This window comes from Rattus norvegicus, chromosome 6 (genome assembly GCF_036323735.1).
Source record: "Rattus norvegicus strain BN/NHsdMcwi chromosome 6, GRCr8, whole genome shotgun sequence".
NCBI classification, from domain to species: domain Eukaryota; kingdom Metazoa; phylum Chordata; class Mammalia; order Rodentia; family Muridae; genus Rattus; species Rattus norvegicus.
The window spans coordinates 136,425,226-136,567,597 of NC_086024.1; the positions used below are offsets into that span (position 1 = coordinate 136,425,226).

A 142,372-nucleotide genomic window follows, 5' to 3' on the forward strand; every position below is an offset into this window, starting at 1 on the left:
GGCGTTTGTTCTGACACCGTAGGGCCATATAGAACTAACCTTAATTTATCTCAGTGGTGACTGGCTTCAGTGAGGCACCATGCCAGGTTAGCCTTGCTATCTTCTGGCCCCAGTGGTCTCTCCACTCCCATTTCTAGTCACCTTGGCCAGCCCTGGCCAGCCGGGAACTCTGGTCCCAGCTACTCGGTAATATAAAGGCTCAATAAACTGTAACCCAACCAGACTTATATGTCAAATACTTGATGTACAATACAACCACACAATAAACTTATAACCAATTGATAAGGATATAAACCGCCCACCTAGATAAGATAAATCCATCCCAGCTACGTTGTCGATTCAGGACCACCCGGATCTGGGTCATCCTTCTTAGTCTCCATCTTGAGTCTCCCTCCTTCTCCTCTCCCTCCCTACAAAAACTTCGTCTCGGGCTGGAGAGATGGCTCAGCGGTTAAGAGCACCCGACTGCTCTTCCAGAGGTCATGAGTTCAATTCCCAGCAACCACATGGTGGCTCACAACCATCTGTAAAGAGATCTGATGCCCTCTTCTGGTGTATCTGAAGACAGCTACTCACATAGATAAAATAAATAAAATCTTTAAAAAAAAAAAAAAAAAAAACTTCGTCTCTGCCTTATTCTTTTACTGTCCAATCATGGTCTTGGTCTAACTTGTGACAGCCCTCACCTGAGTAATGACATCAACCTACACATTTTAGTTCCCGAAATAGAAGGTAAAAGCAGGCAGATCTCTGAGTTCAGGGCCAGACTAACCTCATAGTGAGTTCCTGCCTGACTTCCTGGCTGCTGGGGTGCCCAAGCACTGTTGGCAAGCTGCTCAGGAAAGGCAGAACACAGTCCATAATGGGGGTCCTCAGTCCGTGTGTCCCCAGTGGAAAACAGTTGGGAATGGCAAGTGTCAAGGTCCAAGCTTCCGCTCGGGGCATCTGTGAGCCAAGCAGGATGGGGATAGCTGATTCCAGGATGGGGGTTGGGGGGAAGAACCTGGTTTGTGAGTGCCCCTATCTGGTTGGTGAGTGAGTGCCAAGAGTAGTCAGGGGCTGGAAGAGAGAAGGCCTTCTCCAGGAGATTTAGGGGTACTGCACAGAAGGATCTCTTCCCTGCTTTGTGTTTAATCATCTGTCTTATTTTATTTTTAAGAATTATTTATTTCATAATTATTTATTTCATATCTGTAAGTACACTGCAGCTGTCTTCAGACACACCAGAAGAGGGCATCAGATCCCATTACAGATGGTTGTGAGCCACCATGTGGTTGCTGGGAATTGAACTCAGGACCTCTGGGAGAGCAGCCAGTGCTCTTAACCACTGAGCCATCTCTCCAGCCCTCTGTTTTATTTTTCATTTGCTTTGTTTTGTTTGGGGAATCGAAGAATATTAAGAAAATAATGCCAGGGTGTGGACTGAAAGGGAAGTGATAACTTATTTGTTTGTTTGGTTAGTTGGTTGGTTTTTCAAGACAAGGTTTCTCTCTGTGGAGCCCTGGCTGTCTTGGGACTCATTCTGTAGACCAGGCTGGCCTTGGAGTCACAGAGATCCCCTGTCTCTGCCTCATGAGTGCTAGGATTAAAGGTGTGAGCCATCTCTGTCTGGCAGGAAGTGGTTTTTAAAAGCATTACACAGTTAGGAGTGTCCTTCTCTGGTGGTTAGTCTCTGTAACCCAGATTGAGAAGCACCTGAGACACACGTCTCTAAACATGTCTATGCAGGCATTAATTGTGGAGGAAGGGCCCACCCTGACTGTGCACCTAACCTCCACACTCACACACACACACACACACACACACACACACACACACACACACACGTAACTAAAATAAAAAGAAATCTTAAAAAGTTATTTTTTAAAGATTTATTTATTTATTTATTTATTTATTTATTTATTTATTTATTTATTATATATAAGTACACTGTAGCTGTCTTCATCCATACCAGAAGAGGACATCAGATCCCATTACAGATGGTTGTGAGCCACCATGTGGTTGCTGGGAATTGAACTCAGGACCTCTGGAAGAGCAGTCGGGTGCTCTTAACCACTGAGCCATCTCTCCAGCCCCCTTAAAAAATTCTTTAGCTGGTCATGGTTAGTGAGGTCCAGGACAGTCAGGGCTATGTAGAAAGACCCCGTTTCAAATTTTTCCTTAAAGCCAGGAATGGTAACACACACCTGGAATCCCAGCACCTAGGAGACAGAAAGGCAGGAGACTGCATTTGAGGTCAGCCTGGTGTCCAGAGAGAGTTCCAGGACACCCAAGGCTACATAGAGAAACCCTATCTCAGAGTGTGGATGGGGGTGAGGAGGATCCAGCTTCATGAAGATCATAGGAGACTTGGACTATGCGTGAGGTGTGCTGATGTGAACCCCTTTAAGTAGTGCATCATGGTACCAAGTGTACATGACCCCTGATATGTGCTGCCCTCAGTAGGGGACATTATTCACTCATGTCTCACAGGGACACGTGAGGACCTAACTCCAAACCCCACACTTTTCTCTCAACATGGTTATTATTCTCAGCCCATCTATTGGTTACTTTCACAGGCTTAAACATAGTGTTTGCAATTTCATTAATCATGCTTCTGTCCCTAAGAACACCCTTAACTGCCCGGAGGGGAGATGAATGTGTCTATTTCACTAACTTGGCTTCCAGCTCAAGTCATCTGATGGCTCCTGTTACATTGTCAACACTGAAGTTAACCCTAATCCATCTACAATTACAATAAAACGTTGAGTTTTAGAGACTGAATCAAAAGGTGAAGATCTGTCAGCCCTGTGTGTGTGTGTGTGTGTGTGTGTGTGTGTGTGTGTGTGTGTGTGTGTGATGTATATGAGCATATGAGTGTTTCTCTTTCCCTGTATGGAGTATGTACATGTTTGTCTGTAGTATATGTACTTATATGTTTCTGTGTATGTGTTTGTGTGTGGTGTATGTCTCTGTGTGTGTTGTGTCCGTGGATGTTTCTCTCTGTGTGTATATATGTAGGCCTCTCTCTGTCTCTGTCTCTCTGTCTCTCTGTCTCTGTCTCTCTCTGTCTCTCTGTCTCTGTCTCTCTCTGTCTCTCTCTGTCTCTCTCTGTCTCTCTCTCTCCACTCCCTCCATCCCATAATAACTGCCAACTTTATTTCTTATGTTTTTGAGACAGGTTCTCTTAATGAACCTGGAGCTGAGTTGTAGACACATGTGACCACAGTAGGCTTTTTGCACAGGTGTTTGGAACCTGAATTTGGATCCTCAGTTTGCAGGGCAGGCACTTTATCAACTGAGCCATCTTCCTAGCTCCAGCTTTGGTGGGCCATTTGTTTGTTTGTTTGTTTTCATAATTTAAAAAAAATCGTATTAATTTTTACTTATATAAGAACACTATAGGGGTTGGGGATTTAGCTCAGTGGTAGAGCGCTTGCCTAGCAAGCGCAAGGCCCTGGGTTCGGTCCCCAGCTCCGGAAAAAAAAGAATAGAAAAAAAAAAGAACACTATAGCTGTCTTCAGACACACCAGAAGAGGGCACCAGATCTCATTACAGATGGCTGTGAGCCACCATGTGGTTGCTGGGAATTGAACTCAAGACCTCTAGAAGAGCAGCCAGTGCACTTAACCACTGACTGAGCCATCTCTCCAGCCCTGTCTGTTGGCTTTTTAACAAATGTATAAACCCATTTCCCTCCTTTTTGAAATGTCGCCCCTTGAAAACCAGGCTAGCCTTGAACTACCTTCCCTCCAGTGTCGGGTTTATGGGCATGGGCCATCACATTTTTCTCGTCTGAGTTCCACCAGCATCCTCCTGTGTTTTTATTTTTGTTTTTTGTAAAGATTTATTTATTTATTTTATGTATGATGTACACTGTTGATATCTTCAGACACACCAGAAGATGTCATCTGATCCCATTAGAGATGGTTGTGAACCACCATGTGGTTCCTGGGATTTGAACTCAAGATCTCTGGAAGAGCAGTCAGTGCTCTTAACCGCTGAGCCATCTCTCCAGCCCTCCTCTTGTGTTTTAACTACTTTCCTTCCCTCCTTGTGTTCCCTTTCTTACCGAATGCTCTTCCCAAGTCTCAGGGATATAGCAGACCCTGGGGAGTTCTATCCGAATGCCTTTCTCTCAGCAACATCACTTCCCAGCTCCTGTCTGTGGCTCAGTGCTATTGCTTGGATCTTTCTTCTCACTCTGAAGAGTTTAGTCCTGGTTCTAAAGTCCCACATGTTCCCCTCTCTGTCCTCTCATACCTCCAAATAGCTTCCAAAGAAAGGCCAGAGGAGTGACATTTTCTCACACTGTGTAACTTGGTTTGTTTGTTGTCATTGTTATTTTGGAAAGAGGTTCTCTCTACATAGCCCTGGGTATCAGGAAACCCTCTATGTAGTCCAGACTGGCCTCTAATTCACACGCGTGCACACACACACACACACACACACACACACACACACACACACACCTTTGCCTCCTCCTGAGTGCTGGCATTAAAGGTGTGCACCACCATACCTTACTCTGACAAGTAGTTTAACAAATTAGAAAATCTCTATGTTTAGGGGGGTGTGTGTGTGTGTGTGTGTGTGTGTGTGTGTGTGTGTGTGTGTGTTTAAAGGCTTGTACCCCTTTGCCAAGCCATTACTTTGTTCTTGTTGCACAGCAAACCACCATAAACTTCAATGACAAAATACTGTTGCTTCCTTTCTACAAACCTACAGCTCATCTTTGGTTCAACTGATCTCCCAGAACTTGGCTGGACTTGACCCTAGACTTGTCTTCATTTTATTTCCACACGAGGAATGTTTCTGGGGGTAAAAGTCAAGCCCAAATCCATGAGGGGCATAGTTCAGGCCTCTGTCTGAATTATATCTCTTACATTTTGTTGATCAAAACAAGTCACATGGCTAAGCCCCTCCCTGATGGGGCAAAAAAAAAAAAAAAAAAAGCCTGCTCCTTCTTGGAAATCAAGGTAAGGGAATAAGTATTTTGGGACAATGATCTAATCTTCCACGGTGGATAGACTTGAGATACCTTTATTCTGCTCTTCATTTTATGGGTAAGTTAGCTGGGTATAGAATCCCAAGGCACCGCTCATTTCCCTAACACTGAAGACCTTGGGTCTTCAGATATGAAAGTACTCAGGGCTGCCAGATGTGACCACATTCCCATTCCCCTTTATCTTGCTTGCTCCGCCCCTTAGAGGATATATATATATATATATATATATATATATATATATATATATATATATATATATATATGTTTTCCTTTTTTTTTTTTTTGGTTTTTCAAAGACAGGGTTTCACTGTGTAGCCCTGGCTGTCCTGGAACTCACACTGTAAACCAGGTTGGCCTCAAACTAACAGATATCCATCTGCCTCTGCTTCCCAAGTGCTGAGGTTAAAGGCATGTAAATTTAATTTTTTTCTCTTTTTTTGTAATATATTTGGTACATACAAGAGGATACATATGGGGCTGGAGAGATGGCTCAGCGGTTAAGAGCACCCTACTGCTCTTCCAGAGGTCATGAGTTCAAATCCCAGCAACCACATGGTGGCTCACAACCATCTGTAAAGAGATCTGATGCCCTCTTCTGGTGTGTCTGAAGACAACTACAGTGTACTTATATATAATAAATGAATAAATCTTTAAAAAAAAAGAGGATACATATGTAATACGCAATGAACCATAAATCAAAATTAAAATGAACAATTTTTCATAGATGGTTTTTACTCCTTTGGAGAGGAGCTCTTTCACACACCAGGGAGGCCAGGAATTCAGGCAGGATTCCCCAGCCTCAGCCTCCTTGTGCTAGAATTGTTCCTGGCTCTCTCTTTGCGAGTCCTCACAGCATCCTGTTGTGGGCGAAGAGACGGTTGGCACAGCTTTCAAAATCCATCGTGCCTGGATTTGTGCACACCTCCCTATGGCCTGTCCTGGAGAAAGTCTCTGTGTCCTTGTGAGATGTTTACCATCTTCCCTGGGGAGTGGCCTGTGAGCCTCTGTTGGCTGTAGATGGTTTACTAGCTTACTCTTTTTTTTTTTTTTGGTTCTTTTTTTCGGAGCTGGGGACCGAACCCAGGGCCTTGCGCTTCCTAGGCAAGCGCTCTACCACTGAGCTAAATCCCCAACCCCTACTAGCTTACTCTTAACCACTGAGCCATCTCTCCAGTCCCCTGGTTTAGTTTTGTATTCTGAGGAGAGAGTGTATTGCTCTCCTCAGTTCCCGTGGCCTCTTTTTAAAAATTATCATTTATTTTATGTTTATGGGGGCTGGAGAGATGGCTCAGTGTTTAAGAGCACTCACTGCTCTTCTAGAGATCCTGAGTTCAAATCCCAGCAACCACATGGTGGCTCACAACCATCTGTAATGGGATCCGATGGCCTCTTCTGGTGTGCAAGTGTACACGCAGGCAGACCACCATGCATAATACATAATCTTTTTAAAACTTATCATTTATTTTATGTTTATGAATATTCTACCTGCATGTACGTATGTATACTATATGTGTGCTTGGCCCCCCTGTTATGAAGTTATGACGTTAACAGTTGTAAGCCCCCACCTGGGTGCCGGAAATAAGTGCTCTTAGCCAAATGAACCATCTTCCCAGCCGCCACCGCCACTATGACCTCTTCCTTCCCCCAGAACCTCAGCTTCTGCTTTTTTGTTACTGTCACTTCTGTTGCCTTCGCTGTCCTACTTCCCACAAGGACTTCTCCTCCTCTTTTGTAGCCAGCCCCTCTCTAGTTTTGTTACCACCATGGGAACAAATCTGATCTCTGCATGTTGAAGAAAACATGCAGTGTTTGGCTTTTTGAATCTGATTTACTTTATAGAACACAATGACTTCCTATTTAGGGATGAATATGCAGTCTCTTTTTATTTTGCTTTATTTTTCTTTTTAACTTGTTTATTATTTGGAGATTTGTTTGTTTTGTTGTGTTGTGTTTTCAGATTCTCATTCTGTAGTTAATTCAGGCTTTGTTCTAGCACAGGCTGGTTTCAAACTCAGTAATCCTCCTGCCTCAGTCTCTGAAAACAGCTAGGTTACAGGCATTATTCCTAGGCACTATGCCTAGGAGTTAGTATGTTTGGGGAGGGGCACATCTAGTAAAAATGAACTCTTTTGGCTTTCATTTATCTGGGAATTTCTTTTTCTTTTTTCCTTTTTCTTTTTTTTTTTTTTTTTTTTTTTTTTTCGGAGCTGGGGACCGAACCCAGGGCCTTGTGCTTGCTAGGCAAGTGCTCTACCACTGAGCTAAATCTCCAACCCCCTATCTGGGAATTTCTTATTCCTCCCTCCTTTGTGTGTGTGTATGTGTGTGTGTGTGTGTGTGTGTATGTGTGTGTGTGTGTGAGAGAGAGAGAGAGAGAGAGAGAGAGAGAGAGAGAGAGAGAGAGAGAGTTTTTATGTAGACCAGGGTAGACTCAAACTTGCTATGTAGCTCAGGTTGGCCATAAGTTTTCCATCCTCTCACCTCAGCCTCCCAAGAGCTAGAATCTCCTTTTAGGGTAGGATTGGTTTTTATATTTTTATTGCGGGTTGGGGGTGGGTCACAGGGAAAGGGACCTCTTCCATCAGTGGGAGCATTTGCAGCTCTCCAGACACTCTGGGCTTGGGTCCTGAAGGGTCTGGGCGTGGCTGGGTACATCTGTCAGGTTCCTGTTATCCCCCATGGATACTGTGAAGTTGTAGGATGTGGTCTGGTTGATTGTGGTAGCTCTTGGATAGGGGCAAGGGAGGGAGGATTTATAGCAGTGAAATGAGCAGCTGCCATGTCCCTTCCCAGGGCGTTCTTGAGGAGCAGTTCCTGGCCATCTGGGTCTCAATAGACTCTCTCTTTTATTACTATTGCTTTACTACTATTACTGTTACTGCTATTACTATTACTACTATTATTACTATTGCTATTACTACTTTACTATTACCACTATTAGTATTACTATTATTACTACTACTACTATTGCTATTACTACTATCATTATTACTACTATCATTACTATTGCTACTACTACTATCACTATTACTATTGCTATTACTACTTTACTATTACCACTATTAGTATTACTATTATTACTACTACTATTACTATTACTACTATCACTATTACTACTATCATTACTATTGCTACTACTCCTATCACTATTACTATTATTATTACTACTATTATTACTATTACTATTGCTATTGCTATTGCTCCTTTACTAGTACCATTATTACTATTACTATTATTACTACTATTATTACTATTACTACTATCACTATTACTACTATCATTACTATTGCTACTACTCCTATCACTATTACTATTATTATTACTACTATTATTACTATTACTATTGCTATTGCTATTGCTCCTTTACTAGTACCATTATTACTATTACTATTATTACTACTACTCCTATCACTATTACTACTATTACTATTACTACTACTATTACTATTGCTATTGCTATTGCTATTGCTCCTTTACTAGTACCATTATTACTATTACTATTATTACTACTACTCCTATTACTATTACTACTACTACTACTATTACTATTACTATTGCTATTGCTATCACTATTACTATTACTGTTACTATTGCTATTACTACTTTACTATTACCACTATTACTATTACTATTATTACTACTACTACTATTACTATTATTACTATTACTACTACTACTATCACTATTACTACTATTATTATTACTACTATTATTCCTATTACTATTACTACTATTGCTATTGATATTGCTATTACTCCTTTACTAGTACCATTATTACTATTACTATTATTACTACTACTACTATCACTATTACTACTATTACTATTACTACTACTATCACTATTACTACTATTACTATTACTACTACTATTACATTGCTATCACTATTACTATTACTATTGCTATTACTACTTTACTATTACCACTATTACTATTATTACTACTACTATCACTATTACTACTATTACTATTGCTATTACTACTTTACTATTACTATTTCTACTATCACTATTGTTATTTTTTATTTCATCACATTTAAGAAGTTCTCAGCCATTGTTTTTTCACATGATGTCTTTTCATTTAGTTTAAAAACGAAACAGCAATAATCTCTCTTATTCCCTTTTTCTGCCCTTCTTTCTTCTCCCTTTTCAGGCAAGAAGGCCCTTACCAGAAGCTGACCCACAATGATGGACTGGCTCCAGCCCTGTGACACAGTACATTCCGCTCATTCTCTTATCCACGGGGCTGACTAGATAGTTCTGTGAGTAAGGTGCTTGCTGTTCAGCCATGAATTCATTTCGGTTTGAATCCCCAGCATCCATATCAAAGCCAGACTTGGTGCCCAAGTGCATCCCCAGCACGGGAGAGTAGAGACAGCTCGTGGGAGCTCACTGGCCAGCCAATCTAGCCAAAGCAGTGAATTCCAGCTTCGGTGAGTGACCCTGCCTCAATATGGCTGCAACAATATAGGAAGACATTGGATATTAATATACCCTATTGCATACAGGGAGACATCGGACGTCAACATATAGGAAGACATCAGACATCAATATATTGTATTGAATATAGGAAGACGTTGGATATCGATACACCATACTGAATATAGGAAGACAGTGGACATCAATATCTGCCTTCCACAAGTGCACACCCAGGTGAATACACCCATATTCACATAATTACCAGGTCCCTAGTATCCTACCGCAGTGCATCAGAGGATCCAAGCCTTGGTCTGGAAACTGAGAATTTTCCAACAGACTCCAGGGACTCACAACAGTCATATCCGACAGATTCTGCTGTGACGTCATTTAGACGAGGACTCGTTCCTGCTGCTTCCTGTTTCGTCTTCCTCCCAGACCCCACTGCTGTATAAGGAACTCACACATCAATAATAAGGAACAAATGACTTGAAAATTGGACAAAGCAGCCACGCACACACATTTCCCCAGGGCACACTACGTGGCATGGGAGCATGTGAAAAGGTGCCGGCATCATTCAAGACCACGGCGTGATCCCGCTGCACACCAGATCTCACAACCTGTGTGTTACCTTATATGGCAAAAGGTGTAGGGAGCTAGAGGCCAGAACCTTATCCTGAATCATCTGGCTGCACTTCAGATGTAATTGCCTGTGCCATCATGAGAAAGAAGCACGTGCAACACGGTTTGTTTGTTTGAGCTTTGACAGGCTCTGGCTATGCTGACCTCAGACCTGCAATCTTGCCTCTCTCTGCCTTCCAATCGCTATGGTTACAAGTGTACATCACCATGCCAGGCAGCCTCTAATTCACACACACACACACACACATACACACACACACACACACACACACACACACACACACACACACACACACACACACACGGCAGGTGGGGGATAAAACGAAGGCAGAAATTAAAGTGATATAGCCTCAAGCCAAAGAATGACAGCTTGTAAGAGTCATGAAACAGAGCTTGCGTTAGGTTGCGATATTGCCATGGGCTAGGGAGAGTCTGCTGAGTTGGGCTACCCAGCCTGTGATCTATCCACCCAGGTGGCAAAGACAGAAGAGACCAGGCAGACAGTGGGCAGTCGGGACCACCTTGCATGCACGCTGCTGGTGGGAAAGTAAGACGGGCGCTCCAGTTTTAGAGCGTGGGCTTTGGGTCTTCAGGAGCTTAAACATGGGGATACCAAGGGAGTGAGCAATCCCGCTGCTCGGAGCGCACCCAGGAGAGGAGGAAGCATACCTCCAAGTAGCAGCTTGTCCGCTAATGTTACAGCAGCATTAGTCACAATCGCCCCAACGCCCGCTGCACAGGATAAACAGAGCCTGTTGTGAACACACAGTGGAATACTGTGCTGCATTTGTGCTCACGGTTTCTTTTTTCTTTTTTTTTCTTATTCTTCTTCTTTTTTCTTTTTTTCGGAGCTGGGGTCTGAACCCAGGGCCTTGCGCTCGCTAGGCAAGCGCTCTACCGCTGAGCTAAATCCCCAACCCCGTGCTCACTGTTTCTTAGTGTCTGTCTGCCTGTCTGTCTGTCTGTCCATCTACAGGATCTCTCTATGTACTTCTGGCTGTCCTAGAACAACTCACTCTTCTTCTCAAATCCTGGCATTAAAGGCTGGAGCCCCCTTGGGGCTGGAGAGATGGCTCACTGGTTAAGAGCACTGACTGCTCTTCCAAAGGTCCTGAGTTCAATTCCCAGCAACGACATGGTGGCTCACAACCATCTGTAATGGGATCTGATGCCCTCTTCTGTACTCATATACATTAAATAATAAAAAAAAAAAGGCTGGAGCCCCATTCTGGATTAGAAATGTCTCATTCAGGGGCTGGAGAGATGGCTCAGCGGTTAAGAGCACCCGACTGCTCTTTCAGAGGTCATGAGTTCAATTCCCAGCAACCACATGGTGGCTCACAACCATCTGTAAAGAGATCCGATTCCCTCTTCTGGTGTATCTGAAGACAGCTACAGTGTACTTATATATAATAAATAAATAAATCTTTAAAAAAAAAAAAAAAAAGAAATGTCTCATTCAGGCACTGTTTGTGATTGGACCTCTTTACACCTGGAAGATGCTGTTCACTCTGAGGCAGGGGCATCTTTTCCTCCCTCAGTGAATCCTTTTCTCTTAGCTGATTCCAGGTACAATCAGGTTGACAATTAATGATTAATCATCACAGCTATCTTACTTATTTTACTGTTTCTGAATTTCTGTTCCCCATCCCCCAACACACACACACACACACATACACACACACAAAACCACACACACAACCACACAAACACACACACAAAACCACACAAACACACACAAACACACACACACAAAACCACACACACACAACCACACAAGCACGTACACACACACACACACACACACACACACACACACACACACACGCTCACACATTCTTCTTTGAGGCAGGTTCTCACTGTGTAGTCCTCATCCAGGGCCAGCCCAGCTGCCTGGCACTCCCTTTGCAGATTAGTTCACCTTGAATACACAGAGATCGAACTGCCTCTACCTCCTGAGTGCTATTAAAGGCCGCACCGTCATGCCTGGCATACTTCTGTTAAAATTCTATTTTTTAACATTTATTTTATGTATGTGAGTGTTTTGCCTGTATGCATGTGTACTATGTGACTGTCAGGTGTCCACGTGTGGGTGCTGGGATCTGAGTCCTGGTCCTCTACAAAGGCAGCAGGTGCTCTTGGCCACACAGCCCTTTCTCCACCCCTCACACACAGTTGCCCTTGTTGGGAGGTTAGAGGGTGTTGTCTGGGATATGGTCACGTCCTCATTCTAGTTCTCCTTTCTGTTTGGAGTGTATACGTCCTGTCTTCATGGTGCGTATGGACTGAGTGCTCTTCCTCACTGTGACACAATACCCAGAGAAAACCGAGTAAGGAAAGAGTTCTTTTGACCCTCCCAGTTGCAGAGGTCTCAGCCTATAATGGTGGGGAAGAAAGGGGAAGGGGAGAGGCAGAGGAGGTGGGAAGAGAGAGGTCTGGTTTAGGGCTTTTCTCTTTTACTCAGTCCCAGCCTTTCAAGGCCAGTCTTCCTTCCTCTGCCAGCCCTCCCTGGAAAGAACATACTCAGAGCTGTGATATATATTAATCTCCTGGGTACTTCTTCACCCAGTAAGTTGGCAGTCCCTGTATCACCAGACTGTAATTCGAAGGACCGTGAAGCTGTAGCACAGCTGTGTCCTCCAGGTTGCCCATGACTTTACTGCCTTCGGGCAGAGCAGTTGTGATGATCTGCAAGTCTCCCTTGTAGTCAGGCCTACTAACAGTCATTTATGGTGGGACAGGAGAGGGTCATGACACTCTGGAGGCTCATTAGCCCCTTCCCTCCCCAGAATTCCAATAGCCACTATATAAGAGGTGAACAGTTGCCTGGGGTGGGATGTGGTGGTGTAGCTGCCCGAGTCACCAATGCCTTCATAAGTAACCCCGAGAGTCACCAATGCCTTCATAAGTAACCCCAAGAGTCACCAATGCCTTCATAAATAACCCCAAAAACTAACTGATTTACCTGGCTGGCCTTGGGTAAAGTTCTGCTGTACGTGCCCCCCTCTAGCTGAGGTGAATTGAGTTTTCTTTATGTCTCCCAGGAAAAGCCATAGAATACCTCGCCTTTCCTTTCCCATGAATACAACGCCATCTTTTAGAATCTCTTTGGAGGGGCTGGGGATTTAGCTCAGTGGTAGAGCGCTTACCTAGGAAGCGCAAGGCCCTGGGTTCGGTCCCCAGCTCCGAAAAAAAAGAACCAAAAAAAAAAAAAAAAAAGAATCTCTTTGGAAAGCTCAGAGGTGGTGACTTGCATCTTTAATCCCAGCGTTGTGGAGGCAGAGGCCAGCCTGGTCTACATTCAGGGATCAAATCCCCTGACAGCAGACACTACACAGAGACCAGAAGCTACTCAAAGACCATGTGCTACCCAGGGCCCAATTACCTTGAAGTTAAGCCTCAGATGCCAAGAAAGCCACTCCTGCCAGAGCAGAAGGTTCAGTTTTTGTCTTTGGTGTGGTGTTGAAATTACACTCACTGTGTTGGGGGCACTTGGTGTGTCTTCCAGATTCGGGAAGCCTTTTCCCAGTCTGGGGAGATAATTCATTTGGGAAAGCACTGGCCACACAGGCATGAAGACCCAAGTTCATACTGCCAGCGACTGACAGGTCTACGATTCAAGCACTTCTGTGGTCAGATGGGAAGCAGGGGTAAGAGAATCAGAAGTGCAAGGGCCAGTGAGCTGTGACACCTTGTCTCAATGAGGGTGGAATGTGAAAATTCAGGTCCCAGGTTGTCCTCTGACCTCCACACGCTCTGGGGACACATCCACGCTTGTGGTCACAGGCAGAAAAAAATGTTAAACCCTTCCTCTTACTGTTTAATTTTCTTCCCTCCTTTCATCCTATAATTCCTATTAGTCTGGTATAGAGCTCCAAGGCACAGCTCATCCTAACCTACCTCTGGGGACCTGACCACAGGGCCTTCAGACACGGAAGCATTCAGTGCTTCTGCTAGATGTGAGGATGTGGCTGGCCTCACATTACCTCTTAGTCTTACCCCCCTTTCTAGAGCTTTTTGTAATTCTTTTTTTTTTTTTTTTTTTTGGTTCTTTTTTTTCGGAGCTGGGGACCGAACCCAGGGCCTTGCGCTTCCTAGGTAAGCGCTCTACCACTGAGCTAAATCCCCAGCCCCGCTTTTTGTAATTCTTAACTCCCCCTCTTACTAACCTCAACCCCCCAGAGAGGTTTCTCTATGTATCCCTAGCTGTCCTGGAACTCACTCTGGAGACCAGGCTGGCCTCAAACTCAAAAGAGATCCGCCTGCCTTTGCCTCAGGAGTGCTGGGATTAAAGGTATGTGCTGTCATGACCTGGGCATTTAGGTTCATTTTTGTATTTGTTTTGAGAAGAGGGTTCAACTTCTTTTTTTGTTTCTTTCTCTCTCTCTCTCTCTCTCTCTCTCTCTCTGTGTGTGTGTGTGTGTGTGTGTGTGTGTGTGTGTGTGTGTGTGTGTGGTGGGTGGTGGTGGTGGTGGTGGTCTTTTTAAGACAGGGAATCTCGGGGTTGGGGATTTAGCTCAGTGGTAGAGCGCTTGCCTAGCAAGCACAAGGCCCTGGGTTCGGTCCCCAGCTCAAAAAAAAAAAAAAAAAAAAAAAGAAAAGAAAAAAAGACAGGGAATCTCTGTGTAGTCCTGACTGTCCTGGAACTCTCTCTGTGGAACAGGCTGGCCTCAAACTCAGAGCCCTACCTGCTTAGTCCTGAGCACTGGGAGGAAAGGTGAGCACCACCACATCTGGCTCAACTTCATTCTTTCGCATGTATCTGGGTTATCTCCATGCCACACTTTCCCCCACTCAGTTGCCTTCACGTGATCATAAAAGCTGCTGCAGCTGGGTGTGGCGGCTAGCATTTTTAACTCCAGCACTTGAGAGGCCAGAAGCAGGAGGGTCCCTTTACATTCCAGTCAGCCAGGGTATATAGTATAGTGTCTCACAAAAACAGCAATGGCTCTGGCGAGACGGCTCCGTGGTTAAGCGGACTTGGGAGTGCTCTTGCAGAGGACTTGGGCTTGATTCCAGCACCCACAAGGTGGCTCATGACCCTCTGTTGCTCCAGATCTGAGGCCCTCTTCCGGTCTCTGTGGGCGCCAGGCACATACAGTGTTATACAGACATATATCCAGGCGAACACTCAGGTACATAAAATAAAAATGAATACATTTTAAAAAATAGACTGTAATACAAGGGTTTGGTTGGGTCTGGGTTCAATTCTGTTAATTTAGCATGTTAGGTCAGGGTTATCTCTAGTTCCCTTATATGTGTATATTATGCTAGTGCCATGGAGTCTTAATCATTGTAACCTTAAAATTATTATTATTATTATTATTATTAGTAGTAGTAGTAGTAGTAGTAGTAGTAGTAGTAGTAGTAGTAGTAGAAGTATTAGGCATTTTGCCCATAAGCATGTGTGGTGGTTTGGATGAGATTGGCTCCCATGAGCTCTTATATTTCGGTTCTTTTTTTTTTTTTTTTTTTTTTTTCGGAGCTGGGGACCGAACCCAGGGCCTTGCGCTTCCTAGGCAAGCGCTCTACCACTGAGCTAAATCCCCAGCCGAGCTCTTATATTTCAATGCTTGGTTCCCAGTTTGGTGGACTGTTAGGAAGGTTTAGAAGGTGTGGCCTTGTAGAGAAAATACATCAGTGGGCCGGGGTCGGCTTTGAGATTTCAAGGTGTGTGCCACCAACACCTGAGTGGCTTGCGGTTTCAATAGTGCAGGTCAGGCCCCAGACTCTCTGTCTGCAACTTGAGGATCAAGTCTGGCTCTCAGCTACTACGTCATCACCACGCTGGCCCACCACCATGCTCCCCACAGTGACGATTATAAACTAATCCTCTGAAGGGGTAAGCAAGGCCCTACATCAGTGTTTTCTTTTGTAAGTTACCTTGTTTGTGGTTTTTTTCTTTTACTTGTTTTAAAAAAAGATTTATTATGTATATAGCTTTCTGTCTGCATATATCCCTGCAGACCAGAAGAGGGCACCAGATCTCATTACAGATGGTTGTGAGCCACCATGTGGGTGCTGGGAATTGAACTGAGGACCTCTGTGAGAGCAGATGTGCTCTTGACTGCTGAGCCATCTCTCCAACCTCCCCCCACCCCCTTTTTTTAAAAGCAGGGTTTATCTATGTAGTCATCCTGATGTCCTGGATCTCACTCTGTAGACCAGGCTGGTCTTGAACTCTGAGATCCACCTGCCTCTGCCCCCAGAGTGCTGGGATTGAAGGTGCGAACCACCATGCCCAGTGGTGTTTGTAGTTTTGTGCTGAGTTTTGGAATCAGGAAATGTGAATGCTCAGGTTTGTCCCGGTTTGTCCCGGTGTCCTGCATCTCTGCAGGTTCACCGAACCCATCTGAGTTCTTTGACTTACCATACGTCTCAGGAATTTTATTTTGTCGTGTGGTGCTAGGGATTCATCTTAGAGCCGCACATGTGCTGGGCAACTAACCGTGTTACTGCTCCTCTGTGCCGGCTACTTACACAGCCTAGACTCACCTGGAAGGCTGGCCTGATGCAGGTAGGGGCTTGACTGGGTTGCCTTAACTGATGTGGGAAGATCCAGGACGAAAGCAACAACGTCCCCTGGGTTTGAACCCAGGATTGTGTATGAGTAGGGAACATGGAGGGCTAGCTGAGTATAGGCAGGCAGGCAGGCATGTATTTCTCTGTTCTTGGCATGGACAGTAGGAACTAGCTGCTTCATGCTCCTGCTGTTATGACTCCCTGACAGTGATGGACTAGAATCTGGAACTATAAGAGAAAGCAAACCCTTTCGTCTCTAAGATGCTTTTGCCAGGAGTTCTTTTGTTTTGTTTTCCAAGACAAGAGTTTCTCCGGGTAGCTCTGGCTGTCCTGGAATCACTTTGTAGACCAGGCTGGACTAGAACTCAGAGATCCACCCACCTCTGCCTCCCGAGTGCTGCCTGGCATTTGCCAGGATATTTTCTGTCAACAACAGAAATGACACTAAAGCAGATGGTTGAGATCGAGGGCGTCCTCGGCTAAGTGGTAACTCAAGCCCTGGCCTAAGAGGACGCTATACCTCAGTGATAGAGCAGCTAGTTATCTTCATGCACAAAGCTCAGGGGTTGGCCTATAGCATTAACCACCACCACCACCACCACCACCACCACCACCACCACCACCACCACCACCACCACCACCACCAACAACAACAACAACAAAGTTGTTTTGAGGCAGGGTCTCACTATGTAGACCTGGATGGGGATGACCTGGAATTTGCTGTGTAGACTGGGGTGGGGGAGTCCCTACCTCCCTACCTCAGAGGGATTTGCCATCCTCTGCCTCCCAAGTGCTTGGATTAGAGGCGTGTACTACCATGGCCAGACTGAAACTAATTTTTTTTTTAAAACAACACTTTTACATAAAAGTAGGATTTCTTCTGAGGTTTCTATCATTAGGGAGATTTAGGAATTTGGGGTTTTTCTTGTTTTCTATTTGTTTGACTTGGGTCTAGATTAGAGATCTTGTTTTCAGAGAATCTGTTTTGGATTTCCTTGGCTACAAAAGCTACTTCCCATTAATATTCAGACACGCCGGTTATTCAGCTGTACTTGGTCACATTACGTCCTTGGTTTTCCTGGCCTCATTCTGAAAGAAGGCTTTGAGCCCTGACGCCCCACGGGAAAGGCGTGAGGTGGGGTGGGACTCAGGGCTGACTCACAGGGCCAGCCCTAGACAGCTCATGTCTGAGGTCACACCACAGGAGGGGAGGCCATGCTAGCTTCAGGAGTGGAATCTGTCCTGACAACTTCTCTGGCTCCCTCTTGTCCTGCCTGCCTGCCTGCCCGCCTGGGTCGGGAGTTGCCCGTGTGAGGTCAGGGACTTAGCACATTGCAAGACTGGAGCGCTGGGGTTCTACACTCTCAGCCCTCTCCCTTTCCACGATGGCAGCAAATATCAGAGTGTGTACAAGTCACAGGACAATTTGCAGGAGTCAATTCTCCTTTTTACTGTATGGGTCCCTGAACTCAGGTGGTCGAGTTTGGCAGGATGTGTCTTTACCTAGTGAACCAATTTTCCAGCTCCAGGTTATGTTCCTGAGATTCAGTCCCTTGGCTGTACAAGGACCGAGCCAATAAAGTTTTTCTCTTTGTTACATATTAGTTTTGGTGCAAGCATGCCTCTATGCATACTGATAATGGATATTCATGCCATTTCTGGCTTTTTTTGTTACAGGACCTGGAGTCTTGTTTTATACATGTTCTCTCAGTACATTTCAAACCATTTGTGCTTGTTTGTTTATTTCAAGACAGAGTATCTCTGTGTAGTCCTGGCTATCCTGGAAATCACTCTGTAGATCAGGCTGGCCTCAGCCTCAGAGTCCAGTCCCTTACACTGGAACTAAAGGTGTGCACCACCAACATCCAGCCAAATCTTTCTTTCAAACATCTTTAAAGGTTTATTTTGGTGTTTAATTATGTGTATGAATGTATGTCTCTGTGTGGGTCTGTGCATGTGCCTGAAGTGCCTACAGAGGCTAAAAGAAGGTGTCAGGTTCCTCAAAGTGATTACCAGCTGCCTAATGTGCAGCTGAACCCAACTCTGGTCCCAGGAAGAACAGTACACGCATTTAACCCATGAGCCCTCGTTCCAGCTCCCTTACAGCTTTTGGAAATCAACCAGACACTGTAGTGAACACCTTTAATAGGGAGGCAGACGCTGGCACAGATTTTCTTCGGTGGCTCTTTTATTGGGTTCCCATACCCATCACCCTTCTGACCCCACAACACTAGGTAGGAGAGAAAGGTTAGAGGGGAAGGGGGCCTGACTTCTTTCACTCAGCAAAATAGACTATTTCCTGATGACTAGGGGCCTTGGGTTCCTTAGGACTGTCCAGTCTTTGCTGTCAGGATATCTCTAACTTCTTGTCTCTTTGCTCACAAACACTTGACCAACCACCACAGCAGCAAGCAGGACTGGCAAGGGGAGTGGCAGCCTCCTAGGCCTTCTTGGGGCTTTTCCATTTACTTCGTCTCCCCAGAATCCCCAGAATTCAGCTGTCTGTAGCTGGCAAGGATCTCGCCCCTGCTGGTGCACGAGGCAAATCATAATCACCTGCTGTGATGATCTCACACCTGGGATTAGAGCAAAAAAATATTCACATATCATAACTGGTTTTTAAAGAAACCAAAATTCTTTTTTTTTTTTTTTTTTGGTTCTTTTTTTCAGAGCTGGGGACCGAACCCAGGGCCTTGCGCTTCCTAGGCAAGCACTCTACCACTGAGCTAAATCCCCAACCCCAGAAACCAAAATTCTTACTGCAGAGGCAGGCAGATCTCTGAGGATGAGGCCAGCTAGGACTATATAGTAAGAAACTATCTCAAAACAATAAGAATTTTAAATTTATTTATTGATGTGTGTATACTCACATACGAGCACCAAGGCAGGTGTAGCAATCAGGGGAGAACCTGCAGGAGTCACTGCTCTCCTCCACTGGGCTCCTAGGGATTGAGCTCATGCTGACAGGCTTGGTGCAAGCTCCCTCATCAGATGAGCTACCTCGACAGCCTATGTTCAGGTAAACATTTTGCACGGAATTGTGGTATTGTGGAGCATGCATAACTTGATGGTGTTGCTAATGTTACTAGCTATTGCTAAATTCTCCCAACATGTCATTTTTAAAAAGTCATTTTGCCCAGGTGGTCATGGTACAAGCCTTTAGTCCCAGCCCTCTGGAGGCAGAGGCAGGTAGATCTCTGAGTTCAAGGCCAGCCTGGTCTACAGAGTGAGTTCCAGGACAGCTGCTGCTACCTAGTGAAATCCTGTTTTGAAAATAAAATGAACAAATAAAAATTAATAGAATTTAAAGAGTATTTTAAGTGTGTTTTGACTATGTGTGTATATGGGAGCGCGCCTTTTACCTAAGGGCTGGAAGAGGGCATTGGATCCCCTGGAACTGGGGGTCCATTGAGCTGTCACGTTGGTACAGGGAACAGGTCCTCAAGAGAAGCCAGTACTGTTGCTGATGAACCATGTCTCCATCACCCTGCCCTTTTTTTTTGACGGTGTCTATGTCATCTTGGTTGGCCTGGAACTCTCTACACTGGATTGGCCTCAAACTCATACAGATCTGCCTATCGAGTGCTCAAACTCATCTGTGTCTGCCTTTCGAGTGCTGGAGAGACGCTCAGAATGAGAAGTGCTAGCCGTGCAACAACAGGGACCTGAGCCTCATCCTCAGAACTCAGGTAAATAAGACAGGTGTGGTGGTACATCCTTGTCATCCCAGGGTTGGAGGGGCAAAGATAGAAATATCTCTGGGGCCCACTGGATGGCCAGATAATTGGTGGGGAGCTCTAGACCAATGGGAGATCCTAGGAGAGATCCTGTCTTTCAACCACTGGAACACAAGTGAGCTGCTCTGCCCACCTGGAATTTACCTGGATATTTTTGGGAGAGCTAATCTTTCTGCTTGAGCAAAAAGACCTCTAACCACTGAGCCATCTCACCAGCCTGGGGTGCATTTCTGAATTGAGGTGGGTTTGTTGTTATGATGCTCAGGGTAGGAAATATTTAAATAGGAAGACGGGAAACAAACTGGGCATGAGAGTGTACTTTCGGCATCGGGAAGGCTGAGGCAGGGTAGGAATTCAAGGCCAGACTGAGCTATGCAGCAAGACAGTCTAAAATAAATAAATAAATAGGACAAGAATCAGGCCAGAAAAGAATTATGAAAACAATAGTTGTCAAGTTTAACTGCTCCATTCCTCCTGGATAGATCACATAAATTCCTCTGGAGAAAACGGTGCCCTCCCCTTGCTCACGTCCTCCTGGTCCCCCTTTCCCTTGCACGCGCCACAAACACACCTACCGCTTCCAGCTCTTTAAGGTGAGTCTACATTTCAATAGCTTCGATTCCAAACTCTAAGAAAACTAGGAAGTGTCTTGAGGTCACGTGCCATCATCTTCACCCCCAACCTTTGGCATTCACTGACTCCAGGGTTTAATGTGTAGCTTGAATGAGGAAGTCCCCCTAGGGGGGAAGCCTCATGACCGATTACTTCTCTGGATTACTTCTCTGGCCAGTGTGGGATGCTCTGAAGTGTTCACAGGCTTTCTCAAAGCTCCTGCCTGAGGCTGACAACCTTTTGGGAGGTTTCCCCAATTCGTCAGGGGCCAGTGTTGAAGCACCAGAACTCGTCAGGGTGGAGGGGAGAATGGGTTCCAAGCTATGTCTAAGTCTGCTTGGATCCTGCCTTTTCGGTCTGCCTTCTCGCCCTCATGTGCCCTTGATGAATTTACTTGAATTCACCCCGTTGTTTCTCACTCCCGTGCTTCTGTATTGGGCTAAACTGGGAGCCCAGTAGCCCCAGGGAGCTATCATTCTGTCTTCAGAGTGAGTGTGCCTTCTGCAAGATTTCCCCTGCTTAGACCCCCAAGTGGGACAGGGAGCCCACAGTTGGCCTCTGAGCTCCGGAGCACATGTCTGCTTATCACAGCCCACATTTCAGCTGAGCAGTGTGGAGCAAACCTTTGATTCAGAGGATTGCCACTGTGGCTCTCTGCTTAACCGAAAAGGGAAAAAGAAAATACTCTCTAAATAGGCCCATCTGGTTCCCCTGAGCACACCCCTAAGAGGGTAACACAGGAGTTCTGAATGCATCTTGGCCCCTGGTTGGTTTGTATTGGGACCCTCTGGCCTCTCTGGAAGGGATGCTGGTGTTTGAAGTTCTGTCGTTTCACAAAGCAGGATACACCAAGATATCGGGTGTTGGGGGGCCAGAACCAAAGCAAACAAACAAAAACGTAAGAAGAAAAGCAAAGTTTAGTCACAAGTTTAGCCATTTCTAAAGCTGTAGGAATGGGGTTCAGATCCTTCTATAACCAACAACACTGACGATTTGGGTGAAGTAACTGATCCGGACTTTAGATCATATGCTGTGTCTGTCCATCTTATAAGGGCACCCTGGGGCTTAATGAATAACCAGTACAAGGTGGACTATTAGTAGCCGTTTGCCTTACCCCAGGTCACACAGCCCTCCTTTCTCTACTAATGGATTCTGTCCTCAGAAGACATAAAGAGGTGACACGTTGAGCAAGGCTTTCTGGAAGAGGCAACATAGTCAGAGTTTCAGCTGCAGGTCACTCAGCCTAGACCAAGCCTATAGCAATAATATCTCTCTTCAAAAGACGGAAGCAAGAAAGGGAGTGGGAGAGAGGAGGAAGGAGAAAGAGATAGAGGGTTTCTGAAAGTGAGGGGTAGAGGTAGTGAGAGAGGGAAAGGGAGAAGAAGAGACGGAGAAATATTGATTATATAAGCCCCTACCGGCATTTAGGAATTGATCCCCGGGGGCGTCTACACGATCTCATCGAATTCCTCTTCCCATCCTTTTGTGCTACCTTTGTTATTTCATGCTTCACTCTTTCATCCAGCTGGGTATTCAGTTGGGCCGGGTCCAATAACCAGTGGCTCCATAGTCAGAGGCAAAAAAGTTCTTTGGGTGGATGCTAGATGCCTCGGTTATGAAGCAGGAGCCTGGCTCCTTCCTCCTCTGATAGACCTGTAACTGCTGCTTCTCTACGGTAACTCCATCCTTTGCAGCGTGGCCGCGGGAAGGAAAAGTCAACTTTTGCAAACAGTAGGATCTCCGTGTGTAGTACATTCCAGCCAGCCTAGACCTGTACTCTGTAAATGCCAGCCCAGCAGTCGGACACAGGACGCCCACTAGGGCAGTGGTCCGGAGAGGTCAGTGATGCCCAAGCGATCTGGACGATTGCAACTCTCTGCCTGCTAGAACTGGAGGAGACCAAGCAAGTCCTTTCCAACGGCACCACCCACTCAGACCCAACAGGACGAGTCGCCCCTAGCAACAGCAGCCCGCAGCTAGCTCCGACCGCGCTGATTGGCGGAACTCCAGGCGGCAGTAACGTCACTTCCGGCAGCCGGAGGCAGCGGAGGAAGCAGAGGCGCGGCCATCTTGAGTCTGTAAGGCTCCTGAGGTGCCGGGGAGCGGCGGTGGCAGCCGGCAGGGCGAGGCCGGGCGGGAAGCGAGCGGGAGAAGGGAAAGCAGCCGGGCGTGGGCGCCTCTTCCGCGGCCCCCTCCATGGTCGGCACCTGCAGGCCGCGGCGGCCTGTCTTGCGCTTCATCTCCGCTCCATCCTCCTGCGCCGCTGCCTCTGAAGGGGCTGCCGGCCGCGCTGTGTCGAGCCCCCGGGGCTGAGCTCCGCGGCGCTGCGGCTGCGAGCGGCGAGAAGGCGAGGGGCCCGCGAGGCGCCCTGAGGCTTGGGGCGGCCAGCGGGCCCGCTTCCACTGCGGCCGCCGGCGCTGGGGGAGAATGAGCCCCGGGGCCCGCGGGCGCACGGCCCGGGCCAGGCCGGAGATCTAGACTCCGGCCGGGGAGGGCCGGGCCCGAAGGCTCGCGGCCGCTGCTCATCGGCCGCCCAGAGCTGGGCGGTTTTGTTTTCGCCTTGGCGTTGTGCAGAATCAAAGCGCAATAAGATGTCCACTAGGACCCCTTTGCCAACGGTGAATGAACGAGACACTGAAAACGTGAGTGGACTGCGCTGCAGGGTGGCAGACCCTCAGGGTGGTAGCAGGGGGACCCAGCCCAGATGCTTCGGCAGGGGTCAAGGCGCAGCCCTGTCCTGCCGCGCGCGTGCGGCCTGCGCGCTGTCCTTACGGTCTGCTGAGCATTACCCGTCCGTGCGCTGCTGCTGCAGCCAGTGCGTGTTTGAACACAACTCTCCTCTTACATCGGGCAGGTTAAGAGCCTGCCTGTCCTTGGTGCGGATTAATAGGATCCAGTCGGGTCGAGTGGACCGTCCTTTAAAAGGGGACTAAGTTAAATGACAACCGCTAAAACTAAGTGCCCCGTGGAGAGATCCTTCTGGGCCCCCGTAGTTCCCGAACGCAAAGAGTAGTTCTGCTTGAGAGCCGCTGCCTTTATCAAGGAGTAGCTTCCCGTCCTTGCAAAGCTAAGTCTGTTCGGAAGCAGTGGGCTAAGTGTTTTGAGAGGCAGTTGTGAAGCTCTGCTCTGTTCTGCTGCCCAGCCGAGGGACACCCACTGGGTTGCCTTTTCCTTCCGCTGCGAAGGTTGGCTTGAAGTAGCTCTCAGGCCCATTCCAGTGTGCACACCCAACAAATCTATATAAAAGGATTTTGTTCGAACGGACCTGCATAACCAAACCAAACCAAACATCAGTTTGGAGCAGCATGGCTAGGGAGTGACAAACGAGTAGTAGAGGTTCTACTGAAGAAATGTTTGACCTGCCCAAGTGTTTTTTGAACCCTTCTTCCGCATCGGATTCCAAAGTGTTCCAGTCTAGCTTTGTCCTCTGTAAAGCATTTAGTAAATAACTTGTAAAGAAACTTCACTGGCCTTTCATTATACGGAGCTATGAGGTAACTGCTGGCAAGAGAATGCTGTCTCTGGAAAAGCTTCCATGCTCCGGGTGTTTTTGTGCTTTGAAAACCATCCTTAGAAATGGTAACCTAGTGGTATCAGATGCCTTCATTTTAATCTTCAAAATGCTACTTGTGCTTGATAGCTAGTAGGTAATTTAATCTATTTTCGTAGACCTGGGTCTAAGTCATCTCTGTGGTGTGTATTAATATACAGTTGTATATGTTCTTCCACCTGAGATAGATTAGAAAATTACCTAACTAGGAGAGCTTAGATTAGACCTCTTCCCTCCTTTTTCTTTCTCACCCTCTCCCCTTCCTTCTCTTTTTCTCTCTTCCTCCCTTTTTGTTCCATAGTTCTTGCTGTGTTGCTTGGACTGTCTAAGGGAGCCTTCGGTCTCAATTTCCCATAGCCGAGGATACAGACACATCCACCAACCTTGGAATCCTGAAACTTTTCTTCTTTATGTTCTTTTGAAGAAACTTATCTTTGACATGATTGATCTTCATGTTCTTTGGCCACTCTAAAAAAATGAAGCAAGTAAATCGATTGATTGGCTCTGATCATTGATTTTTTTTTTTATTCAAAATCAAAACTTTAAGTAGAACCAGAACATGTGCTTTCTAAATTGAACTAAGAAACAAAAGGTTTATGATAATGAAAGACAGCATTTTAGTTTCCTTTCAACTTGTGTGATATCTATCATTCATCTGTCTGTCTGTCTGTCTATCTCTATCTATCTATCTATCTATCTATCTATCTATCTATCTTATCATGTCGCTGTGTAGCTCTGGCTATCCTGGAACATACTGGGTAGACCAGTGACCTGCCTGCCTCTGCCTCTGATGTGCTGAGGTTAAAGGCATGCTCCACCAGGCCTGGCTTTAATAGTATATTTCAATGGGGCCGGAGGACTCAAGGAGGAGTCTATTTTTAGTCAAGAATGCATGGTTTTAGGTGGTTATTTGTGATTATTTTAGACTGAAGTGGTTCATTCTTCACATGTCCTTTGTCAACTTGTTAAGTTGTTTTGTGATTTTCCTGTGTGCTAGAATTACTACCTTTGTTTTTAAAAACAATCTAAGGACTGGAGATGTGGTTCAGTGATAGATGATTGTCTTCTATATGTGATGTCCCAATTTAATCCCTAGCACCACTGAGTGACCAAGAAAAGCTTAGGATATGAAGGATGCCTTAATCTTAATGAATCTGAGGTTTCAATATTGCTAAAATCAAGAGCTTATGCCACTTCCAGCTGGTTGCACTAATTCACCTTGACATGTTCTGCAGTCCTTGCATATGTGTGGTATGGGAATGGCTGTGTCTCTGCTACAGTGTGGGGCCTGAGTCAGTGGCACACATGTTCACTTTAAGCATGGCCTGTCCTTACCTGCCATTACTGTGCAACTTAAGTTAGACTTTGCCAGTTGCATGAAAGTACAACATGAATGAGATATCTCTGCCTGGTGAGAAGTTCTTTTGTGAATCAAGGCTGTGGACATACAAATAAACACATTTTAAGTGGACAGTCTGATGAATTTGAATTTGCCAGATACACAGTCATGTGGTCACCACCACGGTCAAGCTAGAGAGCATTTCCATCCCCACAAAGGTCTTCTGTGGGCTCTCCTAGGCCTTTGGCAAGCAGTGGCTCATTTCTGTCTCTTTATCTTTACCTTTTTTTTTTGGAAGTGGAGCCGTAAAATATACAACTTTTTAAAAATTCAAGGCAGTCTTATGATGTAGCTGAGGTTGGCCTCAAACTCATCCTTCCCTCAGCCTCCTTACGACTGTGATTGCTGGTGTTGGGTGACCATGCAGCAGTGTCTGACTTCCTCCATGTAACAGAATGCTCTGCTTGCCTGTCTTTTCTTTTCTTTTTAAAAACAGGTTTGACTTAAATATCCCTGGCTGTACTTAATGCTTTTGTTGTGTTTTGAAGACAGGATTTCTCTGTGTACCCTGCTGTCCTGGAACTCATTCTGTAGACCAGGCTGGCCTGAAATTCAGAGATCTGCCTGCCTCTTCCTCCCAAGTGCTGAAATTAAAGGTGTTTGCCATTGGGCTGGAGAGATGGCTCAGTGGTTAAGAGCACTGACTACTCTTCCAGAGCTCCTGAGTTCAATTCCCAGCAACCACATGGTGGCTCCCAACATCTGTAATGGGATCTGATGCCCTCTACTGGTGTGTCTGAAGACACCGACAGTGTACTCATGTAAATAAAGTAAATAAATCTTAAAAAAAAAAAAAAAAAAAGAGGATGCTTGCCATTACTGTCCAGCCGATTTCAATTTATTTTATTTATTTAGGTTTTTTAGTTTTTGTTTTTTGAGACAGGGTTTCAGTGTGTAGCCCTGGCCACCCAGAAACTCACTCTGTAGACCAGGCTGGTCTCAATCTCAGAGATCTGCCTGCTTCTACCTCTCCACTGCTAGCATTAAAGGCACGCTTCACTGCTACCAGGTGCATAATACTTTTGAGATTGTGTTTTAAAGTGTATTAATAGTTCATTTCTTTTTATTGCTAATTAGTATCTCATCAGATGTATCATGAGTTTTAAAAAGTTCTTCCACCAGTTGGTGGTCCTTGGCTATTATAACTAGAGTAGATTTGCTTTGTGTGCATATGCTTGTGCAAGTGCATGTATGGGTGTGCATTGTGTGTGTGTGTGTTAAGACATTTATTCTATGTATTTTAAGTGATTACATTCACTTGTGTTATGAATGCTGCTCATTTAAACAAGTGTAATAAATTGGGCTGAGGCTGTGCCTTGGTAGAATGATCCTAGCCATTGTGTGTGTGTTAGGGTGGGCGGATAGGGAGTTGGGCTTCTTTTTGAGATGGGGTTTCATTATATAACTAGTTGGCCTGGAACTATGTGTGTAGACCAAGCTGGCTTCAACTCAGATCCTCTTGCCTTTGCCTCCCAAGTGTTGAGATTAAATTTGTGGACTACTACATCCTAGCTCTTAAGAAGCTCTGACTTTTATCTGTAATATAATTATAAATCAGGAAACAGAATTGGCAGCAATAATAGTTGTCTCCTCCTCATATACTCTTCTGTTCTCATTTGATTTTCATGTCACTACTCCTCTACGGATAGGAATATAAATGTTCATCGTAGCTCAGAAAAACCAGTTAAAACTCTGGGGCCAGAAGATGGTGAGTCCAGTGTGGGAACCCAGCCTGGGTATGGAAGACAGACCCCTTAATCATTTCGCCATCTCTCCAGCCCAAAAGCAGGAGGTTTTTTAAAAACAAAGTTTACTTTCATTGTATTTCTATAGTTGACTTGCAAAGGGATCCATTAGTAAATCCTGTTTGTAATTTGACAAGATCAGAAGTGCAATTTTCGCTTAAGTTTTAAAGCATTGACGGTTTGTGAGTCCGGATTACTTGCTAGAGGACTGGAAGCACAGGTTTGTTAATTAACAGCTCGGGATGTGTCCATCATGGACCTGCTGTTCTGTTTATTTCTCTGTGGTGACAGTTCTCAACCTGTGGGTCATGACTCCTTTGGAAACCAAAATTATTATGATTCATAACATCAGCAAAGTTACAGTTATGAAGTAGCAACAAAAATAATTTTATGGTTGGGGTTACCACAGCATGAGAAACTGTATTAAAGGGTCACAGTATCAGGAAGGCTGAGGACCACTGCTCCATGAGCTGGTCGGAATCTGTCACGTAGACCAGGCTGGCCTCTGCCTCCCAAAGGCTCAAGCTAAAGGTGTGGGCCACCACACCCCGCTGTATCAGGTGGTTTATAGAGTGGTCAGGATCGCTAACTTTCCTGAAATAAACTAGTGGAGGTATTGTCTGTTGACTGGGTAATCAGTGAATAAATTGAACAATTTGGATTGCTTACTGAGTATGAGGCTGTGCTACAGAGGGTGTTTTGTATGCTTGACAACCAGATTGTTCTTGTTCTTTGGGACTGCTTATGCAGCAGAAAAGCACTCAGGGCTTTGCGGAGCGAGTCTGTGCTGTCTAACCTGAGCAGATAGATACACCTAGAGGGTTGCTGTTGCTGAAGTGCTTACCTCCCTGTCTCACCTTAGAGCAAGCTGCATTCTAACACGTCCAAGACAGTGAGTCAGCACGCCCAGGGATCATCCCTGAGATGAGCTTGCTAACTATGCTACCTTTCCTTTTAGATTGGCCAGGTTTGCTAGATACAGTAGGGTTTTCCGATTCTCTAAGTTGTTTTTGAAACAGGGTCCACCATGTAGCCTTGGATCCTGGAACTGTCTACTTAAATCAGCTGACCTCAATGCTCTGAGTTTTCATTAAATAACTTTAAAAGAAGATGTGGCCTTGGAACATAGGAATAGTTACTACTTGTTCTTACTTCATTGTATTCAGGCAACAACACAAAGTAGTTTATGTAGTATCTCACTTAAATATGTGGCATGCCGGGCTGGAGAGATCTCCCTGGGTCAGAGCACTGCTGCTCTTCCAGGGAGCCAGGTTCAGTTCCCACTCTTACATGGTCTTTAAACCACCTGTAACTCCTGTTCCAGGGAATTCAATGGTGGATATGTGCTTCACACTCACATATACAGGCAAAACACCCATACACATAAAATAAAATATTTTAACTTTTAAAATACATGGTAAGAGCTGGGAACAATAGTATATGCCCCATTGACTGGGGAGGCTGAATTGTATGATGACCAGTTAGTTTGAGCTCAGCCTGGGCAACCTAGTGACAACTTACCTTAAAGTTAAAATTTTTTTAAAATGGCATTCATTTACTTTAGAATTTTTTTTTTGTATGTGCATAATCATAGATGTCAACTTTTACCTTCTACTGTGTGGGCCCTGGTGATTGTTGGCAGGTTGGCAGCAGGCAGCTTCTCTTTATAAGCTCCTTGTTTTATTACCCTTTGTATATGATTGTTTTGCCTGCCTGGATGACTGTACTACATGTGTCGGTCGTTGGACCCCGAGGAGCAGTTAGAGATTGTGTGTCGTCCTGGTGGTGCTGGGATTCAAGCCTGAGTACTCTGGAAGAGCGGCCAGTGCCTTTAAATCCGCAGTTCTTAGCCTGTGAGTCAAGACCCTTTGTCAGACCTCTGTCTTCAAAAATATTTACATTACAATTCATAACAGTGGCAAAATTACAGTATGAAGTAGCAGTGAATATAATGTTATGGCTGGGGGTCACCACAGCATAGGAACTGTATTACAGAGCCACAGCATTAGGAAGGTTGAGGACAACTGCCTTAGAGACATAAGCCCAGTTTGTATGAATTGGTTATACCTGTTATTTTATTTCAAAAGGGATTGTGTTGGTAAGCAAGCTGGAGGCTAAGCCCAGCACTTGAGAGGCAGAGGATCCAGGGTGGATGGAGTTGGGTGCTGTGGGGTCAGGGCCAACCTGGTTATATAAGAAGACCCTGTCTCTCTGTGCCTTTGATCTGTTGGTCGGTCGGTCGGTCGGTCGGTCGGTCTGTCTTTGTCTTTGTCTTTAAGAGCACTTGATGCTCTTCCAGAGGACCTGGGTTTCATTTCTAGAGTCCGCATGGTGGCTCACAGCCGTCTATAACTCTAGTTCTAGGGTATCTGATGCTCTTTTCTGACTTCCTCAGGCAACAGGCATACAAGTGCTATACATACATACATACATACATACATACATACATACATACAGGCAACACACTCATATATAAAATTAAATTTTTTAAAAGTTTCTAAATTTTATCATTCTAAAATAGAACCAAACTTTAGCCCTAGAGTTTGTCTAGCCTAGAGTTTGTAAAAGCCAGGGAGTGCAGATCCTCCTGATACCACATCTATTTTGAAATTTCAAATTAAATTTGGATGGAGAAGAATAAATCTACCTGGAATGCTTTCATGTACATTTGACAGAAGTTAAACCACACACTTGAAGGAGATGGCTGGATGGATAAAGGCACTTGCTGCTCTTGTAGGATTTGGATTTAGTTCCCAGCACCTACATAATGGCTCATAGCTGTAACTCCAACTGGGGGATCTGAATCGCTCTTCTGGCCTCCAAGGGCACCACCACACACACACATAAAGTGCACAGATATACATGCAGGCAGAACATCCATACGTGTAAAATAAATATTTTTTTTAAAAAGAATACACTAGAAGCACACGAGGGGCTGTTTGTCCAGCATTTATGAACAACCTAGGCTACATAGTTTGAGGCTAGCCTGGGCTTCATGGTGAGACATTCTGTCCTGTCTGTGTGTGTTCTCTTTTCTTAGAGTTGATATGCAGACAAAAATGTGCTTATATCTGTTCTGCTGACCCATATGTGCTCTCCTTAGGAGTAGAGAGAACAGACTTTGCTTAGGAGGGCTTTTCCTGGTGAAAAAGGAAAGATGGTTTTTTGTTTTTTTTGTTTTTTTTTTTGTTTTGTTTTTTAAGTGTGATGGTTTGATCATTGAATGTTACCCACGGGCCTATTTTAAAACCGTTTTCAATTGTGGAAGTATTAGAAAGTCCTAATATCATCGGGGGCATTCCTTTTCCTGTATCTCTTCCTTGTGAGGTGAACAGTTTTACCCTGCCAGCTATATCATGGCCTTCTGGAATAGCCATACCGGTGAGCTAAATAACCCTTTTCTCTTGAGTTATCTCAGGTGTTTTATTTTAGTAACAGAAGCTGACTAAGTAAGGGTCCATCTATTTCGTCTAGGAGTCTTTCATTTTAGAGACAGGGTTTTTCTGTGTAGCTCTGGTTGTCCTGGTACTAGTTTTGTAGACTACTAGGCTAGTCTCAAACTCAAGAAATTGGCCTACTTCTGTCTCTTAAGTATTAAAGGCACGCACCGCCACACCTAGACAACTTAGGATTCTTTTCTGTTTGTTTGTTTGTTTGTTTGTTTGTTTGTTTTGGACACTTGGCTGTCCTGGTGTTTCCTTTGCAGACCGACCAGTCTGGCCTTGAACTCATAGTGATAGAGATAGCTCCCCTCCCCCTCCAAGTGCTGTGATTAAAAGCATGTTCAGAGAGAGCCTCCAACCTAGGAACCTACCCTCTATAATCACTTAAAACTACTCAACTGTGGTTAATCTTATGGCTCAAATCAGGAGGTGTTTTGCCTGTATTTCTTGTTAATAGTTTGGTAGTTGCTTCTAGATGGAGCCTTAATACTATGGGTTTATCTTAAAATTTTTATGAAAATTTGTATTTGTAGCATTTAATACTAAATCTGTGTAACTTAGCCCAAAGATTTTGATCCCAGGATTCTGTATAAACCATTTTATATGCAATCAGTACTTTATGACTGTACTATCAAAAGGCGTACATTCTAGAATGAGAATCCTGTAAAGGAGCAGACCTAGAACCATTCCTCATTTTGCCTTCTGCTGTAAGACATAACCAGAAGAGTCATTTAAACTGGGCAAGCGCCCTTTGTTTGTTGTGGGAGGCCTTTGAGTCTGTTTGGTGTTCTTTTCACATTTTGTCCCTAACACTTCCTTTCCTTTATCCAGCCCTTACCTATCCTAGGCCTGCTGCTGTGTTAGTCTAACTTTACTGGGAGAGTAGATTTAGGAGTTTATTTTTCTCTTAAATCATCAGAAGAAAGAAGATATTCAATGATAAAGTATCTTTTACACACTATGGTAATGTATTCTAGTTTCTTTCCCCTTCTTATTAGTTTGGCTTTCTTAACACAGGTTTTCTTTGTGTAGCCCTTACTGTCCTGTGACTTACTCTGTAGACCAGACTGGCCTCAATGTCATAGAGGTCTGACTGCCTCTGCCCCTGAATGCTGGGATCAAAGGCATGTGCCACACTACTCCTAGCTTGTAGTCATATTTTAAAGGCATTTATAGGGATGGTTTTTTGGACTTATAATCTTCCTTATATTTTATTGTGTGACCTTGGGTAAATAAACTTTGTCTGACTTTGGGTAAATTACTTCTTATGCCTGTCACCTCATCTATAAAGCTGAATTGGTAGTAATGGACATAACTATCCTCCTACTATGATCTGTTCTCCTCTGTTTGTTTGTGTGTGTATATAACCTGTCTCCTGCTCCCTATACTGGTAGTCCCAGGCAATTCCGGGCTAATTTTGGGACACTCCAGGGACACTCCAAGGACACTCCAGCACTGTAGCTAGTCTGTCTAGAATACTAGTGGTTCTCACCTTTTTTTTTTTTGGTTCTTTTTTTTTTTTTCGGAGCTGGGGACCGAACCCAGGGCCTTGCGCTTCCTAGGCAAGCGCTCTACCACTGAGCTAAATCCCCAACCCCGGTTCTCACCTTTCTTAATGCAGTTTAATTTAACTGTATTAACCCTAACCATAAAATTATTTTCAGTGCTACTGCTACTTCATAACTAATTTTGTTACTGTTATGAATTGTGATATAAATATTTGTTTTCAGATGGTCTTAGGCGACCCCTTTGAAGGGGTTGAGGCCCAAAGGTTGAGAACTGCTGCTGTACAGTAATGCTGATACTTTTAATCTTGGTCAGAGGTCTACTGTATTCATTATGCTTCCTCAGTCCCTGTGTTATACTAAAACTCCTTGACTGCAGGATTGCTTTGCTTACTAATACTATTCTAAATATGTAGGAAGAAATCATTTACCTATTATGGATGGCCAATAAACGAATATTTGTTGAATTACTGAGCTATAATAAGATGAATAAATAGGCTAAGTCTGACAGGATACGTAAGTCAGTCCGTAAGTCAGTCGTCACTGATGGTTTAGGGCCACCCCACCTCTGCCACTGTACCTTCCGGATTCCACTCCAGTGAGATCACCTGAGTGTGGTGCTGGTGATTAACCCCTCGCCTAAACATGGAAGGCAAGTTTTCTACTATCGGGCCAGACCCCCACATTTCCTTCAGAGAGATTTCTTTTGTGTTTGTTTCTGTTTTAGTTGTTTTGTTTGTTTGTTTGTTTTTCTCTTTTTCGTTACTTTTTTCTTCTTTTAAAACAGGGTCTTACTGCATGGCTCTGGCTTTCTTGGAATGCACTTCATAGACCAGGCTGGCTTCAAACTCACAGAGATCCACCTGTTTCTGTCTCTTAAATGCTAAGATCAAAGATGTGCACCACTACTCTCAGACTGATTTCTTTTGGGGTAGGATGGGGTCTGGGTGATGGTGGTTTTTTTTTTTTTTTTTTTTTGGTTCTTTTTTTTTGGAGCTGGGGACCGAACCCAGGGCCTTGCGCTTCCTAGGTAAGCGCTCTACCACTGAGCTAAATCCCCAGCCCCAGTGATGGTGGTTTTGAGACAGGGTTACTCTGTGTAGTCCTGGCTGCCCTGGAACTCACTCTGTAGACCCGACTGGCCTCAAACTCAGATCCTGCCTCCGAGTACTGGGAGTAAAGATGTGTGCCAGCACTGCCAGGCCAGACTGATTCCTTAAAGCGGGGCGTGATGGAGAGAATACTATGGACATCTGAGGAAGGAAGGGCTAAAGGGGAGCCTCAGGGCAGCAAAACTGATGTGAGAGGCTTAAGCAGGTCCTCAATCTATATAATCCTTACTTACAAAAAAAACATCCTCATTGTTGTGATGGAAGAAAAGTGCCTATGAAGTGCTTTCCAGTCACTGCAGACGGTAGGGCTGCTTTAACTGCTATCCCACCTGAAGATGACTCTGTTTTTCTGGATAAAGTATTTCAGTGCAAAAGATGTGTCATTCAGAATCATTGATTTTGTTATTGTCACCATTATTTCTTACTAATTTATTGACTTCATTTCGTCATGATGAGAATTGAGCCCAGGGCCTTACACGTGCTAGGCAGTCAAACTTTCTCTTTGGTGTATCTAACTGTTCAACTCTATAAACAATATCCAGCCAGACAAGTCAGCTTGGCCATTCATGTATTTAGCAGTTGGATGCTGGCTGTATGCGAAGTTCTATGTCTTGATAACATAGACTCTTGAGATGACCCTGCTTTTTTTTTTGGAGCTCATCAAGTAGAGTTCACAGGTGAAGCCTTGGGGAGAGAAGTGCAAGTGTGGCAGAAAGGACAGCCTAGTGAAAAGAATAAGAGGAGGTATTGCTATTGCCAGGTGCAGTGGTGCCTCTAGTTCCCAGCACTGGGGAGGCAGGGGCAGATGGGTGTCTCAGACTAGCCAAGGTTTTATAGTGGATAGCAACCCTATCTCAAAAAACCTGGGTGGTGGGTTTGGGGATTTAGCTCAGTGGTAGAGCGCTTGCCTAGCAAGCGCAAGGCCCTGGGTTCGGTCCCCAGCTCTGAAAAAAAGAAAAAAAAAAAAAAAAACCTGGGTGGGGGAAGTAAAAACTGCTATCAGTTGTAAAGTGTTGGGGAGCTAGAACTGTTTTTCAGTATTAGTGGTACATGAAACGACTCGTGCAAATTAAAGGAGCCAGAGCCTTGCTCTCTGGCTTTGGTGTGTGAGGAGCTGACTTGGTTGTTACCAGAATGAGAACAATATGGTAGAAATGGGGTAGTGATGAGTTTGAGAGACTGAAGATGAAGCCCAGATTGACTTAAAAGTGAGGGGAGATGGAGAGGAAGGAGCAGTGGATGATTCATAAATTTCTCTGTACAAGATGGGGACTGGAGAGATGGCTCAATGGTTAAGAGCACTGAATGCTCTTCCAGAGGTCCTGAGTTCAAATCCCAGCAACCACATGGTGGCTCACAACCATTTGTAGTGAGATCTGATGCCCTCTTCTGGTGTGTCTGAAGACAGCGACAGCTACTTATATATAAAATAAATAAATCTTTTTAAAAAATGATAGAAATGATGTTTTACAGCTAAAAAAAAAAAACTAGGATCGGGGTTTTAGGGCATTTCATTTCCCTACAGCAGATCATTTTAACCTTGGAATGATTGATATTTTGACGTTCTTTGTTGTTGTTAGTGTTTGTTGGCTTTTGTCTAGTTCGTTTTGTTTTTGCTTGTGACTCATTCTGGCACCCACGCTGGCCTCTTCCCTACCTGACCTCTCCAGTGCTAGGATTACAGATGTGCTGCTATACCAAGCTTTGGCCTGCAGTTCTGTGTTTGTTAAATATTTTTGTTATACTTACTTCTTAGGTAGCTTGTTGCATGTGCTGTGGTGTCTAAGTGGAGGTCAGACTACAACCTGCTGAAGTTCCTTCTTTCTCTCCTTTGACCATTCAGTCCTGGGGACCCATCTCAGGTTTGTCAGGCTTGCCAGCAAACACCTTGACTGGCCGAGCCATCTGGCCCAGTCCTATGTGTTGTAGGAACAGCCTGTTATCCTGGAACAGCATCTCCTCAATTTAAACTAAAAATGTTTCCATCATTGCCAAATGTTCCCTGTAGAAGTAGAATTCCCTTCCCCTTAGTTGAGTTTCAGTGCTTTTCTAGTTCCCTTTATTGAAAGCCATTTGCCTAAAAGGTTTATACAAAGCCAATTTAAATATAACTGACTTTCCAAGAACTAATTATTTGCTAAGTTTATAAGTTGGTCTTGAATGGGACTAAAAAATTTCTCAAGCTGGGCAGTGGTGGTCCAGGCCTTTCATCCTAAGCACTCAGAAGGCAGAGGCAGGAGGATCTGAGTTCCAGGTTACACTGGTCCACAGAGCTAGTCCAGGATACCCAGAACCCTAGATATCCTGGAACAAAGAGACCCTATCTGGGAAAACAAAAACAACCAACCAACCACAACTTCTCTCAGGATTTATGCTTGTCTAGTTGCATCTATCCATCCTTCTCTCTATTTTTGAGACAGGCTTACTATATAGCTCTGGAGCTTCCTTGTAATCCAGGCTGGCTTCAAATTCACAGAGATCTGTATGCTTCTGCCTCTGAGTGCTGGGATTAAAGGCTGTGCCACCATGTCTACCTATGTGCAGTTGATTTTTTTTTTTCCTAGAAGGAATGCTAAACACTTTGAAAGGGTTGTAAGAAAACTAAGGGGATCCTGATTGACATCTCTTCTCTTAGCATCTTTTGGTCCTGCCTGAGCACCCCCCTAACTTCCCACACTCTTTCCTCTTTACCCTCCCGACAAACCCTTTTTAAATGTTGTGATAGAATTCAGGGCCTTGTACACGCTAGGCAAGCACTCTACCTTTGAGCTGCATTCCCGGCCCTTTCTCTTTCTTTCTTTCTTTTTTTTTTTTTTTTATTTGTTTTGTTTATATGAGTATACTGTAGCTGTTTTCAGACACACCTGAAGAGGGCATCGGATTCTATTACAGATAGTTGTGAGCCACCATGTGGTTGCTGGGATTTGAACTCAGGACCTCTGGAAGAGCAGTCAGTGCTCTTAACCGCTGAGCCATCTCTCCAGCCCGGCCCTTTCTCTTTCATTCTGACTTTACCGTCTTTTAGTTGATAAGAATGTAATTTAAAATGTAATTATTATTATTTTTTCTACAAAGTTGTATTTATGGTTAGTACTTATAATAAATTCAATATATTATTATCTCTTCTGGACATGGATATTTTCCTAATTAGTCAGGTTTGTTGTTTTTTTATGACAAGGTTTCCTATGTACAGTCTGACTTACAACCTAAGATGTAGACCAGGTTGACCTTGATTTGTGTCAGCCCTCTTTCTAGTTCTGGGACCATGCCTAGCTTAGATCTTTTTAAATTAAACTGTTTAAAAATGCTTTGTTTTAGGAAGCTTTTGTGCTGGGTATGATGATGCATCAGTAATTCTAACAGTGAGGCAGCTGACGTAGGAGGATTATTAATGGAGAGCAGTGGAGGCCATGTAGTGAAAGCTGCCGCAAGATGGATAGAGATACAAATATAGTTTGGTTTAGGAGAGACAGACAGGCTAGCATGATCAGGAGGTTGTGGCAACCCAAAAGCTACTATTTATTCTTTGAATTGTTTGTTTTGATAATGAACAGCCTAGAGAGATCAGTGACAGAACACCTGGTGATTGTGACTGCAAGGACAAAAGGGAAAGGACACAAAAGTCCAAACAAACAGACCAGCAGGAAACTCTGAATAATTACATGCACTGCTACTGGTATTTGATCACTATTACCAATTTCCAAAACTATATTTGTATGTGTGTGTATGGAGGGGGGCACACATGTACCACATTACATATGTGGTATGTGTGGGAGTTTGTAGAAGTCAGAGGTTAGTTAAAGTTCCTTGGGTCTACTCAGATGCTGTCCAGGTGCCTTTTGTTTTTGTTTTAATGTTTTTTTTTTTTTTTTTCCTGGTTCTTTTTTTCGGAGCTGGGGATCGAACCCAGGGCCTTGCGCTTCCTAGGCAAGCGCTCTACCACTGAGCTAAATCCCCAACCCCTGTTTTAATGTTTTTAACCTTTCTATATGCAGGACTAGGTGTGGCATAGCAACTGTGGTTAGAGGATAATTTGTGGGGGACTAGTTCACTCCGTCTACCTTCCCAGGCCTGGGATTAAACTCAGGCCTGGCAGTGGCAGCACCTTCACCCACTGACCCTCTCTCTCACCAGTCAGCCCTTACTTTATGAGGCCCAAAAATCCTTGTATTTCCACCCCTCAGCATTGGGCTTATAATGTGAACCATGTGCTTGAATGTTTTATTATATTAGATTCTTTTTGGGATTTTATTTTTGTTTTGTTTTCAAGACAGGGTTTTCTCTGTGCAACCCTGGCTATCCTGGAATTCGTCCTGTAGACCAGGTGTCCTCGAACTCAGAGATCTGTCTGCCTCTGTCTCCTGAGTGCTGGGACTTAACACGGGTGCCACCACTGCCTGACTTGGAAATACATTAGATTGAATTAGGAAAAAACAAAACAACAACAACAAAATCCCTACCTGATGAGCATCCTTAATGCTAAGTCTAAAATTCTCTGGTATCTGAAACCTTTTGAATACATAATTTTGGATTAAAGATGCATAAATTAGATTCTCTCTATTTCTTAAATGATTCTGGGACTGGATATTCAAAAGCTAAGAGCACCCATGTTTGGTTCCCGTCACTGACATGGTGGTTCACAACCATTCGTAACTCAACTTACAGGCGGATCCTTACAAAGGGAAGGGATACCCTCTTCCGACCTCCATGGGCATGAGGCACACATATGCTGTACATACATGTGGAGAAAACATAGAAAATAACTAAGTCCAAAAAGAATTAAAATGAAAGGAAACACAAGATGATGATTCTTGTATGTGGTGTTGCATGCCTGTATTCCCAACACTAAAGAGTTTGAGAGAAAGATCTGGGAATTGTGGCCAACCTGCGTACTAACGCAGCACAGAGGTAGGGATAAATGAAACGGGGAGGGAGATGAGATTAGATTCTGAAGTTTTCCATTAACTGTACTATTTGCTAGAATAGCTGCTGGGAGATGCAGGAGGAGCAGGAATTCAGTCATTCTTCATTACATAGAAGTTTGAAGCCAGCTTACTACCTGAGAAGGGAAGAAACAAGGCTATTTAATGCTCTGCAGAGAGAACAGTGGGCAGCATGGTAGTAATGGGATTATCAGCCAGGTATGGGCTAAGATTCTGTGATTCTTATCACATCAAGGAAGGTCCGTTCTTTTGTTTTTGAGATAGGATGGGTTGTCCTGGAATTGTGTAGATCAGAGGGCCTGGAACGCACAGAGATCTGCCTGCATCTGCCTCCCAGTGCTGGCATTGACATCATGTATTACACGAAGGCTATTCTAATCCTAGCTTGCTAATAGTTTTCCTTTCAAGTCATAAACTGGTCGGTTTTATGGAGTACTTTTCTGTAGTGGAGGAAATAATGTTGTAACCACCCCACCCCAGACAGGGTTTCTCTGTGTAGCCCTGACTCTCCTAGAGCTCACTCTGTAGACCATATTGGCCTTGAACTCCGAGATCCACCAGCCTCTGCCTCCCAAGTGTCCAGATTAAAGTTTGTTGTGTGCTACCATGCCAGGCTCTGTAGATGTTTTTAAAAGTAAAATTTGACTTTGTGTCTCTAAAGTGCAAAAATTGGAAGAATAGCCACTTACTGTCACAATTTGGCTTTGTGGGTTATTTTTAACATTTGGGAAATGTTTCCTATGAGTTAAGGATATGGCTTATTTAGACAAGATCTATGATGTGTGTGTTGTGTTATAAGGAAGAGACTAGAGGGTCTGATGCCCTCATCTTGCCTCAAGACCTCCTTGGACCTTCTCAGGCACTGCATGTATGTGATACACAAACATACATTCAGGCAAAATAATCATAAACATAAATATTGTAAAAGAATTTGTAGCTTGTAAGCCTGTTGGCTTATTTGGGAAATATTGAAGTAGGACTCTGAACTTCAGGTTGGGACCATATTTTTTAGTTAAAGTAAAGCTTTTTTTTTTTTTCCGGAGCTGGGGACCGAACCCAGGGCCTTGCGCTCGCTAGGCAAGCGCTCTACCGCTGAGCTAAATCCCCAACCCCTAAAGTAAAGCTTTAAAACACACACACACACTCTCTCTCTCTCTCTCTCTCTCTCTCTCTCTCTCTCACACACACACACACACACACACAAACACACACACACACACAAACACATACTTCTAAAGAAAGTAACTTACAACATTTAGCTCTTTTAACTGTTTTAGATTTCTTTATATGCTTCAAAGTTTTGCCTGCATGCATGTTTGTATACCATGTGTGATTAATGTCTGGAGAGGCCAGAAGAGTGTATCAGATCCCCTGGAACTGGAGTTAGAGATGGTTTTGAGCCAGTATGTGAGTGTTGTCCTCTGCAGGAAGGCGGTAACCATTGAGATACTTCTCCAGCCCTACACATAGCTCTTCCAACAACAACAACAACCAAAAATACCAAACTAAACAAACAAAAGAAAACCCAACAACAACAAAAGCCCTAAAATGAAGCTGATTTTTTTTTCTTTTTTTCGGAGCTGAGGACCAAACCCAGGGCCTTGTGCTTGCTAGGCAAGTGCTCTACTGCTGAGCTAAATCCCCAACCCCATGAAGCTGATTTTTAAAGTGAAAGAAAATGGATTGACTGTAACAAGGAATGGATTTCTCACTAATTGACTATTAGCCCCATTGTCATCGTTGAATGGTGACATTAACATTTCCTTCCTTCATAGGCTGTGTGAGCATTAGACATACAGATGCAGAGAATGAAGTTCTGTTTTACGTGGTAGTCTAGTCACCTATTCTGACAGTGGGTTTACATTGTAGAAATTCTTGAAAATGTCTACTACTCTTAACCTACCAAACTTTATTTATAGCTTAAACTGGCCTATTTTAACTTAAATTAGCCTACAGTTTTACAAAAATCACCTAAAACAAGCACAGTTCATAAGAAAGTGTTGTGTATCTTGGGTAATTTAATGAATACCTGTATCTCCCCCTCCCCCCATACAAAGGGCGACTTCACCGTGTGCTGTAGTCTTGAATGTCATGACCTATTGGTGTTTCCAAACTGTTATACTGGGTACCAGTGGCTCAGGAAAAAGTTGCAATGCAAAATTTGAAGTACAGTTTTTCTAATAAATGTACTCTGGTAAATCGGAAAAATTATAAATTGGAATTGTCTCAGCTCTCAGAACACGGGATTGAACTATATAGCACTTGATAGGTTTCTTGTAACAGTCTCTTGATTTCCTCTTAAATTTATATCATGTCCTTTAGGATTCAATGAAAGCCTTAATGTTTTGTTTCTAACCACTAGATACTCCTAAAACTTGGCAGTACTGCATGTCCTCTCATTTCCTTGTTTTTGTGTACATTACGTTTCAGCACATTTCACATGGAGATGGGAGGCAAGAAGTCACCTCCCGCACCGGGCGCTCTGGAGCTCGGTGTAGAAACTCAATAGCTTCCTGTGCAGATGAACAGCCTCATATTGGAAACTACAGACTATTGAAAACAATCGGCAAGGGGAACTTTGCAAAAGTGAAATTGGCGAGACACATCCTCACAGGCAGAGAGGTAAATGCTTGTGCTTGCTTTTGTTGTGGTATTTGTTCTGCTAACCTTTTAAGGACCAGGATACATTATTAACAACTGGGGAGCTCATTCTGCTTTTCTTTTGCTGTAAATACACTAAGTGAATGATCTAACTTGAAAAATTAGTAGTGCTGTGCCTTTTTTCAGTGGAAAAAAAATCGATAAAATTGTCTTGAACTGCATGTACGCACTTCTGTATGTATATAAGCCCATAAGCTCATGTTACTTGCAGATCAATGGTCATCTGTATTTGCAGATTGATCCCACGAGTTTCCTTCCTTTTCTGAGGATTTCTGGCAGCCCATGTTTTCCAGGTTGTGCCAGAAGGCACATGCTTTCCCAGCTTTGTGATCATGGTTGTTTCCTTTCTTGCATTCCTTATCAGCGTTCATATGATGAAACCACAGAATTAACTTCCTTTTTGCGTCTTCTTGTGCGGTACAGAGCCTCTTTTCTGCTTTGACAGAGTTCTTGTATCTAGGTCTTGATACCTATTGTCTGCATGAAGTACTCTATCCTTCATTGTGGGATTACTTCTGAGAAGGAATTGGCACAGCCCTTTCCTCAAGCACCCCATCTCTCCCTTATCAGAGGGTGTATCTATACTGGTTGGTTTGTCTTTCCCTCTGATACTCTGATGGTAAATGCTATATGTAAGGAAGTGGTTGGTACTTGTTATATGCATAATAAATACAGGTCAGAGGACTGACTATAATTGTGTGATTGAAAGATGCTTTTTAAAAAGATGTTCTGGTTGTGTGTGGTGGTGCACACCCAACGTTGGTCCTGACACTTGGAAGGCAGAGGCAATAGGATCTCTTGAGTTCAAGGCTAACCTGGTGTACAAGTTCCAGGACAGCCAGGGCTACATACAGAAACCCTTTCTCAAAAACAAAAAAAAAAAAACAACAAATTAGTAAACCTTCTAACTACAACCGGTTCAGGAATTCAGTGGCTGTCTGTACCTCTTAGAGGCAGTTACTCACTTGACCGATAACATTTAAATGCAGCCAGATGGCAAACAGAACAGAGCCCATGAGTGTTTGCATTCACACAGAGAGTGATCAGGACACTGGTCAGGGCACATGGCATACTTCTAGCACCCACTGCGGAGAGAGTAGAGACGGAGAAGCCGGTGACAAGAGCCACTTCTTTTCTCCTTTTCTTTGGCGCTGGCTGGCTTGGAACTTGTTCTGTACACAGGCTGGCCTCAGCTCACAGACATCTACCCACCTCTGCCTCCCAAGTGCTGAGGTCAAAGCTGTGCACCACCATGCCCAGCATGAGCCCTGTGGTTTGACAGACCTCTGCCATGTGCCCTTTAGCTCTTCTAGATTTTGTTTTTGCTGGAACTTGAAAAAGGTTGGGATGCCCTGTTTACCCTAACTAGAATCTCTCCCTCTCCCCTCCCCTTCCCCTCCCCCTCTCCTCCCCCTCCCCTCTCCCTCCCTCCCCCTCTCCCCCGCTCCTCCTCTTCCCCTTTTTCCTTCTCCCCCATTTCCCTCCCCCTCCCCCTGTCCCACTCCCTCTTCTCTTCTCTTCTCTTCTCTTCTCTTCTCTTCTCTTCTCTTCTCTTCTCTTCTCTTCTCTTCTCTTCTCTTCTCTTCTCTTCTCTTCTCTTCTCTTCTCTTTCTTCTCAAAACAGGGTTTCTCTGTGCAGCCTGGCTATCCTGGAACTCACTGTATAGACCAGACTAGACTTCAACTCAGAGATCTGCCTGCCTCTGCCTTTGTGCTGGGATTAAAGACATGTGCCAACAAGATGATAACAAGTTCTTGACATAACAAGTTAGTACCCACCAGTCCCAGGTGTTTGCTCTAGTTTCCTGAGGTCAGAGGTTAACAAGACAGACCAACAATGTTTGCAGTGGTCTGCTGTGCTTGCTTTTAGTGTAGTCGTTCTCTAGAAGGTGACCATAGTGACTTAAGGTTTTTCTCGGTTTTCAAAAACTTGAGTCAAACTTACTTTTCGCCTTCTCCTTTCTATTGTACGTATGACCAGAATCATATATGTAAACATTATACAAGTTATTATGTAGAAAGCAAAATTTTGTTTTTTAAAAAAATTTCTCTATTCCAAGAGAATTTCTACAGTTTTTATATACACATTAACTTTTGGCTTAACAAAATAGACTTATGGGCATAATAGTGATCTCTATTATTTGGCTATTTTTTTTTTTAAATAGCATTAATTCTTTTTTTCTTTTCTTTTTTTTTTTTTTTTTTTTTTTTTCTTTTTTTCGGAGCTGGGGGCCGAACCCAGGGCCTATCCCCAACCCCTTTTATTTCCTTTTTATACCCTTTATTTTTTTAAAATTGCATTTAGTGTGTATATGTGTGTGCATTAGTACATATGTCATTATTCACATGTAGAAGATGACAACTTGTGATAGTTATTTTCCCCCTCTTCCACCACAATTTTGGGGATTAGAATTAGCAGACCAAAGTGTCTTTGCCCACCGAACCATCTCACCAGTCCTCATTTATTATTTATTTGTTCTTTTAAAGTATTAGTGATTTAAAAATCTTTATGTTTTTGTTGTCTGTTAGATCTGGGGTGTGTGTTTGTGTGTGTGTGTATGTCAGAGACAGAGACAGAGAGAGACAGAGACAGAGAGAGTAATTGACTATACCCCTAATTGGAACTTGTTATGTGGACCAAGCTATCCTCCTGCTTCTGTCTTCTAAGTACTTCTAGAAACTTTTGGTTTCTAGATTATTTTTTAAAAATGTTATTTGGGGGGCTGGAGAGATGGCTCAGCGGTTAAGAGCACCCAACTGCTCTTCCAAAGGTCATGAGTTCAATTCCCAGCAACCACATGGTGGCTCACAACCATCTGTAAAGAGATCCGATACCCTCTTCTGGTGTATCTGAAGACAGCTACAATGTATTTATATATAATAAATAAATAAATCTTTAAAAAAAATGTTATTTGGGGATGGAGAGGTAGCTCAGTGGTTCAGAGCATGGACTATTCTCCAGAGAGCCCAAGCTTGAGTCCCAGCATCTTGTCAGGTCACTTAAACTCTAGGCTAGAGCCTCCATGGGCACCGTGACGCATGTGCACATACTTAATACAGGAAAACTTAAATTAATAAAACTTAAATCTTTAAAAAAAATTGACAGTTGTGGTGGCACATACCTTTAGTCCCAGCACTCAGGAGGCAGAGGCAGGTAGATCTCTGAGTTTGAGGGCAACCTGGTCTACAGAGTGAGTTCCAGGACAGCTAGGGCTACACAGAGAGACTCTGTCTTGGGAAAAAAAATATTAGAGAGAGAGAGAGAGAGAGAGAGAGAGAGAGAGAGAGAGAGAGAGAGAGAGAGTGTCTGTGTCTGTCTTTGTACGTATGTGGTCACAAGGGGTCACATTTCTTATTTGTATGGATGCCTTTTTGCAGTCTGGCTGTCTCTGCTATCTTTTTAAGAGGTGGGTTGTGTCACGTGTATAGGGTCTGGCCACTAAGCTTGCTATTGGCAGGTGTATGGAATAAGACCCCCTGATACTTGTCTCTGTCTCTTCTCTGGGTATATTACATTCATCTGGGTAGGGATCCTCTCTCTCCTGCCTGGAGCAGGGTTGGAGGACAGTATTGTCCCAGTCACCACTAATTCCTCAGGTTCTGTTTCCATGCCTCACTCCTGTCCCATGCTAAACTCATTAATCTTGGACCCAGGGCCTTACTGGTCTCCAGTCTTTGTGGTTCTCCTTTATGCTTAGAGTCTCCTAGCCTTTCTTAGTAATATTAGCCAGTGGCGTTTTCTTTCTGTGTAATTTCCTCTGCTTCTTGTCCATTCTGTCAGAAAACTTTTGAAATCTTTCTCATGTTTTGTCTTTTTAACATGTGCCTTTACATCTCTTCCTGTTAGTGCTAGACCTTCCTACTTAACTGGGGTGGTGCACTCTCCTCTCCTGTGTCCTGTCCCTCACAGAGGAGACTGAGTGTAACCTCATTTACTTTCAGCCTCTAATTCTTACCTGTTTATTTCATTAGCAGTTCTGGAGATTGAACCCACAGTATTGTGTATTCTAGACACTTTACCTTAGCCTCTGATTCTAAATACTTACAAACATTTACTGTCGGTTCCAACAATGGTCCTGTGGCACACTAAACTCCTGAGGCTTTTCTTTTCCCCTCCCCTACCCTCCTCTGCCCTCCCCTGCCCTCCCCTGGTCTTTAAGACAGAGTTTCTCTCTGTATTCCTAGCTGTCCTGGAACTCATTAAGTAGACCACGCTGGTCTCTAACTCACAGAGATCCACCTGCCTCTGACTCCTGAATGCTGAGATTAAAGGTGCATGCCACCACCACAGCCCGACTGGATTCTTTTTTTTTTTTTTTTTTTCTCCCTCATGAGGACTGTGCTAACAAGTTTTTAGGAATTTTTCACAGGCTAATCTTTTAAAAAATAATTTTTATATTTGTCTATAGACTGTATCCAAATACATGTTTTTGAGGAACTTTTTTGTATCTTATGTCCTTCTGAATTTTCTCATTTGAGAAATTCCCCAAATGCCTTTATTCACACTGGGTTATTGCTGTTGATAGTTGCTATGTTCTGGAGGTAACATTTAAGAAAATTAAATAAGCCGGGTGTGGCGGTTTACACTTTAATCCCAGCAAGGGGAATAGAGGTGGGCAGACACAAGCACTGTTAGTTTGAGGCTGGCTAGGACTATACAGTGAGACCTTGTCTCAAAAAAGCAACCAACAAGGAAGCTAGTATATTATAATAAAGCTATTGGGTGTTACTATATAACAGTTTTAGGAAAAACAACTTTATAATACAAGTTATGGGGGAATATTGTTTTAATTTTCTGTTTATGGTTCTATTTTTAACTTTTCATTTATTTTAATTATACATGTTTATATGTGCCTGCTTGTTTGTAGGTTGGAAGAGGGAATTGGATACCCTGGGGCTGGAGATACTCTAAGTGGTTGGTGCTACCTGTTGTAGGTGCTAGGAATTGAACCTGGCTCCTTCACAAGAGAGAGCACCAGGTGCTCCTTACCGGAGTCATTTCTGCAGCCCTTATGTTTATGTTTAATTTTGTGTGATGCGTATTATCTGTGGCAGTCTCTGTACACATGAGTGCATGTGCCCTTTGAGACACAACATTGGTTTCTTGGAGCTGTTGTTTCAGGTGGCTGTCAGCTGTGAGTTGGAGAACTGAACTCCGGTTCTTTGCAAGAGCAGTTTGTGCTCTTAGCAGCTGGGCCATCTCTTCAGTCCACATTTTTACCTTTTCCCCAGGTACCTCTACATTGAGACCCAATAGAGATTTGCTAAATTTTAGTCTTTTCTGCATTGTTTGGTCGAAGGGTGTGAAGAGATAGGTAGTTAAAAAGAAAGGAATGCTGGGCTGGCAGCAGTGGCAGGAGCCTTTGATCCCAGCGCTTGGAAGGCAGAAGTGGGCAGGTCTGAGTTCTGGGACAGCCAGGGCTACACCAAGAACTCGGAGGGGGAGGGTGCCTTCATGTTATTATGCATGGTTCTTTGACGCTGTTGTAGAATTCAGCATAGAGGTTTTTTTTTAAGGTGGAAGGAGTGATTAATTGTATTTTTATTAAAAATAACTATACAAAGATGGACAGAAAGTTAATATTCAGAATAATTTACTTCAGTTGAATATACATTGTAGCAGATTTGGAAGCAGCAACCAAAGATTGAAAGACCTTGCTTTAGAATAGTGTATGTAATGAAAAGCGAAAGCTGGCAGGATGCTTTTAGTATATTCTGGAAGTGCAGGGACAAAAGCCATGTCCTTGCTGCTTTTTTATTTTTTATTTGTGTTTTTTTTTGGGGGGCCAGGGCACTGTGTAGTCCTGGCATGGGCCTTAAGTTCAACATTGACCAATAACACATAGAAACAAATGCCAGTGCCCTGAAGAGGGGCTCAAGTAAATAAGCCGTGACTCGGCAGGCTGAGACAGGAGCATGGTTAATTGAAGGCAGCTTGAGTTGTAAGTGCTGTTCATTCACTATCAGGTCAGAGAAGAGAGCCACGTGTGATCAGTACGTAATTTAACCACACATCACATTGTGGCCACAGGGAAACTTTGCATCCAGTGATGGTACTAGATTTTGTCTGTAGTGTCTAGTTTCACTGCCAACAGGAATTGTGCCATGGGTTCACATATGCCCTCATTCTCTAGTCATGGAGACTGCCACACTGCTTGTGGATTTTGTTACTGTATCTGAAATAGTATGTTTGCATTCTTGGCTTGTTTTCCATGTTTAGATATTGTCTAAGGGCTTTCTAGAGTTATTGTTTACTTAAACTATTTTTCTCCCTCGAATCAGGGTTTCTCTGTGTAGCCCTAGCTGTCCTAGAACTCTTCGTAGACCAGGCTAGCCTTAAACCCAGAGCTTTGACTGTCTCTACTTCCTGAGTGCTGGGATTAAAGGCATGTGCCACCATGCCTGGTGGGTTTTTTTCCCCTTGTGACATTCTTGCATGCTATTATATTTTATTAAGTTGTTGTAACTAAAAAGCTTTGGGTCTTTTGCAAGAGCATCAAACGCTCTTAACAGCATAGCCATGTCTTCAGCTCCTGAAGTTTTCTTTTGTGACCACCTGCTGTCATTATTTGGTTTGTACCCACCATGGACTAAAGTATGTCCTCAGATTCATTTGTTGAAGTCCTGACCTATATTTTGATGACAGGTTCTTTTTCATGGAAGTAAGCCTCAATCAGTAGTAGTTGTGTTTTTGTAAAAAGAGACAACAGAGAATCATTTCTGTTTTTCTGTCTTCCCTCACTGTGGTGCCTGAGAAGTCACAGTGAGAAGCCCTCAGCAGAACCTCCCTGCTGGCACTTTGATTTGGAATGTCACCCTAGAAGAGAGGGAATGAATTTCTAGTGCTTAAGCTGCAGTCATTGGTGTTTATTATGTCAGCCTAAGTAGACTAGTATTCAGACTGTTGGGAGCTTAAGGCATTTAAAGTTTTTTTTTTTTTTTTTTTGGTTCTTTTTTTCAAAGCTGGGGACCGAACCCAGGGCCTTGCGCTTCCTAGGTAAGCGCTCTACCACTGAGCTAAATCCCCAGCCCCCCCTTATTTATTTTTTATTACATGTCTGTGTATGCTATCAGTGTAGTTTTGTGCTGATGAGTGTAGGTACCCAAGAAAATCAGAGACAATGGATTCAGCTACACCCAGATTGCAGATGGTTGTCCGCTGCTAAACTTGGTTGCTGGGAGTTGACTGGACCCAGGCCCTCTGCAACTACATACATTTGACTTCTCTTTTAATAGTTATGGATGCTTTAACACCTTTCAGGGTCAACATGTTAGGTCTTTTGGTCAGGAGGTAGAAGGTAGCACTTTTCTCCGGAGCATTTGCCTGACCTGTCCTGCTGCATGAGCATCTTTATTTCTGCTTTCAGACTGTCACTCTGCTTCTGGCGTCAGAGTTAACTAAATAAAACTTCCCAGAACTTGATACAGGATGTGACAGGCACAGTCTTCTTCCCTTACCTAGGGATCATTTGTGGCTTATTTTGTACCACTCTTCCCCAAACCCCACCCACCTCTTGAGAATGAATTGTAACCTCCCCTCTAGCCTTGACCTGTCTGATTCACCACAGTGATCATACCCTGTAGCTGCCCTTTCTTCCTGATCTCAAGGTTGCACTGCTGTCTAACTCTCCAGGGTCCAGGTCTGAGCCAACGTTTATCTGGTGTTTGAGTCAACCCAATGTGGAGAAAGAGACTGAGAGTTTCCTCATTGGTTTCCTTGCTGTGTGTATATGTGAAATGATATCTTCCACAGCAGCTTTGAGGACTTTCATATATTGTAGTGGAGCTGTGCACAACATATTTGACCTTTTTTGAAAAGCAGTCCCTGATGGCTCAGGAGTTAAGAGCAGAGGCTGTGCAGGGAAGTGATCCCAGTACTCAGGAGGCAGAGGCAGGCAGATCTCTTGTGAGTTCGAGGACAGCCTGGTCTACAAAGTGAGTTCCAGGACAGCCAAGGCTACACAGAGAAACTCTGTCTCATAAAGCCCCAAGCCCCCCAGAAACCCACAAACAAAGCAGTTCCTTAATATAAAATATATAAGAAGAGAACTAGGACAGACTCTATAGAATAGGAAGGTGTCATTTGCAGCCAGAAGAAATTAGCAATTGAGAAGAACAGTATTAAGCTTAGAAACCAGGTTTCAGAAGAGAGTGGGAAAAATGCCTCCAAACTGCCAGATTTGCCCTGAGAATGCAGACGATGGTCAGAAAGAAAGAAACTCCAAATACACCACATAAAAATGCTTATGAAAATAGTTTGGGGGCTCAGTGGTTAAGTGTACTGCACTGTCTGTTTTTCCAAAGGACCCAGGTTCAGTTCCCAGCACTCACATGGTAGCTCACAACTGTCTCTAACTCCACTTCAGGGGATCCGACACCGTCACACAGACACACAAAGGCAAATAGCACCAGTGCACGTAAAACTAAATATAAGTCATAAAAAAAGAACAAATTTGAAGAAAACTCTACTTTAAAATACATTTAGTATGCTGGAGATCATGTTTTCTCATTGTCCTATCTCCATTTTAATGTATCTTTGGTTGCTTATCATGAGTGTTCAAGGCCTTAGATCAGCTCAACAAACTTACGTACCATGTTCTTTGTGTGACAAAACTTTTCCTGGGGAGACATTACACAAAAATCTCACCCCAGATAGAGAGCTCATAACAAACCAAAGTACATCCCACCACAGTCCAGCTTTGTGAATTCTAAGTCTTATTTGGGTTATGTGCAGGAATGGAGGTGAGGGGTTACTTCCAGGAACAGAAATGACTCTGCCATATCACTAAAGCCACCCTAGTGTTGGTCTCAGTTCACAGGTTTGGGAACCTGGAGCACACTGTAAACCTGGAGTTGCAGGCCGCCCAACAGGTTGGAGAGTGTCCTGTGGTGCCTGCCTCAGCTGGTCTTCCCCCAGCTGGTCTGTCTCAAGAGTCTTCTTTGAAGCTAAACTCCATTTATCTGAGAAGACTCTTCAGGTGTTTGTTTTGTTTTTCAAAATAGGGTTTCTCTGTGTTTCTCTGGCTGGCTTTACTCTCAGGTTTATTGTTTACTCTGGCAAGGAGGGGCCTCGTGAATCTGGTCAGTTTCCAGGACTTCCTGAAGTTATTTTGAGTTGTTTATCCCCCTGCTTGAAGGGGCTTCATTATGTCGGGGAGGAAACTGTCTAACCCCAGAACTGTGAAGATGAATCAATAATCTAGCTCTTTCCCAGAGGAGATATGTAGAGGTAATATTTGAATATCCCACCAGCAAATACCTTTTCTCTTGTTTAAATTTAAATTTATATTTCCCAAATGTGGAGCTAGTGTTTTGACTTTTTTATAAGTGCACGCACATACATTCTCCACATTTTTCTCCATTCTGTGTTGCCTTGAAGCAGATGGGGTGGTCTTTTCACACTGGAGTCAGATGCTACCGTGTTTCTTCTTGGTCCTGGAGGCGAATCAGTTCACAGGAAACAGTAATTTGTTTTAGACCAAGTTCAGCAGTCTTTAAAAATAATGTTGTGTTTCGGCTCTCTGTGGGTAAAGGTTCCTATGTTTTTGCCTCATCAGATAATCTGAATTTAAACCCTGGAACCCACATAATGGAAAGAGAGAATTGACATCAGACAGTTGTCATTGGTGGCATGCGTGTCTGCACACACACAGTAGACAGACAGGCAGACAGGCAGGCAGGCAGACAGGCAGGCAGGCAGGCAGGCAAATTTTTGTTTTTTGGTTTGAAGACAGGGTTTCTTTGTGTAACCTTGAAACTTGTTCTGAAGACCAGACTGACCTCGAACTCAGAGATCTGCTTCTGCCTCCCAAGTGCTGGAATTAAAGGTGTGAGTTACCAAGCCAGGCACAAAAATACATCTTAAAAACAATTTTTGTACTGTTTGTACCACTTACTTTTAAAATTTTCACACGAATATAAAGTAGGATTTCCCACAGGCCATATGATAACATTGTATCACAACAGATGGAGCACACCAGAAGCTGGCACACACCTTTCATCCTAGCACTCGGGGCAGAGGCAAGCAGAGTTCTGTGAAGTCAAAGCCAGCCTGGTCTACAGAGCTCTACAGTGAGACCCTGTTTTAAAAACAGAAGGAGTTCCATTAAGTAGGCTTTGGTAACACAATGGGTTTATTGTTATTTTGTAATGAATGGGTAGATGCTTGCTTTTATAATTTTTTGTTTTCATTTATGATGTGGTAAATATTGTCAGATACAGCCCAGACTTAGGGTCATCAATAATCCTTAAGAAAGATGTAAAGGCACCACGAAGTATGAGACTTTTCATTGGCATGGAAAGTCTCCAAGTTCCTGTCCCAGGCTCTGCTTTCTTGAGAGGGGTTACAGGACCTGAGTTCTCCAGCACGCACAGTGGGAAGTGGGCTCTCCTGCATCCTATAAGGCAGTCTGTGACTAGTCCTGACTAGTCTGCAGTAAGTGGGAAGCTGAGTTCAGTCCAAACGCTACTCATAGCTAATCCTTTTCTTCATAAGTTTTTAAGTTCCTCTTCCCTTCCTTTCTTGTTACTGGGTATCAATCAAAACCCAAGCCTTATGCATGGTATGAAACTGTTCTTTTTTTTTTTTTTTTTGGAGCTGGGGACCGAACCCAGGGCCTTGCACTTGCTAGGCCAGCGCTCTACCACTGAGCTAAATCCCCAACATGAGCATGTTCTTTTTTTTTTTTTTTTTGGTTCTTTTTTTTCGGAGCTGGGGACCGAACCCAGGGCCTTGCGCTTCCTAGGTAAGCGCTCTACCACTGAGCTAAATCCCCAGCCCCGAGCATGTTCTTAACACAGGGCTTTTCTCCCAGCGGTCTTAATGCAGCAGGTGATAAGCTTACCAGGTGAGGATACTCACTCATCCACTTTCTGAGCATTAGTGAAACCGATTCCCTCCCTGTTCAGTACGAAATGCGTATTATAGGGTTGGGGATTTAGTTCAGTGATAGAGCACTTAAGGCCCTGGGTTCCGTCCTCAGCTGGGGGAGGGGAGGAAGAAATGCGTATTATTAGAAGCTGTAGTTTCTCCCTGTGCTAGTGGGTTTTTATTTTTGTTTTCCTCTTAAATACTATTCGCCAATATATGTTCTTGGTGAACAAAAGTTGCCAGGTGACATCTTTATTGTTTATGTTTTGCATGGTTTGTCTGGAGCTTTTCCTAACAGTCTTAGGGCTTCCCTTTGTTCTTTGAGACAGGTTCCTGGTGTGTTCCTCAGGTTGGTCTTGAACTTTACTCACCTTAAGTCTCCTTGGCATCAGAATGGATGCCTGTGTCTTACCAGACTTTCTGTCTGGAGTGGGTTTCTTGCTGTTGCTAGATGTTTTCAGATTCAGCACCAACTTCATTGCTTTCGAAAGCTTTATGTGCAAGACACTCCAACATGGCTTTTAGGCTGAATATTCCTTTCAGGTTTCTGCCCTGGGATTCCAAAGTCTGTGAAATTAGTTTCTGTAAATAGCAAAGTAGGGATGGGAGGCAAGGTCAGTAGCAGAACGCTGGCTTATCATGAACAGGATTCTGTCTAGTCAGCGCACTACCCCCAAAGGAAAGAGATTTGCTACACTGTGTATAGTTTTTGAGGTATTCATTCTGTAGTTTTTTGAGGGAAGAACAGAGTAGATAATTTCATCTTCTATGTAAGTAACAAGTATAAAAATGTTATATCGTGGGGCTGGGGATTTAGCTCAGTGGTAGAGCGCTTACCTAGGAAGCGCAAGGCCCTGGGTTCGGTCCCCAGCTCCGAAAAAAAGAACCCAAAAAAAAAAAAATGTTATATCGTTTGCATAATCATGAGTTGTTCTTAATAATCATATAATAGTCCTTGGAAGTTGTAATTGCTTTGATTAGAGATTTGCTTTTTTGATTGCTTTTTAACAATGCCATATGTATGAGAATTTACAAAACTGTTACTGGTTAGTCTATAATTAGCAAGTTCTGAAAATGTGTAAATACTTTTTTTTCTAGGTTGCAATAAAGATAATTGACAAAACTCAGTTGAATCCAACAAGTCTACAGAAGGTATGTTGATTTAGTATTTAATATTATAAAAAAATGTTGTTTGAATTGCTGTATACTTTGCCTCTTAAATCTTTTAACTGTCAGTAGTCAGTGCAACAAAGCTGCTGTTCCTCCAGGGAGTGAGGCTTGCTGGGCGGGATACTATTGCATGCCTATAGCCCCCGCATTTGCAAAGCAGAGGCAGAAACCCCCTTCCCCCCAAGGTTTAAGGATACTTCGACTTTCTAGTTAGGCATCTCCCTCCTCCCCCAAAAAAACTTTAGTGAAGATTTTCATAAAAATGTTGGGTTTGAGGACATTTTTTAAAATGTTTGACTTAGGGAATTTTAAAAAACAGAATATAGAAGTATTTTCATGTGAGACATGTACTTTCCTAAAGTGATCTAATGGAACCCAGTTGAAATAAGGGAAGCCTGCACTTCTCATGGCTCATGCCAAAATCTTCAAAATCTGTGTTTGCCCAGGCTCAGTGACTCACAGCTCTGACCTGTGCCGCTCCCAGCTCTCCTCAGTTGTCTGACGTTTGGTGTAGGGTTGAGGCTTCCTGGTCTTTTCCCTGCCCAGTTTGTCATGTCTATTAGTGTCATTCTTGTTCAGCTGACATTTGGGTGGCCATGTTGTGAGATGTCTGAGTGTTGCTTACAGCCATGAACAGCCTCACAGTTGTTCATGTAAACGTAGAGATGGCCAGAATTTCACCTGTTTCCTCCATGTTTTAATGTAGTTTGTCTCCGGTTGGTTATACTCCCCTTTGGTTTTGCTTGCTTTAGTTTTGTTTTACTTGGTCATTGCTATCATTTATTATAAGATACTAACTATATAACCACAGCGTCAAGTAAGTACACTCTGTTTTCTGATTAGCCCAAGAGTTTGATTATGCATTTTTGCACTGGCGTTAATTACTGCTTACAATAATCTAATAGTTAGAACGTAACAATTTGTAGTTCAGGTGTGGGCCAGCCACTTGTCCCAAACTTAGATCCGAGATGAGTGACTTGAGTATGTTTGACTTATTTGGCAGTATTTAAAACCAGGTAGACTGAGTAAGTAGCCTTTTTTTTTTTTTTAAAGTTAAAATAAGTTATGAGCAGTCTTTATATATTTGTTTCCTATTCTTTCACACTGTGTTGTTTTTGGGAAGATGGCAACAGGATATGTGGCAACTTTGCCCATTTTTGGAGCATTGTTCTAACAGCTTTTCCTTTGGTCATCATTCACAGTTGTGTCACAGACCACTAACAATTCCTCCCATCCCCCATTTTGTTTTGTCTTTTTTACAAAACGGGCTTGTTGTGTAGCTAAGCCAGCTTTGAGCTTGTGACAGTCCTCTTGATTCTTGGTCCTGAGTCCTGGGATTACAGTTTCAAGCCACTAGGCCCCCACAAAGAGTAATCTGTGGCTAGTGACATAAAGGTTTGAACCTGCCCTGGAAGTTAGTGTCAGTTTAGCCATGCTCTGCCATCAACTGTGAAGTCCATTTATGGTGTTGCCATTACCAGAAGATGTTCACCAGCTCACCCAGGCAGTTTTGAACATATTTTAGAATTGTGTTGATTTTATTATATTCAGGCTCGTACACTGAGTCAGATACGTTTACGAAGTGCATAAGTAACCCTGGAAATTGATGTTATTTTCATAGACGAGCCTCTTCGTTTTTCTAGCCATTGAGTTAATGTACAATATAGTAATATAAAATAAAGGGTAAGTGAAGATTTCTTTTCCCCCATTGTTTTTGTATTTATTACCTTCAACTACTTCTAACCACTACTAGGGTCAGTTTTTAAAGGATTCTGTAATGTTTTATGCATACAGTAGTTTTGAAAACAAACAGGAATAATAAAAACCTTAGTGTTCCTGGTTTACAAAGCATTATTAGATCCAGTTTGGTTAAATAATAGGTAGTTTTGTTCAAGCTTATACTAAATTCAAGTCTGTCGTTAATGCAAGTAATGCTGGGCATGGTGGTGCAGGCCTTTATCCCAGCACTAGAGAGACAGGGGCAGGCAGATCTCTGAGATTGAGATCAGCCTGGTCTATAAAGCAAGTTCCAGGACAGCCAGGGCTATTAGACAAAGAAACTCTGTCTCAAAAAACAAAAACCACCAACCAAACAAAAACAAAATAAGTTATGCAGCTGTAGTCGTGTGCTTATAAATCCTAGCCCTAGAGAGACAGAGGCAGGTGGATCTTGTTGGCTGGTCAGCCTTTCCTTGCTCTGCAAGTTGCAGGCCAGTGAGAGGCCCCAACCACAAATAGTAAACAAACAAATAACGGGGTGAATGGCACCTGAAGAATGGCACCCAAGGGCTGGAGAGATGGCTCAGCGCTTAAGAGCACCCGACTGCTCTTACAGAGGTCCTGAGTTCAATTCCCAGCAACCACATGGTGGCTCACAACCATCTGTAAAGAGATCTGATGCCCTCTTCTGGTGTATCTGAAGACAGCTACAGTGTACTTATATATAATAAATGAATAAATCTTTAAAAAAAAAAAAAAAAAAAAAGAATGGCACCCAAAGTTGTTGTCTGATCTCTAAACTTACAGTTCTATACATTTTGGTTTGTTGAGACAGAGTTTCTTTGTGTAGCCCAGACTGTCCTACAACTTCCTCATAGACTAGTATGGCCTGGATCTCAGAGATCCTCTTGCCTCTGCCTCCTGAGCTCTGGGATTAAAGGTATATACTGCTGTGTTGGGGCATGTCTGTATACTAAGGGTAACCCATTTAAGAAGAATGTTTTCCCTTAGTCTTGGAAGTAGACTGTCAGCAAAGGAGAATGTTAGGACACCAGACTGCATGGACTGTCAGGTACTATTCTGTGGACAGTGAGTACAGCACTAAGCCAGGTGAAGTTCTTGCTCTCTTGGAGAATACTGTGAAGGAAACCAAAAGAGGCTGTGTACACTATTATTTTCTTGTAGTCTTGGTTCTGTGATTTCTGGTTCTATCCAGGGTGAGCTGATTCTTAGAGATAACAGATTACTGTCTCTTAAGTGTGCCTTTCATTGCAAAGCAGACATTTCAGAGCCTGCATCTGAAACCACCTGCTCTAACTAGCTCTTACGTAACACCCCAGGGTCGTAAGTCAGCTAGAGACTACCTGTGTCTCAGAGTTTCTGAAATTATCCTGAGTAGCCTTTCCAAGCCCAGCTTCTTGCTCTAGTTTGCCTTTTCCTGGAAGCCGTAATAAAGGCACAGTGTGGGCAGTGAAGAGATAGCTTCTTACAGCTTTTCTGAGAGGAGGGACTCCACCACAGTATGCAGAATTGCCAGTGACCAGCCTGGTATCCAGGGTAGACTGAGGCAGGCAATGATGGGTGGCCAAAGTTGTGATTGCTGGGGTAAAAGTTGCTTACTTACTACTTGGCAATTTTATACCTTTCTTAAAGTCTGCTTTTCTTTGGCTAAAAGCTGATGGCTTCTGGCCATTAACTCCTGCTGATAACAGCAGGGGATTAAGAAGAAAGGCTTAGTTATTTGGGCTCTTTTATCTTTGGTTTAAGGGCCCCTCCCTGGCCAGGCAAGAGGCTCTGAGATACCCTTAACATAGGCCTGATTTATGTTGTACTTAAATTGTTTTCATTACATGAATTACTTGATTCTTGCTAAAATGGATTTCTGCTATAATTTGGACCTTGGGGCCTATGGTTGTCTGTGTGTGTGTTATATAACCCTGAGTTATGTAGTTACATCAAATATTTTCCTCCTCTTCCTCTTCCCCTTCCCCTTCCTCTTCCTCTTCCTCCTCTTCCCCTTCTTCTTCCTCCTCCTCCTCTTCCTCTTCTTCCCCCTCTTCCTCCTCTTCCTCCTCTTCCTCCTCTTCCTTTTCCTCTTCCTCCTCTTCCTCTTCTTCCTCCTCCTCCTCCTCCTCTTCTTCTTTTCTCTTCTAGACAGTGTTTCTCCGTGTATCCCTGGCCACACTGGCACTCATTCTGTAGGCCAGATTGGCCTAAAACTCAGAGATCTGCCTGCCTTTGCCTCCTAAGGGCTGGGGTTTAAGGCATGCACCACCACCACCCAGCTGAGCCATGAATCTTTGATATTAACCATCACGTCAACTTTGATATTATTTAAATAGGTATGGGGTTTTTCACCCATTTAGAATATTTAGCATGTAATATATTAGCAAGATAGGGACAAAAGATCTTTCAGTGGAGAATATCCTGAATTACTGCTGAGGACTCAGTAGCCCTGTTATATTCCATAGGACAGGACTACATTAACCCTGTTGGATTCCATGGAACAGGATTATGGATGTCTGTGAGCTACCACATGGATGCCAGGAACCAAATCTGGCTCCTTGGTAAGAGCAGTAAGTGCTCTTAACTACTGAGCCATCTGTTTTTACTTTTGAAGACAGGATATCTTCATGCTGCCTAGGCTGACCTCAACCTCGATCCTCCGTGTTAGTGCTGGAACCATCAGCCACATCGTCCCTCCCCCTTTATTTGTTTTAAGATTTATTTATTATATATAAGTAACTGTAGCTGTCTTCAGACACCAGGAGAGGGCATCAGATCTTATTATAGATGGTTGTGAGCCATCGTGTGGTTGGTAGGAATTGGATTCAGGACCTCTGGAAGAGCAGTCAATGCTCACAGCTGCTGAGCCGTCTCTCCAGCCCTTAATTTGATTTGTTAATTGATGATTTTTATAAAAATATTTAAGCCAGTCTTGCTGTGATAGCCTAGGTTAGACCAGAATCCACAGTCATAGCATTCCTCTTGTCCTAACTTAAGTGCTGGGATTGCAGTCCCCTTTGAAGCTCAGGGGAAACCAGGCCAACTTCTTGAGAGAACTGAACATAACTAGGAGTAGCCGAGAGGTGAACATAACTTAAGAGGTAATGGCGGTGTGTGGTAGAGGTCTGAACTCTGTTATGCATATACATTGCAGTACACAACTCAAAAGGCCTGAGCCTGATAGGAAATCTCTTGGTGACAGGTAACCAGAGGGTAGGTGAAAACTCTGTGCTCTTCTTTTCAAAAGTGTGATGTGTCTTCCCCTTGTGGAATATCATCTTTCCACATCTGCGTCAGGAGACAGCAGGTGTGAGGTGCTAAGGTGCTCTCAGCCAGAGTGGGTGCTGGGTGTTTAGCAGCTGCTGAGCTCTCAGAAAGATGGTTCCTCAGACCTTAGTCTCATCATAGTCAGTGATGGATGCTCTGTGTTTATATCTGATAGCCAGCTCTGAAAAATACTTTTGGCTACAGGGGTGGCTCATGTTTGAGAGTGTTTTTCTCTTCCAGAGGATGTGAGATTGATTTCCATCACTTAGAACCATCAATAATTCCAGTTCTAGGAGACGATACCTTCTGGTCCCTGCATGCGTCAAGCACACATGTGGTGCACATTCATACACACAGATAAAACAGCCATACACATAAGTAACAATTTTTAAAAAATGTTATGATAGCTATTGTCTTTGAAGCCAGGATTGTCTACATCCAATATCCATATGCTATAATTCTGTTAGTCCAAAAGTCCACACCAGAAACCTTTGGAAAAGGGATAGTTTTCATACCATCTTCACATGACCTGGTGAGTTCACAGAACCTTTGAGACCTCGACAGATGAAAACCAGCATTCACTTGTTCTCTGTTGTCAGTCAACAAAAACTAAATCTCAGTTTCTTGGATTCCTTGGATTTGATTTTTTTTTTTTTTTTTTTTTTTTTTTTTTTTGGTTCTTTTTTTCGGAGCTGGGGACCGAACCCAGGGCCTTGCGCTTCCTAGGTAAGCGCTCTACCACTGAGCTAAATCCCCAGCCCCTCCTTGGATCTTGTATGTAACCGCTTCATATGTTTCTTCTTAGAAACATTCAGTGCTTTAAAAAAAATTATATTACATGTGGAGGTCAGGAAAACTCGAAGGAGTTGGTTCTTTCCACCATGCAGGTCTTGGGATCAAACTCAGGTCAGTGGTCCAGGAAGCAAGTGACCGCACAGCTGCTGCATTCCTTCAGTGCTAGCACTTGGGAGCCAGGGGCAGATGGGTCTCTTTAGTTTGAGGCCATCCTGGTCTACATAGAAATTTACCTCTACAGATATGTTAGCTACTTGGGCCCAACAAGGCTTTACCACTCCAAGTGTACATCGAAGACTGTACAACAATTCCGTGAACATGGAGCAGCATGAAACACCGTCTGGTGCAGTAAACACTAGCTGTGTGAGGGTGACTCAGGATGTCTTCTGTCACTCTCTTTCAGACATCTAATTTGACCCTAACCATGCTATACTGTAACTTACTTAAAATGTTTTGTTCTTTGGTAACTTTGCTGAAATGGCAAAATGAGGCACTGGCACAGTCAGAGCTCTGGGCCAAGAAGACAGCCTAGCAGGTTCTTGCTGCCGAGATTTAGGACTTAGGGTTTAATCCTAGGAACCTGGTAGACAGAAAGAACCAACTCCCACAAGTAACATTCTACCTTCCACATTTGTGTATGACACATGAACCTATTAAATAAATGAAAAAACCTACCTTGTAGTAGTCTGAATATTCTATATAACAAATAAATAATGTATTACTTTCTATTAAAAGAAATCTGTCCACCGGATGCCAGGCACAGGCCATTGATTCCAGCACCAGGTAGGCAGAGACAGGTGGATCTCTCAGTTTAAGGCCAGCCTGGTCTACAGAGCTAGTGCCAGGACAGCCAGGGCAACATAGGATGTGTGGGGTATGGTTTTAAGCATAGTGTTTGGGCATCAGAGGCAAAAAGCTTTCTCTTAGTTCAAGGCTACCCTGGTCAACTTAGCAAGCTCCAGATATGTCAGCTGCATAGCGGGGCTTTGTCTTGTGGGGAAAAGAGAGACAGAGAAAAAAGGGGGGATGTTGGAGAGATGGCTCGGTAGTTATGAGCAGTGGCTTCTCTTTAGAAGACGACTGAGATTTGGTTCCCAGTACCCAGCTAGTGGTTCACAGTTGTCTATAACTATAGTTCCTGGGGATCCAGCTCTTCTTTCTGACCTCCACAGCACTGCATGCACACAGTGCACTTACATGCAGGCAGAACACTCATATCCACTTAATGAATAATGTTTTTAAAAAATCCTTCAAAAAGTAATCGTTTTCACTTGTCAATAGAACCCTGACAGCTCTGTAACAAAGCTTCTTGTGAATAGGATTTAAGAAATGTGGTCATTGGGCTGGAGAGATGGCTCAGCAGTTAAGAGCATTGACTGCTCTTCCAGAGGTTCTGAGTTCAAATCCCAGCAACCACATGGTAGCTCACAACCATCTGTAATGGATCTAATGCCCTCTTCTGGTCTGTCTGAAAACACACAGTGTACTCATAGAAATAAAATAAATAAATCCTTGGGAAGGAAGGAAGGAAGGAAGGAAGGAAGGAAGGAAGGAAGGAAGGAAAGAAATGTCATTAAAATGCTAAGGAGGCTGACTCAAACCTGGTGAGACTTGGTGCTTTTGTTGTTTGTTGTTTCGAGAGAGGCCTTTTCTGTGTATCCCTGACTGTCCTGGAACTTGCTTCTTAAGCTGGCCTCAAACCCACAGAGACCTTTCTGCCTCTGCCTACTTAGTGCTGGGATTAAAGGCGTCACCGCCAGACTTGGTTTCAGGCCCTGTGGAGGGAGGGCATCATAATAAACACTCACACACAAAATGTGTGGGAGGCCAGGGCAGTGCTTACCTAGTACTTGGGAGCTAGAGGCAGGCAGATCTCCTTAAGTTTGAGGCTAACCTGGTCTATATAGCAAGTTCAATGCAAGCTAAGGCCTTGTCTCAGGTGGAAAAAAAGTGTCAGCATCCCTTCCTTTGAGAGATATTCAAGACATTTCAGGGAAAAAGTGAGGAGTTAATTGTGGTGTTAAACAGGAAACTCACTTGATTCTACCTGGTACTTGATGGCTGAAAAGAGATTCTCTGAGAACAGAGCATGTCCCATTATGGGCATGGAGTTGTGGGCATTGCTGCTGTTGATAAGCAGGCTGAATGGGGCAGGCCTGCTACTTGTGCTCTTGGTGCAGTGTCCTAAGGTAGGTTTAACTGCGGATTGTGAAGCCTTCTAGTTCAAGGTTTGTGAAAACAGTTGAGAGATGCAAGGGATAACTGTACTACGTTATAAAGCAGGTGTCTCTGTTGCTTGACAGAAGGAAGCCAGAAAAGAAGCCAAATCTGAGTAGTTGTGAGGAGTGTGGTTGTGTTTTGTCTGGTCCAGAAAATAGTCTACAATAGTTAGATAGGGGTCTTAAATGAATGAGTTTATTAAGTGTACAGAAAACCAAAATAAAAGAATAAGTAGCAGGTAGAATTTAGACAGACATCAACCAGCAAACACCATCAAATCAAGCATTTGGAACATCAGGCCAGACATCAACCAGGGAAGCTCTTTTAAGACAGCTGGCTGGAATTCCCAATAGAGAGACTCTTGGGCAGAGAAAAATGGTCCCCTTAGATGAGGTTTCCAAGTAAGAGTTTAAACATGGGGAAGGCAACATCGTCATCACACTAGTACTTAGAGCTTCCAGGAGAAAGTGGCTGGCTAGGGAAGTGGAGACAGTCCGATGGAGTTTTTAGTTGAACTTTGTCTAGGGCTGAGCCTTCCATGATTTTTAGGCACTTTTATATCGTGGGATAAACAATAACCTCTGTTGGAGATGGTTTGCCTTCTAGCTGTTTTTAAGGCTGTTTTGACTTTGGGCCGTTACCTTTTTCCTTTCACAGAACTAGGAGCTTTGAAAGACACTTGACATAACCATGCTTGGGTTTGAAACTCAGGAAATGTAAGCCAGATTCCAGAATGCTAATAGCACATAACAGTTTTTCAATATAATGAACATTCCAGAGTGGCAGTCTTCTCCACTCAGAACACAAAATATAGAAGCAGCAGCAGGAGGCTTTTATGTAGGAAATTAAAGCATTCCTGTTGGGCTGGACACGGTGGCCCATGTCTTGGGAGTGAGGCAGAGTCAGGGTTAGTCACTGTTAGAGCTGGGTCAGTGGGAAGGAGCACCTGTTGCTTTTAGAGACCTGGGTTTAGTTCCAGGAACTTGAGTGGCAGCTTACTACCATCAGGAACTCCATCTAGTTCCAGGGGATCAAATGCTCAGCTGCCCTCTTTTGACTTCCCAGGGTACCCGAAACACATGCAGTGCACACAAACACACATGCAAACCAAACAGCCATTTCCTTTGTCTGGCTTCCACAGGCACATAAGCCCACTTGCACTCCCCCATAATTAAAAATCATAAAGTGTTTAAGATAGGCGTCTATATCGGTCCTTATACTTAAGATATGAACTCAGGTATACATCTCTATAGCCATCTATCTACCTACAGCTGTTCATTTAAATGTAGGTTAGACACAGTGAACAGAGCTGGCAAAGTGGGAACCCTGAGCCTTCTCACCAGCTCCTTTCTGCAGATGCAGTCTGTTAATCTAGGCCTTTCCCAGCTTTGTTCCCCATAGAAAGATACTACAACTTTGGAAGAGGTTGGCCAAAATGAACTCGATCTCTTTGTAGCTTTTGGATCCTGTTGTTAATCCAATCCACAGCGATACACTTTTTCCTCTCCAAGTCCTCGGCATGTGTCTCCACCACACGTTTTATTACTTCTGTCTATCTACTCTGCATATTCTGCTTCAGCCAGATGTGCAAAGTCTGCTTCAGTGGTGTAGTCGTGTGCTATTAGGCTGACGGGCTTGACTCTGGGGAGAAGGTCATCCTGAAAGCAGCAGAGGCCAACTTTATGCTGCTCTAAGAATGGACCCTGATGGCAAACCTTTTCTCCAGCTCCTGCTCATTTTCACTTTGCTAGGATCACATTGGCTAAAGCAAGGAACACAGCAAGTGTAGCTGTGCGTGCTGTGTGGCTCCAGAGGCCTGCGCTGCAGATGGCTCCCATTGTGCTGTCACCATCCTCTCCACCTAGGACTTCCCAATCCGTATCGTTCAGTTTCACTGTAGAATCGTTTAGAATGAAGGAATCTCATGTCATCCTAATACAGTTCCCTGGGTCTGCTCAGGTCTTTATTGAACCTCAGGCTTGTGGACAATGAGGTTTAATCACAAGCTGTTCTAGTCTAAATCTAACCTTGTTTGTAAAGAAGTAAATTCAGAGTGTACTTGCTCCTCTCAGGAGCTGCTGTTTCCATTAATGGAAGCATTGGTGATGGGTTATAAATGTACTTCAGGTTACTCTGCATTTCTGTGTTATTTTATTCTTAGGAATAGGGTAAAAAATGTAAATAATGAAACCGTTATCTAAGAAAAAACTTATTTTGCTGTAAGCAGAGTATAACATTTAATAATATAAGGGTTTGTCTTTTGCTTTTTTAGCTCTTCAGAGAAGTAAGAATAATGAAGATTTTAAATCACCCAAACATAGGTACTTTCTGTTTTCTTAAATACTTTGGGGTTTAAATATACAGTCTTGAAAATATGTTATAAAGCTAAAATAAACATGTATGTCTGAAGTGATAGGAAGCTCCATCCTTTTCCCCATGCCCATGTACATTTTGAATAAAATACATGGACAAGTTAGTTTGTGCCAGCTCTTTGAAATTTCAGGTATTAAGCATTTGACTTAAGTTTTAGTGCCATAAGAATATGTATAATCAGGCTGGTTAATTTACATCTTTTTCTTTTTTTTTTTTTTTTCCGGAGCTGGGAACCGAACCCAGGGCCTTGCGTTTGCTAGGCAAGCGCTCTACCACTGAGCTAAATCCCCAACCCCCGATTTACATCTTGTTAGTTGGTAATTTTTTCAAAGAGCAGTATATAGAATATGGGATGCATGCTGTATAATGCATAGGAACTATCCGTGTATCCTGTGTGCATAACTATGATACATATTTAAAGAGGAAAGGATTCATCTTTCTCCTTATAATCGCAGGACTGAGCTGGAACACACAAATTCCACACTAGTGAAAACATTTGATTCTGTATGTCATAATAGGGCCTTTTAAATAGTGTGATTGTATTTTTATAAGATAATGGCTCCTTTATTCTTCTAGTTTCTCTGTGCAGCTCTGGATGTCTTGTAACTTGCTCTGTAGAGCAGGCTGGCCTTTAAGCTCATAGAGATCCCCCTTCCTCTCTGCCTTCATATGCTGGGATTAAGACCCAGCACCTTCCAGCTCCTTTATTTTAAAAATATTATTGCAATGGGCTGGAGAGATGGCTCAGTGGTTAAGATCCCTGACTGCTCTTCCAGAGGTCCTGAGTTCAAATCCCAGCAACCACATGGTGGCTCACAACCATCTGTAATGGGGATCTGATGCCCTCTTCTGGTGTGTCTGAAGACTGCTATAGTGTACTCATATATAAGGAGTAAATAAATAAATAAATCTTAAAAAAATATATTATTTCAAGAGTAAATGAGATGGGTAATGTCATGTTTAGCATTGTTGTTTTATGACTACAGTGAAAAAATTTACTAGGCTATTATTCTGAAAAGATTAGTGAAAAATTGTATATATTAGAATTGGTAAATATGTTTGGGGAAAAAGAAAAATCACAAGAAGTATAATGATGAAAAAAGGCCTTTGTTTTCCATTTCGTGTCTTTGAGGTTAATCATTAACATATGGATTTTTAGATTCTAATTTTTCACCAAAAATTTATTTTATCCTTACTGGTCAGAATTTCATCACTAAATATTGATCACTTCTGTCCCTGGGATCAAAGGTCACAGCCCTCCACTTACTTGGTGTAATAGATTTAAATTGCCGTTGTTGTTTGGTTCTTCTGCTTGTGTTTTCTTGTTTTGGTTTTTCTTTCTAGACAGGGTTTGTCTATATATTCTGGATGCCTCCCATCTCCAGAGTGCTGGGATCAAAGGCATTAATGCCATATTGAGTTAAAGAATTTTCTTTTTTTTTCGGAGCTGGGGACCGAACCCAGGGCCTTGCGCTTCCTAGGCAAGCGCTCTACCACTGAGCTAAATCCCCAACCCCTAAAGAATTTTCTTAAAAGAGCTATTGTCTGCTTTCACATATTAACATGACTCTTCCTTACGCTGCTCATTAACCAGTGCTGCTCCAACTTTCCCCAGTTAGCTTTCTTTTTTTTTTTTTTTTCCGGAGCTGGGGACCGAACCCAGGGCCTTGCGCTTTCTAGGCAAGTGCTCTACCACTGAGCTAAATCCCCAACCCCCCAGTTAGCTTTCTTAGCAGTTCGAACATAGAAGCTAAGTAATGGCCTGAGAATGTGATCAGTTCACTCACACTCCAACCACTCTGTCAGGTGTTTTCTCGGTCCATCTAGTGTCTTATTAAGTCATAAGAAATTGGGGTTGGGGATTTAGCTCAGTGGTAGCAAGCGCAAGGTCCTGGGTTCGGTCTCCAGCTCTGAAAAAAAAGAAAAAAAGAAAAAAAAAAAGAAAAAGTCATAAGAAATCAAAGACATCATTTAGTTGCACCCTGTTTTGTTTTTTTTTTTTTTTTTTTTTGAGAAAAGTTTAAAGAAAATAAGAAAACCAAATAGATCTATATAGTAGTGACTTAATAGCTTGGCATTTACTTTATTTTCCTTTTAATTGTTTATGTTTGATGTGTTATAGCTTTATGAATTAGCAGAACTAGAAAGTTCTATCTAAACAAAGAAGCCATCATAGTAAAATTTCACTGACAATTCCCTCTCCCTGAAAAAAAATCATTGTTTTGTTTGCTTTTACTTTGTTTGGTGTTTTCGTTTTTTGTTTGTTAATTTTTTTAAATTTATTAATTTATTTTCATATGAGTACACTATAGTCATCCACAGACACACCAGAAGAGAGCATTGGATCTCATTACAGATGGTTGTGAGCCACCATGTGGTTGCTGGGAATTGAACTCTGGACCTCTGGAAGAGCAGTCAGTGCTCTTAACCACTGAGCCATCTATCTAGCCCGTTTGTTTATTTTTTAAACAGGGCTTCACTATGTAGCTCTGGCTATCCTGGAACTTACTATGTAGACCATCATGGCCTCTGAATTTTTTTTTTTTTTTAATTTAAAGTTCTGGAGGATAGGAATTTAACTTGGTGATAGAATATTTCCCTAGCAAGCCTACAACCCTGGGCTCATATCAGCTCTAGAGGAAAGGAAAAAAAAGTTATTTTTGCTGGTCTGTGGCTCACCTATACCTTCTAGAGAGGCAGAAGCAGGAAAACCCTAAGTCCACAGCTTGTCTAAACTACAGAATGAGTTCAAGGCCAACCTTACAGTTTAGAGCATATCTCAAAATAAATATTACAGAGTTTGGGGATAGCACTTGACTAGCATTACTAAAGAAATGTATGTAATTGGCACGTTTCCCTTTAATTATTTCTTGTTTCACTCTCAGATTATTAACATAGGAGTCTAGTTGTCTGAGGGCTGCAAGGAGTTTCCCTGGGTGGGCAGAAAGCCTGGAGGAGGAGGGGGGGAGGGGGAGGAGGAGGATGAGGAGGAGGAGGAGGAGGAGGAGGAGGAGGAGGAGGAGGAGGAGGAGGAGGAGGAAAGAAGACTGGAGGCCGGACGGGTGCCGGTGAGGTGCTAGAAGGGAGGGACACAGACAGCATGCAGACAGGAACAGGACAGCGGGGCAAGAGCAGTAAGGAAGCTGCCATGGACAAACTGATGAGCACATTCTCAACCCCGGAAAGAAGCTCTATGTTTATGGCTTCTTTGTTTTTACAGAAGTCTGTAATGCAGAATAGTTTTTAACCCCTAAAAACACTTATAAGGGCCAGCTCTCAAAAAACCTTTAAACAGGAAAAAGTTGAGGGGTTTGTAGCTTATTGGTCAGGTCTTATACATACAGACATTTGTTCTTTTTCATTGTCTTCTCTCCTCCCCCAGTGAAATTGTTCGAGGTCATTGAAACGGAAAAAACACTCTACTTAATCATGGAATATGCAAGTGGAGGTAAGCACATTTATATTGCTTCCGGAGAGGTTATGAGTATGTATTTCCCCCTTTTCTCTTGAAGAGCAATCTGCAGCCACAGATAGGTAGTCTTTAAGGCATTAGTTAACACGGGGATCAGAGTCAAAACCGTGCCTTGTCAGTACTATGGGTTGTAGTGGTTGATTACATTTACTGTGTATATGTGTAGACGCATTTGCAGCAGCACACTTAGAGCGGTCAGAGGACAGCGTGCAAGGCTTGGCTCTTTGCTCCCACTGTGGCCTTAGACTCAAGTGTGATTAGGTTGCATGACCAGCACTTTACCCTCTGAAAACATCCCTCTGACTTTACTATTAGCATTACTAGTTGACAATATGCAGCAACTCTCTTTCCAGTTTTGGTAAATGTATATCACATAAAATTTAGGATCTGAATCTCTGTCATGATGACCTTGAACTTCTGATCATCATCTTGCTTTTTAATTTTGGGAGACAAGGTTTCTATGTGTAGTAGCCCTGGCTATACTAGAATTCATTCTGTAGACCAAGCTATCCTTGAACTCAGAGATTCATCTACTTTTGCCTCCCTCTAAGTGCTGGGATTAAAGGCAGGTGCTACTAATGCCGGGGATTCTTTTGCTGTAATAAACACCATGGTCAAAAGTAAGTTGGGGAGGAAAGGGTTTGTTTAGCTTATATTTCAGCATCATAGTCCATCACTGAAAGTCAGGACAAGAACTCTAAAAGAGGGCAGGAAGCAGAGGCAGGAGCTGATTCAGAGGCCATGGAGGAAGGCTGTACTGGCTTTTCATGGCTCACTCAGCCTGCTTTCTTATAAAACCACCCAGATAAATGGGCTCCCCTCAATTGAGAAAATGCCTCCACTAGACAGGTTCTCTCAGATGACTCTACTTTTGTCAAGTTGACATAAAACTCGCTAGCACAGTGACATTTGCATAGTTATGTACCCTCACTGTTACCTGTTTCTCTGGAAAGTTCCCAAACTGGGACTGTCTCTTACCTCTTTCTTAGCTCCTTGCATCCACCAAACTATTTGTGTGCTGAATTTGAGTAGTTTAGGGACCAAATATAATGAGATAATACAGAATTTGTTCATCTGTCCCGACTCACAATATTATACTTAACAGAAGATTGTCAAAGCCCTCTACACTGTGGCATGTGCTGAGATTTCTTTTTTTTTAATGTTAAATCTGAGAGGTAAATGGAGACGAGCGTCTACATACATTTTTTTTTTTTTTCCGGAGCTGGGGACCGAACCCAGGACCTTGCGTTTCCTAGGCAAGCGCTCTACCACTGAGCTAAATCCCCAATCCTAAGTATTTGATGTTTTTATGTATTAGTGCGTGTTAGATGTTTTATCAGTTTCTTAGTTTTGTTTGTTGTCTTGTTTTTGCTCTTGGGAATGAAAACTAGGGTTTAAAGCATAAACTTTATCACAGAATTATATCCTCAACTCTAACACATGCCATCGATGTCTTATCTGTTCCAAAGCCAAAAATGATGGCTTTAGCACCTGTGACTACAAGTAGAGGTACAGTTTCTGTGGTCCTTGAGGTGAGGCTGACGGCCCTAGTGTTTGAGCCACCTGTACGGTCCACTGTTTGTATCAGACAGGCACTTCCTGCGCAACTGTTCACTTTGTCTCTGGCACCATGGAGGCTGGCAGCTATCGTAACGCCAGTTCCAGGGGGTCCATGCTCTTTCTGACTTCTGAGGATACATGCTTATGTACATACTCTACAGACCTGTGTGCAGGCAAACAGTCCTACATAAAAACTTGTAAGTGTTCAAAAAGGGGAGGGAGGCTGGAGAGGTGGCTTAGGGGTTCAGAGCACTGCCTGCTCTTCCAGAAGACCCCTGTTCAATCCCAGCAACCACATGTCAGCTCGCAACTGTCTGTAACTCCAATTCCAGAGGATCTGATGCTCTCTCACAGACATACATGTAGGAAACATCAGTGCACATGAAAGGAAAATAAATCTTTAAAAAACTCTAAGCATGTCTTGGAATGTGTTCTAGTGGACATACCTCAAGCATCACTCTTCAATACTCTGAATTCATTATTGACTATGTATTGTGTTTATTTTTATCTTATTTAAGAATTATTATTTTTATGTGTATGTGGGTGAGTCTACACAAATTTTTGTATACCACATGGGTGCTGGTGCCCACAGAGGGCATCTAGTTTTCTGAAACTGGAGTTAAGAGGCAATTAATTGTGTACCTTCTTATGTGGGTGCTGGGAGCTGAACCCAGGACCTCTGCATGAACAGTGTACACACATGCACACACAAACACCCCTCTCTCAAGCACTCTTTTGAGAGCAGAGACAGGAGGATTGATGGAGCTTGCTGGGTGCCAGCCCAGCTCTAGTTTCAGTGGTAGCTGACCCTGTGTCAAGGGGATAAAGCAGAGAGTGACGCAGCAATTTACCTGATGGCCTTCTCTGTCCTCCTTGAGCTGAGGCCTTCCCCGAGGCCCTCCCCGCATTTACACATGCATGTACACACTTTGTTTTAAAGGGAAAGAAGTTATAAACTAATGTCTTTTCAAAAGGCGTTATGGCACACTTTTAACCCCATTACTTCTGGCAGTACCAAAAGCATCTCTGAGTTCAAGGCCAGCACCTTGTACATGGTAAATACCGGGTGACTGAGCACTGCAGCCTCCGCACTGTCAGTTTGTCACCAGCTTCTGTTCCTGTTCAAAGTGCCCAGGCTATAGATTACTCAGCTTAACTGGAGGGATGGAAGGCTTCCTGCCTTGGTAAAATGCAGATGAGCCTCGGAAAGACAGACTGTATGGTAAAGGTACTGTGGGATCTGACATGTAATGTCTGACAGGCTGAGGGTCACAGTGGGTATGTTGACGAAGCTCTCTGCAGTATGACTTAAGGTCTCTCATTGTCTTGAATACATCCTGTGTTGTTGAAATGAGTTCGTCCTTCTACAGGAATAGGAATGACAAAAGTTTTAATTAAATTGGCTCACCACCACCACCTGAATACTTTTTTCTTACCCACTCTCCCTTCCTTTCTTTGTGTTTGAAACTTGCTTTCACTGTGTGGTCATTGCACCTCAGAACTAACTCTATAGACCAAGCTGATCTTAAACTCAGAGATCTGCCTGGTTCTGCCTCCTGAGTGCTGAAAATAAAGCCATGTACATTGTGTCTGGCAGTACCTTTTCATTTGGTAGAATCTTAGAATTGCATAGAAATCATCCATGTCACCTACTTTTTATAGATAAAAGTAAAGCCCAGAAAGGTCAGGCCTGCCATGACTAGCTGGGTTCAAGAATGAAAGGTGGTGTAAAGTTCTGCATTCTGAGCTGTCCTGGCCGTGCCATACCCCTGACGTTTACAGGAGCGCTGCTCAGGGCTTCACTTGGTTCTTTGTCCAGCGGCTTAATCTGAGTGTTAATACATCTGTGATAGGAAAATTTTTTCCAGCTTATAAATTGTATTCCTGATTTATAAAACTTAGTTACTTATTGTGAGTGTGCTTCACAGTTGTTGAAATCTTTTAAGAGGCTTATATTGTGTTGCAGTAAATATTAAAAAAAATGGCTAAACCTTTTATCCTGCACTGCTAGCACCTGTACATAATTTATCTCTGATTAGTATCTCTCCCAGTGTGAGCCACGAACTCTCTGGTTCCAGCTATCCAGTAAAATCAGGTCTCTAGAAATCCAGCACGGGCTCTGCCCACACGCCCAACAACCCAGTGACATCATGACTCAATAAACTATAATTTATCAATCAGATTTATATGTTAAATTCTCAATCCACAATATATCCACACAATAAATTCACAACCAATTGATAAGGCTATAAACTGCCCACCTAGATAAGGTAAATTTGCCTATAGAAATCCATCCGTTAAGAAATATACATAACTACCTTGGCAAATCAAGACCATCCAGATCTGGGTCATCCTTCTCTGTCTCCATCTTGATTCTCCTCCTCCTTCCCCTTCTCTCCTACCTTACAAAAGCTTTGTCCCCTCCTTATTTTTTTACTGTCCAATCATGGCCTTGACCTAACTTATGACAGTCCTCACCTGCATATAGACATCAACCTACAATATTGTATTTGAATTTATAAAGAATGATTTGGATATTTGGACCTCATGTATGGTTGGTATAACAGTGAGTCATTTCATTTACTAATAGTTTTCTTTCTTATGTGTATGTGATATGTGTATATGTGTGCATGCATGGGTCTCATGCTCACGCATGCATGTCACAGAAAACAGGATAGGGTTAGGTGTCCTCTTCTGTCCTTCTGTCCTTATTCCCTGGAGGAAGGATCACTCCTTGAACCTGGAACTTGAGTCTTTTTTTTTTTTTTTAAATCATGTCAAGCCAGGAGAGGAAGAGAGGAAGAGAGAGAGAGAGAGAGAGAGAGAGAGAGAGAGAGAGAGAGAGGGAGAGGGAGGAAGAGCGGAAGGAAGAGTGAGAGTGAGGAAGAAGAGTGAGAGTCGGAACTTGAGTTTTTTGATCCTCCTGACTCCCTCTATGGCACTGGGATTACAGGCCTATGAAGACCACATCTGCCTTGTTCCAAAGATGTGGCGGTCCACCTTCAAGTCTTCTTGGCTGAGTAAGAAGCACCTTTAACCACTAAGGCAGGTTTCTGCCTTACCTTTTTGGTTTATTGTGTTTTTAGTGTGGGATAGTGGGGCGGTTTGGCAAGGTCTTTTGAATCCCAGGCTTGCCATGAACTTGCTGTGTAGTTGTTGGTATGTGTCTTACGTTTATTATGTTAAAACACTAGAGCAACTTAGAGAAGGAAGCGTTTACTTGGGCTTATAGATCCAGGGATAGGCATTCATCCTGGCAGGGTGGCAGAGCAGCAAGCAGCAGTCATGGCAGCAGGAGCAGGAAGCTTGAGAGCGCCCATCTTCAACCCCAGCACTATGGCAGAGAGAACACTCTGGAAGTAGGGCAAGATTTTCAGTTCTCACAGCCTACCCCCAGTGAACAGAAGTCCATACCTATGAAACCTCCTCAAACAACTGTGAACCACATATCCAGATGCCAGGGTGTGCAGAAGCTCTCATCTACGCTACTGCAGTAGCCAGAGATGACGACCATGCTCTGTTGGCATCACCTCATCCTGTCCTGAGCCTCACTGCTCACCACTGCTGCGTACCCCTTGTAGGCAGTCCTGCTTCTGCCCGACTGGTTACTGCATAGGTACTAGAGTGGCTTCCCACCCCGTCCTCTCATCCTACTCTTCCCAGTCTGCAGTCAGTGATACTTGTACAAAGTCAGTTTTAGGTTCTCACCTCATTTAGAGTATAGCAGAGCCCTTTGCAAACCCTGCCCTGTGTTTTCCCCATTGTTTACACTTCTCCAGTACCTGTGTCTGCCTTACTGCTTTCCTCTCCCACCTATGTATGTATGTGTGTGTGTGTGTGTATGTATGTATGTATGTATGTATGTATGTATGTATATGTTTATGTCTTTTACTCTGACAGTTTGTCCGCTCCATTAGATAGATAGAGGGGCACAAACATGTGCCCTATAAACTCTTGTTATTTTCCTCCTTTTTTTCACAGCTGTCATGGCTCCTGGACTCACTCTGTGCATGTGTGTTTGTTGTTTCTCCTGTTAACAGGATACTCAGGAAAGGGGCTCTACTGACCTTGCTGCTGGGTTCTCCAGAGCAGGGAGCATTGCCTGCAGTTAGTGGATAGTTACCTTTAATAACTGAAGCAGTTCATTAATAATAGAAACTAATACTGATTTATTAATTAGTAAATCAAGACATTTGCAGAAAATAAAGTAATGCCTGGTGATAATCTTACAGGAAGATACTTTTTGGGGAGAGGTCTGGAGAGAAATAGGATCTTTCTTTAGAACAGGCTGGCCTAGAACTGCCTGTCTCTGCTTCCAGTGTGCTGGGGTAAAAGCATGCGCCACCACACCTGGCTTACCTTTCCATCTTAACTGCTCAATTTCTGTTGAGGCTGTTGAAAGTGCACATAGCTTAAATGTGTGAGAGTCTTTTTATAGTGTACCTTCAGTCTCAGGCTTATTCCTGTGAGCATAGTTAGCCTCAGTTATAGCTTAGTGAACATGTTTTTAGAACTGTTAACTAACTACATACTTACATTTAGATGTATTTAAATTTTAAAAATAAGAGCTAGAGAATTGGCAAAAGGCACTGACTGCTTTTGTGGAAGACCAGGGTTTAGTTCTCAGCACCCATAGGGCCACTCACAATCATCCATTTGGAACTCAAGTTCCAGGGGAACAGAGTACCTCTTTTTGATCTCTGCAGGCAACAGGCATGCACCCAGGCAAAACACACATACATGTAAAATAAATAAATCTAAAAATATTTTAAATTAAAAAAGACTAAAACAACATTATCAATTTATGGGAAAATTAACACCCAGTTGTAGGATTTCTGCTTAATTTTATTTCTCTTATTATAGGTGAAGTATTTGACTATTTGGTTGCACATGGAAGAATGAAGGAAAAAGAAGCAAGAGCTAAGTTTAGACAGGTATGGATTAGTGTTTAGTTTGTTAATTCATAAGTTACATTGTTAATCTTGGTAGTGCAATTAAGAGTGGTATCCAAGCTGGGCATGGTGGTGCACGCCTTTAATCCCAAGGCTTGGGAGGCAGAGGCAGGCAGATCTCTGAGTTCATGGCCAGTCTGGTCTGCCGAATGAGTTCTAGAACAGCTGGGGGGACACAGAGAAACACTGTCTCGAAAAACAAAAACAAACAAACAAACAAAAAAAGTACTTGTTGGGCTGGAGAGATGGTTAAGAGCACAGACTGCTCTTTCAGAGGTCCTGAGTTCAATTCCCAGCAACCACATGACAGCTCACAGCCATCTGTAATGAGATCTGATGCCCTCTTCTGGTATGTCTGAAAACAGCTAGTGTTCATATATATAATAAATAAATCTTTTTTAAAGTGGTATAAAAAGAGTCAGTAAAATGCCTACTGTGCAAGCACTAGGACCTAGGTTTGAGGCCACTGGAACACACAGAAAGATGGGCATAGTGATGTGCATCTATAACTCCAACACTGGGAAAGAGGAGACCAGATCTTTGAAGCTCATTGGCCAGCCAGTCTAGCCAATCAGTAAGCATCAGGTCCAGTGAGGGACCATGTCCAGAATATAAGATAGAAGTAGTAGAGGAAGACACTCAGTGCTGACCTCTGGCCTCTGCACAGACACACATTCAGTCAACCAACAGACCAAGTGGGAAGACACCCAGTGTTGCCCTCTGGGCTCATAATACTGATTGGCTAGTAACATCTTTTTAAGAACTTTTTATGTCTGAGACACTGTGTTACTAGCAAATGTGGATCACACTTGATGGAGTCAATAAGGTCTTAAAATTATATTTATTTAGCGTGTGTGCATGTGCAAGCCCAAGTTTGTCAGGGCAGCCTGCAGTGGTCAGTTCTTCCTCTTCCCTGTGGGCCCCAGAGATTGAATGCAGGCCATCAGGCTTGATGTCACTGTCCTTTGCCCATCGAACCATCTCAAAGTCCACCCAGAAAATACCCAGGCTCTGAGTCTTCCTTACAGATAATTGTCTCTAGCTTAACACCAGGAAGTCAGCAGGAGGTTTTCAGTATTTTCCCGTCACTATGGTGTCAGGTTAGCTTCAAGTTGTTTGGAGCGAGAGGAAGAGACTGAAGAGGGGCAGGAGACGATAAGATGTGATTCAAAAGCAGGACTTAAAAATAACCTTTAAGAAAAATCTCAACCAGAGCTTCCAGGGACTAAGCCATTACCTAAAGACTATACATGGACTGACCCTGGACTCTGACCCCATAGGTAGCAATGAATATCCTAGTAAGAGCACCAGTGGAAGGGGAAGCCCTGGGTCCTGCTAAGACTGAACCCCCAGTGAACTAGACTATGGGGGGAGGGCGGCAATGGGGGGAGGGTTGGGAGGGGAACACCCATAAGGAAGGGGAGGGGGGAGGGGGATGTTTGCCCGGAAACCGGGAAAGGGAATAACACTTGAAATGTATATAAGAAATACTCAAGTTAATAAAAATAAATAAATAAATAAATAAATGAATGAATGAAAAAAGCATTAAAAAAAAGAAAAATCTCAATATCAGAAAAATATGTTCATGGGGGTTGGAGATATGGCCCAGTGGGTAGAGTACTTGCTAGCATTCATGCAGCCCTGGTTGGTTCATTCCCAGCACCACATGAACCCAGTGTAGCAGGCTGCATGATTTCAGTCCTGAGGCTTAGGCTTGGAAACTGAAGGACCAGAGGAGTTCAGCATCATTGTCACCTGTATACAAAGTTCACAGCCAACCTGGGCTATGCAAAACTGCCTGAGTACAACAAAGCAGGGAGTAGCGGCACGGTCCTCCAACTGTCCTTACACAGGAGGCAAAGCAGGCACGACTGGGAGGCTGGGGCTAGTGGTTTCCAGGCCAACCCCAGCTATACAGTGAGATCCTGTCTCAGAAGGAACAAAAAGAAAAAAGAAAGGAGAGAAGAAAAAACAAGGGTAAATGAATATTATGATTGAGTAGGGTGGTGACTAACCCCACTTTTCTCATGTCCAGATTGTGTCCGCAGTACAGTATTGCCACCAAAAACGGATCGTTCACAGAGACCTCAAGGTGAGCCCAAGTACCCTTGCTAGGCTGTACAGTGGTCTGGCAGCTGCTTTGCAGATGAAGGTTAGACTGTGTTGTTCAGTGGGAGAGTTACGTTCTCTCATGATGCACTCCTGTTGACGGAGCGTGCCATCTTCACTGTGTATGTAGGTAGAGATGCTCATTGTTTAACGTAAAGTGCACGGGCTATTTCAGGTCTCTGTTGTAAGCTGTGGTATCTGTTGGAGTCCTCCACAGGCTGCAGCTCTGCTTTCACTTGGCAGTTAGGACTCACAGAGCATTTTCCATGGAGGCCTTCAGCTTGGGTCTCCCCACATGCACTCCTCACTGTCCCCACCCTACTTCCTCACAGACCCGCCCTCTGGCTCACAGCACATTCTCGAAACAGTTGCTAGACACTCAGTCTTAGCTTAGTACTTTGATGCACTCTGCTCATAAGGTTACTGTCTACTTGCTTGTCCCTCTCAGCACCCAGCCCTGAGTGCATCCATCCGGTTGTGGTAGCAGCCTACATATGAATGAACACCACCCCCCCCACCCCCCACCACCCCCACCCCCCGCCCCCCGTCTATACCTGCATCCAGAGCTGTCCTAGGACCCAAGCATCCTGGTACCTAGGCAGAGAGTATACCTTGGACACCTCTGGTATAGCCAGTTCTCAGTCAAAATCTAAACTGGAGCGTGCCATTTTTATTATTGTGACTAAAGCTTCTCAGGAGCTTTCTGCTTAACCTCCAGTCAGTCCCCACGTCCTTTTGTTGCTGTCAACTGTCCCTTCTATTTCATTGCCACCCTCCAAAACCAGACCACAGCCATGTTATAGTCAACTAAAACAATTTCTTGTCTTTTCTACTCCTGACTTTCCCTCTTTCCCATTCTATCTTTATTCCATGTATATGGGTGTTTTCTCTGCTTGTGTGTCTGTGCACTGTGTGTGTGCAATACCTGTAGAAGCCAGAAGAGGCCATCAATAACCCCTCCTCCCTACCAACAGCAACCAGATGGTTTTTAGCTTCCAAGTAGGTACTGGGAATCAAACCTGGGTCCCCTAGAAGAGCAGCAGTGTCTGCTAAGCCATCTCTCCAGCCTTCAGAATGACCTTTTAGAAACACTGTTAAAGGCATGATGACACATGCTTCTAATCCCCACACTCAGAGGAGGAGCTGCATATCTGTGGGTTTAAGGGCAACCCGGCCTACATAAAGAGTTCCTGTGAAGACAGAGCTAAAAGGATGAGACGCTGTCACAAAAAAAAAAAAGAAGCCAAATAAAAAAACCAAAAATCAAAAAAAGTGCACACATGATTGTCCCTTCCTCGTTTAACAGCTCTTTAGTGGTTTTCTCTCCCCCGAGCTTAGAAAGCTGAACTTTGTAAATACTGCTCATTTGGCGCCTGCCACCTCCCCAGCCATCTCTGTGGAGCACCTCCCTCCACACATTGTCTTTCAGGTGTCGGCAGAAATGCGCTCTCACTGTGTGGACTTCCAAGTCTGTTCTGCCCCAAACACACCTGTTTCACTTGTGCTGGGACGTTTCTGTGGCCCTTTCGTGCTGAGACTGAGGTTGGTGGGTGCCTGTCATGTACTCAGGTCTCAGCAGCCTGTTTCCCACCCTACAGTATGAGCTTCCGAGGGCAGGGCCCTGTCTCGCCCGTCCTTGTACATCCAGACAGCAGTCTAGTGCTTGCCGTGTAGCGGCTGCTTAGTGCCTGTCAGCTAAAAAGTGACTGGTTTGTGTCTGGGGTGAGGTTGAGAGTTCTTCCCAAGCAATGCCCATTTACAACCACTTCATGGTATTTATCCATTGTGACGACCTAAAGCACACACCTGTGTTTTTAAAAGGCCTCCTATTAATTGAAGAAGCTTTTTTAGTTTCTTGACCTTGAAGTGTTTTCTCTTTAAATTTGTCTTACAATTGTTATGTATTTGATTGTTAATATCAAATTATGAATTCTAATTTATCTTTTGTTTTTCTCTCAAAATAGTGTTTTTACATTTGCTAATTAGAGATAAGTCCTTGTAAAAAGCCTTTTTTGAGATGCCTAATACTATTGTCATAACTGTGTTTTAGTTAAGTTTCATTTTTGTCTTGATGTTTTCCCTCTAGGCTGAAAATCTGTTATTAGATGCGGATATGAACATTAAAATAGCAGATTTTGGTTTTAGCAATGAATTTACTGTTGGCAGTAAACTAGACACGTTTTGTGGTAGTCCTCCATATGCAGCCCCTGAGCTCTTCCAGGGCAAGAAGTATGACGGGCCGGAAGTGGACGTGTGGAGTCTCGGCGTCATTCTGTACACCCTAGTCAGTGGGTCACTTCCCTTTGATGGTCAGAACCTGAAGGTATAAGAAGCAGTTGCAGCCATGCACTTCACAACTAAAGATTTTTATAAAATTGTATAAACTGACAGTTTAATGCTCTGTCAGTATGGGTGCATTATGGGTTTGGTTCATTGTTACTGTTTTAACCTAAAAACGAACTCTTCTTTGGTTCCTACATCCCCAAAGGAACTGAGAGAGAGAGTCCTCCGAGGGAAGTACAGAATCCCTTTCTACATGTCCACAGACTGTGAGAACCTTCTCAAGCGCTTCCTGGTGCTGAACCCAGTTAAACGCGGCACTCTGGAGGTAACCACCCTGGGGAGGAGGAGCGTTCGCAGGGCTGTGCTGGGTTCGGGTCTGTGACACTGAGCGCTGATGGAGTTGAGTAGTAAGTGAGCAACAGCAGAGCGCCTTGTTTCCACCAGAGTGAGCGAGCGCAGTGCTGTAATCATGTAACTGTTGAGATAACTTTGTTCTGTGCTGCTAACACACAGCTTGCCTTTCAGCAAATCATGAAGGACAGGTGGATCAATGCAGGTCATGAGGAAGAGGAGCTTAAGCCATTTGTCGAACCAGAACTAGACATCTCAGACCAGAAGAGAATAGGTAATTGCTCTGTCCGTGTGTGCTCGCGCGTGCACGTGTGTGTACATGTTTACATGTGTGCATTATGCTGTTTTGCTCCTCTGTGTACGGCTTACACAGAAATAAAGCGAAGGTGAGCACAGAACGCAGAGACACAGTCAGTGGTCCGTCCGTTCTGTCTTACTCAGGAGTTTGCTCCCTGCACTTGTGTTCAGCAGCTCTTCTGTCAGAAAGTGCATTACCTTCTAAATGAAAGAAAGCTCTTTCTCCCTATGCTACCATGATTTGCAACCAAAATTCAATATATAAATCCTATTGTGTCTTTTAGATATTATGGTGGGAATGGGATATTCCCAAGAAGAAATACAAGAATCTCTTAGTAAAATGAAATACGATGAAATCACAGCGACGTACTTGTTACTGGGGAGGAAGTCTGCAGAGGTAAGAGTGCTTAGAGAGGGACAGAAGGGCCAGTCTACACTACATAAACAAAAGCAAACCGACAGAAAAAACTGTGTCCAACAAAAGTTGACTTTAATTTATTTAAAAATCAACAGTTATTAGTTATGTAACTGTTCTCTTAATTTTTTAATATAGCAGTTGGTATTCATTTTAAAACTTTGTTCATAAACAGTGACCTAACTCCGTTCACTTTTATAAGCTATTGTTTTATATTTTTGGTTGTGAGTCTAGCCCAAAGTCTACTATTTTAACTTTAAGATAATAACCCTTTATCATCAATAATGTCACAGATGTACAATCATAAGTTAACTGATGTAAAATACCCAAACAAAGCAAACAGTATAGTATAGTAGTTCTTTGAAAAGGTCATTAACTTATGGTCTTACTCCCAGGAGTCAGAAAGATACTTTTGACTGAGTTTAAAGTTGAAGTTGTTCTTTTATATGTTGTGATAACTCCTCTCTGATGGGAGAGGAGCGTGCGTGTGTGTGTGTGTGTGTGTGTGTGTGTGTGTGTGTGTGTGTGCTTGCGTCACGAGGAGTTTCCTGACAAGCCACTGGGCTCTGTGCATGGTTGCTCCTCTTTTCGTTCTCCCGTAGCTGGACGCTAGTGACTCCAGTTCTAGCAGCAACCTTTCACTTGCTAAGGTGCGGCCAAGCAGTGACCTCAGCAATAGCACTGGCCAGTCTCCTCATCACAAAGGGCAGAGGAGTGTGTCTTCAAGTCAGAAGCAGAGACGGTACAGTGACCACGGTAAGTCTGAGACCATGCCAGTCTTTTCTGAATGTGTTCCCTGTATAGAGCCTAGCAGGACAGGGGTTGGCTTGCTATCCCTGTCTACGTTAGGGGGCTGGCATGGTTAAGGTCCTCTAACAATTTGGAACATATACTGTTGGGTAAGGTGTAGCAGAGTGAAAGCCATAGTTAGGTCTGTCTCTCTTTGGTGTGTGTAAGGTAACTGACCAGAGCACCGCAGCTGGTGGAGCTCTCCGTACTGGTGGGCGAGTTCTGTTGACGGAGCAGCTCACCATGGGAGGGTAGTGTGCACCTAAATGGAGGGAATGACTTTCAGATTTCCTTTAATGGGTGTGAGTATTTAACTTCATCTGTATATCTGCACCACTTGGGCCTGGTGCCCATGCAGCTGGAGAGTGTGTTAGAACCTGGAATATAGATGCTTGTGAGCCATGATGTGGGTGCTGGGTCTTCTGTAAGAGTAGGCAGTGTTCTCAACTGAACCATCTCTCCAGTCTCAAGGATTTCATTTGTGTGTGTGTGTGTGTGTGTGTGTGTGTGTGTGTGTGTGTGTGTGTGTATTAATTAAGATTTTTCTCAAGAAGGAGATGTCACTGTATAGCCCTGGCTGCCCTAAAACTCACTCTATAAACCGGGCTGGCCTCACAGAGACCCAGTTGCCTCTGCCTCCTGATTGTTGGGTTAAAGATATCTGCCGCAGCCACCTGGCTAGGATTTTCTATTGTAATTTCAATTAAAGGTGAAAATTTGAGGCTGGACATTTTGATAAATGCCTGTAATCCCAGCACTTGGGTGGTAGAGGCAGGAGGATCAAGAATGTAAGGTTGAAACTAAAGAGATGGTTAAGTAGTGGTTAAGAGAGCTTCCTGTTCTTTCCAAGGGCCTGTGTTCAGTTCCTAGTCTATTCCTCCAGGTCTAGGGGACTCAGCGCCATCTTCTGGCACAAACATGCATGCAAACAAAACAATTATCTGCACAAAATACTTCTCTTTAAACTTCAAAACAAGTTAAGGCCCTCCTTGTCTGTGTACCAAGACCCTGTTACAGAAGAAGGAAGGGGGAAATAAATAAGACAAAGAAGTGTGTGGGATAGTAAATTTATCCTATCTGTGGGGTCTGTAGATGAGAAGTAATGTTGATATCTCTCCTCCTATGTATTCATGTCAGCTAAAAACGGCCAACAGAATGCCAACTGTAGATGCTTACTACATACTGCCCTTAAAATACCCAATTTAATGGGAATTACTCCTAAATCTTGAAAGAAACCAGTGGAATTTTCTCTTTTATCAAGGGAATAATCTTAGTAAATTTATTCTTTCTTAAGCATGTAGAGTTCACCTGAATTTTATGACTTTTTTCTAGACATAAAAAAAGGCTTTAGTACGTCCACTGTATCAGTAAGGCACAGAGAAAGTGTGTCAGCATTCCTCCCAGGAGACAGCAATTGAGGAATGCCCAGAGCAAGGTGCACTCCTTGTCCCCAGTCTTGTGGCTTTCTACTAAACTAGGACCTTATCTACTCATAATCCATCTTCACCAGGAAAAGGTCTGTGTGGCCCCAGGTGTATATAGGGCCAAATATCCCTTACAAAGCATAAAAGTAATTTATTTTAAAGTAATTATTTTATATGCAGGTGATGTAACTATTTTATTGAAAAGGAATTTTTTGATGTTTTTACATAGATCTCTTTGTTGGTGGCTTTTTGTTTTGCTTCGTTTTATTAAGACAGGGTCTCATTCTGTATTTCTAGGTGGCTTGAAACTTGCTATAGAGATCCAGTCTGGCCTTGAATTTCCTTTTTTGGGGAGCATTGAATTTCTAGAGATCTGTCTTTACTTCAGAAGTTTGGGGATTAAAGGCCTGTGTCAGCACACCTGACGTTTTGATACTGTAGGACATAGAACATTAATAATATTTTTCCAATTGATTCCTTATTCGTAATAATCCTTTTAGATTATAAAAATAGTTTACTCTCTCTACAATAATACTTACTGAGAATACCACTTCATCTGAATGCATATGTGATACACAGGACTGGAGAGAGCACACATTGAACTGCTCTTACATATAGGACCACAGTTTGATTCCCGGCGTCCATGTGCTTTTTTACTACTGCTTGTAACTATGGTTCCAGGCAATCCAGTGTCCTTCATGGGTTCTTGCATGTACATGTCACTCATAAACTCACAAAGGCAAACACACACACGTAAATAAAGAAGTGGCCTTTGTGTTTGACCTCCGTCCTGAACATGTGCACTCATGCAGTCGGTGATGATGCTTACTGACAGCTTGACTGCCTGGATTTGGTACATGGGAGCCACACAGTGGAACGGGAGGAACTATTTCTGCAAACCACCCTCTGGCCTCTGCATGTATACACATATGTAAACCACATATGAGTGGTTTGTGTGTTTGTTTGTTTGTTTGTTTGTTTGTTTTAATTTTTAAAGAAAAGGAAAAGTGGGGGTTGGGGACTTAGCTCAGTGGTAGAGTGCTTGCCTAGGAAGCGCAAGGCCCAGGGTTCGGTCCCCAGCTCCGAAAAAAAGAACCAAAAAAAAAAAAAAAGAAAAAGAAAAAGAAAAAGAAAATTACCTCTGCACACATCTTGGATATATGTTGAGGGAATGATTTAAGCAGAAAGAATGACTCAGGCTGGAGGAATGGCTCAAGATGTTTAAAGCACTCGTTGTTCCTAAACAGAACTGGAACTCAGTGTGCAGTCACCCACAAGATGACTTAACAACACCCATAACTTCAGTTGTAGGGTATCCAACACCTTCTGATCTCCTCAGACACCAAGCATCTACATGAAGTACATATTACATTCAGGCAAAATATTCATGCACATAAATAAATCTTCAAAAAACCAGGCCAGCAAAGGAAGGAAAGAATACATTGAGCAAGATGGCTCGGGGTAAACAAAGATGACTCAGGGGGTAAATACCCAGGACTGATACTGACATTGTGTGTGTGTGTGTGTGTGTGTGTGTGTGTGTGTGTGTGTGTGTGTGTGTGGTGTGTGTGTGTGTGTGTGTGTGTGTGTGTGTGTGTGTGTGTGTGTGTGTGTGTACGTGCGTGCTCATGTGTTCCCACAAATTAATTTTAAAAAACAAAAAACAAAAACCGTCACCTCAGGCAATGGCAGTACATGCCTTTAATCCCAGCATTTGGGAACCAGGGGCAGGTGGATCTCTGTGAGTTCAAGGCCAGTCTAGTCTGGAGCAAATTCCAGGACAGCCAGAACTACACAGAGAAATCCTGTTCTGGAAAAAAAATAACAGCAAAAACTTCAACTCTATACTATTGATTTATATTTAAACAATATTCTTAAAATGACAGGATACTAGAAGTGCTTAGAAATGCTGGGGTTAGAGGAGCAAGAAGTATTGGATGATGTAGATGATACAGTTCAGTGGTCATGAGAAAGTAGACCACTGGGTCTGAAAGGTAAACTCACATGAAACTGCATACATGATGATGGGTGTAAAGTGCACAGACACATGAGTAACAGTTATCTGTTTGCATGTAGAGTGTCAAGTCTAATGTTGAAATGGTTTACAGTGTCAAGACAGATGTGTGCCAATGGCAGCATCACCCTGGGCTTGATTAATTCTTAGTTTATATGTTACAGTAGCACATCTGAGAACTAAATTAGTGGGATTCCATAAATCAGTCCTTTTTAAGACCTAATTTCCAAATGCAGCTACCATTTAGATTTTGGCCCAGGAACTAGTTCCCCTCTTTTGGTAGACGGACGTAAGATGTCTTCTCTCTGCGTTTGTCGCTATTCTGTTTCGAGTCAAGGTCTCACTGTAGAGCTCAGACTATCTTGGAACTTGTGGTCTTCCTGCCTCAACTTCTTTAAGTACTGTGCTTAAGACCATAGCACAGGTCTTCTGGTGTTCTTTTATGAGCTTTTTGGTTTTTTTGGAGCTGAGGACCGAAGCCAGGGCCTTGCGCTTGCTAGGCAAGTGCTCTACCACTGAGCTAAATCCCCAACCCCTGTTCTTTTACGATCTTACACTGGCATTGTGTCTTAATATTTGTGGTAGCTCTGTGTCCATTTCCAGTGTTTTGAACTCCAGATCACCTGTGTTAACATGGGGCCTCAGAGTGGCTGACTGTAGGAGATGAGTTAATCGTCTTCCAGGGTTCTCCCTGGATGTGCTCTCCTAAAGCATGGCTGTGCACATCTCCTCTCGGCTTCCACTCCTCCTTAGTCACTCACTCAGCTTCTCGCTTATCTAGAAATCTATGCTGTCTCATTCCCACAAGATGAGAATAGCTCATCAGAAAGAATATGATTTGCTTGATTGTACCAGAGCAGTTTGTTCTGCACACTGCTGTGCATCTAGTTAATTTCTAGTGATCCTCTAGATAACCACACAGTATTAAGTTGTTTCCAAAGGACCACTCGGTATCAACTTGTTAATATTTTTAGTCATGTTAAAAAGTAGAATATTTAAATAATAACCAAATGGAAAACAAATTAGAGAATTTTACTAGTTTACAGTTATAGAAGAATAAAGTATTAAATAATCTTACAAAATGTTAACTTTCACAGAATAAAATATGAACTGCATTCTGTCTTTTAAAGAATGAACTCTTTGTTGTAGCTGGACCAGCTATTCCTTCAGTTGTGGCATATCCGAAGAGGAGTCAGACCAGCACTGCAGATAGTGACCTCAAAGAAGATGGAGTTCCCTCCCGAAAATCAGGCAGCAGTGCTGTAGGAGGAAAGGGGATTGCCCCTGCCAGTCCCATGCTTGGGAATGCAAGCAATCCCAATAAAGCTGATATTCCCGAGCGCAAGAAAAGCCCTGCTGTCCCCAGTGTAAGTACCTGTGTAGGATCTTAGTCCCGGGTGTGTGGGGCTTGGAGCAGCTACACCTGTGCATCCATCCATGTCACTCTACTCTCTGCCTGCGGGCTTTCCTCCAGGCTACCGTATCTGCTCCATTTTTTTGTTTTGTTTTTGTAATTCCTGTTTTTTCGAATTCATTCCTGCTTCTTTAACAGAATATCTGAGACATATTTATAAGGAAGAGAAGTTTATCACTTGGGTTCTAGAAGCTGGAGAGTCTAGGATCAAGGCACTAGCATATTCATTGTCTAGTATTGTCTTTTCTGCTCCAGAGGTGAGGACATGGTGTCCTCCCACAGCAAAAGGAGCAGGCCCTCCCCCTTTAAAGCACTAACTAATGTCCTCCTGGAAGCCGGCTCCTCACTATTCCACTGAGGCTTATTCCCGTGAGCTCTGAGACTCAAGTCCTGTGTGTCAGAGGCACTGTGCTCTTCCTCCAGAGACAGCTACTTCCCATAAGTTATGTCAGCACTGAGTGATAGAGGAAGTCACAAAAAAGTGGCAGTGCAGACAGCAGTCTGTCTGTCCTCGGAGAGAGTGCTTTCCCTGATCCCTTTCTGGGTACCAAAGACTATGGACCAGCTAAACTGGAGGGGAAGAAACATTACATAATGAGTGTGCTAAAACTATACAACTCTGAATCCTTAGCTTAGTACAGTTCCCTCAGGATGTGGTTCTGTTAGAGTGAGTAGGATCCATTTAGTTCTGAGAGACTTTTTTTCCTGAATGGAAATGGTTCTGTCTGACATGTCTTATTAGTGCTTACGGAAGTCACTGTGGGCAGGATTTGCAGAGCAATGAACAGTCTTGAGGTTATCTGTAAGCGTTGGTTTCCCTCGCGCGACTGATAGGAGTGCGGCCTGCTCCTACCCACGGAAAGCTCAGAGAGGAGCTCATGCTATGTTCTGCGTCAGCAATTCACAAGGGCTTTACTTCTTTTCATCCTCTAGCATTGGGCCTAATCAAAATAAAACATTTCAATACTTAAATGTTGACTTCAGAATGCCTAACAGAGTGGGATTGTAGCTTTGTACTTTAATTTCAGTCTCCTACATTCTAGACTTAGTCTCTTCACTTTTGATGACACTAGACATAACAGTTTCCTCTTTCTCCACCTTGTGGCTTTTCACCTTGTATCTTATTTATACGTTGAAAGTGTATCCTGGGGATTATCAATGGTCAGTACTTAATGGCAGTATTTTATAGTTTTGTTACTATAGCAGAATTCTGAGTCAGTTAACTTAAAAAGAAGAAAGATGTGTTTTAGCTCAGGGCCAGCTCCAGGCTGGTTCCGGTTCATAGTGGGTTAGGGTTATAGCTTCAGCTATAGGGCTGTGAAGGCGGCCCAGCACAGAGCATGTGAAAGAGGAAACCTTTTATTTACTTGTGAGGGGGGAGACAGGTGAGTAGATGGGCTAAAGATGCAACACACTTTTCATGGACATGCTCTGGTGACTTTAGAACCTCCCACAAGGCCCTGTCTCGTAAATATCCTATCACCTCCCAGTGGCCCGCCTAGGACTAAGGCTTTACTTTATGGACTTTGAGGGGCATTCATCCGAAGTGTAAGAACAACATCAGAAATTTCCCCCAACCATTCTTGGAGTATCATTGCACATTATATGCTCATGATATATTAAAGCTTTATCTTCACTTAAAAATTGTATGATTGAGGAACCAGAGAGGTGGCTCAGTGGTTAGGAGCACTGACTGCTTTTCCAGAGGACCAGGTTTAATTCCAAGTACCCACATGACACCTCAGAGCCATCTGTAACTCCAAAATCTGACCCACACAGACATACATGTAAACAAAACACCAATGCACATAAAATTGAAAACTAAATTCAGGGATTGGGCTGAAGGGATTGTCTCATCAGTTTCAAGCATGGAAACTCTTCCAGGGGACCAGGTTTGATCCTGGCATCTGTAAAGTAACACAGCCACCTGTAAAGTCAGCTCTTGACCTCTAGGGTACTGCACACATGGCACAGAGACACACATTGTAGGCAAAACACCTTTACACACAAAAGAATGAATCTTTTTTAAAAAATGACAATAAAAAGACCCTTTTTTATTTACTTGCTCTTTAAACCCAACTGGTCTCAAACTCGAGCTCCATCCGCCTCTGCCTTCCAAGTGCTAGGAGTAAAGGCGTCCACCACCACACCGCACATGCTTGCTGTTTTGTATTACGTTTTGAAAGCAGGTGTCAATCTTGCAGATTTGTCTCTCTCTGTCTCCCATCCGCTCCACAGGTTCACTAAATTCATTTGAATCTGACTTACCATTTCATTCTTAGGAATTTTATTTTGTTGTGTGGTGGCAGTGACTTTTTATCCCTACATGAGGAAGACAGAAACAGGTGAATTCCCTGAGAGTTTGAGACCAGCCTGGTCTGTGTAGGCAGTTCCAGGTCATCAAAGGCTACACAATGAAACCCTGTTTTAAAACAAACAGAAATCTCAAAAAACATTGTGAAGTGCTGTGGTTGGTGTTGAAGATGAAGCTCGGTTGACAGTGTTTGACATAGCATGGAAGGGGCCTGATTGACTATTTAGCACCACATAAACTGGGTGTGGAGGTGGATATCCCTAATCATAGCACTTAGAAAGTAGAGGCAGGATGAGGAGGAGTTGAGGGTGAAGGGACTGGAGAGATGGCTCAGTAGTTAAGAGTCCTTGCCAGCACCCGTCAGGTTTATCACAACCGTCTGTAACTCTGGTTTATCAGTTACCTCTGATGTCTGCAGGTCCTTGTACTCACTTGTGAAATGTAAAATAAATTGGAGCTAGAGAGTTAGCTCAGAAGTTAAGAACACTTATTTCTCTTCGGAACACATGGGTTCAATTTTTCTCAGTACCCAGATGGTGGTATCTCGAAGCTGCCTATAACTCCAGTTCCAGGGGAATCTAACACCCTCTCTTATCACCATAGGCACTGATTTAAAACCTCAAAAAGTAAGGGGCTGGAGAGATGGCTCAGCTGTTAGGAGCACTGACTGCTCTTCCAGTGGTCCTGAGTTCAATTCCCAGCAACCACATGGTGGCTCACAACCATCTGTAATGGGATCTGATGCCCTCTTCTGCTGTGTGAAGACAGTGACAGTTACTTATTGTACTTATATAGAGTGAATGAATGAATGCTTTTTTTTTTTTAAAATTAAAGAAATAAAACAGTCTGGCCATGTGGTGATGGTGGGTCAGGAAAACACATTTTTTTCCTTTTTCTTTTTTTTTTTTTCTTTTTTTTTTTTTTTTCTGAGCTGGGGACCGAACCCAGGGCCTTGCGCTTCCTAGGCAAGTGCTCTACCACTGAGCTAAATCCCCAACCCCTAGGAAAACACATTTTTAATCCCAGCATTCAGGAGGTATAGGCAGGTGGAACTCTGAGTTTGTGAACAGTCGAGGCTACACAGAGAAACTCTGTGGGTTACATGGGAAGCCCTTACCTCAAAAGAATACTAGACACTGATCAGACATAAGGTTTGCAAGTATTCCCTGTCCTCCGGTGTGTTCCCTCTATTTCCTTTCACAACATTCTTGGCACTTTTTTAATGTGTATGAGGGATTTACCTACATGTGGATCTGTGTACCACACCCATTGTGGTGCCTCTAGAGGCCTAAAGTCATTGGATCCCTAGAATTGTAGTTACAGATGGATTGTGAGCCATCCTGCAGGAGCTGGGAATGGAACCTAAGTCCTCTGAAGGAGCAGCTGACTTACCTGCTGAGCCGTCTCTCCAGCCCTAGTCCTTTAGGCTTCTAATATATTTTTTTTGTTCATATTTGTGCTCTGCTCATCTATTAATGTGTTGTCAAATCTCCAAGTCAGGTAGATATGTCTTAATTTTACTTGAATGTATATTGATATACAGTTTTGCATGTATATTAACCTTATTCTTAAGGTACTACATTTAATTTTCTTTCCTTTTGTTTTTTGAGACAAGGGCTTGCTCTGTAATCCAGACTGGCCTTAATTAAGCTCATGGTCCTCCATCTAAGCCTCCCAAACAATGAGATTACTAGATTTATTTAGAGACTATTAAAGAAACTGGAATAATGGCTCACTGGCTAAGAGTGTTTTTGTTCTCGCAGGGGACCAAAGTTCAGCTCCCAATGCCCACACTGGGAAGCTCACGCCTGCCAGTAGTTCCAGCTCTGGAGCATCTAAGGCCCTCCCTCTCCTGGCAGCTTCACAAACACAGACACATAAACTATGCACCTTTTTATTTACTTATTTATGACTATGTTGGTCTGTGGAAATGATTTAATAGATAAAATGTTTGCTACCCAAGTGTGAGTACCAGAGTTCAGGGTCTTAGCACCCACATAAAAGCCAGATGGGTGTGGCCATGTGCCTGTAGTCTCAATACTGTCCCTTGGAAAAGCTGGCTAAACACTACAGCCTCAGTCTGAGAGCTCCGAGTTCAGGTCTATCCTCTGTTAGTAGAGAGTAATCCAAAAACATAACAGACACCAATCTCCAGCCTCCAGAGACAAACCGTGCCCCTCTCAACAGTCGTTTGCGTAAACAAACACTGTAAGGTCTTTTTCTTTTTCTTTTTTTTTGTTTTGTTTTTTTTTGCTTGTTTGTTTTTGTTTTGTTGTTGTTTTGGGTTTTTTCTTACTGAATTATACTTACCAAATAGTCCAAATTACAATGCTCCTTTCTTGCAGAGTAATGCAGCATCTGGTGGGATGACTCGGAGGAACACTTACGTGTGCAGTGAGAGATGTGCAGCGGACAGACATTCAGTGATTCAGAACGGCAAAGAAAGCAGGTGTGAAATTTACCTATTGCCAAAAAATGTTTTCTACCAAAAAAAGTAAAAGTATGTTACTTCTCACTTTTATAATCAATTCATAGTTCAAAATGGCTACCAATTATTGTTTTAAGGTAAGTAAACTTTAAATGCTTGTTCTAGCAAAATATTAGGATTTCAGCTTCTTCTCTTGGTCCAGCGCCTCTACCCCTATAATTAGCAATTGTGACAAGGAGAACTTAGGACAGAACCAGGGAGTTTTCCAAAAGACTGATAGCTTTTCTTGAAAATGTTGACTTAGGGGAATGCCAACACAAACAACTTAGAGTGGAAGGGAACCTTGTAGGAGCCCGAGTTCAGGAGCCACACCTGGGATGAGAGTTGAGAGAAGGTCAACAGCCAGGTGCAGTGCCAGCATAGTCTGCACCTCAGAGAAGTGCACCCGTCTCAAGGAGCACAGAGTCCATCTGCTGCATGGCTTGAAGTACCAATGAAATCATGCAAACAGCTTTCCAGAGGTTATGGAAGAAAATAGGATTAGGTAAATGCAGAAACCATGAAGTACTATTGATTTGAGGAGTGGGAGAGGAAAAGAAGTCCAGTTGGTGTGATTTGGTTAAATACCTCTTCTGTATAAAATAATTTAATTCTGAGTGAAGAGATAAAGGCAGAGTACCTGTCAGAGAACTCTAAGACACAAGTTATCTTTTGTTAACCTCTGGCTTGCATCTTGACCACTCTCTAGTCATATTTAGTATCAATGGTGCGTGCATGCGTGCGTGCCTGTGTGTGTGTGTGTGTGTGTGTGTGTGTGTGTGTGTGTGTGTGTGTGTGCGCGCGCGCGCGCATGCATGCTTTGAAAAGGCATGTTTCTGTAGCATGTATGAAACCCTGAGGGCTGGAGAGGTAGTTCAGTGGTTAAGAGCACCGACTGCTCTTCCAGAAGTCCCGAGTTCAATTCCCAGCAACCACATGGCGGCTCACAACCATCTGTGATGGGATCTGATGCCCTCTTCTGGTGTCTGAAGACAGCTACAGTGTACTTATATATAATATAAAATCTTTAAAGAAAGAGAGAGAGAGAGAGAGAGAGAGAGAGAGAGAGAGAGAGAGAGAAACCCCGAGGTTCAGTCACCAGCACTGCATCAACAGCAGAAAAGGTGAGAAGTGTCAGGTCAGGCTGAGTACTGGGATTACAGGTGTGTGTTGCCATACCTGTCTTGTGACATTGATTTGTTTCTTGATTGGAGGTTTCTGTTGTTTGATCCCAGTGGTTAGACAACTTACGCCCCACTAACCTGACTGCTTAAGAAAGAGCCATATTAATTCTGATCTTTTCTTATTGCCTGGACAAAATACCTTAACAGAAAAATGCAGAAGGAAGGGCTTGTTTGGGCTCACAGTTCCAGGGTATAGTTGATCATGTTGGGTAGTTATGGCAGCAGAAGTGTGAGGCAGCTGCACATGTTACACCCACAGTGGATACAAAGAAACAAGCGCTGTGGTCAGCTGTCTTTCTCCTCTATGTAACCTAGGACCCCAGCCTACACAATGGTGTCTCCCACAGTTAGGGTGGTTTTCCAAACCCAGTTAACCAACTTTAGATAATCTCTCACAGGGATGCCTAGAGACTCTAGATCCTGTTAAGTTAACCTTTGTCTTAGTTAGGGTCTCTTGTCACAGGCCATTTAAAAAAGACTGAGAAAAGCAATGGAGAGTTTCTAGAAATGGCCCACCATCTTACAGGGCTATGATGGGTGAGCTCTGAGGCAAGGTCCCTAGAGATCTCATCCCAGGATTGCTTCTTGGTATTATTATTCCTTTCCTGCCATTACTACATAGTCTAATGATTCCTATGCATTAGTCCACACTATTAGCCAGATGTACTCTCATATAGTAAAGCTGTGTAAACCAATTAATGATTTCATGATTCTTATTGATGATTTTATAAAATTCCTAAATTTATACAAGTAATTTTGCGCTCTCTAACAGCTGCAGTTAGAGCTCTGTAAACCTTCATGTGTCATGGGCTACTTGCCCTAGGATAAGAAAGCAGGCTTGAAACACATTTACAATCAAGAAAAACATTCCTTCTAGGCTAGGAATAAGGCCGCTGTCTGGTAACTAGAACTCATAAGCTTGGAATGTACAATTTGACTAACTATTTAAAATTAGACAGAAGTCAGAGGATTTGCTTTTGACAAAATCGTGCTGAATTGTGACATAAAAATTGCTTTAGGGCTGGAGAGATGGTTCAGCGGTTAAGAGTACTGACTGCTCTTCCAGAGGTCCTGAGTTCAAATCCCAGCAACCACATGGTGGCTCACAACCATCTGTAATGAGATCTGATGCCCTCTTCTGGTGTGTCTGAAGACAGCTACAGTGTATTCATATACATAAAATAAATAAATCTTTAAAAAAATAAATTTAAAGCAATTTTTAAAAATTAATTTATTGTACTGTACTCAGACACACCAGAAGAGGGCATCGGGTCCCATCACAGATGGTTGTGAGCCACCATGTGGTTGCTGGGAATTGAACTCAGGACCTCTGGAAGAGCAGTCAGTGCTCTTAACCACTGAACCATATCTCCAGCCCTGCTTTAGACTTATAATGAACTTAGGGTCTAGAAGATAATGGGTGTTTAATTAGGTACTATTCTTAATGAAAAGACAGGTAAATGATTCTGTCATTATTCCTTAAGTCTTATCAATTTATGACATGGACTGTCATCTTGAACTTACTGTGAACTTACGGAATGTAAAATCCTTGGAAAACCATGTGATAACTGTCCTGAGAAAGCACAGATACCAAGACCGACAATAAAGAAGCAATTTGGCCCTTCTCTGCTTATCCAGTTTGTGAGTGGGTGCAGCTTTTCTCAGTGTCATCAGAATGAGTGAATGTTTTCTTCATGCATGAATTTTCTTCTTTCATTCTTTCTCTTCTTTTCTTTTCTCTCTGGTTCACAATGAGTTCCCAGCGAGAGAGGTCCTTGAGCCAGAGAGAAAAACACCTAGCAATTAAACTTTTTTCTTCTTATATATTTGGTTGTGAGCCTAGCCTTTAACGGCTGAGCCATCTCTCCAGCCCAACTTTTTTCTTCTTAATCACTGCTGCTGAACAGCAGGGGTTAATTTACCAGAAGCCAGCAGCTTCTTGCCTTAGAATAGAAAAGAGTTAAAGAAAGGTAAATATTGCCAAAAATGGGCAACTTTTACTCTCACAAAGCCAAGTTTGCTCCTGAAACTGCTGGCTCTCCCTTTGATGCTGCTTCAGGAAAATTCTGTGGTACTAGGCTGGTCACCAGCATCAATTGCTGTGAAGAGAAATCATGACCAAAGCAAATCTTACAAAGAACAACATTTAACTGGGGCTGGCTTACAGGTTCAGGGCTCAGTCCAGTATCATCAAGGAGGAAAGCATAGCAGCCATCCAGGCACATGTGGTTTTGGAGAAAGAGCAGAGAGTTCTGCATCTGCAGCCAGGAGAGGACTGTCACTGCTAGGAGGAGAGTCTCAAGGACCACCCCACAGTGACACACTTACTCCAACAATGCCACACCTCCTTATAGTGCCTGCCACTCCCTGGGCCAAGCATATTCAAACCACCACACTCCACTCCTTGGCCCCTGGAGGCTTGTTCAAATACACGAGTCTGTGGGAACCATACCTAGCCATTGCATAATGTAAAATACATTTAGTTCAACTTCAAAAGTCTCCATAGTCTATAACAGTCTCAACAATCTTTAAAAATCCAAAGTTCAAAGTCCCTTCTGAGATTCACACTTACCTGTAATCCCCTACAAAAATCAAAATCAAAAAGCGTATCACACACCTCCAGCATCACAGGACATATATTACCATTCCAAAATGGCCCAGTGAGGAAATCCTGGACAAAAGCCAGCTAGGCAGACTCTAAACTACACCTCTGTGTCTGCTGCTCTTGTGATCATCTCATGGTAGTGGCATCTCCAATACATTGGGGTCTTCCACTGCAACTAGGCTTCACCAGTAGCCTCTCATAGGCTCTTTTCATGATGCCAAGCCTCAGCTCCTTTCCATGACCCCTTCAGTCCAGGGCCATCAGCTGCCAATTGAGGCTGCACCTTCACTAATGGCCCTTCCTGGCCTGTTACAGTGCCCAGCCTCAGCTGCTCTCCATCACACTTCATGCTTCAAACAAGCACTACCTGGGTGACTCGCACATCACCCAGTCCAGCTGCAGTACAAGGCATAGCCTTGGCTATCTCTGGAACACAGCTCTTTTGTACTCTCAGAGAAAACTTCACTTCAGTGATGCTGGCCTCTTAATCACTGCTAACTTTTTAACTCCAGTTGACCAGCATCAATTGTCCCAGTAGTTACTTCTCTTCTTGACTCTAAAGCTAGAGCCATATGGCTGAAGGTGCCAAGTTTTGCTGGGGCTGTTACATGGCCCCTTGTTCTATTACATTATCTCCAGCTTTCTCTTTTCCAACTCCCTCACTGCCTAAGCTTGGCTGTCCTGGATCTTGCTCTGTAGATTGACCTTGAACTCAGAGATCTGCATGGCTGTCTTCTGAATGCTTCAATTAAGGTGTATAGCACCACTCCTGGACTAAAGCTTTTCTTCTCCTACAACTTGCTGTGTCCCAGGCTGGCCTTGGACTCAGAGATCTGTTTGCCTTTGTCTCCTGGGATTAAAGGTGTGCACCACCATGTTTGTGTCTATGCTTTTCATGGCCACTGTTCCTTAAGATATGATCAAAAGCCTGTACCTTCCAGCCTCAAGATCTGGACCACAAGTGTGCCCTCCATTTCTGCCTTCTCATTCAGACGAGAAGTCCAGGTACTAACGCCTAACCTGACAGAACAGTTTCCTGTTCAGCTACAAACACAAACAATGAGTTTAGCTGGAGTGGGACTGGAATCTCTTGCCCTAAGATCACCAATGCCTTAATCTGTCCATCTTGATCACAGGATTCTGTTCCATTTCACTTCCTACTCTCCTTTATTACTTGAACCAAACATTTTTTTCCTTGCTAAGATTGATCAAAATGCCGAGGTTTCCTTTGTCAATGCAATTAATCTGATTCTCTTCACCTTAGACTTAGCCTCAAGCAGACTCTTCAAACAAAGGCAAAGTGCAGCCACAATCTTCGCAAAAATACCACAGAAACCGTCTCTAGGCCACATACTAACATTCTTCTGAACTCTTCTGAAACCTCCTCTTGAGCCAGGCCCCCATAGTTCAGATCACCCTCGGGACCAATATTCCTCCCGGGATGGCCCATTAAACCCCACTTAGAGCATTCCACTGCTTTCCAAAGACCCAAAATCCACATTCCTCAAAACAAAAACAAAAACAACCGTGGTCAGGCCTATCTCAGCAATACCCCAGTCCCTGGTACCAACTTGTGTCTTTGTTATGTTTTTCTTGCTATGAACAGACACTATGACCAAGGCAACTCTTACAATGGGCAACATTTAACTGGGGCTGGTTTACAGGTTCAGAGGTTCAGTCCATTATCAAGGCAGGAGCGAGGCAGTGTTTAGGCAGACATAGTGCTGGTGAGGGAGCTGAGATTCTGATGCAACTGCAGCCAGAAGAGAACTGTCTCCCAGGCAGGTAGGAGGAGCTCAAAGCTCACCCTCACAGTGACACACTTCCTCCCACAAGACCACACCTCCTAATAATACCATTCCCTGGGCCAAGCATATTCAACCCAACACAACCATCAGTAGATTTTATGACAGTTCCATTCTCAACTCTTGAGTCTATTCTAGATCACAACTGACTTAATAGAAGAGATACCGGTTAAAGCCTAGAATTTCCGTTAGATGCTTCCTTCCACAGGACTCAAAAGCTACTGTTTTGAGTCCTTGTTTTGTTTTGGTTTTGGAAAGTTTCTTAGTTATTGTTTTTTTTTTTGTTTTTTTTTTTTTTTTAAACAATTTATTATATATGAGTACACTGTAGCTGTCTTCAGATACACCAGAAGAGGGCATCAGATCCCATTACAGATGGTTGTGAGCCACCATGTGGTTGCTGGGATTTGAACTCATGACCTCTGGAAGAGCAGTCAGTGCTCTTAACCGCTGAGCCATCTCTCCAGCCCTCTTAGTTATTGTTGAACTACTAAAATCTCCTTTGGGGCTTTAAAGTGTGGGGTTACCAATCTCTGGGCTGGAGTCCTAAACCACATAAAAAGGAGATACTTTGTTGAGATCAAGCATGCAGACAGAGCTTCTCAAGTGTTTAGGCCCAGCTCCTCCCTCTGCTCTCTTAGGACGTCTGCAGGTGCATACACTTGACCCTCTTACACTGTTCTTCCAGTTAACCAGCTCACTTTTCCTAAATCCCTAATGAGTCTTTGGAGACAGTTTGAAGACATCTTCACTCACTTCCTTTGCAGCCATTGCTATGTTCTGAAGAACATCCTCTTTCTTGGGTTGGTTCCCATGGGTCCTGCCAGGCCTGTCTGTTCTCTCAGCTCTCTCAGCCACAGTCTTGAAAAGCTGCTCAGCCTAGGGACCAGACTCAGTAAATACAAGCATTTGCTCTGTAAACATACGGGCCATGAGTTTACATTCCCAGCACCTGTGTTAAAAGACAGGCATGGCTCTGCACGCCTGTAATTCCAGTGTTGTTGGGTATAGATGGCAGACCCAAGAGTGGGCCAGCCAGTCAGCCAAAATGGCGAGCTTCTGGTTCAGAGTGATAGAAAACATAACAAACGGAGCCCACACTGCACTGACACAGTAAAAAGGAGGACAACAGACCGACACACGTTTCCTCCTTTTGTTGCTTGTTTGGGTATTTTTTTGTTGTTGGATCTTTGTTTGTTGGGGGTGATTCAAAACGGGGTTTCCCCCGGAGCCCTGGCATTCCTGACTCTCCCTCTGTAAACCGGGTTGCCTCTTGCCTCCTCAGTGCTGGGCTAGAGCCAGCACATGCCAGCACTGCCCAGCAAGTGCTTTCCTCCATGAAGACGCTCCTTGGCCTGTCTCAGCACCACACACACCATACCTGTGAGGTGGAACCTGGAGGGTTTTGTTTGGGGAGTGTGGGGGTTGATCTCCCCTCTGCGACAGATGGCCTTCAATGTTACATTTGCATTTCTGTTTTTCTTTCTGTAACAGTTAGCAGACCCATTGTATCTGGCGTGAATCCCCTAGGGATGGCCTAGGCTTTTTGTCAGTGAGTTTCTCTAGGAGCCACAGGCTCAGCAGCCCCATTATCTAATAAGCGAATGCCCTGCTGAGTGTCAGGTGGTCGCTCTTTATAGAGTTTAACTGAGAGCTTCCAGGAAGCCACTTAAAGAGCAGAGCCAAGTCCTTGGTAGTGAGAAACAGATTGAGAGTACCCAATGATAGAGCTCAGTTCTGTGACTTTTGCTCTTTCCGTTTATTTATTATGAAAATTAAGCATTAACTAGATCATCAAGAGCAGAGACTGTCCTCCCTGTAATGAGTGGCCAATACCTCTGGAAATTTAAACAGCATTGGCTTGGTGCTTAAGCCCTGGTTGTCATTGTTTTTGTATTAGAAGTTTGGCTTGTTTTAATTTTTTTGCCATGACAGGGCCAATGATATCCAGTGTGTCTTGCAATTAAGGAAAAACAAAAACGTTTAAACAAAAATGAGGGAAATTCTAGGCTGCTTCATGGTAGGGTTCAGCAGCTGCTGCTCTGCACTGGGTCCTTGCAGAAAGAGCTCCAGGCAGATAGTAGCAAATGAGTGCGTTCCAGTTGCCACCGCCACCACCACACCATTTTCTATCGGGAAGAGCCTTTCCCTTCCTCTGTTTTTGCTTCTGGAGCCTTTCTATTTGTAGGCCTTGAGTAAATGTTTCTCTTCCTTCTGCCAGGAAAATATGTTTTTCTTTAAATTCCTTATCTCTGGAGCTTTTCTTATTTGCCTCTGTAGCAACTGTACAATCCCCACCCCTAAATGAGGAATTTTCATGTCCCTGCCAAATCCTGGAGTCTCATCTACCCTGTGAGTCTACATTACTTCCAGCTCTGTCTTTCTCCGACCTGCATGACATTGGGCACCAGATGTGTACACTGGGTTATGCAGGAGAGACAGACACTACAGGATGAATTCAGGCGTCTCAACAGTGGGAGGACCAGCTCTGAAAGACTAAACTCTGAAAGTTACTTTCTGTGTACCAGAGCCTCCTATCTGCTCTAGGAGTTGTCTGACGAATCATTACTAAGCAATTCTCGGCTATAGGAGACGTCTGGTTTGCCAGGTATGTCCCTGAATTTAAGTTATGCAAAGTCTGTGTGAGCCCTTCAGGAAGAGCAACTTCATGAACCTCACATAACAATCACTGACTATTTACAAAAAGCCTAGGTGCCATTACTCCAGATCCATGCCAGACACAGTGGCTCTGCTAAAATTCTGATGCACTTTTTGTCTTAGAAATGAAGTGGAAAGCTTTAAAAGCTAGGTGTGGGGGCTGGAGAGATGGCTCAGCGGTTAAGAGCACTGACTGCTCTCCCAGAAATCCTGAGTTCAATTCCCAGCAACCACATTGGTGGCTCACAGCCATCCGTAATGGGGTCTGATGCCCTCTTCTGGTGTCTGAAAACAGTGACAGGTTATTCACATGGATGAAGTAAGTAAATAATTATTTTAAAAAAATAAAGGAAAAGAAAGCTAGTCATGGTGTCAGAGGCCTCTAATCCAAGCCTAGCTCTTACTGCTAAGTGAGCCCCTCACAAAATGCTCAGTCGTAGAGCACTGGCCTCGCAGGCGTAAACCCCGAAGGGTCAAGTGAGACCACGCTTTCCCCTGAGATGGTTGCTGAGTCTCTGGGTGAGCACAATGCCCCTCTCTGCACAGGTTTCCTCGTCATGCCTGCATCTCCCTCTGTTATCAGGAATGATTTCTGATAAAGCCGTGGGTAGTGCATGTACTTAACATTTCTAAGTACCTTCTCTCTTATACTCTGAACGTGAAGTATTGAAAAAGCTCACCAAATAATGCGATTTATCCTCGTGCCATGTGCAGTGGTGGTTTTATTATCGTTGTCTGTTTATTTTTCCCACTGCTGGACTAGAGAAGTCTACCTGAGCTGGCTCTATGGCCGGCCCTTTAGCTGTTTGTTTTGGACAGGGTCTCACAAGTTGCCTAAGGCAGGCCTTGAACTTCCATCTTTTAGCTTCATCCTCCTGGTATCTAGAACTGTAGGCCTTCACCAGTGGGCCTCGCTGCTGAGTATGCTTTTACTGAGCACCAAAACATTTCACACGAGTCCTGATGTGAGCTCTCAGCTATTTCCTAGCAGCCTAGTGCATTCAAGCTTTAAAAAAGAAGGAAATCAGTTGCAATCACAAAAACAAAACACAGAAAAACAGTTGTGCCATGTCTTAGGGATTCTGTTGCTGGATAAAACTCCTTGACCAAAAGCAACTGCAAGAGGAAGAAAGGCTGTATCTCACCTCCCAGGTTATAATCTATCACTGAAGGAAATCGGAGCAGGAGCCTGGAGACAAGAAGGGAGGCAGAGGCCTTGCAAGAGCACTGCTTGCTAGCGTCTCTCTCAGCCTTGCATGCATTACTTCTACAGCCAGGACCACCCACCTGCCTAGAGCTGACCACACCCACAGAGGGCTGGGCCTTCCAGTGTCAGTCATTAGTCAAGAAAGTTCCTGACTGATCTGCCTACAGGCCAGTCTTGATGGAGGTATTCTCTCAATTGTGAGTTCATCTTCCCAAATGATTCAGGGTTAGGGTTAGCACTGGACACTTTGTAGAGTGCTGGTTTCATTCTGCTTGAATGTTAAGAAAATGCGTTGGTGGGCGGGGCATGCTGGTGCTGGTGCTCACTAGACAGACAGATGCAGGCAGATCTCTGAATACAACACCAGCCTGGTCTACAGAGCAGCCTCCAGGATAGCTGGGACTATATGCAAAGAAACCCTGTCTTGAGGGGAAAAAAGAGGAGAAAAACATTGTTCCTACTAGATTTTTTGCATGAGACTAAGCAGGGCAGCACATGTGTGTAATCACAGAGCTTGGGAAACGAGGGGTGGGGGCTGTCTTAGAGACTTGCTTTAAAATAAAATAAAGTAAACTTCTAAAGTTGTAGTATACCTTCTGTTCCTTTATAGATTGTTATAGATGAGAATATTTATAGCCAGTGTTAGGTAATTTTGATCTATTACAACAACCAACTTGACGACCATCTAGAATATATTGCCCCTTATGATTGATGTATCGTACATAAGTAGAATGTTTTAGAGAATTTGATTGTACCAGCTTAAAGTTTAGCTAACAGTAAATTAAGGTGTAGACCCTGATGTAGACTTTAGAAGCAGATCTGTGGCTGAGCATGGCGGAACATTTACCACTAATCCAGAACTTTTGGGGAGGCCAACCTGATTGGCATAGTGAGTTCCAGTGCACTCAGAGCTACACAGTGACACCATGTTTCAAAAACAAAACAAAAAAGTGAGTGGAGGGTGGTAGGCCAGAGAGATGGCCCAGCAGTTAAGAGCACTTGCTGCTGGAACTGCGGCTCCAGCTCCAGGTGATCTCATATCTTAGAGTGTCCAGGCTGGTCACTGACACACACCACACATCACACACTATCTAAAAGAATAAAAAACCTAACCAAACAGTTCATAATTAAAGTAGGAATTCTACTTTTCTTTAGATGGGTCTTGTAGTTGGGGGAGGATCCAGTCAGTGTTGGAGAATATCTGCAGTTGCTCTTTTCATGCTGGTGAACCTGTAGACCTTGCCCCGACTTTTGGGCCAGTCTCCCCTGTAGTTACTTCTTGAAGAACAACCACCTCTTGCTCTACCCCCAAACCTGTCCCTTCTCAAGTCTCTAAGACTACTTACCTTCTCCAGAGGAGAAGCCAAGCCTCTCCTGCTTTCTCTTTCCTTGATGTGCTCCATGCACTTATTGATGCTACCTTCCAGGTTGGTAAAACTTGTCAGCAGCTGGACAGAGCAGTCACATGAGACAGCTTTGTAGGGAAAGGCATTTGTCATTTGCCATACAAACCTAGTAACTGGACTTTGATCTCCAGAACCCATGTAAAGGTGAAGAGAGAACCAGTTCCTAGGGCACTGCTCTATGTGGGCACGTCTGAAGGCTTTAGATCGCTGTGATGCCCACTCCATAAGTAGTCCACAGGCTGAGCTGTCCTATCTTGGTAAGGGCCTCTGCACCCAGTAGAAATCCTGCATGCTCTTTACGAGGAGTAAACGTCTTGAATGGTGAGAGGGTTCGGAACTGTGATGTTCAAATGACACAGGATGCTCTGATTATACTAACTAGGATGCCCATGACTTAGTCGTTCATTTAAAGGGGAACAGGTAAGAGGTGCCATGTGCTAGCGCCAAGTTCATTTCACCGGTACATTTATATGGACATCTCTCCTTTAGGATGTGTTTTATTTTAGGTAGAGTTTGGAGGACACATATAGAAGTAGTCAAACATGAAAACATGTTGTTTTCTTTAAGAAAATGAGTTTTTTAAACTGCTATTTGCAAAACCAGTTAACAGGTCAGCAATTGTCCCAGAACCCCCAAACGGGTTAAGTGAGTTAATGTCAGGAGGCCGCAGGGGTCTGGGGAGAGGGGGTGTTAGACAGCAGGCTGCTCTTTGGTCACTGTTCCATCACACTGTTGTTTCTGCCTCCGCCTGAACCCAAACCCTCTCCCAGCCTGACAGAAGTGTTCGCTTACGCAGCTAGCCCTGCCTCACTCTGTGCCACATCTACCTGTCGGCTGAGACATCAGAGGTCGATGTCCGTGTCAGCCTCTGGGCACCCCAAGATGGTGTTACCTCCAATAGACAGTGAAGGAGATACCTTCAAGGCTATGTAAGAAAACGCACATTCCTGTGAAGCTAATGTGTGCCCACTGCTGCTTAGTTTTGTGCTGTGGATTTTATGGTCCAAGATTTCGTTCCAATTGTTCACAAGGTGTTCTTCCTCCATCTAGTTTCAGTTACGCACATCCTGTTTCATTGTGTCTGTGGTGTCTGTGTGGGTGTATGTGCCTGTTTCCGTGCCTTGGCATACTACAGAGGTATAAGAAACCCCCTCCCCAGCCTGCTGTTAGCATGTGGGTTCCATATTCCCGCCATCTGTGTGTGCGCTTCCAGAGACTCTTGGTTGGCTGTTCTCTTCACATGCAGCCTTTCCTTTTGTCTAGTTCTGTGTGGGAGCAGCTTAAAGGGGAAGTAGTGGGGAAAGCTGAGTCAGCTATTCTCCACCACCATATATTAATCTTGAAAATGTACATATACTGCACCCCTACATTTCTTGAGCTTTGTCTCTCATCCTGTTCCTTTTCTATCCCTTCCCACTGAGCTTACTTTTGCTCCTAAGTCCTGTAAAATACCCTGTGGATCTGGGTTCACAATGGCTGCTATAGTTCAGTTTCTTTGTGAAAGGTATATTGTACTTACAAGTTCTCCGGTGTCTTATTTTGGGAACAAAGATGTCTCTCTTTCTGCTTTCCTAGCACCACTCCAGATCAGAGGACTCCAGTTGCTTCTACACACAGTATTAGCAGTGCGACAACCCCAGATCGCATCCGCTTCCCAAGGGGCACAGCCAGCCGTAGCACTTTCCACGGGCAGCCTCGAGAGCGGCGAACCGCAACATATAATGGCCCCCCAGCCTCACCCAGCTTGTCCCATGAAGCCACACCGCTGTCCCAGACGCGAAGCAGAGGCTCCACTAATCTTTTTAGCAAACTAACTTCTAAACTCACCAGAAGGTAAGTGATGCTGTTCTGTTGCAGCAAAGACAAAGAGAAGAAGCAAATGCTCTCCCAGTGTGAGAGGCTGCTGCCTGGGTCCTTCCCGCTCTTCTTCTAGCTCTTGTGTTTCCAGTTTATGTGTCTCCAACTTTAGGTTTTCAGAGTTCTAAAGTAGGCTCAGCATCGTTCACAATAGTAAAAGTCATCTAGCCCTTGGGAAGAAGTATTACTACAGTTATTGTCTGTGTCATTCACATGCCGTCCTCACGACCATCCATTGCACCTTAGCAATCACCAAGAAAAACAGTTCCACTGTGAATGTCTCTAAACCCACAACCCTCTCTCTTCCACGTTAGCAAGTTGAGTATCATTAAAACCCTCCCACTTACTGTCTCCTTTTTGCTCTTTGGTACTGTAAGACTAGCACTGGCTTAAAATACCAGCCCTTGGGAGCTGTAGGGGGGTCTCTGTAAGAGCGACTCCTAAGTCAGCATGTAGCCAAAGACTGCTCAGGACCACAGCGCTGGGCGACGCTGAGGCTTACTGTCCACCACTACACTAGTTTTAGGTTCACTAAAGACCCCATTGTAGGGGCTATAGAGACGGCTCAGCCGGTAGGCTGCTCTCATAGAGATCCCAGGTTCAGTTCAGTGCCACAGAGAAGCTCTCAGTTAGCCACAACTCCAGTTCCAGGGGTTCTGAGCCCTCTTCTGGCCTCCATAGGCACAGCATGCATGTGATGCCACTTACATGCAGGCAAAAGTTCCATATACAGGAAGGGAGGGAGGGAGGGAGGAAAGATGGCGCTGCAGGAGTGAGGTAAAGAGTGACAGGCAGAAGGCCTGGTGCTGTCCTTTAGCCCCAAGGTCATTGCACACACACCACATGAACACAGATCCCTGCACAGTGGGAGCGCTGCAATGGGGTTGTCGGTTTGGCTCAGTTGTCCCTGACCTTTCCATGGGCCACGTGCTCACTCTCATACTCACACAGGCACACTGTGTGGGTGAGTATCACACACATAGCATTTGTAAAGGCGTCAGCCCCCAGCCCCTCCCTCAGTCACCTAGAAGTGCTTCCTCATTACACGTGGAGATAGATCTTCAGGCACAGGGCAGGTTTACCTGTCCCTCCGATTTCCCAGGCTTGAACAGACGTGCTCTCCCCTGTAGGCTGGGCTGTAGCTCCACACTGGCTACTCTGGAGCTTCCTCCCAACATTGTTCAGATAAAGATACTCTTCTTGTTTTCAAGGAGGATTCAGTATCCGACTCCAGACTCAACGAGGAGAAGGTCGCTTCTGTACCTTGTAGATGTGCTTAGCCTACATTGTCCTCCAGACTAGGGATGAGCGATCTCCAACACTGAATTGAAACTCAGTGGTGTCGAGCCTTGAGTCTGACCCCACAGAGATCACTGGGCACACTTGAGTCCTGCCCAGATGCCCGGCACTCTAAGACAGTTAGCGTTCCTACCTGGTGTGCCCGGACCTTCACGTCCACAGGGATTTCCCTACTGTCCTGGGGTTGACTCAGTCCAGCTGACACAGCACATGTGCCGGAAGACAAAAGCCAAGTGCACAGTCCGGAGTGGTGGCTCACAGCTTAGGAGTGTGTGTTGCTCTCAGAGGACTCAGAGAGTGTCCAACAGTCATCTATAACAGATCTGGTGCCCTCGTTTGGTGGCTGAGGGAACTGCATACAAGAGGGCCATAGCCATACAGTAGGCAAAGAACAAACAAAACAAAATAAAACAAAAACAAAATATTTTTGAAGAGGACAGGTCAGCTAATATTTGAAGGCTATTTTGTGCTAAAGTACATAGGCAGATAGCTAGGCATATGTAGTTTGTTTTGGTTGTTTGGGTTTTTTTTTTTGTTGTTGTTGTTGTTGTTGTTCTTGTAGATTTATTTATTTTATGTGTACAAGTGTTTTGCTCAAATGTGTGTCTGTGTACCACTTTCATGCCTAATGCTGGAGGAGGACAGAAGAGGGCGCCAGGTCCCCTGGAACTGGAGTCCTGAACAGTTGTGGGACATCATGTGGATTCTGGGAATCAGCTTGGGTCCTGGGAAAGCGCAAGTCCTCAGGCTCTCAGTTATTTTCTTTTTTTTTGGTTCTTTTTTTTTCGGAGCTGGGGACCGAACCCAGGGCCTTGCGCTTCCTAGGTAAGCGCTCTACCACTGAGCTAAATCCCCAGCCCTATTTTCTATATATACATATATATTTGTATGTTATGTGACATCTGTATCACGTACATTTTATATATGATAGCCCTATAATAGTACACATATTTCTCAATGTACAATGAGTACATACCTATCTGAATATCCTATTCCCTATTTCTCTCTCCACTGTTTTGTTTTGTTTTTCCTGGTTTTTCAAGACAGGGTTTCTCTGTATAGTCCTGGTTGTCCTAGAATTTGCTCTATAGACCAAGCTGGCCTTGAACTCATTGAGATCCACTTGCCTCTCTCCTCTGCATCATACTTTATAATTTATAGCTGCCTCTAGTCTTCTGTTGAGATTTTAGGCTGGGCAGTGTGGGGTCTTAGCGTTTGATCCCAACACGTGAGAATTGACGGCCAGCCTGGTCTACAGGGCCTGCACGTATGTCAGTGCACCATGCGTGTGTCTGGTGCCTCTATACACATTGGACTTCCCTGAAATCCGAGTCACAGGTAGTTTTCAGCTACCATGTAGGACTGGGGATCGGAGTTGCGTTACATCATCTGCAGGAGGACCTAGTGCTCTTAACCACTGAGCAGTCCGACCAGCCATCCCACCTCCAGTTTGTTTTTTTTGTTTGTTTGTTTGTTTTTTTTTTATTTATTTGAGGCAGATTTTCCTCTGTATCCCCAGGCTGGCAGAATCTTCTAACCCTAGAGATGGTTCGGTGTGTAAGAATGCCATGCTGCTCTTGTAGAGGACAGGGGTTTGAGTCCCAATACCCATTTAATGTGAGTTGCAGTCACTCCAGAAGGATCTCGTGCCATCCATGTATGCATAAGTACAGGTGCACACAACACACTTACAGGTAATAAACCAAGCTGCCAGACCCTGCTGGCCGTGTGTTGCTGCAGCCCAGACACAGGCCTCGAATTGGCCCACATCATCCCAAGCACAGTGTAGGTCTTCAGTCTGTTTCCCACTATCTTCCTTCTGCCTTATTTGTATATTAAAAAAAGGTTTGAGGGAAGAAATATTAAAAGTACATAAGTTTTATCTCACAGTAACTTTTGACTTACCTAGAAAATCAGGAACTAAAATGTATTTTCAAAACTTTGTGAGAGTCTGGAGGGTAAAACACTCACTACTCTTTCTGAAAACCCACTCAGTTCCCAGCACCCACATGTCTACTGGTGGTTGTCTACTCCTGCTCCAGCTCTACAGAACCCGTCACCTTCTTGTGACTTCCTTGGGCCCTGTTATACCTTCATACAGGCAAACCTCATACACCTAATACATAAATAAACATTTTTAACAGCCTTGTTGCCTGGCATATAGTTCAGTGGTGTAACTCAGAAGGCCCGTGCTTGATCTCCAGCACAGGGAGAGGAGGATGGAGGCTAAAAATCCTTTTGAAATAATACGTTTATGTGAGGTCTAATTAAAAGTATTTTACATGCACAGTCCTGTGTGCACCAACCATGTTTCGTCTGTATGATGTGGAGAGCAGTTGTCTACAGCATAGACTACAATGGGATACCTTCATCCCGTCTAAGCCAATGTGTCCAGCCTAGGCTACATGCACTCAGAATAGCTGTGGATAGAACCCAGCACAGTAACAGATGCCCAGGTCAAGAGTTTGAACTCCCCTAAAAGTAGTACAAAGTTAAACCCGAAAGGAAAAATTAGAAAGGAAAAAAAAATCAAAAACTTTGTTAGCACCATCATTTGTTGAATATATGTGTGTGTCCGTGACGATTGTAACACTGGGCTTTTCCTGCCAGACTCTGTTCAGCACAGCTGTGTCTCTCTTTAAATTTGTTGTTGTGTTTTGGGTGGTTTGAGACACGGTTTCATGTACCTCACGCTGGCTTCAAACTCACTGTGTTACCAAGGATGACCACGTACTTTTCATCCTCTTACCTTCAGACAGATATGTCCAGGGGCTGGGGAGATGGCTCAGTGGTTAAGAGCACTGACTGTTCTTCCAGAGGTCCTGAGTTCAAATCCCAGCAACCACACGGTGGCTCACAACCATCTGTAATGGGATCTAATGCCCTCTTCCAGCTGTGTCTGAAGACAGCGACAGTGTACTTATATATAATAAATAACTAAATCTTTTAAAAAAAAAAAAAAAAAGACAGACATGCCTAGTCATGCACCATTTCATGAAATACTGTAGATGAACCCCAGAGGTTTTTTTTGGTTGGTTGGTTGGTTGGTTGGTTGGTTGGTTGGTTGGTTTTTTTGTTTGTTTGTTTTTTTGTTTTTTTGGAGCTGAGGACCGAACCCAAGGCCTTGCGCTTGCTTGGCTGAATCCCCTGAGCTAAATCCCCAACCTCCACCCCAGAGTTTTCATGCATGTTACACAAATACTACCAAGCAGAATTACCAGCCTTACCCCCTTTTTAAAATCCATGACCTTGCTATGTAGCACTGGCTCTGGAACTTGGTATTCATAGACCTGACTGGCCTCAAATTCACAGCACTTGATGCTTCTACCACAGCTAGATTGAGGACCATATCAACACATGACGATCCTCTTCTTGGCTAGGTGACTTGTAATTTGAGCTTTTGTGTTTTTGCAACAGAAGGCAAGAGTTCTGCTTATACAGTGATCTGTAGGAATGTGAGAATAGTCGCATTGCATGTGCACCACAGAGTACCGTTAGATGACATTGAATTTGCAGGCGTGGTGACAGTCTGTAACTTCGGCACTCAGGTGGGAGCAGGTTGCAGACACAAGGCCAGCCTCTGAGTCAATAACAGTGGAGTGAGTGGTGGTCATGAGAACTTTTCCTTTGGTTGGTTGGGTTTGTGGGGGTCTGGGTTTTGGTTTTGTTTGTTTGCTTTTGTTTTCCAAGACAGGGTTCCTCTGTAGAGCCTAGCTGCCCTGGAACTCACTCTGTGGACCTGGCCAGCCTCAAATTCAGAGATCCTCCTGCCTCCTCTACCTCCCAAGTGCGTGTGCCACCATACACCAATGTTCATGATCGTTTTCAAACACTGAATTTTATTTTAAAAGATTTTGTAATGAATTTAGTTACTATAACTAAACAAGTGTTTATGTTTCAAATTAAAAACCACACTCAAGTGATTACAGTAGGGCTGGAGAGATGGCTCAGCGGTTAAGAGCACTGACTACTCTTCCAGAGGTCCTGAGTTCAATTCCCAGCAACCACATGGTGGCTCACAACCATCTGTAATGAGATCTGATGCCCTCTTCTGGTGTGTCTGAAGACAGCTACAGTGTACATATATATAATAAATCTTAAAAAAAAAAAGTGATTACAATAATTTTACTTTCTCAACAAATGTTGCTTTTATTGGTATTGGCCAGAAGAGGAGCCCTGGTGTTTGTTTTTGTTTGGTTTTTCTATTCTTACTATAATTAATTAGGTTTTCTGTTTAATTTGTACAAGTCTTTTCTGTTAATTTTTTTTTGGCTTAATTTCTTTTAGAAACATGTCATTCAGGTTTATCAAAAGGTAGGATTTATATATATATATATACACTTACTCCTCAAGCCTCACCCCACCCTCCCCAAATGGCTCCTGCAATTAACATCAGGTTTGGCTTTTGGTCCTATTTTTGTGTTATTTTTGTTCTTTGCTTTAAAACTAAACTTTCTGCTAAGAACTAAATCCTCATTTCCTTGAAAGGAAACTGGAAAGAGATAGATTAACTCTTGGGCATTTTAAAGGCACCGCAGCACCCACTCAGCAAAGGCCTGTGCATGACGCCCTGTGCACTCTTCTTCAGTAGAATGATTTAGCATTCAGATAATTATGTCTTGGTACTAATAGCACTTAGCATGCTCCTGTTTAAAGATGATATGCTCAGTAATCAGTGTACAATTAATGATTTAGCCGCAAACATGCAGAAGGTAAGTGATAATTGTGTTAGACATTGCCATTATTTTCTGAGGATTGAGTTGGCAAAGGCCATGTCTGATGTTAAAGATGGACATCAAACCCTCAGTCTCATTTCATATAGAAACTCAGGGCCGGTCACTTCACAGCAGAAATGTCTAGCATTTTTGGAGAGGTGAAGAGCAAACTATTCTTAGCCACTTCTCATTGAAGGAAGCACGTGCCATTGTTTCACTAGAGCATGATAGTAAGTAGGTTCCAGTTGGGTTCATATCTTTGGTTTTGACAATAAGAGACCAGAAATATTGATGTTCTTGGAATGTGCACACATAAAGCAGAAGCTCTGATATTAAGGTTACTGCCTAGCCAGTGTGACGGCTCACACCCTTAATCCTGTCACCTGGGAGGCAGAGACCACCTAGGCTATATATGGAGCTCTATGGAGTTCTAGACTAGAAAGGCTGCATAAAAGAGACCTGTCTCAAAGAGAATGGGAGGAAGGAAGATGAGAGAGAGAGAGTTAGTTACAGTTCCTGTCTGCCTGCCACTCTCAAGAAGACCAGGCTGCATTCTTCTGTTTATGAAGCATGGTGTCATTGAACTGCAGAGGGCCTTTGTTCCAAGGGCCACTCCAGGGTGATTTTCAGGGAATCTTCCCAAATAGCTAACTTTCATTTCACAGATTTGTTATATTTGAATGTGGAAGTCTGCTGATAACTGACTTCTTTCTAAATGAAAGCTGCGCTGTGCAGAGCACTAACATAGAATAGCTCTAGTCCAAAACCATGAGTGCAGCACTGGAACCCAGTTTTCCTGAATGTGCAGCCTCTGCACAGCTCTGTCCTCACAGAGGACATCATCAGCTGAGTCAGACGGAGGAAGAGGAGGAGCAGGAGGAGGAGGAGGGGGGGAGGAGGAGGAGGAAGAGGAAGAGCAGGAGGAGGAGGAGGAGCAGGAGGAGGAGGAGGGGGAGGGGGAGGAGGAGGAAGAGGAGGAGTTGTTAGCGGTAACCCAAAAAGGCCTGGGCTTATTCACTGTGTAATGTTTTTCTTGATATGCAATGTACCCGTTTGTAAGATTTCTTTTCTCTCTCCCACTTTCCTTTGCTTCTCCGTTCTGTCCATTGAGACTTCCAACTGAATATGAGAGGAACGGGAGATATGAGGGCTCAAGGTGAGGGATGACTTTACTTCAAATATTTTCTAAGTACTGTCCTACCTCATTGTTGTGACAGGCATGACCAATGCTGCTTTCTGCTTATTCAAGAATAGTGGGCCTGATACTGTCGAGGCTCTGGTTCTAGAATGTTGTTGAGGCTGCTGACTCTGCTTGCTGGACCTAGGAGACTGCTTTTTGCCCCAGCAGCCATAAGAGGGCAGCAGTGTGCCAAGGCAGCCTTCCTAAGCAGCCTCAGCCCCAGTTTAGATTTGTCTCTTGATAACTTGAGTCCACTCAGGAGGGCTGAGTTGGCGTTTCTTTTTAAATGATGATTATAGCAGTAATGTGTTTGCCTTTTGGTTTCTTGTTGTGTGAATACGGAATCACAGATCAGCTCCGGATTCTGTGTCTGTAGTGGTAGGCGGCCTCCTGCTGTTCTTTCCAGTACAGGCTGCTGTGGTGATACCTTTCCCAGTGAAAGTCTTCCTTGATGCCTCCTGCTTGACTACTGTCTCTGAGGCACTGAGCACTGTGTAGGCTTCCCTTTAAGGTGGAGGTGAGGAGGTATTCTCCTCCCAGGCCTGTCCCAGCACAAAAGCAGACGCTGCCTTTCCAAATATGTATTGCCCCATCCACCACAGGAAGGTGGTGATGGCACCTTCCTGCCTCCTGGTATAGAGCAAGACAAGGCTTGCAGTGCAGGTGCTCTGTAAAGGCCAGCGCTTTTCAGCACGTCACTTTGATCTAGTCGGATGGGTCTTAAGTGCATTCTGTACTTTCCTACCTCTGCATTTGGTGGCAGTATCTCTGTTCAGAACAAAAACTCATGAGTCATGGTGCATACACCTAGAATTTGTACACTTGGGAAGCAGAGCAGGAGGCCCAGTGGGTCAGGGCAAGCGTGAGCTCCATGAGATGCTTGTCAAAGAAAGAAAACAACAACCCTGAAACTGTTTGTAGTTAAGGTGGATTTTATTATTTTGTGTTGCTTTCTACCTCCTCACGTAAGGTTTCCTGATCCCAAAAATGCTTGTCTCTGTAGCCTGTGGAGTATCTAACGTAGCAATTTAGCTATGCTTTGAGCCTCTCACCTTGTGCAGACCACTCATTTCAGTTCTCCACAGACGGGTGAGCTGTAGCAGTTCATTTCCCTCTGTCTCATTAAAATGACATCATCTAAGTTGTGGGTCTTTGTAGTGCTTGGTTTTGCCCATCTTGAGATGGGCTTCACTATTGTTCAGATCACCTCAAGCTCATGGCTTCTTTCTCGCTTCTGAGCAGCTGATAGCACAGGAACATGGCCTGGGTGTTTTCAAGAATGAAATTAGAATTGTAACAAAGGAGAGAAACAGTAAAAAGGTAGATGGTGATGAGGGAGAATGGATGGCTTTCCTGTGCACTCTGATTCTGACTGAGGGACAGCAACACTAAGCTGGGAACACCGAGTCAACCTCTGAGCACTGGTGTCTGTGGCGCTCATGGCAAGCACAGCTATTAGTAATAGAGAAGCTGTGTGTGATAGAGCAGGAGGTTGCTGGTCTGCACCCGCCCAAGTACAGGAGTGGACTCTGTTTTGCCTGATTTCACAGATTCTCAGGACAGATGGCTCCTGGACGTTTTCCAGCCAGGTAGAATTTTGCGTGCATTCTCTATGTTCAGGGTTGGAGATACAGGTGTGTGTGTGCCTCTGGTAAATGTGCATGGGATCAGTTGTGTGAGCTGAAGAAGTTGATGAGTAGCTAAAGTTTAAGAAAAAAAAAAAAGGTTCTTTTTCTAGTGCAATTAAAAATCACCCTGCCTGTGCATTTCAGTCGCAATGTATCTTCGGAACAAAAGGATGAGAACAGAGAGGCCAAACCTCGGTCCCTGCGCTTCACCTGGAGCATGAAAACCACTAGTTCCATGGATCCCAGTGACATGATGCGGGAGATCCGCAAAGTGCTGGACGCCAATACCTGCGACTATGAGCAGAGGGAGCGCTTCCTGCTCTTCTGTGTCCATGGCGACGGGCACGCTGAGAGCCTGGTGCAGTGGGAGATGGAAGTCTGTAAGCTGCCAAGACTGTCTCTGAATGGGGTCCGGTTTAAGCGGATATCAGGGACATCCATCGCTTTCAAAAACATTGCTTCCAAAATTGCCAACGAGCTAAAGCTGTAACCCAGTAATTATGGTGTAAATTAAGTAGCAAGCAAAGGTGTTTCCAGAGCACTGATGGAAATGTGTAGAGTAATATTTAGGCAATAACGTGCATCTTCTAAATCATGACATTAAAGTCTGAGGACGAGAGCGGGCCTGGGAGCGAAGGCTGGCCTTCCCTGCGAATGCACTACATTAAAGTCTGTGACCCCGTGCCTCTGTCTTGTTTCCATTGCCCTGGGGGTCAGAGTGTGACACCGTCTGCACCACGAGACCCTGTGTGTGCTGTGAGTGGATGGCTGTGTGGGAGCCGTCTCCTCGAACTGGCAGCCAGCATTACTAGTACCTCTGCGGGAGATCATTTGGTGCTAAAACATTACAATTGCCAAGAAGGAAAATACTGAATTACTGCTAAGAATTAACCTTAAGACTAGTTGATAATTAATACAGGTTTACAGTTCATGCCTGTGGTTTTGTGTTTGTTTCGTGATTTTTTTTTTTTTTGCTTTTTTTTTTTTTTAGTGCAAAAGGTTTAAATTTATAGTTGTGAACATTGCTTGTGTGTGTTTTTCTAAGTAGATTCACAAGATAATTAAAAATTCACTTTTTCTCAGTAAAACCTTGCACTGTCTCCTAATGCTCTACTGAAGCCTTAGCTCAGGCAGTCCTGCAGCTCACTGCTGCTCCTCCCACTGGGCACAGACGTCCCCCACACCCCCAGCTTCGGGTTTGAAGCACCCTTTCTCCCAGCCCTCCTGGTCCCTGGGAGGGGGTGGTGCAAAGCCTCGAGCAAACGCCGGGCCCTGGCCTCACTGAGTTGGGTTTTTTTCTGTGTGGTACCTGATAGTCCTCACCCTCCCTGTGATTCACACATAAATCACACCTACAGCTTCTCCCCAACACCTACATGGGTAGATATAGGGGTGGGGAAGTGAACTTGACACAAAGAAGTTGTCACCTTGATTGAGAGTGCTGTTTTAGGTGGTTGTGGCCTGGGGCATGCAATCTGGACTAGTGCTTAAGTCACGGCTGTTTGTTGTCCTGTCTGCTGTGGTCAAGACAACGCAGATGAGGACCTCGGAACTCAGATTGCAGCAGTCAGTCAACAGCAAGAGTCAAAACTTAGTGCTAGAAAGATTGCTGCGTGGTTAGGAGCATGTACCGCATCTGCCAACGGCTGGTTTTGATTTTCAGCATCCACATATGGTGGTTCACAATCACCTTCAACTCTAGGTCCAGAGGATCCAGCACTTCTGACTTTCATGGGCACTTGTATCACATGCACTTTATAACACACACGCACACCACATTTACATGTATTTAAAAGAAGTGAGGGTCCTAGGATAATTAGGGCTACACAGAAGCACCCTCTCTTGAAAAACTTTTAACAAAAGAAAACAAGTGAGGGCTTGGAGTGGGATGCAGTGGGAAATGGTGTGACGTCCACTGCAGAGCATGGGAGTCCAGAGCATGGGGTCTCCAGGACCGAAGAGAGGAAGGGAAATGGTGAGGACGGCTCACTGGGCCTCATGTCCAAAAAGAGAGAGCTAGAAAAGCCAGGGAAGCCAGCAGGGCACCTGCTGCAGGCACTCAGTGAGGTAGCCGCATGGGCCCTTTGATTGGTCTGGGGTGAGTGAGGGAGAAAGGGTACAGTGCCTGGTGTGAGCAGCAGGCAGCAACAGGAGCTCGGTGGGAAGGAAGAACAGGAGAACGGGTTTGGAAGAAAGCACATGGCCAACAAGGACGAGAGATGCTCCAGGACCTTCAGCGGGTGGATAAAGGCAAAAACGGGAGAGCTGGAATCCAGTCCTGACACCCTGTTGACAATCGGCCAGGCAGACAGCCATACAGTAGAAGGAAGGCCCAGCGCCATCAACTCTGAGTGCACGGGAGCTGCTTGCCCCCATGACCCTGAAATCTTACTCTGAGTCCCTGGATTCCAGGCCTCTAGAGGGATGTGCTGCTGCAGCTGTGCCCTGCTAAGCAGAGACTCTCCAGCCTCTCTTCCATCCCTCAGAACTTTAAAGGATCCTTCAGAGGGTCACAGAAGAATGGGTACTGCTCAGGTACACGTGGACTTCTCTTGAGATCCGCATGGAGGCTATGCGCATGTGTGCTGTAGGTCACTGTGTCTTCACTAGACAGCCATATATGACTCCACTTATCAAAGCAGAGCCACCAAGCTGTTCTTTAGGAATTATGACCAGCCGTTAGTCCATGAATCCTGCTCTCTGCTGGTTATGGTGCCATGCCTTTCATCCAAGCACTTGGAGAAACCACAGTAAGCTCATCTCTAGCGAGGTCTTGAACAGCCAGGGCTACTTAGTGAGGCCCTGTCAAAGAATCCTGCCCTAGAAATCCAGTCAGGGAGTGGCCCAGAGAACTAATGCAGAGGTCTGTCAAACCGCAGGACTCATGCTGGGTGTGGTGGTGCATGGCTTTAACCTCAGCACTTGGGAGGCAGAGGTGGGTAGATGCCTGTGAGCTGAGGCCAGCCTGTGTACAGAACAAGTTCCAAGCCAGCCAGAACCAAAGAAAAGAAGTGGCTCTTGTCACTGGCTTCTTCGTCTCTACTCTCTCCGCAGTGGGTGCTAGAAGTCTGCCACGTGCCCTGACCAGTGTCCTGATCACACTCTGTGTGAATGCAAACACTCTCGGGGGCTCTGTTCTGTTTGCCATCTGGCTGCATTTAAATGTTATGGGTTAAGTGAGTAACTGCCTCTAAGAGGTACAGACAGCCACTGAATTCCTGAACCGGTTGTAGTTAGAAGGTTTACTAATTTGTTGTTTTGGAGAAAGGGTTTCTGTGTGTAGCCCTGGCTGTCCTGGAACTTGTACACCAGGTTAGCCTTGAACTCAAGAGGTCCACCTGCCTCTGCCTCCCGAGTGCTGGGATTGAGCATGTGTAATACTATGCCTGGCTAGAAGACTTGCTAATTGATGGTTTCAGTGGCAACATTTTAGGTCAGGAGAATCCCCATCACAAATGGGGCCTGTGTCCTTTCTTTAGAATCCAAAATAAAGCATTAATATTGAAAACTGTTTCAGACTGAGACATTTTATTCCTGTCTCCTTCTTGGAAGCATCACAAGTTAGTGAAGGAACCTGGTGGGCAGCGTGGTCCTGACGACAGCGCTAACACTGCAAACTTTCTTACCAGAGAAATGCTGGCCTACCGTACAAGTCAGCCTGAGGCCAACGAGAAGGCTGCCACTTTGATTCTTAGCTCACTATGGTGGAGTGCAAGTGCTTTGCAGGGAAAACAAAACCCAGTTCCAGCAAAGGCACCAAGTGTTGTCCCTCAGGTTGGTGTAACAGAGGATCCTGAGTGGGAAGGCCCAGGGGAGAGAGCGTCATTCTGAAGCAGGGCCACTTCAAAATGAGGCCAGGTTGGTGCACATTTATGATCTCCACCCTCAGCAGGGCAGAAAGACTGACGTCAAAAGAAACTCTGGGGGTTGGGAATTTAGCTCAGTGGTAGAGCGCTTGCCTAGCGAGCACAAGGCCCTGGGTTCGGTCCCCACCTCCGAAAAAAAGAAAAGAAAAAAAAAAAAAGGAGAAAAAAAAGAAAAGAAACTCTGTCAGTACAACCAGGTCAGGAATCGTACAGCTGACAGTACTGCTCTTAGACAGTTGACCTCAGCGAGACCTGGTCTAGGCTATGGCAGGTTAGACAGAGTAGCCTTATAGTCTGACAGTCTAGCGCACAGACTCCTTGGTTTTCCTTTTTCAGAGAGTACCCTTTGCTGACCTTCAACTGCCATTAGAGTGTACCACCGCGTCTGGGAAAACTGTACTTTTTAAAGTTAGAGAAGATGGGGGAGAGGGAGTGTGCGTTTCTGAGGTTTGAGCTAAAGGCCTTAAACATGCTAGTACCACGGAGCAATAGGCTGAGTCCAGAGTCCACTCTGAACACTGTTGGGTCTAACCTCCTCCAAAGGTCAGAATGGCACCAGCTGACATGGTAGATAGCGCACACCTCTAATCCCAACACTTGTGAGACAGAGGCAGGCGGATCTGAGCTGGAGGCCAGCCTGGTAAGCAGTGCCAGGCCAGCCAGGGTTCTACAGTGAGACTCTGTCTCAACAAAACAAAGAAATTAAGAACCACAGCAGCAACGCCTGGCTTGGGCTGCTGGACAGACAGGTAGCCTGCGCATCACAGCCACTCTGAGAGCCCTGACAGGATGTGCCAGGGCATGCCTATAGCAGAGCACATCCAAGGCCTGGTTGTGTGTGGCTTCCATCTCCAGAAGCACGAGGATGAGGGACCACCCCTATTCTGGCTTAGCCCACTTGTGGTTCACATGACTCTCGGGAGAGCACAGTGCCAGCGAGCACAGACTTATTTAGGAAAGTAGATCCCATCACTCAGAGGGGAACAGTGGAAGAGAATCTACAACGGATCCTCTTGAGAGGGGTCAGGGGAGATCTCGGCAGTGTGCCCAGCACAAATGTATAGGCCAGTGGGAGGCTGTCAGTGCTCCGCAGACAGCAGACAGCACAATGACAGTCCACAGTTGACTGTGGGCTTTGTTTACAAACCTACCCAGCCTGGGCCATCTGCCTCCCCACCCTACAATAGAAGTCCTGTAGAAAAGTTTCCTCTCCTTTTCCTGCATCCCAGGGACCTAGAATAGTGCCAGCCTGAAGTGTGGGTGTGGAATGGGTGTATGCAAACGTGCAAACCCTTGGGATCCAGAAAACCAATAAAACAACCCAAGCAGGCAGAAGATTCCTACAAATCAAGGTCCTTATTTGAATTAGGCAGCAAACCCTGACCAGTCAGGGACAGCAGCACAGACCTGGGGACCTCGCGCATCTCTGAATGTTCATCTTAGTATTTACGTAGATGACAAAATCTATTGTGTTCAGGCAACTACTGATCCACTGGGGCCACAGCACAGACTCAGGGGCTGAACCCCAGCCCAGAGGCAGAATGGTACAGTTTTTAAGCCTGACATCCACAAATGTCTATGCCAGGTTATCCCACCAATCAGCATCTAGGAACATGCCTTTGTGGTACACTTTTCCTGTTCCCAATGGTTAGATTATTTGGGCTGGAGAGATGGCTCAACAGTTAGCACTGACTGCTCTTCCAGAGGTCCTGAGTTCAAATCCCAGCAACCACATGGTGGCTCACAACCATCTGTAATGAGATCCGATGCCCTCTTCTGGGGTGTCTGAAGACAGCGACAGTGTACTCATATGCGTAAAATAAATTAAAAAATTCTTTTTTAAAAAAGATCATTCAACTGTGGGGCAACCTTCTGAGAGCATTCACATCACAACTGGCCAACGAATGTCAGCCGGGGAGGTGTTAGGGACATAACCTTTACTTGTTCTCTACTCAAAATGGAAGTTGTATTCAAAATGGCTTCAATTTGGTTCCTTCTTACAATAACCAAGTTTTAGATGTCTGGAAAGGGCAGGGCATCCTTAATGCCTGAGACCTGTGTCCTTGCCCCCCACCCAACTTCCACCCTCCCCTGTGACTACACCTCTCCAGACAGGCAGCTGCCTTGGGCGGGTTAACCCATCTAATCTTTTGATTTCCAGAGCCCTTCCTGTAGTGGGTGGAGACCCCAAGATTAGGCTGGGAGTAGATCCAGGGTATTAGATGGACTAAACTTTGCCTTCCACTAACCTGCGTATACTTTTGGCAACTTGGTTTTTACAGTTTGCCTTTTATTGTGAGACAGTTTTATTATATTTGCTTCAAACCCAAAGAGATCTTCCTGCCTCTGCCTCCTGGGTGCTTGAAAGCATGCACCACCACCACCACCACCACCACCACCACCACCACCACCACCACCACCACCACCACCACCACCCCTATCTTGATTTTAAGAATATCTCAAGCAGGGCTGGAGAGATGGCTCAGTGGTTAAGAGCACTGACTGCTCTTCCGAAGGTCCTGAGTTCAAATCCCAGCAACCACATGGTGGCTCACAACCATCTGTAATGAGATCTGATGCCCTCTCCTGGTGTGTCTGAAGACAGCTACAATACATATAATAAATAAATAAATAAACAAAAAAAATGAAGATGTATTAAAAAAAAAAGAATATCTCAAGCAACATCTGTGCCACCCTTGCCCACGTGGGTATACCTTGCCAAGCTGCCCATTACCGTGGCTCACAAGGGTCACAGCTGGGTAAGAGTAGTCTACTTTCCTACCTTGTTTTATTTGGGGTTGGGGTTGTGTCCTAGTTACCTGGGTGACTCTTACACATTACCAGGTACAGCTGCAGCCCGAGGTACAACCTTGGCTATCTCTGGAACACAGCTTCTTTGTGCTCTCTCAGAAAACACTTCCCAGGAGATTTCACCTCAGTGATGCTGGTCTCTTCTTAATCACAGCTAACTTCTTAGGTCCAGCTGACCAGCATCAATTGTCCCAGGAGTCTGCTCTTTTCTGGACTCTAAAGCCAGAGCCCCATGGCCGAAGCTGCCGAGTTCTACTGACTGCAGGAGCTGGAACATGGCCCCCTTGTTCTATTACATTATCAGTAGCTTTCTGTTTTCCAACTTCTTCACTGCCTAAACTTGGCTATCCTGGATCTTGCTTTGTAAATTGATCTTTAACTCAGAGATCTGCATGCCTGTTTCCTAAACACTGGGATTAAAGGTGTGAGTCACCAAGCCTGGATTTAAGTTTTTCTTCCCCTAGAACTTGTTCTGTTCTAGGCTGGCCTTAACTCAGAGATCTGCTTGGCTTTATCTCCTGGGATTAAAGGATCTAAACTTAGCTGGGTAGGCTCTTGCCCCAAGGTTACCACTCTCTTAATTCAGTTTAATATCCTTGAACACAGGATTCAGCCCCATTTCACTTCCTGGTGCCCCTTTACTACTGGGACCATATATTTTATATTTTTCCTTTCCAAGCTTGCCATGCTTGTTCAAAATGCTCTTCATGAGACTTAACCAGAGAAGAAGTCTCTGATGTGCATATCTGAGACTTCCTTTGTCAATGCAATTAATCTGAGTCTCTTCACCTTAGCCTCAGGCAGACCCTTCAAGGGCAAAAAGCAGCCATGGTCTTCACCAAAATATCAAAAAAACAGCTTCTAGGCCACATACTGAGATTCTCCACTGAAACCTCTTGGGCCAGGTCTGCATAATTCAAGTCACTCTCAGTAACAAAGTCTTCCATATTCCTACTAGGATAGCCCATTAAGCCCCACTTAAAACATTCCAAGTTCGACATCTTCCCAAATCCACATTCTTCCAAAGAAAAGCACGGTCAGGCCTATCACATCGATCTCCCAGTCCCTTGTACCACCTCCTGTCTTAGGGTCTCCTTACTATGAAGAGACACCATCACCAAGGGAACTCTTACAAAGGACAACATTGAGTTGGGGCTGGCTCACAAGTTCAGAGGTTCATCAAGGTGATAGCATTTTGGGTTTTTGTTTTCGTTTTTTGGTGGTTTTTCTTGGTTACTGTTGTTACTTTGTTTTGTTGAGAGCCGGCCAAACGGTCCACATCTGCTTTTGTTTTGTTTTGTTTTGTTCTTGGCACTGATTTTGGTTGGCTGTGAGTCTTCTTCTGTCAGCTGTGGCAAAGCCGGCTGCAAACCTGTTTTTCTGTGACCCTAGGTACTCCTCTTGTGATTCCTGGTTTTTGATCAAGTGGGGGCCACTGGGAATCTCACCAGAAGGAAGGACCAGAATACCTGGAAAGGTTCCTTAGCTGTTCCGATCTTGCTGTTCCTTCAGAGAACCTGAATCCCTAAGCACCCACATCGCACAGCCTCAACTGTACCTACATCCAAGTGGTCCCATACCCTCCTCGGCATCCACAAGCCCCTGCCTGCAGGGCACACAAACACACACAAAAATATTTTTAAAAAAGAATAAACCAGGTGGTGAGAGCACACGCCTTTAATCTCAGCACCTGGAAAGCAGAGGCAGGTGGATCTCTGAGTTTTGAGGTCAGACTGGTCTACAAATCGAGTTCAGGGTAGCCAGGGCTACAAAGAGAAACTGTCTCAGAAACGATAAGAAAGAATAAATAAATAAATTAGGGAGGAACAAGTGCTGTTGTGGTTCTTTCCCTGCCTCTGGCCTCAGGCAGACCCCTGCTCTCACCACATCCGCCTCTCATCACCACATCCGCCTCTCTCGACCGTCTGGAGCTAAGCTGGGACTCAGGGAGCTAAACAACTGCTTTTTTCTAGGAGACATCTACTTCCTGAACTGTCCCAGAGACTTCTGTCTTGGGAACCTTTAAGTAATCGGGAGTCAAGTATTGAAGATTAAATTAAAATCAGAAATGGAGGGGCTGGGGATTTAGCTCAGCGGTAGAGCGCTTGCCTAGGAAGCGCAAGGCCCTGGGTTCGGTCCCCAGCTCCGAAAAAAAGAACAAAAAAAAAAAAATCAGAAATGGAGGGCTAGAGAGATGACTCCGTGGTTAAGAGCACTGACTGCTTTCCCCGAGGTCCTAAGTTCAATTTCCAACAACCACATGGTGGCTCACAACCATCTGTAATGGGATCCGATGCCCTCTTCTGGTGTGTCTGAGGAGAGTGACAGTGTAGTCACATACATTAAATAGATTTTTTAAAAAATCAGAAGTGAAAAAAAAAATGGAGACTTCACCTCCCTTGGTTAACTGCCCCATATCCTTTGCCAGTCAAAGTGTATCACTTAAATGGTAAGTGACTGAAGGAAAGTGCTACCCTGGAGGGCCTCGTGTTGATCCTAAAGGTACAACTATGAACAAGGGGGTAAAACATGGGAGGGAATCATGGGAGGCCGAGGGGTAGCGCCGCAGAGGAGATGCAGATGTGATGAGTCTGCAGGAAGTGGAAGACGGGCGGCACAGAGCCCAGCTGATCTCCCACTCATGTCATGTGGGGCCATGACACCAGCAAGTCCCCAGTAAAGTGTCTAGATGATGCACTTCTCTTAGGGGCTCTGTTCTCAGTACTTCACCAGGGAGTGCCCTAGCTCCTCCGGTAAGATGTGTGCTGCTCCCAGACCAAGACAGGGTAGCTTGCACCAGGTGTCTGGAAGAAAAGCCTGACACGCAGCGTGACTCTGCCATGCCTTCTAGAGCGGGATCTGCGCTGGCTTGCCTCCACACAGGAGCTGCCAGCAGGCGTGGGCTGTGCAGACATTCTGGGAAGTAGCAGATAGTCCTAGGTAGAGGAGCCCCAGATGGCCTCCAACCTCAGGAGGCCCCATTCCAGGCACCCTGAGCATTCTAGGCCTGGACCTGCTGCTCACCACCATCTTTCAGGCCCTCAACCGTTTGGTAAGCCCTTAGGTAACCCACCCTGTAATCCAGAGGTGGCAGTAAGTTACACTTCTCAGTTAATGAACTTAGGCAAACACTAGGACTTGGCACAAAAAAAAAAAAAAAAAAAAAAAAAAAAAAAAAAAGCCGTCACGGAATCCTTGACCTGAGGCCAGAGAAGAGAAATGTCTGGCCCCTCCTTTCTGTCTGCAGGACTAAGGACAGGGTGAGGCCTCTGGCTCAAGCAGCAGCACAGGTGGTCATTGTCAAGCCAGAATCAACAGCTGCAGGTCTGTGGGGTGAACTGCTTATGTCTGGACATCTGGTCTACCCAAGCCCCTCCGTACGCACAGGGCTGCTGAGTGCTCAGAAGCAGTGCTTTCAACCCAACAGATTTGTTTAGGTTTTTTCTTTTTGTTTGTCTGGGTTTGTTGTTTGTTTTCTGAGACAGGGTTTTTCTGTAGTCCTGGCCACCCTGGAACTTGCTCTGTAGACCAGGCTGGCCTCAAACTCAGGTCTGCCTGCCTCTGCCTCCCAAATGCAGGGATTAAAGGCGCGTGCCACCACACTGGGATCTACCTGGTTTGGTTTGTCTTGGGACAACCTTGGCTTGGGGAACACACCGCTTCAAACGCAGGCTAACAAGAACAATCGAGTTGAGGCTGCAGCAGCCGGGCAAGCAGTACCACCTCTGCTGGCATGGGTGTGGTAGAATTTGCAAAATGGAGCTGTGCCTGAGCCTAGACATAAACTACCAGACAGCCTGACACTCCATCAGACAACCTAGTGAGTCATCCCCAGTGTGGAGAAAGCCAGAACCAGGTCACCCTTCATTCCACCCGCAGTCCAACCCCACTGACCCACAGTCTGCCCTGCTCTCCAGTGACGCTGCTGCTAGGAGAGCTGACCACAGTCCCGGTTGATCACTTCCCCACTAGTGATTTAGGTGCCACACACGTTTCCATCAGGACCTAGTGGCCAGGTGATACAAACATAGGAGCCCTACCTGTTTTCTGCAGGATGGCCTTGTACTCACATCCCAAGGTGGCTGCTTGAATGACTGTCTTGTCACCAAGCTAAGCACCAAAACTTTGTAGCTAAAGCAGAGTGGCCACCAGGGAACTTTAAGCCATCAATACCTTAAAACTTGGCCAGAGGGAGCTCCTGCCACTCCCACTTCTGTCCTGTTAAAGTCGTGTGTTACCATGCCCAGCTATTGTCCAGCCTTTAAGTAGGTAGGGACTGTATTGGCCAAGGTGTGGTAGTCAGGACTCCTGAGCCTCAGCCAGAGCCCCTGCTCTGGGTCAGAGTAAAGACACAGACCAGAGTCCCAGCTGACCAAAAAGCCTTGCTTCCCTGGCTGTCACCCACTACATTAGTAGGATGACTCTCCTTTTGGCCAGTGGGAAAGATTTAACTTGAATCCCTGTGGGTATAATGTCTAGCTGCCTCAGGCATCAGGAGGCTTGCTAAGTACCAGGCTGGGTCAGAAATAGAAGTGCTGTGTAAGGAACCCTGTGGGCAATTGCAGCCTTCTAAGCTACCATTGGGAGAAGCTAGACCCACCCCTCAAGAGCCCTGAAAGCCCCAGAAGTTAGAGCAGAGGAATCACCCAGGCCTGGGTTAGGCTTGACCTAGAGTTAGGCTTTCCTCTCTGAGCCTCAGTTTCCCCATCACAGAGGAGGTTAGCAGTGGATGCCTTCTTGCTACTGCCTTAATGGACTCCCACCAGCCGTGACACATTAAATTCTTAAAATATAAATAGAAGAAAGAAGAAAAACAGTTCCAGTTTTACTGGGACAGGGCCAAGGCTGTGTAGCCCAGCACTGACTAGTACAAAGCCCTTGGTTTAATCCTAAACCCTGCACTGCAGAAACAGGGTGAGACAGTACACATCCACAATCCCAGCCGCCGGTTGGTGGAGGCAGGAGGATTTCACGTTCATCCTCAGGTACATAGGGAAGACTGGGAATGCAGCTAAGATCAAGCACTTACCTAGCATGTGCAGAACCCTGAGTTTGACCCTCAACATGGCCAAAAACATTGCCTTATATAAGCAATACATGCTCACTGGAAGAAATTCGGAAAGAGAAGTATAAAGAAGGAAATCACCTGTTTCCACCCACAGGCAGAAGGCTCTGGGGGTTTGTCCATACATAATAATCTGTGTGGGATCTCAGTGCAAGCTGTTTTATAACCCGTGCTTGCTTTCTCAGCCTGTCTTCACAGCACTGAGTGTGAAATTTGCTTGCATGAAGTAGGAGGGGTGGGGTTGGCCAAACTCGCTCGCACTCTCTGTCTCTCTCTGTCTCTCTGTCTCCCCCCACCCCCCCAAGTAAATGGTCCTGACCAGTTCTTTCCTTCTCTAAGCAGTTGTATTTCCTTGTTTTTGGATAGTGGTCTTCCAGGGTCAGCATCTAGAAATTCTACCCGCCCCAGGGTGAAGAGGGCTGGGGTTTTTATTAGTATGGTAGGTTGGTGTCTTGGAGGACAGAATACCCACCTCTATCATTGGACCACCCCAATGTTGGTAGCTCCAAGGTGAAACCCTCCTTTGGCTGCTCCTGGTAAGAAATCAGACTTAGTGTGGTCAGACTGTCCCAGGGAGATTTGCCTCCACCCCCACTCCCAATGAGCACAGCTCCTTCCTCTCTGTGCCCACCACAAAAGCCAAGCTCAACACACTCATTTGAATCTCAGATCCAAAGACAGAGCAGGGCCGTCTGGACTTCTTCCATAAGAAGAAAAGTTGGTATTCCAAGAATGAACTTAACAGGCCTGAGGCAGTTATAAGAAGACAGGCAGGAACCCTCACCATTACAGGGGTCCCATGTCCTGCCTCCTGTCATCAGGTCTTTTGATGTGTAACAGCAGATGGAGGGTTTAGGGTGTACTGTACCTACTGTCCCTCTCTTGTCCTTCCCTGTCAGAGACTCACTTCCCTTTTTTATGGAGATAGTTCTAAAGCTCCCCCTCCCCCGTTTTTCAAGACAGGGTTTTTCTTTGAAGTTCTGTTCTGTCCTGGAACTTGCTCTATAGCTCAGGCTGGCCTTGAGCTCAGAGCTCTGCCTTCCTAAAGGCATATGCTCGCACTGCCCAGCTGAAGGACTACTTTTTGCCACCAGACTGAAGTCTACAAGTGTGGCTGGCAGAACCCCACTGACTGGAAGACAAAGCTGAGGGAACGGTCTCATCCATACCCCTGTCTCGCGGGGCCCCAGATCTCCCTGACAGAAGTGCTAGCTGCAAACCTGTTAGGACATGTGAGGAGACTGAAGACAGAAGAGAGTGCTATCCCAGGACACTAAGAGATGCAGAGATCGGGGTTGGGGATTTAGTTCAGTGGTAGAGCGCTTGCCTAGGAAGCGCAAGGCCCTGGGTTCGGTCCCCAGCTCCGAAAAAAAAAAACAAACAAACAAACAAAAAAAAAAGAGATGCAGAGATCCCTGACCCCTCTCTGTCCTTCTAGGGAGCCTGTCCTATATAGCCCAGTCCACCCAGTGAGATGCGTTCTGACAGCGTTCTACAGGTAAGTCCTCACTCGAGTTTCCCCAACCTAGACACCACCTAGATGAGCCCATAACTGGAGTCTGCCCTTTGAAGCAACACCAGGACACACCTCTGTAGCCCACAGCTCAGTGCTGCCTCCCCATCTACTGGGTCTGGGTATCAAGTCTGGGGCGATCATCCGTGAAGCCTGTGGTGTGCCTGACCAGCAGGGGGCAGCACAAGACTGTTTTCTTGGAAGACTCACTGTGGGGGCGGGGAACTGCAGTTCCAGCCCCTGGTTGACGTTTTTCCCTTTCTCAGCTTTCAAATGTGGGCCAGATCTTTTCATGAGGCCCAACCAGGATAAGCCACCATGAAAAGCAGCCAAGCCTTTGTGCCCAGGCCCCCTGATGTGAGCCTTGGAATGTCTCCCCTTTGACCTGTTCAGACAGGTCACAGCAAAGCCCCTCCAACTACTGTCCTGTCTCCTAGATGACGTGGCACAGAAGCTAGAAGTGGAAGCAAAAGCTTGTCTCCTCCCAACCACCAGGGCCCCAGAGAGGAAGCTGCAAGAGAGGGACGGGTGGTTCTGAAAAGCTCTTGTCTGGATGGGGCTGGAGAGCTGGGCTGAGGGATCAGGAGGAGGCACCTCAACCTGGGGTTGGAAGCTGGAGGAAGTAGGGAGAGAATTATTTAAGAACTGGAGTAAGTGTTGAAGCCTGGAGGGGAAGGAAGTGAAGAGATAGAACTTTAGATATTCAGGCTGCCAGGAATGCGGCAGAAAGAAACTGGGGAAGATGTCAAGTTGCTGACTCCCTTTAGCTGGCTGGAGCTAAGGAAATACTAGGCTCCACCCTGCAAGTACAAATGTCCTTAGATGTTCAGGCTGCACTCAAGTCTCCCTCCCTCTGCCCTGTATCTTAAGACTCATGTTTCATCTGCTAGGTGAAGTGACAGGCCAGGAAGGACGGATGGACACACACACACACACACACACACACACACACACACACACACACACACACGACTGTCTCTAAGAAAGGAGAAGCAACACTCAGACATAGGGCAGGCCAAACCCTAATTTATTTCAGTGTCTGCAACAGCTTAGCCATCAGAAAAATAAACTCTACCCAGGGCGACAGAAGTCTCTACAGCGAGGCTAAGGGCTCAGCCGCCAGGCGGCAAACATCAAGGATGCATGGCGGGCACTGCCCGGGTAATAAGTTAGGAAGCGGCAGCCTGGTGGTGGCTAGGGCCAGGCTTCACTTCTGGGCAGGCATGAGGTCGTCAATGGGCTGACCCTGCTCAAGCCGCTGCTCCATCTCAATGAGTAGCTTCACTCCGTCCACCACCATCTGCACCAGCTCCACCTCCGAGAAGCCCAGGCGGTCAGCGTTGGAGACATCAAAAACTCCACCCACAGCAGCGGTGTCCACACCACCTGGGGATGGGAGACAGGCAGGTCAGCAGGGCTGGGGAAAGCCGCGTTTGCTGCTTCACCTGAGTCGTCTGCCCCTCACCTGTGCCTCGCTTCTGAAGCCGCAGTCGCTTGAGCACCTCCGAGAACTTCTCGTGCTTTCCCAGGTGGGGCAGCTTGATGTGCACGCCTGCCCGAAGCCCAGTGCCCAGGTTGGATGGGCACGTGAGGATGTAGCCCAGGTGAGGGTTCCACATGAACTCATAGTTCTTAGACTTGAAGAGAGTTTCAATCTGAAGGTGAAGGGAAAGTTAAGGGAAAATGTAGCTGGAAGCCCCAAGCACCCTGGGAAATGTGGACTCAAATCCCCCCGACCCCCTCCCTCCTTAGCACCAGGCCAGACCTGAGTGAGGCCAGTGCAGAATCGCGTGAAAACTTCCTTCATGTTGCCCCCTTTCTGCATGGAGATAACCCGCAGGTGGTCCTCCTCGTTGATCCACACCAGGAACGTCTTATTGTCATTGTGCCTGGAGGAGGGGGTCGGGCAGACCAAAGTCAAAGTCTACAGCCTTAGTTAGGTCACACCCAGCAGGACGCCCTAGGTGGGTGACCTCCAAAGCGCTTTCCAAGTGCAGGAGTGTGGGCTGTCTCTAAGACGCCCACCCAGCAACACTCGAAGGCAGGGAGACCAGGGCACCTCAATCACCAGTCATGTGCTGCGTGGCCCGCAAGGGGCTGGAGCAGCCAGAGCAGCCCACCAGAGGAAGCACGCCTCCGCCCGCGCAGTCTGCAGGGGTAGGAGCCCTGCCCGGACGGGTGCGGAGGCTTTTGCGTCACTGGCACCTGGCAGAATCCCGGCGGAATAAGGGGGTGAGAAGGAGGAGAGAAAACAAGAAGCGCCGGCTCCCAGGAGGAGGGCGGAGAACAGACGCCAAAGAAACTGGTCACCACCCTTGAATCCCTGGAGACTGCGGCCTCCCGCGGCGCAGGGACCTCAGTCATCCGCAGAACCAAGGTCACCTGCGCACAGTGTGGTAACGCACAATCTACGAATTCAGGCCGTGCCCCACCTTCCGGGGACTGTGAGGGAAGAGGGCTCGTACCAAATGCCGCGAGCATCCGGCCAGTCGCGGGCCATGCCGGAGGCCAGCAGCAGAGGCGACACAGGCTTGTCGAAGAGGAAGTGGTCGTCAATGAGCTGCTGCTGCTCCGCCTCGGTCATGCTCTTGAGCGCATAGTACCTGCCAGACAGGTCGCCATCTAGGCTGGACAGGGCTGCGGAGTACAGAGTTCAAGGACCCGGTGGGTGGGTGGGCGAGCTAGAAAGCTCGCCACCCCGCCCGCGGCAGTGTCCCCGCTGTCTTAGTTGGGTCTTCCACCCTCAGACCCCTGGGGGAATGCGCGCGCGCCCAGACAAGAACGCAGCAGCTCTGGTGGCTGATACCGGACCCTACCTTCTACTGCCAGCTTCTCGATGGCGCGGCGCTCCCCACGGCTGCAGTGAGGGGGGAGGCAGAAGCCGCGGATGCTTCGGCCTGTGCGCACCCGCGAGCTCAGCACGTAGTTGGGGTCCAGGTCATCGCCGCCCTAGGGATGCAAGGCAGTGGCCGGAGTGAGCGCCGAGACCCCCTCTCCCCAGCACGCCCGGACCCTGACGCCCCGCACCTGCAGGTTGTCTGGGTTGAGGTCAGTCTTGTGCTCATCACTGGGCTGGTAGCCGCCGTGCCGGTCCTCGATGATGGGGTCGAAAAGGTCCTTGAATACGTCGTAACTCTCCTCGTCGCCCGCCACTGCACCCACTGTCATGATGTACGGGTGGCCTGGAGGAGGGGCGCGGCGACAGTGACGTCAGCGCCAAGCTAGAGCAAGGCACTGAGGCCCTTATGGCTAAGCGCAGAGAGGACCAGGAGACCCCACCCCGCCGAGGGTTCAGGGAAGAGCAGTGGGATCCTTGCCCGGGGGGCTTGTTGGGGAGACGAAAGCCTGACGCTACAAGGGTGTGCATACCCGGATTGTCTACGCCAGTCTGGATGGCGTCGTCCAACGTAAAGCCGCTCGGCGTGCACTTGGCACGGAGCTCCGCGTACAGCTCGGGGGTCAGCACCTTGGCCATATGGTTGTTGTGGCTGCTCAGATCAGGGAATTCATCCTCGGCCGGGAAGCGCAGCTTCTGCGTGTTGTGGCTGTTGGAGAAGGGCATGGCGGCGGCGGCGGCGGCAGGCTGCGGGGAAGAGCGGGGTCAGAGGAGCTTTACACACCGGTCTCCAGAGACCTGCAGACCAATCCGGACCCCCGAAGCTTTCCTCGGACGTCACCAAGGTCAGCGAGGTCTGCATCTTTTGAGTCCGGCGCATCCCAAGTTCCCCGGCGGGTCCGGGACGCGCTCCGGGCAACGAGCTGCGCGTGATGCACCCAACCGCGTAGCGCCCCTCAGGACTAGCCCCTCACCCTCCGACCCGCTCACCGGGATTCCGGACGGAGCAGGAACGCAGACTGCTTGTGCTTGCAGCTCCGGGCGCAGCGCAGAAGAACGACGGCCGCTCGCTGCTCCCTGAGCTCTTAAGGGGCGCGTCGCCGGCCTCCCATTGGCGGCTATTTATAGCCCATTCATTCCATTGGCCCGCGCTTTGGGGTGGTGCCGCCGCTTTGTCCGAGGCAACAACCCTCGACACCCCCAGCGGCCCACCCCATGGGTCCCCAAGTCTCGACCCCGCTGCGCAGTTTGGTCAACCCCGTGGCGCTCGCTCAGGATCTCGAAGACGAAATCCCAGGACCGTAGATACCCTAGACCTGCTTCACACACACTGCCTCGGGGCAGGAAACTGAGTCTGGAAAGCCAGTTAGCACTTGAGGTTCCTGCCTTCCCTGCTTCCTGCCTTGTCAGGCCGACAGCAGTGTTGAGGGGGTCATGGCAAGAGATACCAGGTTTTTAGCATGGGGTACGGCTTCCATCCACTGCATCCAGGCGGTACAAAACGGTACAGGGGAGCTGACCTTCCTCAAGGTGCCTGCGGGCATCTCCTGGGTGTTCTTGGTGCAACACCAGAGGCGCAGTCTGGCTGCGGTCCCGCCCGGAAGCACCCAGGGTGTTCTGACCTTGGGCGGGCCCTAAGGAACCTAGCCAAGACCCTTGGACCCGGACCCTGAAAAATTCAAGACACTGAGCTCCTAGAGACTGTTTTTGAATCTTCAAATCCCCAGGTTCTTTCCTGAGGGACCGGTTTCTACCACCCCACCTACAAAGACAGTACCTACGGCAGGCAAACTGGGGGTGGAGGAAGCACCAGTCAAAAATAAGCTCATTAATCAGATCCACCAGATTGAAAGAGTCTCTTTCCCCCACCCCGTGTCCCACACACGCAGGTACGGGGAAACCTGGAATTTGACCACAGCCAGTGCCGGCTGTGAATTGGAATGTGTGAACACAGGCGTTCACACCCTGCCTCCAGCTGCCAGCAGTTTCATCTTCTCTGGAAAGTAGTTTAGCAGTACTTATTAAAATTTTTAAAATTGTTCCATGACCTAGCAATCTCACTTCTAGGAATCCAGCCTATAGAAAGACGGCGTCCCTTCTCTACGAATAGATCAGGAACCGTGCAGAGGGAGAGAAAGACACGCTTGGATTAGACCTTGATGCTCATGAGGGGATGGCCATAGGTAGAAAAGTGTACAGACGCAAACAGAGGTGAGGCCGGGCATGCTGGCATACCCCTTCAATCCCAGGCAGAGGCAGGAGGATCTCTATGAGTTTGAGGCCAACCTGGTGTACAAAGAGAATCCAGGACAGCCAGGCCTCTGTTCCAGAGAAACGTTGTCTCAAAAAAAAAATCAATATCTATACTTTCCTGTTTATTGTCTACTCACAGCCTCTCAGCCATTTCTGGGTTTGTGTGTTAGACAGAATATCTTCAGTCGTTTGTCTTTGACAGGCTCTATAGTCCTGGACCTCACCATGTAGACCCTACAGGCCTCAGAGATCTGCCTGCCTCTCCTTACCCAATTCTGGACTTAAAGACGTGGTCCACCCTGCCCTGAGGGATTGCAGTTCAAAGCCTAGCTTCAGAGAACTGAGAGCACACTTAAGCCCCAGAGGAAAAGAAGCTGAAGACACCTTTTGGGGGAGGCTGCTCCTCCTGCACCTCCAGCCACACGTGAGGGACTGGATGGAATAAAGATGGATGGAAGTGCCCAAGAGGCTTAGGGACCTGCCTTTCTGTGGAAGCAGGCTGCCCTGAGCAAACAGAGAGGCATGACTAGAATTCAAGGCTTCGAGAGAATGTGCCGGTGCCTGGGTAGAGTGGCAGAGTAAAGAACTCAGGGCAGAAAGCCTGCCTGCCTGCCTCTGCCTGGGTGAGCATGAAAAGCCACCACTGTTCTGTCCCCAGAGCTCCTGCAGAGCTCCTGTCTCTTGCTCAGCTTGGTCTACTGTGTTTTGAGACAAGAGTCCATAGACCAGGCTCTTCCCGTCTCAGCATCCTAAGTTCTGATATTATAGGATGGAGCCACCATGCCCAGGTCAAGTCACTTTTTTGTAGGCCAATGAAACCTCACAATAAGAAGGTATTCCAGGAGTCTGGAAGACGAGGCAGATGTGTATCTGGGCATTTAAAGCTGGCCTAGCCTACATAGTGAATTCTGGGGCATCCAGGGATACATAGAGAAACCTTGTCTCAAAAAGAAAAGGGGGGGGGGGGAAGGAAGATTAGGAATTCAAGACCAGCCTGGGCTCCCTGAGCTCTTGTCTCTGGCTAGACCACAGGTGTACCATCAGCCTGTGTGTGCTATGCTCCCAGCAGCCCCTCCCCATCTCAGAAATAATCTGCAGCTGCCCACCCAGTCCCTACCCTGCTCAGGGAAGCTGGCTCTGCTTGAGCCCTAGTTCTCAAGTTTCTGTTTGTAGAAATGGGAAGCGAACTTGTTATCTAGGCTGGGGGTGGGGAAGGGGAGTTTGGGGCTTCCTCTTTGCCTCCAGGATTTACAGCTTCTTAGCTCTTTCTCCTTCCTTACCCCTTCCCATCTCCGTGCCAGGGCAAGACCAGGATTCTAGGTGAGGTGAGGAACAGAAGGTAGGACTGGCAGGGGTGCCTATCCCAGCAGTAAGCCACACCCAGCACAGGAACAGGCTCTTGTGACCTTTGTCCTATGCCCCACTCTACTTCAGATACACAAAGGAAGACACACAAAGAAGTGCTGGCTCAGAAGTCCAGATATCCCCCAGTGGTCCCAGGGTGACTACGCTTGGGACATTGTGCAGATTCAGAGAGCAGAGTATATGACAGCTACAGTAGAGGTGACAGCAGAGTAGGGAGGTAAAGGGGCCTTTCACAGTCTTTAGATCACAATATGAACGTGAGGCCCCCACTGAGGTGTTGCTTGGAAGTCCTGGTGGCCTTCAGAGCAAGGGAGCAAGCTGAGGGTCTGCTGACCCAGCTGCGTTCCTGACTGTGGACCTGCTGCTAACCTTAGAACTCAGTAGCTGGTCTGGCAGTTTCCAGGCAAGAAGCTGGATGACATCATCCCTCAGATTTACGGTCCTATCTCCTTCGAAATCACACCAAGTCATACATTAACCACAGAGCAGGAAAGGGCCTCAAAGGAGTCCTAGGTTTTTTTATTCATAGAGCATGGTCCAGTTCCGCAGGGCAAGTGGAGAAACAGGTCTCTGGGCTCCAGGTTCCCCAGAGGCCATCCATAGTCCGTCAGTCTGTGCCCAGGGTACAGCTCTTCCTCTCTGCTCCCTTGCTCATGGAACACAAAGGGGAAGTTGGCAGGGGTTAGAAGAGAGGTGGCGGCTGCAGGACCCAGTGCCGCAGGGCTGTGCCAGTCAAAGGGGCCTCTTGGCAGCCTAGGCCCTGACAGAGGTGCAGGTGGAGCAGCCTACCCAAAAGGCGCAGCTTCTTTTCCTCTGGAACTGCCTCTGTTCTTGCTCAAGTGTCTTATCAATTCTCTGAAACTAGGCTTTGAACTGCAATCTCTCAGGCCAGGGTGGACCACACCTTTAAACACAGTATTTGGTAAGCGGAGGCAGGCAGATCTCTTGAGTCTGAGACCAGCATGATCTACACAGTGAGTTCTAGACCAGCCAAGGCTATATAGGGAGACTGTCTCAAAGGCAAAATTCAGTCCTGCTTAAACCATGTTGTCTGTATGATGCTAGACAAATTGACCTTCTGTTCCCCGTCTGTAAAGAGGTCATAAAATTGTGGGGTGGAAGGGTTCAGTGACATGAGAGTTGGCTGACTGCTGATAGCATCTGTTTTTATTAGGACAAGTCAGTGTATAAACTGCCCATGGAAATCTCCCCACCCCCACCTCAGCAGCTAGGGTCTTAAGGAGGCTGGCTCTGCTAGAAGACTCCAGGCTGAGCTGAGGCATGACAGATGGATAGCTCTGAGAAGGTGGACTACAGAAGGTACGCAGGAAGGACTGGGAAGCCAGCAGTGGGTAACTGGAACCAAGGGAAACCCCCCTGGTTGAACTCATAGGTTTGGTGGGGATGTACTAAGGCCTGGTCTCCATGCCACCGAGAAGCTGGGGAAGAGGAACCTCAGGAGGAGTGGAAAGTCTTAACTCTCCAGAGGAGCAATTAGGATGTGTCTTGGGCTGTGCACCACCAAGGGAATGAAGTACCCTGTTAGGGATAGGGGTTGTGCAGCCGTGGATACAGCTGGATGTCTCAGGTAAAAGTTTAACTTCACAGAATGGGTGACCAAGAAAACCCCTCATTGCCTGTTCTTCCAGGGCTATTCTGTTAAGGTCAGCCAGGGCCGAAATCTGAGGTCTGGAGTCAGGCACCTGAGTTTCTAGGGCAAGGACCTTACAACACTACTACAGCTTGTCCTATCCGCTTGGCTTCCAGCAGCCCCTCTCCCAGGGCACTAGTGAGTCCACTTCATAGGCTTCATATACTCTCAAGATGTCAGGGATCCTAGGAGGGGACGTTATGCCCCCTTCCCCTCACGCAGGACCTAGCCTTAGGCCACTTTTGCAGAATACTCCAGACTAACGCTACTTCTACACTCGGGCCAGCCCTAGCCAAAGTCTTTGCCTAGACCCCCCCGTCCCTTTGCCCTGCGGTCCCACTTTCTAGCATTTATCCTGGAGCCCAGGCAGGGTGTTTCAGAGCCGTTTGCAAAGACAAAATGTCATGGTGGGCCATAGTAGGGAGGCCCTGGGGTTGCATAGTTGTCAAAGTGCGCTTTAGGGTCAGGCGTATCCCGCGGGCAGAAGCTTCGTGCACTGGGCAACCCTAAAAGGCCGCACGCGGACAAGCTGCTGGCGAACAGGGGACTTTTATTTTGCACAGTGCTCGGGTTTCTCGGGCAACGCGCAAGTGTGCACACAAGAACACAGCCGCGGAGACGCCAGCCAGGAAACGTCCTTTGGGAGCGCGCAAAGGACAGCGCGGCGGCTCCCAGCAACCCGTGCGCTGGTTTGACGTCATCAAAGAGCACCGGAAGTGCGGCGGCCGCGGCGGAGACACGTGTAGATCGGAGAGCCGGTTTATGCTGCGTAAGTTTCCGAGCTTGGAGCGGCGCTCCGGGCTTGCTAGCAAGTCCAGTGTTGTTCGGCCGGAAGCCAGCCGTCGCTGCTATCGGGAGCCCTCCGTGGAGACTCTGGGCAAGGGGTTACAGGGAATCCGGACTCGGAGGTGGCTTCTCCCCCGTGCTAGTGCCTGTCAGAGGCCGTCGCCTTCACACTGGGGGATGGAGAAAAGACTATATTCTAGTCCTTCCTGTGTGGGAATCCTTGGGTTTCTGCCACTGCGCACTCTTTCTTGTGTCCTCTGAAAACAGAGCTCTCCAGAAGGGCTCCATATGTTAGACTAGAGTGCACTTCTGTTGGGTTGCCTAAGCAAGTTAACTAAGCTAACGCTGCTCAGAACCCAGGCCCCACAGACCTCTCTATCCAGACCACAGATCTTCATCCTGCCTCCTGGTCCTCTGACCTGACGCCCACACACCACTTCTCCAGGTCCCTGATTCTTGGCAAATGTTAACACCATGAGTTTCGTGGCATACGAGGAGCTGATCAAGGAAGGCGACACAGCCATCCTGTCACTGGGCCATGGCTCGATGGTGGCAGTGCGTGTGCAGCGTGGGGCACAGACCCAGACCCGGCATGGCGTCCTGCGGCACTCAGTGGACCTCATTGGGCGTCCATTTGGCTCCAAGGTGACTTGCAGCAGAGGCGGCTGGGTGTATGTGCTGCACCCTACTCCCGAGCTCTGGACGGTGAACCTGCCCCACCGCACACAGATCCTCTACTCTACCGACATTGCCTTAATCACCATGATGCTGGAGCTGCGGCCCGGTTCTGTGGTCTGTGAATCAGGTGAGCTCCTCTGGTGTCTTCAGAGCTGAGCACATACATGAAAGTAGGAGTCAGACCCACAGTTAGGACAGTTTGCAGCCAGCCCTTCTTGCAGGGGTGTGTTGAACTACATGGTTTTTATTCTAGCTTTTACTTAGCAACTCCACTTGCTAGGGAGGGTGTGACTGCAGGGGGTGAAGACAGAAACAGCACCTGCTGCTGTCTCTGAAATGGCAGCTGGTAGGAGCTAACCTGGGTTGGGGAAGAAAGAAGAGGAGATGGTGGTGGTGCCCTATGAGGATCCGAGCAGGCTCGTTTGATGCTGGCCAAGGTGCTGACTGCTTATCTCTAGGTCAGCTGCCCCTTCCTGGAGCGGGGCTGGTTACTCCAGAGCTCATTTGTCACAGCCAGGCCCTCCCCTAATCCATTGAGCGTTAGCAGTGTCACTGATACAAGGCCAGGAGGTGGCTAGAAGTGTCTGAACTAGCCGTCTCTCACGTATTCACCCTTAGGTACTGTGGTGCAGCAGTATCAGCACGCACCTCTGCCAAGAATGACCCCGGCATCAGATGTGGCTAGATCCTTGGTGGTGTGCTTCTTGTGGGCTAAGATGCTGGGGTCCAGAGTCACAAGAGCTCCCATTCTCTCTGTTGCCGGCTTTCTGGGGCCTTATCGTTCTTTCCCTCTGAAGCAAGACAGCGGAGAGCAAAATTAGAGTCAGCTCTAACAGCTCTCCTTTTATACCTCTAATTAGGCCTTTGCCCTGTTTCAGTCAACACAGGGAGTCCTACACTCACTTGTGGTGCCAGGTCCCTTTGGCCTCTGAAAGACCGGACAGGCAGTGCTATTGATTTTGAGGAGCTTAGAGAACAGGGAAGCTGGTTTGAAGATGACTTAGAGGGATCCCCAAACTCAGGAAGTCAGGGATCTGAGAAGGTGACCTTTGAGTTAAAGATGATGAAGGGCTACCAAAAGCTGAAGAAAAGCCCCACCAATGCCCTGAGGTAGGAGCTCGACCCCTGAGCACGTTAGTAAGGAGGTCAGTGTAGCTGGACCGGGACATGAGGGCAAAGGACCAGTGACTGAGGATGGGAGGCCGCTGGGTGTCCTTCCAAGAGCCGGCAGAAGTCTGGAGTCCCCTCAGTGCCACTGTGTCAAGGGTGGGTCTGATTGACAGGAAGATCCGATGCTGCCAAGAGCAACGAGGGAGGAACCTGGTGGATGAGGCCCGGATGTGGGAGGAAGGATCCGTGGTAACTGGAGGTGGGATGGCCCTGTGGGTGGGTGACTGAACAGTCTGACTCCCGCAGTAGGTGTCCCTTCCCGCATCTTGGAGTGGTCAGGCTTGGATGGGGCCCATCTTTGCTCTTAGGGGTGTTTTGGGGGGGAGTTGAAAGAGCACTGCTACAGTGGGGGACATTGCTGGAAGTGGTCACCAAGCACTGGTACTTGGAGCTGTGGGAGGGGCTGAGTGGTGACAGAGCTAGCCCAGATCCTGGAGTATGTGAGGTCAGGTAAAGAAGGATAGCCCTGCCTCTAAGGAAGAGCTGAGGTTTGCTTTTTGTTTAGTTTTGTTTTTCAAGTCAGGGTTTCTCTGTGTAGCCCTGGCTGCCCTAAAACTTCCTCTGTAGACCAGGCTGGCCTCAAACTTAGATATCTGCCTGCATTTGCCTCCCAAATGCTGGGATTAAAGGTGCACACCACTGCCTGGAAAGTCTGGTTTCCAACAGACCGATGACATTACCGGAAGGTGGTGCACACCACCGTTTAGCAGGGTTGGCGTTGAGGAGAGGGTGTCAAGGAGCTCATGGGAGGAAATAAGATGGGAAGCTGTTAGCAAGACCCATGGGATGACCGTAGTGCAGGAGGGGCCAGGCCCCAGGTCGTGTAGGCCCAGCATTAGCTCTGTCGACTCACCTGGGTTGGCCCCACTGCTATGCTTCACATTTGTTCTGTGTGTGCTGGGTAGGGCTGCCCTGCCCTCTCCTGTGCCAATGCCACACAGCCCACTAACTCCAGCCCCATTACCCCAGCCCAAGCCTGAGGCGGCCAAGAGCAGACATGCAGCTCATGAAGTGACCCCATCTCCGCCCTCATATGCCTGTTATGAGCCCCTTCCTCCTGGAGAGGAGGAGTTGTTGATGGGGGACTGGTCCTCAAAGAACCTCTCAATTCTTGTTTCTCCTGCCAGGCACGGGCAGCGGTTCCGTGTCCCACGCGATCATCCGCAGTATCGCCCCCACGGGCCACCTACACACGGTAGAATTCCACCAGCAGCGGGCAGACAAGGCCCGGGAGGAGTTCCAGCAGCATCGGGTGAGCCAGTGGGTGACTGTGCACACTCAGGATGTGTGCCGGAGTGGCTTCGGTGTGGTTCACGTGGCTGACGCCGTCTTCTTGGATATCCCATCACCCTGGGAAGCTGTGGGCCATGCCTGGGATGCCCTCAAGGTTGAAGGTGGGTCAGTGGTGTTGGTGAGGGTGCTGGTAGGGGGCTGAGCTTCTGGGTCATCTGGAACCCAGGAAGACTCAGGTACCTGAGGGCCACACCATGATAATGGCCAGATCAGGGTTCCTTTTGGCCCACAGTGAGGACTGGCTCAGGCTGGCTGGAGACCTGGGTTAGAGAAGATGGGGCCCTGGGGCCCTGACAACTCCGTCCAAGTGCGGGCAGGATTTGCATGATGGAACGGGCCACGATCCAAGATGGAGGTCATAGGCAGTCCCCTACCCCCAGCCATTTCCTGCAGACTCCCTACACCCTTGCTGCAGAGCCAGGCAGCTGGACCCTTTTAGGGAAGATGCTGAGTGTAGGGGCGGGGCGATGGGAAGGCCTGGAGAGGGTCGGCTGTGAGCCAGAGAGGCTGCTGCTGAGTCCCAGGGAGTTCGCCTTTTCTGGAGAAGAAGCAGCCTTGGCAACCGGGGCTGCTCCCCGCCCAGCTCTGTACAGAGGGTGGGGGAGGTGGAGGCTCTCCTGCTATCTCAGGTTCTGCCCAGACCTCTGTCCCTGCTGTCTGCTGAGGTGTCCTAAGGGGAAGCCTGGAGGTCTACACCTGCAGATGTCCTGATGCAGGGTCTTTGGTCAATCCAGCCTTGGCGAGGTCCAAGCCAGGAAGGTGAGCCTCCTTACAAAGTAGAGGCTTCTCTCTCTTTTTTGGTCTTGTCCCATGATCCATGTCCACCTCTTCTGGGCTCTCCCTAGACCTTCGAGCTCTGGGTCCTTAGGTGTAGGGGACTTTTTTTTTTTTTTTTTTTTTTTTTTGAGTTGTTTTGTTTTGTTTTTTGTAGGCGTAGTGTCTTCTGACACTCCTATCTCTGGTGGTCTCTGGCTAAGAGTATATGGTGTGATTTGCTATGCAGTGACAGCGGGCTCTATCCTCTCTCATACCTGCAGGTGGTCCAGGGAACACTGTGGGTACCAGGCCCAGGGACATTTGGACACAATCCATCCCTGCCATGACTTGCTCATGAGCCCTGCCAAGACAGGGAGAGAGCACTTTCACAGTCTCTGGGCAGGCTGAGTGAAGCCTGTGGGCTGCCCCAGTGGGAGGCAGCAGGGAGGAGCTCAAATTGTGCTCCCTGTAGGCTCCTCCTGTTCCCAAGAGCCAACGACAGCCTCTAATTTTCTGTGACAGCAGCAGCCCACACACCGCCCCGTGCTGCCCCATTGTTAGAGCTATTCTTGGGACTGGCTCTGACAACCCTGACCCCCCAGCCCTCCACTGCCTCCTACAAGGCAGGGTGGTGATGCCTACTGGCAGGGAGACCTAGGCATCTTGGTCTTGGGCCTGGCTACTCACCTGGGCTTCTGACCAGGTGGCCCAGCAGGTAGGGTACAAGTGTACAGCTTCCCAAGCCTTTGCCTTGCAGTTTGGTCTGAGGGCTTACAGTCTGCAGTCAGTCTTGAGCCAGCCTCGGGTCCAGGGTGGGTTGTGGGTGCCACTACACCACACACCCTCTGACCCTGTGTCTTGCTCCTGCAGGTGGGCGCTTCTGCTCCTTCTCGCCGTGCATTGAACAGGTGCAGCGCACATGCCAGGCCCTGGCAGCCCATGGCTTCACAGAGCTCAGCACCCTGGAGGTGCTGCCACAGGTCTACAATGTGCGCACTGTCAGTCTGCCCTTGCCTGACCTGGGGGCCGACGACTTAGAGGGCAACGTGGGCTCTGATGCCACCCCCTTCCGTAGTGGCACACCCATGAAGGAGACTGTGGGCCACACTGGCTACCTCACTTTTGCCACCAAGACCCCAGGCTAGTGGGCCTCCAAAGGAATATCGGAGGCCAGCCGGAGGCCAGAGGCTGCCTTATATGGTCAGCCACTGCGTTTAGAAAGAGATGGGGGAGGGGCCTCCTGGGTGGTTGGGGAATAGGCTGGCCCGCTCAGTTGGGAGGCACTCCTGTCTTCTGAGAGGGAACCTCCGCTTCCTCACTGCCCAGCTCAAGCGCAGCCCCTGCTCTTTGTTGTCAACATGAAGTTTCCCCTCCACAGCTTTCCTGGGTTTTGGGACCAAATGGTACAACTTGAGAGCAGCAGAAGCTTGGGGCACTGTCTGAAGCCCCAGCTGACCTACAGGAGCAACGGACTATCCCATCCCTGGTCCAAGGCTCCAGCCCCTGGTGGTCCAGAGCTTAGCCAGAAGCTGTGGTTGAGCTAAGCTCAGAAAGCTGGGCCTATATTCATCTTCCTATACCTCCCTGAGGCTGATGGAGGGACCAGGCCAGCTTAGGATCAAAGGACGTGACTCCATAATCTTGTGCTGCACAGGCCCTGTGTGAGCGTGCCCGTGTGAGCGCGCCCGTGAGCTCCTGATGTGCTGTCACCTGAGGTTAGGCGGCATCCTGTGGAGATGGCATGCAGCAGGTTAGGTCCATGCTTCCAGTGGCCTGTCAAGCCCTTGTTGGAGCTAGGGTCAAAGAGCAGGTCATAGAGGAGGCCATCATGTGCTAAGAGCCCTGTCTATGGACTTGCTGCATGTGTCACCTTGGTGTCCATTCCCACCCAGTATGTGGCTGGCTTCACGGGAGTTTCATATTGGTGCGAGGCTGCCCTGTAGCTGCTGGTGATGTGTGAAACCAGCCACTGAGAGACTTAACCATGTCATATGTCATACCTGACATTACCTAGAGGAGCAATAAATGTTTTACCCCACTGTGCTTATCCTCTGGCTGCCAGCTGTGGTCCAAGCCTGCTGTCCCACACTCGGCTTCCTGAGCTCTGTTTTCCTCTCTGCCCTGAGAGGTACTATGGGGCTCTAGGACAGCACCACAGGACTCCTCACAAAGGCATGCATGTTCTGGGCTTCTTCCTACGTTCCTATGAGGGCCTAACTCAGTGTTCCTGGGGTTGGCTTCCTGGGCTGCCTGCTCCCAGTGCAGTATCTACTGTAGGTCCTGGAGACCCATGTACTGAGGCCTGTGTGTCCTCAGAGCTGCTCAGGCTCCCTAGGACCTCCAGCCTTGTTCCAGGGGCTTATCCTCCCTCCAGACCTGGCCTCAGCTCTAACATAGTGCCTAGCCTAAAGGACTGAGGTGAGGTTCCCAGGCGGGTTCAATATAAAGTGGGTGCCCTCAGCACCAGGACCTCTTAAAAGGGTTGTAAGCTGGGTGATCTAGACACCCTGCTACCTGGCCTGACCAACCCTGGCTCTCTGTCCTTGGGGAAGGGCTCCTGGCCAACAGGAAGAAGTCAAGGAACAGCATTACTGTGGAACAGCCTGCTCGTGTGTGACACACAGGCCGTATAGCAAGTAAGGCCCAGGTTATGTCTTTTTTCCATATGGGTCTCATTGTGGCTAGATGTCCTGCAGAAGGGACCCTGGCCAAGGCTGGAAAACCCAATCTACTCTTATTATCCCTTGGGAATAACCACATTCTGGCTTTTGTAGTTTCTGGGCCTTGGAGAGTCTATCCAACCCCAGCTTACCTCTAAGCCCAGCCCAGACTGGAGCGCTACCGGCACTGAACCTACCCATGAGCCTTTGCGTCTCTACAGCTCTGCTCTGCTCAAATCGTCCTCTTTATTAGTTTTTGAGGCGGGGTTTTCTCTGTGTAGTCCTGGCTGACCTGGAACTTGCTCTATAAGACAGGCTAGCTGTGAACTCAGAGATCTGCCCGTCTCTGCCCTCTGAGCACTGGTGTCAAAGGTGTGCGCTCCATACCTAACCAAATCAAGCCCTCTTGATTGCTTTCCCAGACCTCCCCACTCTTAGGCAGGAGCCTTCAGCTCAGCCGTCCTGGGTGTGCCCTACACTGATGTGCTAAGGGCTGTCTCAGCATGGATGCCCCCAAGGCAACTAAGAGGCCAGGTCCCCAGGTCCTACGGACCGAGCCTAACTCCGAAAGAAGCCCTGAAGCCATGGTTGGTGAGTTCAGTCAGCGGATCTTGGGTGCACCTGACTCAGAGGCTTGAGACTCATCACGGGGCAAGCTCCTGGAAACTTCCCTTCCAGCCTGCATTGTGACCAGGACAGCAGCACACCTCTCAACCTCCCTGAGAAGAGTCTGCTTTGCGGTGCCAAGTCCTGGGAAGCCCTGGATGCACCTGTAGGTGCAGATCCTGGTTCACCTGCTGGGAGGCTCCTGGGCCATGGTAGTCAGCTTCCTCAGCCTCCTGCAAGCTGTGCCCAGGCCTCAAAGTATGCTGCCCTGTGTTGAGGGTTTTCCAGCAAGGGCACTGGGATCTAGTGTCTCTGGGTGAGGAATGGGTAGTACAAGGGTTGCTAGGGACACCTTTGCCTCTGACATCATCTAGGTCTCTTGGAACCTGACCTTGATGCTGTGTCTTTTCCCCTCCTGACCGTTGACCTCTTCCTGCTGCAGCCTAGTCTGCATCCTGGGACAGGCAGGCTGCCAGGGATCCAACAATGGGAGCAGGGCTTCCTGCCCACCACATGAGATGCCACCCAGATGGAGAAAGAAGTCTCTGTCCAGCTTTTACATCTGAAGCAAAAGGGGGTTGGGGATTTAGCTCAGTGGTAGAGTGCTTGCCTAGCATGCGCAAGGCCCTGGGTTCGGTCCCCAGCTCCGCAAAAAATTTAAAAAAAAAAAAAAAAAGAAAGAAAGAAAAAAACATCTGAAGCAAAAGGGGATGGACTGGCGAACCATCCTGTGGACTTAGGGCCAGCCTAGGGTGCTCTTGCTAGGTCAGTTGAATAAGGACTTCTTAGGGCATAGGGGTGAGGGGGTCCTTCAGGCCTGAGCTCGTGAGGCCATAGAATGTTTGGGAGTTGTCAGTGTTCAATGCTCCCAGCTCTGTATCCCCATTGGTGAGCTTCACTTCCACAGCTGGCCTGGTTTGACCTCCCAAGGAAGGGACCTCAGGTTTATAGACTTGAGCTTCTGGACAGCAGAGCTTGGGTGGGTAGCTTGCCCTTAGGAGTGCCGGGGTGGGGATGCGCTGAGTCTCTGGATCTGCCACTTAGGTTGGTGGTGAGTCACCTCCCTGTGGGGATGACAGTGACTGCCTCGTGCCTTACTGAGAGTGTGTCATGTCAGTGGCTGGGACAGCCAGCTTACAAAATGCCACTGTGATTGCTGCCACCTTCTCCCAGAATCCCTCCTTTGAGGTGGGGAGAGTGGCTGACAAGATGGCTCAGCAGGTAAAGGCAGGTTCTTGCCACCAAACTTGATGACCAGACTTCAATCTCTGGGACCCACATGGTGGACAGAAAACCAGCTCCATCTGACTTACACTTGTGCACCATGGAGCATACAAGCTTCCCTGCCCCTTCATGCAAAATAAATAAGCAATAGAAGTGTGTGTGTGTGCGTGTGTGTGTACGTGTGCGTGTGTGCAGGCAAGCATGCATGTGTGCACATGTGAAAGCCAGAGGGCAGGCGCAGGTAGCATCCTTGAGAGTGCCACCAACTGGGTGAGACAAGCTGGCCAGTGACCCCAGGAATCTGGAGTCATCTCCCAGGACTGGGATTATAGATACATGCCACCATTCCTACCAGTTTCACGTTGCATCTGAGGATTCAACCTGATTCCTCGTGCTTTGAAGACATGCCTTAGCATGGCCTCAGCTCCCTCTTCTGTTTCAGAATCTGAGGCCAGAATTTGGGTTCTGTCACTGGTCCATTGAGAAATGTCCTTTGTGCTCTAGGCCATAAACTAGCCTTTGCAGCCCCCCCCACACCATGGCCTTTGTGTTCTAGGCACTAACAGTGTGTGCACTTCTGGGACACTTGAGTCTTCAGGACTGTGGAAGATTTGCAGTCAGTTTTCTAGAAAATGAAGGCATTGACCTTGTTTTCTTGTGGTTTGAAGCTGATTAGAAGCCCTACCTGGCCCAGGTCTGAGCACACAGCCTCTCTTGACCTTTCCCATTTCCCAGGTGGGTTT

General features: G+C 45.7%; 3 protein-coding genes and 1 long non-coding RNA gene across 25 annotated transcripts; 2 read left to right on the top strand and 2 right to left on the bottom strand.

Moving 5' to 3' along the window:
• Positions 1-14,056: 14,056 nt before the first annotated feature.
• Cpt1al1 (carnitine palmitoyltransferase 1A like 1) lies at positions 14,057-22,471 on the bottom strand. Its single transcript, XR_010052390.1, has 2 exons — positions 22,332-22,471; positions 14,057-22,110 (listed from the first exon to the last, which is right to left on the bottom strand). It is a non-coding gene; the product is annotated as a carnitine palmitoyltransferase 1A like 1 (long non-coding RNA).
• Positions 22,102-112,184, top strand: Mark3 (microtubule affinity regulating kinase 3). Of its 21 annotated transcripts, none has more exons than XM_006240563.5 (19): positions 22,968-23,555; positions 41,041-41,232; positions 53,240-53,293; positions 63,591-63,639; positions 67,074-67,139; positions 73,587-73,657; positions 75,711-75,767; positions 77,871-78,107; positions 78,273-78,392; positions 78,593-78,692; positions 79,000-79,112; positions 79,733-79,886; positions 84,507-84,724; positions 89,431-89,534; positions 101,188-101,346; positions 101,993-102,250; positions 107,861-107,887; positions 109,400-109,444; positions 111,241-112,184. In XM_006240563.5, the coding sequence occupies exons 1-19, from the start codon at positions 23,505-23,507 to the stop codon at positions 111,584-111,586; spliced, it is 2,421 nt and encodes an 806-aa protein (XP_006240625.1). In that variant the 5' UTR covers positions 22,968-23,504; the 3' UTR covers positions 111,587-112,184.
• A 13,173-nt stretch (positions 112,185-125,357) lies between these two features.
• Ckb (creatine kinase B) lies at positions 125,358-128,239 on the bottom strand. The gene is made up of 8 exons (NM_012529.3): positions 128,178-128,239; positions 127,721-127,934; positions 127,379-127,533; positions 127,168-127,300; positions 126,817-126,988; positions 126,117-126,240; positions 125,817-126,006; positions 125,358-125,737 (listed from the first exon to the last, which is right to left on the bottom strand). Exons 2-8 carry the CDS (start codon positions 127,911-127,913, stop codon positions 125,559-125,561), a joined length of 1,146 nt encoding a protein of 381 aa, NP_036661.3. The 5' UTR covers positions 127,914-127,934; positions 128,178-128,239; the 3' UTR covers positions 125,358-125,558.
• A 4,952-nt stretch (positions 128,240-133,191) lies between these two features.
• Trmt61a (tRNA methyltransferase 61A) lies at positions 133,192-139,186 on the top strand. Of its 2 annotated transcripts, NM_001007706.1 has the most exons (4): positions 133,192-133,225; positions 133,688-134,047; positions 136,218-136,484; positions 138,010-139,182. In NM_001007706.1, the coding sequence occupies exons 2-4, from the start codon at positions 133,717-133,719 to the stop codon at positions 138,282-138,284; spliced, it is 873 nt and encodes a 290-aa protein (NP_001007707.1). In that variant the 5' UTR covers positions 133,192-133,225; positions 133,688-133,716; the 3' UTR covers positions 138,285-139,182. The 2 variants fall into 2 exon arrangements, with proteins under 2 accessions (NP_001007707.1, XP_008763160.1); XM_008764938.4 differs by lacking the exon at positions 133,192-133,225 and having other exon boundaries at positions 133,651-134,047; positions 138,010-139,186.
• Positions 139,187-142,372: the final 3,186 nt, after the last annotated feature.

Bases quoted from the DNA above. Each gene is read 5' to 3' on its own strand.
- Trmt61a (NM_001007706.1), top strand. From the start codon at position 133,717: ATGAGTTTCGTGGCATACGAGGAGCTGATCAAGGAAGGCGACACAGCC. The intron at 134,048-136,217 runs GTGAGCTCCTCT...TTCTCCTGCCAG, and splicing joins TTCTGTGGTCTGTGAATCAG to GCACGGGCAGCGGTTCCGTG. The intron at 136,485-138,009 runs GTGGGTCAGTGG...TTGCTCCTGCAG, and splicing joins GGATGCCCTCAAGGTTGAAG to GTGGGCGCTTCTGCTCCTTC.
- Ckb (NM_012529.3), bottom strand. From the start codon at position 127,913: ATGCCCTTCTCCAACAGCCACAACACGCAGAAGCTGCGCTTCCCGGCC. The intron at 127,301-127,378 runs GTGCGGGGCGTC...TTGCATCCCTAG, and splicing joins TCAACCCAGACAACCTGCAG to GGCGGCGATGACCTGGACCC. The intron at 126,989-127,167 runs GTAGGGTCCGGT...TGTACTCCGCAG, and splicing joins CGAGAAGCTGGCAGTAGAAG to CCCTGTCCAGCCTAGATGGC.
- Mark3 (XM_006240563.5), top strand. From the start codon at position 23,505: ATGTCCACTAGGACCCCTTTGCCAACGGTGAATGAACGAGACACTGAA. The intron at 78,693-78,999 runs GTAATTGCTCTG...TGTGTCTTTTAG, and splicing joins CTCAGACCAGAAGAGAATAG to ATATTATGGTGGGAATGGGA. The intron at 84,725-89,430 runs GTAAGTACCTGT...CCTTTCTTGCAG, and splicing joins AAAGCCCTGCTGTCCCCAGT to AGTAATGCAGCATCTGGTGG.